The sequence below is a fragment of the Mobula hypostoma genome (genome assembly GCF_963921235.1).
Source record: "Mobula hypostoma chromosome 8 unlocalized genomic scaffold, sMobHyp1.1 SUPER_8_unloc_3, whole genome shotgun sequence".
Lineage (NCBI taxonomy): Eukaryota > Metazoa > Chordata > Chondrichthyes > Myliobatiformes > Myliobatidae > Mobula > Mobula hypostoma.
Genome location: NW_026948126.1, coordinates 89,914 through 230,905, shown reverse-complemented (window position 1 = coordinate 230,905; position 140,992 = coordinate 89,914). Strand labels below are relative to the sequence as shown.

The 140,992-nt window shown below is 45.8% G+C and overlaps 2 protein-coding genes across 4 annotated transcripts; both read left to right on the top strand.

Annotated features, from left to right (window-relative positions):
* Positions 1–86,013: 86,013 nt before the first annotated feature.
* On the top strand, positions 86,014–133,920 carry LOC134341190 (uncharacterized). 3 transcript variants are annotated; one of them, XM_063039007.1, is made up of 6 exons: positions 86,041–86,270; positions 86,708–86,836; positions 87,289–87,441; positions 97,618–97,851; positions 133,112–133,209; positions 133,555–133,920. In XM_063039007.1, the coding sequence occupies exons 1-6, from the start codon at positions 86,252–86,254 to the stop codon at positions 133,717–133,719; spliced, it is 798 nt and encodes a 265-aa protein (XP_062895077.1). In that variant the 5' UTR covers positions 86,041–86,251; the 3' UTR covers positions 133,720–133,920. The 3 variants fall into 3 exon arrangements, with proteins under 3 accessions (XP_062895079.1, XP_062895077.1, XP_062895078.1); XM_063039009.1 differs by lacking the exon at positions 87,289–87,441 and having other exon boundaries at positions 86,014–86,270; XM_063039008.1 differs by lacking the exon at positions 86,708–86,836 and having other exon boundaries at positions 86,053–86,270.
* Positions 116,641–120,672, top strand: dhrs4 (dehydrogenase/reductase (SDR family) member 4). Its single transcript, XM_063039005.1, is given in 2 exon segments — positions 116,641–117,055; positions 117,058–120,672. Coding segments are annotated over 2 exon segments (837 nt in total). The 5' UTR covers positions 116,641–116,691; the 3' UTR covers positions 117,531–120,672.
* Positions 133,921–140,992: the final 7,072 nt, after the last annotated feature.

Below are 140,992 nucleotides of genomic sequence, written 5' to 3'. Positions count from 1 at the left end.
AGGGGGTAGATGGAGAGAAAGAAGGGGAGAGAGGGTAGATGGAGGGAAAGAAGGGGGAGAGGGGAAAGGCAAGAGGGCAGAGGGGTAAGGGGAAAGTGGCAGGAAGGGCAAGATGGGAAGGAGGAGAAGGGGAAAAGGAGGGAGAGAAGGAGGGGAAGGTGGTTAATGGGGAGGGAGGAGAATGGAAGAGGGGAGGAGGGAAGGGAATGGAAAGAAGGCACAGAGGGAAGAGGGAGGAGAGTGGAGAGGGGATGGAGGAGGAAGGGGAGGAAGGAGAGGGGAGAAGGCAGGGGAAGGAGGATACAGGAGGGAGTGAGGGGGAAGGGGAGGAGAGAGGGGTAGATGGAGGGATAGAAGGGGAGAGGGGAAAGGCAAGAGGGCAGAGAGGGGGAAGGAGAGAGTGGCAGGAAAGGCAAGATGGGAAGGGGGAAGGGTAAAAAGGAGGGAGAGTAGGAGGGGAAGTTGTTTAGGGGAGGGAGGGGAATGGGAGAGGGGAGGGGAGAGGGAAGGGTGAGAGGGTTAGATAGAGGGGGAGGTTGGGGAGGGTAGAGGGGGTGGAGGGTTGAGAGGGAGGGGGCAGTGGGGAAGGAAATAGTGGAAGGGGGCAGGGGGAAGGGGTAGAGAGAAAGGGAGGGGAGAGGGAGAAGGAGTGAAAGAAGGGGGAGAGGGGAAAGGCAAAAGGGCAGAGAGGGGGAAAGGGGAGAGTGGCAGGAAGGGCAAGATGGGAAGGAGGGGACAGGAGGGGAAGTTGTTTAAGAGGAAGGGTGGGGAATGGAGGAGAGGTAAGAGGGAAGGAAAAGGGGAGGGAGGGATAGAGGATAAGGGGAGGGGGAGGGTAGGAGGAGGGTATGGGAGTGGAGAGGTGAGAGGAGAGGGAAGGGGGTGAGGAAGGGGGAGGGGCAGGAAGGGGAGAAGGGAAAGAATGGGAAGGTTGAGGGGAGGGAAGTGGACAGGAGGGAAAGTAAGGGGGTGGTTGGGGGAGAGCCGAGTGTATGAGCCGAGGGAAGGGGACAGAAGAAGAGAGGGAAGGGAGGATGGGAGAGGGGAAGGAAGGGGTTGGATGGAGGAGAGTGGATGTAATTTACGTGGACTTTAGCAAGGCATGTGACAAGGTCCTGCATGGGACATTCGTCAAGAAGTTTCAGTTGCTCCTTATTCAAGATGTGTTTGTAAATTGGATGAGACATTGTCAAGTACAACCAGCCAGTACAAGCAATTTCCAGCAGTACAAAAGCACAACTCAGATGCATGACAGCCATAAAACCAGTATTAAAAGTAGCAATATAACAAATTTATGGATGATGCTTGATCGATTGGTTCAGAGCAATTATAACTCTGGGGGAAAAAGCTATTTTTCAGTCTGGAAGTGCGGGCATAGAAAATCTTACAAACGTCTGCCAGATGGAAGAAGTTCAAACAGATGATTGCATGGGTGTGTATTGTCCTTACAGATGCTTGTAGCTTTCCTTAGGTGGTGAGAGCTGTAGGTGTCCTCCAGGGCTGGGAGCTGTGTCCCGATGATCTTCTGTGCACTAGAGACGACCCGCTGAAGTGCTTTCCTCTCAGCTGCTGTACAACTGAGATACCACACAGAGATGCAGTATGTTAAGATGCTCTCTATGGTGCAGCGGTAAAAGGTCACCAGCATCTGTTCAGTTAGACCAGCTTTCTTCAGCGTCCTGAGGAAAAACAAGCATTGCTGTGCTTTCTTAACTATTGCTGTGGTGTTAGTGGACCATATAAGGTCTTCCGAAATATGTATTCCCAGAAACCTGAAACTGGACACTCTCTCCACTCTGTCTCCATTAATGTAGACTGGAGCGTACTCGTCATCTCGTGACTTTCCAAAGTTGATAATTAGCTCCTTAGTCTTTGCTGTATTAAGAGACAGGTTGTTCTCTGAGCACAGCTCACAAAGTTCTGTACCTCCGTTCTGTACACTGATTTGTCCCTGTTGGAGATCAACCCGATCACTGTTCTGTTGTCTGCGAATTTGACGATGGTATTGGTGTTTAATGCAGGTACACAGTCGTAAGTGAAGAGGGAGTAGAGTATGGGACTCAATACACAACCTTGTGGTGTACCAGTGTTCAGGATAGTAGTGGAGGACAGGTGAGGGCCCAGTCTCACTGCCTGTGAATGCTCTGACAAGAAATTTGGGACCCAGTTGCAGAGTGATGACAGGAGACCTAGCTGGTGGAGTTTGGAGATGAGCTTGCTGGCGATGACAGTATTAAAAGCAGAGCTGTAATCAACAAACAACATCCTCACGTATGTGCCCTTTCCCTCCAGGTGTGTCAGGACAGTGTGAAGAGCTAATAAGATGGCATCCTCCGCAGACCTGTTTGCTTTATAGACAAACTGGTGTGAGTCCAGTGTAGCAGGGATAGTGACTTTAATGTGGGAGAGGACCAATCTCTCAAAGCACTTCATTATTATTGGTGTAAGGGCAACCGGACGATAGTTATTCAAATTATTGATGTTTGTTTTCTTCGGGAAATATGTTTGTTGTTTCTCGTACCATTCTCTAAATTCTAGAAACTGTTGTGTGAGAAAATCCAAGGAGATCAGCTGTTTCTGAGATACTCCAACCAACAATCATTCCAGGTCAAATTCACTTAGATCACATTTCTTCCCCATTCTGATGTTTGTTCTGAACAACAACTGAACCTCTTGACCATGTCTGCATGCTTTTATGCATTGAGTTGCTGCCTGGTGCTTGGCATTAGATATTTGCATTAACGTACAGGTGTACCTAATAACGTGGGTACTGGGTGTATATTTTGAAAACAACAGCTGCAAAAGAGAATATAGAAAATTTTGAAGGAGCTGAAAATCTCCCAGTGTGAAGAGCAGTTTCCCTGCATTCTGTTTGTCTATAAGGAGTCTCATGAAATTCAGGATCTTCAAAGTGCCCTTCAGTGAGTCACAGATAAATACTCTTGTGCTCCATCTCTCTCTAACCTGGGGCATTTTCTCTTTGAGGGTTTCTGCTGCCTCTTCTCTCCTGTCAGTAAATCATTGTGAAGCATAAAACAATCTGCTGGAGGAACTCAGGGGGTCAGGCAGAATTTGTCGGGTGCATCCAGGAGGGATTGTTGACCCAATGTGTCGGATCAAAGATAAACATTATCACCATATACATATATATCTACTTGCAACAGGAATTTTCTGTGTTGTGTTGGTCAGGGAGTGACATGCAACAAAAAAAACAACATTCAACAATTATAAAGATAAACCATTATAAGACCATAAAGCATAGGAGCAGAATTCGGCCATTCAGCCCATCGAGTCTGCTCTGTCATTTCATCATGGCTGATCCATTTCCTTCTCAGCCACAATCTCCTGCCTTCTTCCCATATCCTTTCATGCCCTAACTAATCAAAAATCTATCAAGCATGATATGGAATTAATGTCAGAAGTGTGGATATGGAATAAAATGTGCATAAACACAACATTTGTTATTATTTTTATCAGAATTATAAACAATGGTTTAAAGTGTTCACAGCGCTGTGCGGTAACTGAGGTAATAGATAGAGTAGGTGGGGCTGGGGGGACTAGTTAGAATGGTTAACCAGATTAACTGTCTGGGGGAAGAAACCTTTAAGGTGGTGTGAAGTTTTTTGTTTCAATAGCCCTATCTGCTTTCCAGGAGGGAGATTTTGGAAAAGGCAGCTTGCAGGGTGGGTCGTGTCCAGAATGATTTTCCTCACTGCTTCTTTGTCCCAGATACATACAAGTCATGCAATGATGGTAGACTGCAGCCAATAACCTCTTCTGCTGACCTGACAGTTCACTACAACTTTCGTAGAGGGTGAGAGGATGAAACGAAACAACAAAGGCTGGTGTGAGGCTGCTCTGTATTTAAACAGGAGCCCATGGTATTACAGGAAAGGTACTACCATGGATAGAGGATTGGCTGACTGGCAGGAGATAAGGATTGGGAATGAAGTGTGCCTTTTCTAGTTGAACGCCCGTGGCCAGTGATGTTCCACGGGGGTTGGTAATGAGACCACAACTTTTCATGTTATATGTCAATGATTTGAATGACAGAATCAATGGCTTTGTGCCCAAGTTTGAAGATGATACGAAGGTAGGTGAAGGGGCAGATAGTGTTAAAGGAGTCTGCAGAAGGGCTTAGACAGATTTGTAGAATGGGAAAGGCAGTGGCAGATTGAATATAATGTAGGTGATACACTTTGGTGGGAGGAGTAAAGATATAGACTGTTTTCTAAATGGGGAGAAAATTCAGAAATCAGAGGTGCAAATAGACTTGGGAGTCCTCGTGCAGGATTCCCTGAAGGTTAACATTCAGGTTGGGCTGGTGGTAGGGAAGACAAACGTAATGTCAGCATTCATTTTGAGAGGACTTGCATATAAAGGCTAGGATTAACATTGAGGCTTTATTAAGCATTGGTCAGATCACACCGGGTGTATTGTGGTCAGTTTTGGGCCCCTTAAAAAGAATGTGCTGGCATAGGAGAGGGTCCAGAGGAGGTTCACTGGGAATGAAAGGGTTAATGTATGAGGAGTGTTTGATGGCTTTGGGCCTGTTCTCTCTGGAGTTTAGGAGAATGATGGGTTATCTCATTAAGACCCATTCAATATTGAAACATCTAGATAGAGTGGATGTGGAGTAGATGTTTCCTATAGTGGGGGAGTCTAGGAGCAGAGGACACAGTGTCAGAATAGAGGGATGTCCATTTAGAAAACAGATAAGGATGAATTTCTTTAGCCAGAGAGCAGTGGAATTCATTGCTGCTGATGGCTACTGAGGCCCTGTCACTGGATATGTTTAAAACAGAGATTCATAGGTTCTTGATTAGTTAGGGCATCAAAAGTTACAGGGAGAATGGGTTGAGAGGAATAATAAATTAGCCACAACGGAACAGAGGAGCAGTATCAATCAGCCAAATGGCCGAACTCGACTCCTATGCCTTGTGGTCATTTGTATGATGGCAGCGTAGATTTTCACAGTATGTTCTGGGAGGGTGGAATTTCACCAACATATACAGTACAGTAGGAGAATGTTATACCAAACCAGACAGTATTGACTGATGTAAAGACACTCTCTCTGATGGCAGTGTAGATTTTCACAATATGATCTGGGAAGGTGGAATTTTACCAACTGCCACAAGAAGTGCGCCCTCTGCTGAGCCTTTTTGTTAATGCAGGAGATGGTTCTCCCACATGGGGTCAGTCCTGTGGAATAATGATGTTCTGGAACCTGGATACTGTAATATTGATGTGACTCGGACACTACTGTGGATTGAACAACCTCGTTTATTCACCAGACTTCCATTTTTTAAACCTTTCCCACGTCCTGACATCATACGCACTCTGAAGCTACGAATACTCACACAATACATTACATCCCCCTTCTCAAGATTTTTTTTTACGACACTGTAAATTATCAAAACAATGCCTCTAGCTATGCCCTTCTTACAGTGCAACAACCATGACATAAACTAAAAAAATCTTACCTTCTTGTACTGTATTCTGCATTGTATCTTACAATACTAACCGCAGTGTATTTTCTTTTATTAACGTAGACTAATACACCTTTAATTTCACACCTTGGAACTTATAACAAGTGTGACTTTGCCTCAAACTGTATGTCTAATCTCTGTATCTAGCTGGAAGTTTGACTTGCCTCCCAGACCGTGTGTGATACAACTGTGACTGTGCTTGTCCTTCATCCGTGTCAGTCTCTCGAGTGACCTCTGTGTCTTTGGGGTCTGCATCATTCTTGGTGTTGTTTGTTTCCATGTCTGTATATGAGTAAATGTCCTGTGCATCTGTACGTGGAAACTCACTCTCGCCTGTCTTCAACAGATGCTTCCTGTTCCTCCTGTAGACTCTTCCATCCGGCGTGCGAACTATGCAGGATCTTGGTTGCTGATGTCTGTTCACAACCACAGCTGGTTGCCAAGTGTCTCCTCTCTGTATTCTGACATTTTCACCTGTATGCAGATCTGGCAACTGTATTGTATTTCTGTCACAGTAGCTCTTTTGCTTTATTTGCTTGTACCTTTGCTTGTCATGTAGTTGAGCATTACCTTCAGGAGTTAGTAGGGTTGTGGATGTTGGCAGTTTGGACTTCAGAGGACGTCCCATCAACAGCTGAGCAGGAGAGAAGCCCACACCCTCGATCGGTGTGTTGCGGTATTCAAGCAGAGCAATGTAAGGGTCACCGTTGCTGCTATGTGCCTTCTTGAGCATGTTCTTGACAGTTTGTACAGTTCCCTCTGCTTGTCCATTAGACTGAGCGTGCCCTGGACTGGAAATAACATGTTGAAATTCCCAGCTTTCTGAGAACCCTCTGAACTCACCTTTGGCATATTGTGGACCATTGTCACTAACGACAATATCTGGAATACCATGTCTTGTGAATGCCGACTTCATTGCGGTAATGACATCTCAACTGGACGTGTCACTTAACTTGGTGATCTCCGGATATTTTGAATAGTAGTCCACACAAAGCAGATATTCTGTACCATTGTAGTGAAAGAGATCTGTGCCAATCTTCTCCCATGGTCTTCCTGGTAGTGGGGGAAGCAGAGGCTGTCTTGGATTGCTGTTTTTGTTTTCATTACAGACAGCACACTGAGACACAATGTCTTCTATCTGAGTTGACATGCCTGGCCAATAGAGAATGTCTCTTGCTCTTTCTTTATATTTCACTATCCCCAGGTGTGACTCATGAATTCTGTTGAGCATTTCCTGTCTCATTTGGTTTGTTACGATGAGTTTTGCCGTTTTGAACATTAGTCCTGATGCATAGCTGATTTCCTCTTTAAATGTCCAGTATTTCTGCATTTCCTTTGGAACATCTTTTCTTTCTGTTGGCCATCCATTCACTGTAATGTCTCTTAGCATTTGCATTTCAGGATCATCTGCAGTCGCTTTCCTGAACATGTTCAACTTCTCCTCAGAGATGGGTAGCTGAGGTGTAACCCAGTTGACCTCCAGCTCTCTTCCTAGCAACTCTTCCTTTTGCTCTTTGAGGTAAGCACGGCTCAAAGCATCAGCGATGTACAGTTCTTTTCCTGGCTTATAGGTGACTGTGAGAGTGTACCTCTGCAGCCTGAGAAGCATCCTTTGCAGCCTCATAGGAGCTTGGTGGAGTGGCTTTTTGAAGATGCTCTCAACTGGTTTGTGATCACTCTCAACCTGGATTTCTTTGCCATATACATATTGGTGGAACTTCTCACTCCCATAAACTATGGCGAGTAATTCCTTCTCGATTTGAGCATATCAGCGTTGGCAGTCCGTAAGTGCTCGAGATCAATACGCCACAGGCCTCCCATCCTGCAGTATAACAGCTCCTGTTCCCTCCGAACTGGCATCCACAGACATCGTCACCAGTTTATTGACATCATAGAATTTGAGTGCTGGTGCATTGGTAACCAACTGCTTCAATGTGTCAAAACTTTTCTTTTGTTTGTCTTCCCAATGCCATTCAGTGTTGCTCTCTCGTTGCCTCGTACCCCAGCTGTTACTCATTTTTATGCACACATTCTTTCTCTCCCTCTCCTTTTTCTCCCTCTGTCCCTCTGAATATACCTCTTGCCCATCCTCTGGGTTCCCCCCCCTCCTTGTCTTTCTTCCCGGACCTCCTGTCCCATGATCCTCTCATATACCCTTTTGCCTATCACCTGTCCAGCTCTCGGCTCTATCCCTCCCCCTCCTGTCTTCTCCTATCATTTTGGATCTCCCCCTCCCCCTCCAGCTTTCAAATCCCTCACTCACTCTTCCTTCAGTTAGTCCTGACGAAGGGTCTCGGCCTGAAACGTCGACTGCACCTCTTCCTAGAGATGCTGCTTGGCCTGCTGCGTTCACCAGCAACTTTGATGTATGTTGCTTGAATTTCCAGCATCTGCAGAATTCCTGTTGTTTGCGTTTAAATTCACTACTGCGAAGCCTCTTCCGGTGATGCCTACACCGAAGAAGTTTAGATCCTCTCTTCGACGGGAGTTCAGTGAAACCATCTCTCACTGCTCCCCATCTGTAATTTCTTCGGCTCTTCAACTTTTCGACCACACTTTGACTCAGTCTCGCTATCACAGCCATATATCCTTTCTTGGAACGTGCCTCCGTCGCCAACTTACTCCAGTTGGCTTTAGGATTCGATTCCAAGCCTCTCAATTTGGACCTTCTGAGGATCCCAGGTACTCACATTTTATTGACTCTGCCTCTCGCCGCTTCTCCCGTCAAGCTCTGAAGGCGACGCTCTCCGCCATGAGGAGGTACTTGGTGTCCTTATCCCAGACCCTTCCACACCTTCGGGACACTTTCTTCGCCGTCTGTAATGGTTCTACCCGTTATTTCATCCTCCGTCGGATTCACGCCTGCAATCGCCGTTTTTTTGACTTTGTCATGTTAGGCAAAGATCGCAAGATCCTACATCTGCAGACTCCAGAGCCTGCCGGCCCCGACGCTAGCAGGCATGAACTTTCAATTGCGGCTCCTGCCATTGATCTCGCCGGCTCCAACACCTCAGGACATATTCAAAACCCGGACTCCAGCAACGACCATGGACACATTCACAGCGATCGCGCAACCACCAACTGCGACTCCAGCCTTGAACTCCAGGCCGGGTCTTTATGTGCTGCTGTTGTGACTCCCGTCTCCCCTTCCCCCACCACCACTCCGCAGCCCCGTCTTCCTCAGATCCCACCGTCAGCTCCTGGGCCCTCAGAGGCTCCATCTTCCTCTCACCCCAACCCTCCCCTCTCCATTGACACCCCCAGCCTCCCCCCTCCCCCCTCTGATCCCAGCTCTCATCCGTGCCGGGTCTTTACCATCCCCTCCGACCTTCAACTGTCGGAGGCAGAACGCTCTGTCCTCAGTAAGGGCCTCACCTTTGTCCCCCTTCGCCCACACCTCAGCGAGTTCCGTGTTCGCCATGATGCGGAACTTTTCTTCCGCCGTCTCCGTCTCCGAGCCTACTTCTTCGGCAAGGACTCTTCCACCCCCACCGATGACCCCTTCTCCCGTCTTCAACCCTCCTCTTCTTCATGGACACCCCGCTCTGGTCTTCTGCCTGCTCTGGATCTCTTTATTGCCAACTGCCGACGGGACATCAACCGTCTCGACCTCACCGCACCTTGTCCCCATTCCAACCTCACTCCTTCGGAACGCTCTGCTCTCCACTCCCTCCGCACTAATCTTAACCTTATTATTAAACCCGCCGATAAGGGGGGTGCTGTTGTAGTCTGGCGTACTGACCTCTACCTTGCCGAAGCACAGCGACAACTCGCGGATACCTCCTCTTATTTACCCCTCGATCGTGACCCCACTAAGGAGCACCAGGCCATTGTCTCCCACACCACCACCGACTTTATCCACTCGGGATCTCCCATCCACTGCTACCAACCTTATAGTTCCCACACCCCGCACTTCCCGTTTCTACCTCCTACCCAAGATCCACAAACCTGCCTGTCCTGGCCGACCTATTGTCTCAGCTTGCTCCTGCCCCACCGAACTCGTTTCTGCATACCTCGACACTGTTTTATCCCCCCTTGTTCAATCCCTTCCTACCTATGTTCGTGACACTTCTCACGCTCTTAAACTTTTCGATGATTTTAAATTCCCTGGCCCCCACCGCTTTACTTTCACCATGGATGTCCAGTCCCTATATACTTCCATCCCCCATCAGGAAGGTCTCAAAGCTCTACGCTTCTTTTTGGATTCCAGACCTAATCAGTTCCCCTCTACCACCACTCTGCTCCGTCTAACGGAATTAGTCCTTACTCTTAATAATTTCTCCTTTGGCTCCTCCCACTTCCTCCAAACTAAAGGTGTAGCTATGGGCACCCGTATGGGTCCTAGCTATGCCTGCCTTTTTGTTGGGTTTGTGGAACAATCTATGTTCCGTGCCTACTCTGGTATCTGTCCCCCACTTTTCCTTCGCTACATCGACGACTGCATTGGCGCTGCTTCCTGCACGCATGCGGAACTCGTTGACTTTATTAACTTTGCCTCCAACTTTCACCCTGCCCTCAAGTTTACCTGGTCCATTTCCGACACCTCCCTCCCCTTTCTAGATCTTTCTGTCTCTGTCTCTGGAGACAGCTTATCCACTGATGTCTACTATAAGCCTACTGACTCTCACAGCTATCTGGACTATTCCTCTTCTCACCCTGTCTCTTGCAAAAACGCCACCCCCTTCTCGCAATTCCTCCGTCTCCACCGCATCTGCTCTCAGGATGAGGCTTTTCATTCTAGGACGAGGGAGATGTCTTCCTTTTTTAAAGAAAGGGGCTTCCCTTCCTCCACTATCAACTCTGCTCTTAAATGCATCTCCCCCATTTCACCTACAGCTGCTCTCACTCCATCTTCCCACCGCCCCACTAGGAATAGGGTTCCCCTGGTCCTCACCTACCACCCCACCAGACTCCGGGTCCAACATATTATTCTCCGTAACTTCCGCCACCTCCAATGGGATCCCAACACTAAGCACATCTTTCCCTCCCCCCCTCTCTCTACATTCTGCAGGGATCGCTCCCTACACAACTCCCTTGTCCATTCGTCCTCCCCATCCCTCCCCACTGATCTCCCTCCTGGCACTTATCCGTGTAAGCGGAACAAGTGCTACACATGCCTTTACACTTCCTCCCTTACCACCATTCAGGGCCCCAAACAGTCCTTCCAGGTGAGGCATCACTTCACCTGTGAGTCGGCTGGGGTGATATACTGCGTCCGGTGCTCCCGATGTGGCCTTTTATATATTGGCGAGACCCGACGCAGACTGGGAGACCGCTTTGCTGAACATCTACGCTCTGTCCGCCAGAGAAAGCAGGATCTCCCAGTGGCCACACATTTTAATTCCACATCCCATTCCCATTCTGACATGTCTATCAATGGCCTCCTCTACTGTAAAGATGAAGCCACACTCAGGTTGGAGGAACAACACCTTATATTCCATCTGGGTAGCCTCCAACCTGATGGCATGAACATTGACTTCTCTAACTTCCGCTAATGCTCCACCTCCCCCTCGTACCCCATCTGTTACTCATTTTTATGCACACATTCTTTCTCTCACTCTCCTTTTTCTCCCTCTGTCCCTCTGAATATACCTCTTGCCCATCCTCTGGGTCACCCCCCCCTTGTCTTTCTTCCCAGACCTCCTGTCCCATGATCCTCTCGTATCCCCTTTTGCCTATCACCTGTCCAGCTCTCGGCTCTATCCCTCCCCCTCCTGTCTTCTCCTATCATTTTGCATCTCCCCCTCCCTCTCCAACTTTCAAATCCCTTACTCACTCTTCCTTCAGTTAGTCCTGACGAAGGGTCTCAGCCTGAAACGTCGACTGCACCTCTTCCTAGAGATGCTGCTTGGCCTGCTGCGTTCACCAGCAACTTTGATGTATGTTGTTTGAATTTCCATCATCTGCAGAATTCCTGTTGTCAGTGCTGCTCTCCGGTAGCTTTCGGAGTGGAGTGCTGACCTCTGATAAGTTGGAAATGAATTTGGCAAGATATTGTATCATGCCCATGAACCTCAATAGTTCTTGTTTGTCTTTGGGTGGTGGTAGCTGTACCACAGCTCTGACCTTTTCATCATCTGGTTTTAGCCCATCAGCACTGAGTATATGATCTATGTATTTGATCTCTGTAGTTCTGATCTTACATTTACTTTGTTCAGTTTTAGGTTGTACTCACGTGCTCTCTCCAGGAGCTTCCTCAGTCTCTGATCATGTTCCTCAATTGTATCACCCCATATCAGCAAATCATCAGTGATGTTAACCACCCCATCCAGGCCTTCAATCATTTGTGCCACGGATCTCTGGAGTACCTCTGATGCAGAAGAAGTCCAAAAGGGTAGACGCAGGAAACGATATCTCCCTATGGGCGTGTTGAAAGTGTATAATTTGGAACTTTCTTCATCCAGCTTGATCTGCCAGAAACCTTGATTTGCGTCTAATACTGAAAAGTATTTTGCGTTAGGCATGCGGGAGACAACCTCTTCAACCGTGAGCAGCAGATAGTGCTCTCTTTTGATGGCTTGGTTGAGATCTTGTGGATCCATGCAAATCCTCGTCTTTTTTTCTGTGACCACTGTCACCATACTATTCATCCAGTCGGTCGGTTCTATTTGTCTTGTTATGACTCCCATCTGTTCCATTCCGTGTAGCTCCTCCACTACTCGATCCCTGAGAGCTACTGGAATCTTTCTCGGGCCATGCACGACTGGTGCAATAGTTGGATCAATCTTGATATGGTGTTTCCCTGGTAAACATCCGAATCCAGAAAACAAGTCATCAAAGCTTTGAGAATGTCATTTTCTTTTTCAACACCATAGATTCGCTTCACCAGGCCTAGCTTTGTGCATGTTGCTTTGCCCACTATTGCTGAAACATGTTGCTGTACTATTTCAAACTCGATCTTGTATTTTTGACCTTTGTTTACACAGGTGACTGCTTTTTTGCCCAGTGGCGCCGTCTTGTGGCCGAAATATGCAACAAGCTTGCAGGTGGATTTTTCCAGTCTTCCTCTGATGTCCAGTGAGTTGAATGTTTCTGCCAACATTACATTGCACTTTGCCCCAGTGTGAAGCTTAAATGTCACTTTCCTCCTGTTTATTATCAGATCTTGAGTCCAATCATCTTCATCCGCCCTCTCTGCATTGTCAATATTCTTGATGCATACCTCCTGTTCCACTTCAACTGTGCCAATGAACATGTCACTGTTGCCCTCACTCTGTTCCACAGCATGCATTTTCCTTGCCTGCTCCTTCGATTTGCACATCTTTGCAAAGTGATTTCTTTTCTGGCATAACTTGCATGTCTGACCAAAGGCTGGACATTTTCTGTATCCATGTTTATAACCACATCTGTTGCAGTTAACTTCCTTTTGATCATCCTGTGGAGCTGGCTTTGTCCTACTCTTGTTAGTTTTCACAGTTTTTATTTTGTGCACTTCAATCTCTTCATTGAACACTTTAACCTGACTTGACGTGATCTCACTGGCACGGCAAACATCAATCGCCTTTTCTAATGTAAGATCCACCTCTCTCAATAGCCTGCCTCTCACTTGATCATCTCGTATGCCGCATACAATCCTGTCACGTATTAAAGAATCTGCAGTTGTCCGAACTCAGTCTTTTGCCTTGCTCTTTAAATCTGTTACGTAGGCGTCTATGGTCTCCGTTGGTCCTTGAACCCTCGTGAAAAACCGGTGTTGGATGAACGGTAAGTTTTTTCTCGGTTCGCAGTAATCTTGAAACTTTTTCTTCAACACTTCAATTTTATCTTGCTCATCATCTTGGAAGACAAACGTGTTGCAAACCTTTATTGCCTCTTCTCCCGCCACGTGCAGAAACATAGCACATTGCACTTTCTCCGTCTTTTCAGCTAGGCCGCTAGCGGTGCAAAACAGCTCAAACTTCTGGATCCATATTTTCCAGTTCTCAGCAAGATTACCTTGTAGGCTTAAACTTGACGCTGGCTTCAACTGTGACATCTTTTACGTGTCTTCTCCTTTTCATTTTTCGCATTTTCTTCTGACACCATGTAATATTGATGTGACTCGGACACCGCTGTAGGTTGAACAACCTCGTTTATTCACCAGACTTCCATTTTTTAAACCTTTTCCACATCCTGATGTCATACGTACTCTGATGCTATGAATACTCACACAATACATTACAGATACTGACTGTAGGGTTGGCGGTGATGGAGAAGAGACACATTTCTCCTGAAGTCAATAGGCTTCTCCAGGGTTTTGAGTCACTCAGCTTCAAGTTGTTGTGATTTCACTAGGACAGCTTGTTTACTTCCTGATGGGACTGGGATTCATCACCTCTGGTAATTAGTCCAGTGACAGTGGTGTCATCTGTAAACTTTCTAAGATAGATGACTGGAGACTCCGTCATTGGTGTCGAGAGAAGATGGGAGGGGAGAGAACACAGCCCTGTGGAACACCAGTGTTGAGTGAGTGGGATGTGGAGATGTGCTTGCCCAGTCACACACGGCCTCTTGTCAAAGTTTGTGACCCATTTGCTGATGCGACCTGGTACATTAAATTTGGCGAATTTCTTTTGCAGAAACTCTGGGATGCTTTTTTCTCCAGTCCTATTGAAGGGTTTTGGCCTGAAACATCAACTGTACTCTTCTCCATTGATGCTGCCTGGCCTGCTGAGTTCCTCCAGCATTTTGTGTCTGTTACTTGAATTTCCAGCATCTGCAGATTTTCTCTTGTTCGGGATGGTCATTTTGATGGATGATCTGAAATCAATTTAAAAAATCCTAAAATATGTACTGGGGAAGTCAAGGTGCCGTGGTATGAAGCCCAGACCCATCATAACTGCATCATCCACAGATCTATGGGCTCTGTAGGTGAACTACAGTGGATCAAGAACAGTTAGAGTTATGGATTTGAGAAGTGACATGACCAGCCTTTCAAAAGGCTTCATTATAACTGTAGTGAGTGCAACTGGCTTATATTGCACATTGGTAAATTATTCTTGTGTATATTATCATTCTGCACTTTATTATTAGTTAAGTCTGCACACTGCTAAGTTTAGTAAATGTTACTGTAATGAAAGAATTTCCCGCTTGGATCAATAAAGAACTTCTTATTATTATTATTATTATTGTCATTATGTCCAATGATTTTTGATTTTCTGGGGATTGGAATAACAACAGATTTCTTGAATCATGCTGAAACAGTACATAATTTAAGAGAGATCGAACATGTCTGTGAAGGTTGTAGGCAGATGATCAGTAGTGCAGTATTTATGGATGGCAGGGGAGACAGAGTCAGGGCAGCAGCATTCTTGATACTTTGCTTCCTGAACGGCTTCCTCATCTCCTCTTCCCTGACAACAGAGGGTGTGGGGCATTGGTGATGAATGACCATTACCGGGGGTGTTTGAGGTGTGATTGTGGGTCAAGAACCGCAGCAGAACTCATTTAATCGGTTTGGGAGGAGGGTATCATCAGGACAGTGGGTGCTTTCTTCTTGTAGTTGGTAATGGACTGAAGAACCGTCATTTGCAGAAAACTGTTTTTTCAAGTTTGACTGAATGTTGGTAATTGGTAGATCTGACTGCATTCTCCAGCTTGTGCTCTTGAAGGCCTCCTCCTTCTCCAGACAGAGCTGTCGAAGCTCTGCGTTGTACCGGGGTTTACTATTGCTCCAGCTGCTGAGGTTTCAGTGGGGATTCAGGCATCTTCACTAAGCTAATAGGGCAGGTACACATTTCAGTGCTGTCGGAACCAGTTTTACTGATGATTAAACCAGTGGAATCAAAACAGTCTCTTAGCATTTCTGTGGTTTTATAAGACCATAAGATACAGGAGCAGAATTAGGCCATTTGGCCCATCGAGACTGCTCTGCCATTTCATTATGGTTGATCGACTTTTCCTCTCAGACCCGATCTTCTGCCTTCTCTCAGTATCCCTTCATGCCTTGACCAATCAAAAACCTATCAACCTCTGCCCTAAGTATACATAAAGTCTCAGTCTCCACAGCTCCCTGTGGCAAAGAATTCCACAGATTCACCACTCCCCGGCTAAAGGAATTCCTCCTCATCTCCGTTCTAAATGGACATCTCTCTATTCTGAGGCTGTCTCCTCTGATCTTATCATAGCATATATTACATCTCTATTAGTAGACTTCACAGTTTTCAGATTTTGCCTGTATGCGGGGTGAGATGTACAAGGAGGCTGTGGAACGCAGCATGATAGGCATATTTAATCAGACTGTAGCAATGGTGCATGATGTTACCTGCTGTAGTAGCACATTTAATGTGTCAGTGACAAAAGTGAAATTCCTGTTCCAAAGTTGCCAGGTTAAAATCACCCACGACAAGTCCTGATTCCGTCTCTGTTTGCTGAGCCCCACAAACTTCAGCTTATGTGCTCTGATAATCCCTTTTGGCCTTCGAGTTTCTACATATGCTGTTTGGACTGAAAAATGCAGCACAGACATTCCAACAGCTGATGGATTCTGTATTAAAAGACTTAGATTTTCTTTTTGTTTACCTGGATGGCATACTTGTCACCAGTGTGTCCAAATCTGAACATGTATCTCATCTCCACACACTTTTCAACCTTTTAAGCCAACGTGGGTTGATTATTAACCCTGCTAAATGCCAGTTTGGGTTATCAACCATTAACTTTCTTGACCATCATATTTGCACAGAAGGTCTGAACCCCTCCTGTCAAAGATAGCCGCTAACAAACAGGAGGAAATCTGCAGATGCTGGAAATCCGAGCAACACACACAAAATGCTGGAGGAACTCAGCTGGCCAGGCAGCATCTATGGAAAAGAGTATAGAAGGCGTTTCGGGCTGAGACCCTGGAGAAAAAAAGGTCATCACTATTATGGATTTCCCACCGCCAAAACTATTAAAAAACTACAGGAGTTTTTAGGTATGGTGAATTTCTATCACTGCTTCATTCTGTGAGCTGCTAAATTCATACTCCCCCTGTATAATGTGCTTCAAGGTAACACCTGGACATGACCTGGGCATTTGATGACACTAAATGAGCTCTAACGTAACCCTATGGTGCACCCACTCCCCAGTGCACCCACAGCCATTACTACTGATGCCTCAGGCTACGCTGTGGGTGCTGTGCATGAACAATTGGTCAGAGGCGTATGACAGCCGCTTCCCTTCTTCCACTGGCAGCTTCGTTCCCCCTGAAAGGAGGTTCAGCACGTTTGACCATGAACTTCTTGTCTCCATCTGGCTTTCCACCATTTTCATTTTCTTCTCGAGGGTCCCCATTTCACAGCATTCATTGACCACAAACCTCTCATGCACCTGGCCTACATTTTCAAGTTCACAATGCATATACAACATATCAAGGGAAAAGTAATGCCCCTTACGGCCAGATGTTGAGGCCGTACTCACAGTGGTTGACTATGCCGGCATGACAGCTTGATCCAGTTACCTACCCCAGAGGTCTAGGCTTACCAAACAGCAGTCACGGGCCTGTAGTTGGCCAAAATTGAGTCTGGAGAACCTGGGTTTTTCATCCTGTACGTTGTCTCAATGAGTCACCCTCGATCCATCGTGCCTGTAAACTGGAGACAGACCGTTTTTGACTCCATACATGGCCTCTCGAATCCGCACCAGAGGCCTCACAGAAACTGGTGGCACTGAAGTTTGTGTGACACAGCCTCAGAAAGGACGTGCGTGATTGGACTGCAGCCTGTGTGGAGTGCCAGTGGGCAAAAATTAACCATCATGTCCAGGCGCCATTGGCGCCTTTTGAGATCCCTGAGTGACAGTTTGACCATGTCAATGTGGACCATGTTGGTCCTCTTACCTCACCCACCCCCTGCTGCAGTTTCACACACCTTCTTACCATGGTGGACTGTACCACCAGGTGGCCAGAGGCCGTTTCTTTAGCATCAATGATGGCGGCAGATGTGGCTCGGGCATTCATCAGCACCAGGGTTGCCTGGTCTGGCACCCCATCTGATATTTCCTCCGACCATGGTCCCCATGACCGCTGGGCTGCCATGGTCCAGAAATTCGGCAATGGGCTACATCACACCACAACGTATCACCCACAGTCCAATGGCCTAAGCAAGCATTTTCACTGCTCTGAGGGCTTCCCTGACCAATGAGTGTTTGCATGATCATCTCCCATGGGTCCTGCTGGGGCTTAGAACAGGTCCAAAAGAGCATCTGCAGTCAGCCATGGCAGAGTTGGTATATGGGCAGCCGTCCTGAGTGCCAGGTGACTTCATTCCTGATGTCACAACCATCTGGTCAGCATCTCAACAGCGCCCCACCCTCCTCAGTAAATTCAATTCCTTTTCACACATTCCTACTCCCATAATGGCATTCAGCACTCTTGGGTCCCTGTTGACTGATATCCTGCCTTGTTTGCTTTCATCCACCGTGACACACACCGTATCCCCTTAGACCCTCTTAGACTGGCCCTTTCCACATTTTAGAATGGGGAGAACAGACTTTTATCTTAGAGAAAGGGTAAACCTGAACGTATTTTGGTAGATGGCCTTAAACTGGCCCACCAAGATTTGTGAATTCCACCGCCATGCCCCTGACATTACAACATGACCATGAGCATGTCAACTCATCTCTGGACAAGCCACCCATGCAACACAACACACAAACTGGCCAGCTCGTCAGAGCTCCACACAGGCCCACAATCCGGTTTCAGAATTCTGTGGGGGGCCTGTGTAGGGTAACATAACTGGCAGAAATGTACATCATTCACAACCACCAACGTTGAGTTGGGGTTTCATTTTAAGAAGCTGGTCTGAGGTGATGACATTATTACGTAAAGATTTTTAGTTTTTTAGATTATTGTCATTTACCATCATTCCAAATAAACTGATTCCTAAGCTCCGGAACCTGGGCCTTAGCACTCAGATCTTCAGCTGGATCTTCAACATCCTCACAGACAGGACTCAGGCTGTAAAAATGGGGGACAAGCTCTCCTCTACAATCACTCTGAGCACTGGTGCCCCACAAGGCTGTGTACTCAGCCCCCTGCTGTACTCACTGTACACCCATGATTGTGTAGCCGAGTTTCCATCAAACTCAATATACAAGTTTGCTGATGACACAACAATTGTAGGCCGTATCTCGGGTAATGATGAGTTTGAGTACAGAGAGGAAATTAAGAACCTGGTGGCATGGTGCAAAGACAACAACCTATCCTTCAACGTCAGCAAGACAAAGGAATTGGTTGTTGACTTCAGAAGGAGTAGCAGACAGCACAACCCAATTTACATTGGTGGTGCGCAAGTGGAACAGGTCAAAAGCTTTAAGTTTCTTGGGGTCAATATCACAAATGACCTGACTTGGTCCAACCAAGCAGAGTTCACTGTCAAGAAGGCCCACCAGCACCTTTACTTCCTGAGAAAACTAAAGAAATTTGGCCTGTCCCTTAAAACCCTCACTAATTTTTATAGATGCACCTTAGAAAGCATTCTTCTAGGGTGCATCACGACCTGGTATGGAAGTTGTCCTGTCCAAGACTGAAAGAAGCTGCAGAAGATTGTCCTGTGTTTCTTGTGATATGATTCTGGAGGAACATTGTATCATTTTTTTAATGCATGCATTTCTACTTTATACTTTATTGTCGCCAAACAATTGATACTAGAAAGTACAATCATCACAGCGATATTTGATTCTGCACTTTCTGCTCCCTGGATTACACATATTACATATTAAAAATATTAAAACCTGATTATCCTGGCTGCCAGGATAATCAAGGACACGACCCACCCAGCCAACACACTTTTCATCCCTCTTCCCTCCGGGAGAAAGCTGCAGAAAGAAGCAGGAAAAGACTAAGGAGCTGGTGGTAGACCTGAGGAGAGCTAAGGTACCGGTGACCCCTGTTTTCATCCAGGGGGTCAGTGTGGACATGGAGGAGGATTACAAATACCTGGGGATATGAATTGACAATAAATTGGACTGGTCAAAGAACACTGAGGCTGTCTACAAGAAGGGTCAGAGCCGTCTCTATTTCCTGAGGAGACTGAGGTCCTTTAACATCTGCCAGACAATGCTGAGGATGTTCTACGAGTCTGTGGTAGCCCGTGCTATCATGTTTGCTGTTGTGTGCTGGGGCAGCAGGCTGAGGGTAGCAGACACCAACAGAATCAACAAACTCATTCGTAAGGCCAGTGATATTGTGGGGATGGGACTGGACCCTCTGATGGTGTTGTCTGAAAAGAGGATGCTGTCCCAAGTTGCATGCCATCTTGGACAATGTCTCCCATCCACTATATAATGTACTGGTTGGGCACAGGAGTACATTCAGCCAGAGACTCATTCCACCGAGATGCAACACAGAGCGTCATAGGAAGTCATTCCTGCCTGTGGCCATCAAACTTTACAACTCCTCCCTTGGAGGGTCAGACACCCTGAGCCAACAGGTTGGTGCTGGACTTATTTCCTGGCATAATTTACATATTACTATTTGACTATTTATGGTTTTATTACTACTTAATTATTGTGGAGGGTTCTTAAAGCCAGGATTTCTGAGCACTTGGAAAAGCATAGTTTGACTTGGGATAGTCAACATGGCTTTGTGAGGACAGGTCATGTCTCACCTGCCCTCACAATTAAATTCTTTGAGGAAGTGACAAATCGATGTGATGTAGATGGATTTTATGCTCATTCAGAAAGTCAGGAGACATGGGATCCACGAAAACTTGGCTGCAGGGATTCAGATTGGCTTGTCCACGGGGGGCAGTGGGTGGTGATAGAGGAGCGTATTCTGCTGAGAGACTGCTGACCAGGGGTGTTCTGCAGGGATCTAATCAATAACCCCATGCTCTTTGACTTTCATAAGTGATTTAGATGCGGAAGCGGAAGGGTGAGCTGACAAGTTTGCAGATGACACAAAGCCTGGTGGTGTTTTGGATAGTGGAGAAGCTTTTTTTGGGACACTTATAGGACACAGAGCTGGACTGAGAAGGGGCAGATGGAGTTCAACCCAGAAAAGTGTGAAGTGATTCATATTGGAAAGTTTGACTTGAAAGCAGAGTCCAGTAAGTTATATTCTGCAAATTTCAATGATATGCTAACAGATAAATACACATGGCTAAGGATAAAGTATAATTCATTTCTTTTAATGTCAATGGGCTGTTAAATCCAATCAAAGGCAGTAAAATTGTATCAAAAATTAAAAAAGAACAAGCCCATGTAGTATATTTACAGGAAACTCACCAGTGATAATGAGCGTGGAAAATTAAAGAGAATGGGCTTCACTAATTTGTTTTTCTCCTCATATAAATCAGGACATAGAAGAGGAGTTGCTATTCTCATCTCAAGCAAGCTAAATTTTGAAAAAGTATTTGAAATAGGAGATAAGGAGGGCAGATATATGCTGGTAAGGGAGAATATAGATGGAAATCCAGTTACTTTATTAAAAATATACGCACCCCCAGGAAGTGATATTAGTTTCTTCCAGAAAATTACTAATATTATGGTAATGGAAACAGAAGGTCTCTTGATATGTGGGGGAGACTTAAATTTACAATTACAACCAAAGTTAGACTCCTCCAGTAGAAAAACTTATGAAACAAAGTCCTTACATAAGAAAGTTAACACTCTTTTTGAGGATGTTGATCGAATTGATATATGGAGGGACCTTTTCCCTGACAGAAGGGATTACACACATTATTCTGCACCCCCCCCCGCCCCCGTGCCATTCGTATATACAAGAATAGACTACTTCATACAATTTGGAAAAGATAAAGACAAAATAATCACCTGTGGAATTGGGACAATAGATGTAAGTGACCATGCACCTATATATTTATCTGTTGATGTTGACCTACAATCAAAGAATACTATTTGGAAACTAAATTCAAGTCTACTGAGTGATCCCTATTTTAAAGGAATAAATTAAAAAAGAAATTGGTCTTTACTTAGAATTCAATGATAATGGAGAGGTGTCACCTCCCATTCTATGGGATACTCTGAAGGCTGTCTTAAGAGGGAAAATTATAGCGATATCTTCATATAAGAAAAAAAATAAGGAATAAAACATTAGAGGTATTACAAAATAAACTGAAGGAACTAGAAAAAAAACACAAATTGAGTTTGGTACAGGATATACTAGAGGAAATTAGAAAAATTAGGAATGAAATTAATAGTTTGGCTACACAAGAAATTAGCAAAAATTTAATGTTTCTGAAACAGAGACACTATGAAAGTGGATCTAAATCTATGAAAATACTGGCGTGGAAACTAAAAAAAAAGATAGCAAAAAATACAATTCATAGCATTAGGGATCAAAGAACAAAAGTGATAAAAAAATAAGCTAAGTGAAATTCAAGAAGCTTTTGAAATGTTTCACAAAACTGTATATTCCAAAGTTCCAGGGGGAAGCATAACTCAAATTGACACCTTCCTGAGTTCTCTAGAGTTACCCACTTTAAGCAAAGAACAAAATAGAATGATGACTGCTGACAGAACTGAAGCTGAACTAAAAACTGCAATTAGTAGGCTTAAATTAAGCAAGTAACCAGGATCAGATGGATATACGGCAGAGTGGTATGAAGAGTTCAGAAGTGAGTTAATTCCTGTTTTACTCCCCACACTGAACTGGGCCCTGAGAAAGGCACAAATGCCACCCAGCTGGAAAGAGGTGATAATCTCAGCTGTACCGAAAGAAGGCAAGGATAAAATGGAATGTGGGTCATTTAAACCAATATCTGTTCTTAATGTGGATTATAGAATATTTACCTCCATCATGGCCAAATGATTAGAAGAGTTTCTCCCCACACTGATACATAATGATTAGACAGGTTTTATACAAAAACGCCGAACACAAGACAATATACGAAGACAACAGGAATTCTGCAGATGCTGGAAATTCAAAGTTGCTGGTGAACGCAGCAGGCCAGGCAGCATCTCTAGGAAGAGGTACAGTCGACGTTTCAGGCTGAGACCCTTCGTCAGGACTAACTGAAGGAAGAGTTAGTAAGAGATTGAAAGTGGGAGGGGGAGGGGGAGATCCAAAATGATAGGAGAAGACAGAAGGGGGTGGATGGAGCCAAGAGCTGGACAGGTGATTGGCAAAAGGGATATGAGAGGATCATGGGACAGGAGGTCCGGGGAGAAAGACAAGGTGGGGGGGAACCCAGAAGATGGGCAAGGGGTATAGTCAGAGGGACAGAGGGAGAAAAAGGAGAGTGAGAGAAAGAATGTGTGTATAAAAATAAATAACAGATGGGGTACGAGGGGGAGGTGGGGCATTAGCGGAAGTTAGAGAAGTCAATGTTCATGCCATCAGGTTGGAGGCTACCCAGACGGAATATAAGGTGTTGTTCCTCCAACCTGAGTGTGGCTTCATCTTTACAGTAGAGGAGGCCGTGGATAGACATGTCAGAATGGGAAAGGGATGTGGAATTAAAATGTGTGGCCACTGGGAGATCCTGCTTTTTCTGGTGGACAGAGCGTAGGTGATCAGCAAAGCGGTCTCCCAGTCTGCGTCGGGTCTCGCCAATATATAGAAGGCCACATTGGGAGCACCGGACGCAGTACATCACCCCAGCCGACTCACAGGTGAAGTGTTGCCTCACCTGGAAGGATTGTCTGGGGCCCTGAATGGTGGTAAGGGAGGAAGTGTAAGGGCATGTGTAGCACTTGTTCCGCTTACAAGGATAAGTGCCAGGAGGGAGATCAGTGGGGAGGGATGGGGGGGGACGAATGGACAAGGGAGTCACGTAGGGAGCGATCCCTGTGGAAAGCAGTGGGGGGGGGGAGGGAACGATGTGCTTAGTTGTGGGATCCCATTAGAGGTGGCGGAAGTGACGGAGAATAATATGTTGGACCCGGAGGCTGGTCGGGTGGTAGGTGAGGACCAGGGGAACCCTATTCCTGGTGGGGTGGCGGGAGGATGGAGTGAGAGCAGATGTGTGTGAAATGGGGGAGATGCGTTTGAGAGCAGAGTTGATGGTGGAGGAAGGGAAGCCCCTTTCTTTAAGAAAGGAGGACATCTCCCTCATCCTGGAATGAGAAGCCTCATCCTGAGAGCAGATGCGGCGGAGACGGAGGAATTGCGAGAAGGGGATGGCATTTTTACAAGAGACAGGATGAGAAGAGGAATAGTCCAGATAGCTGTGAGAGTCAGTAGGCTTATAGTAGACATCAGTGGATAAGCTGTCCCCAGGGATAGAGACAGAAAGATCTAGAAAGGGGAGGGAGGTGTTGGAAATGGACCAGGTAAACTTGAGGGCAGGGTGAAAGTTGGAGGCAAAGTTAATAAAGTCAACGAGCTCAGCATGAGTGTAGGAAGCAGTGCCAATGCAGTCGTCGATGTAGCGAAGGAAAAATGGGGGACAGATACCAGAATAGATACGGAACATAGATTGTTCCACAAAGCCAACAAAAAGGCAGGCATAGCTAGGACCCATATGGGTGCCCATAGCTACACCTTTAGTTTGGAGGAAGTGGGAGGAGCCAAAGGAGAAATTATTAAGAGTAAGGACTAATTCTGCTAGACGGAGCAGAGTGGTGGTAGAGGGGAACTGATTAGGTCTGGAATCCAAAAAGAAGCGTAGAGCTTTGAGCCCTTCCTGATGGGGGATGGAAGTATATAGGGACTGGAAATCCATGGTGAAAATAAAGTGGTGGGGGCCAGGGAACTTAACATTATCGAAAAGTTTAAGAGCGTGAGAAATGTCACGAACATAGGTAGGAAGGGATTGAACAAGGGGGGATAAAACCGTGTCGAGGTATGCAGAAATGAGTTCGGTGGGGCAGGAGTAAGCTGAGACAATAGGTCGGCCAGGACAGGCAGGTTTGTGGATCTTGGGTAGGAGGTAGAAATGGGAAGTACAAGGTGTGGGAACTATAAGGTTGGTAGCAGTGGATGGGAGATCCCCTGAGCAGATAAAGTCAGTGATGGTGTGGGAGACATTGGCCTGGTGCTCCTTAGTGGGGTCACGATCGAGGGGTAAATAAGAGGAGGTATCCGCGAGTTGTCGCTGTGCCTCGGCACAATATACGAAGGACACTTCACATTATGGACCATATAAAAAAAATGAAATTGAAGCAATAGTGATGTCTGGATGCTGAAAAGGCATTTGACTTGGTTAATTGGAATTTTCTTTACAGCGTTTTACATAGATTTGGTCTACATGATACAATTATTAAAACTATACAGGCATTATACCACAATCCTACTGCTAGGATTAAATTGAATGGATATTTATCTGATAGTTTTACCTTAGAAAGAGGCACGAGACAGGGTTGTGCATGGTTACTGCTACTCTTCGCATCACTGTACATCTGGAACCATTAGCTCAATACATCAGTCATCAGACATAAATTGGCCTGTTACGTGGATGACATTTTGATCTATCTAGGGCAACCAACTTACTCTTTACATAAATTGATGCAATCCTTTGAACAATATGGCAAATTAGCAGGATACAAGATCAATATAGATAAAACCCAACTACTTTCATGTAACTATAGCCTACCAAGAGAAATTAAAAGTAGATATCATTGGGCATGGCAGAGTCTGTCAAATACTTGGGCATCATTATTCCAAAAGATTTGGCAAAATTATCAGTATGCAATTATCAGCCTATATGTAAAAAATTAAGGAAGATGTAACAAGATGGAACCTAATTTCTTTTCTTTGTCAAGTATTGAATCTATTAAAATGAATGTACTGCCCAGACTCCTTCAGACCCTACCAATAGAGATTAATCAAAACCAATTCAATAAATGGAACAAGATGCTATCAAGATATATATGTCAAGGTAAAAGGCCGAGGGTTCATCTCAAAACTTTGCAATTAGCCAAGGAAAGGGGGGGGGGGATGGGGCCTACCTTCTCTTAGAGATTATTATTTTACAGCACAGTTGAGAGCTGTGATATGCTGGTGTAACCCATCATATGACGCTCAATGGAAAAACATTGTGGAGAGGATACTTTCCATCTCCATACAGGCAATTTTGGCTGATAACAACCTACAAAGTTACATAAATAATATTGACAACCCATGGGTGAAATGGACTCTTAAAATATGGAAAACTATTATAAAAGAATATAAACTAAAGAGAAATATTGCAATTCCTAAATGGTGTGCATATGACTCAGATTCTACGCCAAATACACTGGATACTAGATTTAAGGACTGGACAGCTAAAGGAATAACAGCTATTTGCAATATAATCAAAGAAGGAACACTGTTCAGTTTAGAAATGCTCGAAGAGAAACGCTTATTGGAAAAACAAGACTTTTACCGGTTTTACAGATGCGACAGTATGTTAATAGGACGGTTAAAAATGTAAGCAACGCAAGTAGATGTCTGATAGAGCTATTTAGAAAAGCATATAATTCAGACAATGGTAGTAGAATCATTTCAAGCGTGCATAAGGGTTTGTCAAATCTTAAAACACATTCGACTTCATACATTAAAGCAAGATGGGAGAAGGAAGGAGGGATAATAATATCCGAGGAAGAATAGACAATAATATGGAGGTATCAATGGAAGTGTACCAGTTCACAGAACTGGAGGGAGTTCGGGTGGAAAAACTTGATAAGATATTTTATTACACCCTCTCAGAAATCCCATTATGATAGTAACCTCCTTGTTTGCTGGAGAAATTGTGGAAATCAAAATGCAAACCATTGTCATATTTTTTGGGAATGCCCCGTTATCAAAGACTATTGGAGTAGGATACATAATGCCCTACAAGACATCTTTAAATGTGAAATACCCTTAGAGAATAAGACCATATATTTTGGGTATGTACCTCAAGAATGGTAGAAAAGAGATAAATATTTAATGAATATACTGCTGATGGCTGGTAAAAAGACCATTACCAGGAAATGGTTATCACAGGAGAGCCCAACTTTAAATGTATGGATGGAAATCACAATGGACATTTACAAAATAGAGAAGATAACAGCATCTGTTAATCATAAGTTGGAACAACTTGATTCCTACTGGGGAAAATGGTTTAACTACACAACACTTCATAGGCCTGATTTTATTCTCACAAGTCAATGAATATGTTGTAAAAAAAAATCACTCCCAACTTTGTACATAGTTTTCTTCTTTTGATTGTTCTTTCTTTCCTCTCCTTTCTATAAGAGTATACCTCAGATAAATATTATGTGGAGATTTGTGACAAATATGATTATATGACATATACGTACAGTATCTGAAATACATCCTACGGAAATGTTTGATGATGAACTTCAATAAAAAATAAATTACAAAGAAAAAGAAAGCAGAGTCCAGGGTTAATGGTAGGGTTCTTAGCAGTTTGGAGGAACAGAGGGATCTCTGGTTACACATCCATAGATCCATAAAAGATGCCGTGCAAGTTGATCGGGTGATTAAGAAGGCGAGTGTGTGTTGACATTCATTAGTTGGTGGATTGGGTTTAAGAGCTACAAGGTAATGTTGCAAGTCTGTGAAACCCCAGTTAGACCACACTTGAAGGAATATTGTGTTCAGTTTTGGTCACCTAATTATAGGAAGGATGTGGAGGCTGAGGATATTTACTAGGATGCTGCCTAGATTAGAGGGTATGCCTTGTGAGGATAGATTGAGCAAGCCAGGGGATTTTTTTTGACATGGAGATGATGCTTCCATTAATGGGAGAGTCCAAGACCAGAGGGCACAGCCTTAGAATAGAAGAATGTCAGTTCAGATGAAGCGGAATCTATTTAGCAAGATGAAATATGGATTACTTGGCACCAACAGCTGTGGAGGCTATGTCATTAGGTATATTTAAAGCAGACATTGATAGGTTCTTGATTAGTAAAGACAGAATGCAGAGGAATGGGGTTGTGAGGGTCAATAACTCATCCATGGTCAAATGGTGGAAAAGTCTCAATGGGCTGATTGGCCTAATTCTGCTCCTATGTCCTATTGTCTCTGCATCTCGGGGCCTTGAGTAGTGACAATATCTGTCAGCATTGCCAGTGATGTCTGCAGCCCCTGATCGAGTACATGGAATAGTGAGGATAAGTATCCTTGACCAAGAGGTTACGCAGGGCAGATGAGTTCAATGAATCTCGTGAAGGTGATCAAAAGAAAGAGAAGTGATCTTGTGGAAACATGGGAGAGTCTGTAAGGGATTGTCAGGGTGGATGCTGAGGGTTCAGTCATCCATTGGAGGATTTGATCACAGAATTGGCTGGACAGGACAAACAAACATATACAACCTGCTGAATGAAATCTGTGTAAGCTATCAGCTATATGACTGCATCATTAGCCACTTACCTGATACTAGTCCTCCCTGGGGCCACTCTTTTCTCGCTGAATGGCCATGGAAGAGTACGTTAAGATGGCATTGGCCTTGGGGTCCATCAACCTCAACAGCAGAAGTGGGCTTCTATATGGTGAGCAAGAAGGATGGCAAGCTGTCCCTACATTGATTATCACCATGAGGAACTGCTACCCTCTTCCTCTGCTTGCCTCTGCATTCGAGCATCTCCAGGGGACAGCCATATTTTCCAAGGCAGATCTGTGCAATTCTTATTATCTGATTCATATCAGAGAAGGGGATGAGTGGAAGACAACTTTCAGCACCTCCACTGGCCAAAGGAGTAACATTGCCCTTTGGTCTATTGCTTTTGCTGTTTTTCAGGCCTTTGTCAATGATGTGCCCAGGGACACGTTGAATCAGTTTGTTTTTGAGTATTTAAATATTCTGATCTATTTCTGCTCTCACCAGGAATATGGCCAGCACATCCAGAGGATTCTCAGATGGCTCGTCAAGAATAACCTATATGACAAGCCAGAGAAGTGTGAGTTCTATAAAGAGCAGATGTCGTTTTTGGCCTATATACTTACCCCTTCCAGTGTTCAAATGGACCCAAGTAAAGCTCAGGCCCTTACAGAGTGGCCCAAACCAACTATGGTCAAACAGATACGGCGCTTCGTGGGATCTGTGAACTTTCATCGCTGCTTCGTCTAGAATTTCAGCTCTATCACGGCACCATAAATGCCCTCACCAGGAAGACCAATGCAAGATTCCATTGGACAAACGAAGCTGACCAAGCATTCTTGGAACTAAAGCAATGCTTCACAACTGTCCCAGTGTTACAATACTCAGACCCATCATGGCCATTCATTCTTCAAAGGTTAACTTGTTATCACAGTATGCAACTCTGAAATTCTTCTTCTCCAGATTGTCGAGGTGGATACAACGGATGTCAGCATTAAAGCTGCACCCTGTCCCAGCACTCTTCCATGGATAGCTGGCTGCATTCTTGTGCCTTTCTTTCCCGTCACTTGACTCTGGCCCAAAGTAACCACAATATTGGGAACTGGGAGCTATCGGCTCTCAAGGAAGCCCTGGAGGAATGGCGACACTGGCTGGAGGGGGCAGATTGTCCTTTTTTGGTCTGGACAGATCACAAGGACCTCTCCTACATTCGGGAAGCAAAAAGGCTCAACTCCCATCAAGCCCGGTGGGCTCCCTTCTTCACCCGGTTTAATCTCATCCTCACCTATTGACCCAGCAGCAAGAATACCAGGACCGACGCTTTTTCCCGAAAGTTCAATGGGCCTGGGGATAAATCCAATCCTGAGCACATCCTTCCTCACTCATGCTTTGATGGTCTGGTGATTCAGGGAATAGAGGCAAAGGAGAGGGCTGCCCAATGGCCCAGGTGAGGTGCCTCCCAAATGGCTGTTCGTCCCTGCTACAGTGAGCTCCAAAGCGTGGAATGACATCATCACTCCTCCCATCTGTTTGGCCATCTGGAATTCAATGGACCTAGTTTATTGAAAGATGATTTTGGTGGTCACCTACAGTGTGTGTGATGAGAGTCCTCGACAAGGATGGCTTGGATGGCTGGAGCATCCGAGGCTAGGATTGAGAATCAGAGGAAAAACAAATACTGGACAAATCACGAGTAGGTTTACAATTGAACACCAAAACTCAGTTCAGGTGCTCCTTAAATGCTCAATCCTTGGTGCCCAAAACATGATTGCCAAATAGCAGGAATTTCTTGAATCTTTAAGGGGGCTACTCCAGCTATCCATACTCCGGGAAGTTGGAGCGTCTAAACTTCAGAAGCTAACGTGAATGGGTAACAGGACCTCCCCCGCTCCTATGGCCAACTTCTGACAGCCCCGGCTGCTCAGGAAGACGATGATCGTAGTCTGGATGAGAGCTGGATCTGAGATGTCTCTCTTAGGCACCCAACACCTGTCCTCGGCTCCGAACCCTCCCCAGTCCACAAGCTATTGCTCAACACTTCAAACATCATGCGAGTCAAATATTTCTCTATTCCCCATTAACAAACCAGGGTGTAGGTAGGGCCAATGGGCTGGTGTTCACAGGCTTTAACTTGGAAACGTGGAAAGTGGGATTGATCTTGTGGGTCTTGGGGAGCTACACGGTGTAGGCCACCAGGTTTATTTTGCTGAGAATCCTGAAGGGTCCAATGAAATTGGGCACCATTCGGAGTAGCAAAACATAAGTAAACAGCCAGACCTGTTGCCCAGGCTGTAGAGTGGGTCCCTGTCCTCCCTTTCAGTTTGCCTTGATGCCGCTTTCCTGGTAGAGCCCAGCAAAATCTCTCTTGCCCTAATCCATTTTTGCTTGCAGCCTTAGACAAGATTTTTGGCCGAAGGGTCTCCAGCCTCTGACTTTTGTTCTGGAAAGAGTGGCAGAAAATACCCAAATTGGCATTTGAAAGGAAAAATCCCATGTGCCAAACGCCATACAGTGTGGTGCGATTTCTGCCCACATCAAATGGTCACTCCACTCGTCCGGTCTTTCAGAGGTCAAGCACCTTAGAGTTCATTCCAGATCTTGGTTCACCCACTCCGTCTGGCATCGGACTGCAGGTGAAACCCGGAGGAAAGACTCACTGTTGCCCCAATCAGCTTGCAAAACACTCTCCAGAATCGTGATGTGAAACGTGCACCAGAAAACCATGGACCCTGAAGGACCTGGTGCAGAACAATCTCGACTGTCTCCACAGCAGATGGTAATCTGACCAATGTGATAAATTCGCAGGCCTTCGAAAAAGGATCACAATTACCATGATAACAGTCTTCCCTTTGAAAGGAGGAAGACCTGAGATGTGCACCTATGGTCTGTCCGGAACAGGTGGGGGATGGAGAAGCCCTTGAGGTCAGATATAGGGCTCCTTGTTCCGAGCACACACCTCGCATGCCTGCACGTACTGCCAAACCTCCTTCATCATTCCGGGCTGCCAATATCTCCTCTTGATAAACTCGAGGGTCCTGGCAATCCCTGAGTGAGTGGTCATTCTCAATGAAAGTCCTCATTGGAGTACCTGGGACTGGACAGAACTTGGAACAAACAGCCGACCCAGAGGACTGCTCTCCCCTTGTGTTTGGGCCCTGCAAACAAGAGGGTTGATTCCCCAGTGAATTGGCACTACCACCTTGGCTTGGGGCGAGAAAGTGGTTACATGAAATTCAGACTTCTCCAGTTTGACGTAAAGTCCATGATCAAGAAGCCTCTTTGGGATATCCCTGACATGAGCAACATGCTCCTCCATGGATCTCAAGAAAATCAGGATGTCATCCAAGTATACAAAGTCATACTTATGCAGAGCATCCCGGAGAACGTTGTTTATAAAGGCCTGTAAAACTGCTGGCACATTCGCAAGTCCAAAGGACATGACCAGGTTCTCATAGTGCCAAGTCACTGGGCTGAATGCCGTCTTCTACTTGTCACCCTGCTTTATGAGAACCAGACTGTACACACTCCACAGGTCTAGCTTTGAGAATACTCTTGTCTGTTGGAGAGTCTCGAAGGCAGTGTTCATGAGTGGAAGAGGGACATGATTCTTGATCATTTTGCATTTCAGCTCTCTATAATCAATGCATGCACAGGCTCCTGTCCTCTTGCTATACAAAGAAGCCAACGTTGGCTGGTGAGGTGGAGGGCCAAATGAATCCCAGGGCAGGATGGGAATCCTCCTTGATATACTCCTCCATAGTGCTTCTCTCTGGTCCTGACAGCGCGTATAATCAATCCTGTGGAGGACAAGTACTGAGCAGTAGATCTGTAACGCACTCGTAGGGTTGGTATGGTGGAAGAGTCGAGGCCTTTCCTTTACTGAAGTCTTCCAAATCCTTGTAGATGGAAGGGATTTCATACTGACTTGGCTGCTGTAATTACCCCCAAACCTTCCTCCAAAGATGACTCCTGAGACTCCATTGGTATCAGGGGTGATTCGGCAGGCCCCAGAGTCTCCCCCATAGGTCCAAAAGAGTCCTTAGTGAAAACAGAGGCCAAATCACAGTCCAAATCCTTGCCTGTCTCCTCAGACCTTGGCAGCGAGATGTGACAAATGGTCCTTGTGCTCCTGGGACTTTGCTCCAAGGGTGTCCATTTTGGACTCTTCCCCCAGACAGGATCTGGCACTGGGGCCCTTTGGTTTATCTACTGGACCTCCATACTGCTTGGGCACCTCCTTGATTTGCTCCTGAACTAGAGATCTAGTTCCAGCACACCCCTGACAGGACAGGGTCGGGACTCTCCCGAGCCTATTGGCTGGGGCCAGCTTGTATTCCCATGAAGGCAGGACCAGGTTTCCTGAAGGCTTCAGGTTACCCTGATTAGAATGACTGCACCATGCAATGATCCCCCTTCCTTCCAGTTCACGGAAGAGTTATGTTGGGACAGCCAAGGGTGCCCGAGGATCAGGGGTGTGTGAGGAGACTCAATGATACAGAAACTAATGTCCTAGCAGACTGGCAGGCCATAGTTTGTGTGGCTTCAGAGCTGTATCAGACATGGGGCAGCACATAGACTGTATTGGCTCCCCTCCTGTTTACCCTGTATAGCTCAGACTTCAGATACAACACTGAGTCATGTCATCTGCAGAAATTCTCTGATGACTCAGCAATAGTTGGGTGTATAAAGGGAGGAATGGATGATGAATGCAGGCCCCTGGTCAAATGCTGCAAGCTGAATCATCTGCAGCTCTACATCAGTAAGACAAAGGAGTTGGTGATGGATTTTAGGTAGACTAAGCCTGCACTACTCCCTGTTACTGCTGATGGTGAGGACAATGATGTGGTGAGGACCTACTAGTACCTGGGGGTGCACCTGAATGACAGACCTGAGTGGAGCACAGACACAGAGGCTAGAAACAAGAAGAGCCAGGGTCACCTCTACTTCCTGAGGAGACTGAGGTCCTCTGGAGTATGCAGACCTCTTCTTCACATGTTCTACCAGTCTGTTGTCACCAGTACAATCTTCTGGTGAGGACAATGGCATCAATGCAGATGATGTCAACAAGCTCAATAAACTGACTAGAAAGGCTGGCTCTGTTATAGGAGAAAAACTGGACATTCTGGAACAAAGGACCCTATGGAAAATTCTGGTAATTCTGGACAATGTTTCTCATCCTCTGCATGCCACCTTGGCTGAACAGAGGAGCGCTTTTAGTAACAGACTAAGACATCTGCACTGCTCCAAAGAGTGCTATATGAGGTCATTCTTACACTCCTCCATTAGGCTCTATAATGAGTCCATTTATAGCCGGGGAAGAGATGACCCCCTCCTGTTAGACTGTTTGTGGTAACTTATTTTAATTCTTTCTTATTCCTCTTCTAATATTTGTATATCTGTGCACTTGTAATGCTACAGTAAGACAATAATTTCCTTTGGGATCAACAGAGTATCGAGCTATCTACCTACCTGCCCTACACGTGATCCTCTATCTTCATCCACAAGACAATGTCTGCTGCTGGACCTGCCCTGAACCAAGTGGACGGCCATTCAAAACAGTTGTAGACAAGAGCTAACTCAATTCCTGCAGTGGTATGTTGAGCGTACAGCAGCCAACAAGTACAGGAAATTTCCAGCTGCACCACAGCCCAAAAAAGCACTTGCCTCTCATCAGTTCATAACCTGTTTCTTCACACTTCTGATTTATACCACAAGGATATTAATAAACACTGAACAACCTTGGAGAAAGAAAGGACAATCCATTCAGGAAAAGGCTACTTATAAAGCTATGATTTAGAAAATGCAAAAACCTGTCCTGATGGAAAGGATTTTAGATCAAGGCCGAAGGGCGGTGCGTCATGCGAACGAGCAGGATCCTAACCAAAGTGTAACACACAGGGATACTATGACAGAAATTAGACCTGGAGTGACACAGGGACAGAGTGACAGAGATTGGTCCTGGAGTAACACACTGGGACACGGTGACAGAGATTACTCCTGGAGTAACACACAGAGACTCAGTGACAGCGATTAGTCCTGGAGTAACACACGGGGACACAGTGACAGAGATTAGTCCTGGAGTAACACGCTGGGACACAGTGACAGAGATTGGTCCTGGAGTAACACACTGGGACACAGTGACAGAGATTGGTCCTGGAGTAACACACGGGAACACGGTGACAGCGATTAGTCCTGGAGTAACACACAGGGACACAGTGACAGAGATTAGTCCTGGAGTAACACACAGGGACACAGTGACAGAGATTAGTCCCAGAGTAACATGCTGAGACAAGATGACAGAGATTAGTCCTGGAGTAACACACTGGGACACAGTGACAGAGATTGGTCCTGGAGTAACACACGGGAACACAGTGACAGAGATTGGTCCCAGAGTAACATGCTGGGACAAGATGGCAGAGATTAGTCCTGGAGTAACACACTGGGACACAGTGACAGAGATTGGTCCTGGAGTAACACAGTGGGACACAGTGACAGAGATTGGTCCTGGAGTAACACACGGGAACACGGTGACAGCGATTAGTCCTGGAGTAACACACAGGGACACAGTGACAGAGATTAGTCCCAGAGTAACATGCTGGGACAAGATGACAGAGATTAGTCCTGGAGTAACACACTGGGACACAGTGACAGAGATTGGTCCTGGAGTAACACAGTGGGACACAGTGACAGAGATTGGTCCTGGAGTAACACACTGGGACACAGTGACAGAGATTGGTCCTGGAGTAACACATGGGAACACAGTGACAGAGATTAGTCCTGGAGTAACACACAGAGACTCAGTGACAGAGGTTAGTCCTGGAGTAACACACAGGGACACAGTGACAGAGGTTAGTCCTGGAGTAACACACGGGAACACGGTGACAGGGATTAGTCCTGGAGTAACACACTGGGACACAGTGACAGAGATTGGTCCTGGAGTAACACACGGGAACACAGTGACAGAGATTAGTCCCAGAGTAACATGCTGGGACAAGATGACAGAGATTAGTCCTGGAGTAACACATGGGGACAAGCAAGAGATAATGCTGGGCCTTTATAAGACAGTAGTCAGGCCACACTTAAAGTATTGTCAATGGTTTTGGGCCTGATATCTCAGAAAGGATGTGTTGGCATTGGAGAGTGTCCAGAGGAGGTTCATGAGGATGATTCTGGGAATGAAGGGATTAATGTTTAAAGAGTGTTTGGCAGCTTTGATTCTGTACTCACTAGAATTTAGATGATTGCTGGGAGATCTCATTGAAACCTAACGAATGTTGAAAGGACTAGATAGGGTGGTTGTGGAGAGGATATCCAGAACTAAAGCACTCAGCCTCAAAATTGAGGGCCGACTCTTTAGAGACAACCACTCTTCATACAGAGATCAAGATATCCAGAGAAATCCAAAAACCCGAATCGGGAAACAGGCAGAGTCGAAATTCAGACAGATAGAGTACAGGTACGAATGCTGGAAAGGCTCTGGAAAATTCACTGGCACAATCTGGCAATAAACAGGTGAAAACACAGGACTGAAATACACTGAGCAATAAACAGAGAGGCAGGTGATAGGTGGAGCACAATGAGACACAGGTGACAGCAATGCAGGTAATAATGAGAAACAGATGAGAGACGGAGTACTCAGTAATACAGGGGCTGGAATAGAGCAGGAGCAGGGACAGGAACAAATGGCAATACCAAACCACAGACTGACAGCTCAGGGGAAACACACAAAAAGACAGAGTAAAACTGGAGGTACTGACACTTCCAGATATTTACAGAGTTGTGATGGAGACCAAGTTTGAACAACTAGCGATACAAGGGAATTTATGAGTGGATTTGTGAATACAGGCCACTGCAGGACAATGTAACACTCAGTAAAATTAGGAGTGGTGAGATCAGAACAATGACACAATGTATTGATCCCATTGCTGACTCATCCACCATTTATTGGAATCGTCAGTATAACCTCATACAGGAAACAGCAGCTGGAATTTCTGGAACATGCACTAGGGAAAGAGAAGCTTGAACATCTTGCAGTGATGGAAAAACTGATGGAAGAACAAGTCACGGTTCACGTTGAGTTACATCAAGGGATGGATAGGCAAAAGTTTTCAAGAAATTATCTATAATTATCCGTAAAGATTCAAAAAAATCCTGAGGCCTCTTCAGCCAAAAACGGTACAGTTCAGAAATCAGGTGAACTTCAAAATATTTGGTGCAAGAGAACTCAGCCGATGACAGAGACACAGAGGACTGAAGATGCAGGAATCTGGACCCATTCCTGACTTGGTTTGGACCTGAACTGTCAGCAATTCTTTTCCCTTCAGATGCTGCCTGACCCTCTGAATAACTCCAGCAGTCTGTGTTTTGGACCAATCAAAACATTGAATACATTCAGCTGCCTGAGTTTCTGAGAAATAATGGACATTAGTCAAAGAGAGCTGAGTGAAGCCGCAAGAACATGACTAACCAATGGCAAGGAATTCCTGGGGTCAAGGGTCACTGACTTGGCCTCCAGTGTTGTGTACGGTTCAGCCTGCTATCTCTCTATAGGTTCAGCTGAATAATATTAAAGTTAGTTCACTCTTCATGCAAGAATTTGGTACTCCTATGTTGAACAACCCAAGCACGATAATCTAAAAGCGGCCATTTCCAGAGGCTGGATGGTTCTCAGCAATGAGTGTGTGGTAGAAATGGCTAAAGCTAGTATATGATGGGATACTTGACCATTCTGGAGCTGCTGGGCTTGGATGATAAGCACAGTTCCAGGAACTCCAATTAATAAGATACTAAGCTCCTGGAACCAGGAGGGAAAATGCATCTGGGGGTAAATTGTGAGTCCTGATAACAGGAAGCAGGAAGAACTGTTAGATTTGCCCTGAGAGATACTTTACATGACTTCTAAATGATTGCTCATGTACTGACTCTTAAAATAAAACTCAAAGTCACTCTGGTGTTCTTAGTTAGTGTTTCCACAATAGAATTTGGTGACAAGGATGGGATCGCCATTAAGCGAGATCCGAAAAAAGGCTAACTAAGAGGGCCGAGTTAAATACGGGACTGCCCTAACTGAAATGGGGGTAGAGCCCTGATTAAATTAAGGGACTACCCTAGCTGAAAGGGGGTAGCGTCCAGATTAAATAAAGGGACTACCCTAGCTGAAAGGGGGTAGCGTCCAGATTAAATTAGGGGACTACTCTAGCTGAAAGAGGCAGGGGTGGGCAGAGTCCAAATGGAACTGCTCTAGCTGAAGGGGGTGGGGGCGGTAGCTGCCAGAGACCTCCCTGGGTCCCTGGGAGAAGGAAAGGCGGTCGGTAGCCGGTGACTCAAAGTAAGCCAAGACGCCTGCATGGCTGAGGCTGGAAAAAGACCTGAGAAGAAAACAGGCTAGGGCTACAAAAAAAGGGAAAAGAAAGAAAAGTGTAACTACGGGGAAAGGGAGGAGGAGACTTCGAGGTTAGTAGATGGAGATTCAGTGAACGCTCATTGTGGACATAGTGTGTATAAAAAAAACTTACTGCTGATTTAACTGAAACTAAAATCCTAAACAGGAAAAGTGGGAAGTGCTGACAGTCGATCGGTTGGCGCTGATCCTGCCAATAAACCGAAGAGGTCCGGGGGTAAAACGAAAGCTTTGAACACTCAACTGCAGGTAGGTAAAAAGATATTAGAAATATCAAACGGCACCGCCAGCAAATAGGAGACCCCTTAGTCCCGCCAGGATCTCGGGCGGCTATGGTGATCAGAGAGCCCGGAGATGATCGTTATGCGGTTACATTCAGTAGTGATTTGTATGAATGGTCACATGGGGATTGACCGTACGGGGGAAGTTTTAATTTGAGAGTAATCCAGAACTGGGAGGACGCCACCCGAAATGGAGACGGCGACCCAAATTGGGATGCTGATTACATGTTAAGATGTTTTAAACGATGGAAAAGACACCAACCTCCAAAGAAAGGAGAGTAAGCAGCTTGAAACGGAAAAGGCTGGCTGAAACAAAACCTGCCACGGGACTTTATGCCTGCTCCCCGTACAGGACAGTGCCCCAGTGGCACCCAAAAGTTAAGTAGCCGATTTAATAATGATGACGGCTGCCTTGGGACAACCGGCACCCTCTCCTTGCAACCCCCATTGCCAGAAGTTCAGGCACCTGACACCCCCAGGGGAGCAGACATCACTGTAACGAGAGAAGAGTCTCAGGAAAGAGGAATTGAAGCCGAGGGAGCTGAAGGAAGTGTTACAGTACTAGCTATGACTCAAAACAAAACACCCGAAAAGGCAGGAAAAGGGAAAAAGAGAATGGAGGAAGGAGAAGAGGAACTGGGAATGAAGGTATTGCAGGCCCCGCACATAATGATTGGCGATGTTCCCGTGTTAAAACCATGGACACCCGCAGAGGAAGAGCCATTGCAGTGGAGGCCCCGGACCCATTAAACAAACCTATTGCGTTTCATAATTGGCTTCTACAGATGCGTACTATCTACACGCCCTTGCCCGGGGGTGTGCAACTGCTATTAAAATGTTCATATGGGACCTCCTGGCCCTCCCTGAAGGACGGATTTGTCGTACCACCTGGCGAAAACGGAGATTGGAGAAAAAATGACGATCTAGCAGGTAATGGAACTGAGTCTGTGGACCACTGGCTGATAAACAGGGGAAGGGAAGCTATAATGAGTGGGGCACGAAAACACAGCGATAGAGGGGAAGTAACCCGCTGCCTGCAAAATAAAAGGGAACCCATTCCAGACTTTGTAGCTCGTTATAGAAATGCAGTAAGTGGGAAGCGCTGCTGGAATACCCCTGGCTGAGAACGGGCCGCTAGCCATTCAGACTTTACTGAATTTTATGTTACTCCAGCAGGCGCCACCATATAAATTGGCGAATTTAAACTGGCAAAAGGAGGACTCGAACGGGGTGGTCACCGCTTTCACGAAGACGGAAAAAGGGTTATTCCCTTCCCGGGGGAAAAATAAACCAAAATTGGCAGGGCAATTCTATCAGAAGAGAGGAGGTTTCTCCCAAAGGGGCGAAGCCGGCCGTGGAAGAGGAAGGTGCAGAGGACAGTTTCCACTCCAGGATAGGCTCCAGGATCAGTGCAGGAATTGTGAAAAATGGGGTCATTGGGCCAGAAATTGTAAATCCGTGACTATCCCCGAGGTGGAAGCTTATATTCAGAACAGGCCCCGACGCCCAGAGCGTTCCCAGGTCCGGCTATGGGGACAGAACCTTTTCCTTTTAGCTGCCCTAATCCGTCAGCCTAGGGGTGCCACGGAGAAAAAGTGGTACAGGCGACGGTGATCAGATTGTCCAAAAGTATGAAAGAAGAACCCATGACCACCGTAAGAATAGGGAATAGTTATTTGGACAGCCTGACTGATACCGGTGCCACTATGTCCTTTGAACACACCCCCGCGGCCATCCCCGTGAGTGATACAACTGTTAAAACCATTGGAATAGCCGGTAGTTCCATGACAGAGCCTGTCTCCAACCAGCCTCTGTGCAGGTGGAGGATAAGCTTTTAACAGACACCTTCATTATATCTAAAACAGCCCCGCTTCCCCTGCTGGGTCCGCAGACCCTTTGTAAATTAGGGGCAACACTGCACTGTACGGCTGAAGGTGTATACATGCAGCTTCCTTAATTTAGGGTCCCTCACTCAAATGTTAAAATTAATGAATGGGCGAGAAAAGGAGAGTTCAGAGCCCATACTATACTGTTGGCAGCTGGATAGCAATCTCTATGCTTGGCAAGTTCAGACACTGTATGACACATTGATAGGACGAACCAACCTCTGCATACAAAATCTGCAATACTTAATTAATAGCAGCCGAGAAAAGAAGCATCTCCACTGTACCGACAATTACACTTTACAAACTGACCCACACCATGATCAAGCTGTGCACCCTTATTTGAACGGTAAAGAAAAGCTGAAGGCAACACCGTATGTGTATTTGGGTCCCGAAGGATTAGGGCTCCTGGTAGATTCAGCGGAAGGTCAGGAAGAAAGATTCCGACTAGGGGACTCCCCAATGTCTTATTTGATAGTGGCCGTAAAACCACCAGCAAAACCCAGAGATATCGGGACGATGACAAAACGATTAGTGAAAGAAACCAAGGCTGTTTGTACTATAACTTTGCCAGTACTGGGACAGAGAGCGCGAATAGAATTCTCTAAGGAAAAGGAGGGGAGAATTATGTTAGTCTGGGAGCTGGGAAACAACCTTTGAAAAGCAACAACCACCAGCAGAAGACCCTCTACTTCCCCCAGAGCCTTAGCGCGGGTAGCAGGGAACCTGTGGGTCCAACATAACAATCATGTGGGAAAGGCCCAAACAGCGCCGGAGCATAAAGTTACTCTAAAAAAGAATGTGCCACTGCCCCGTATTAAACAGTACTGTACAGCTCCTGAAGCTGAAGAAGGAGTCGCTCCAGTAATTGACTCATTATTGCAGCAAGGGGTGCTGATGAAGACACAAAGCCCGTGGAACACCCCTATATTACCTATTCCAAAAGCGGGCCGGAGAAATCCCTTTCGCTAATCAACTGTCCAGCTCTTGGCTCCATCCCTCCCCCTCCTGTCTTCTCCTATCATTTTGGATCTCCCCCTCCCCCTCCAACTTTCAAATCCCTTACTCACTCTTCCTTCAGTTAGTCCTGACGAAGGGTCTCGGCCCGAAACGTCGACTGTACCTCTTCCTAGAGATGCTGCCTGGCCTGCTGCGTTCACCAGCAACTTTGATGTGTGTTGCTTGAAATTCCAGCATCTGCTGATTTCCTCGTGTTTCCGGAGAAATGGGTGGCGTTTTGTACAGGACCAAAGAGCTATTAATAAGATAGTCATCCCTCTCACTCCGCTGGTGCCGGACACCAACATTATACTTACCTCTATACCTGTGGGAGCCACTACCTTTACGGTAGTTGATCTGTGCTCAGCATTTTTGTCCATACCTTTGCACGAGGGTAGCCAGTATTTATTTGCCTTTACCTATAAGAATCAACAATATACGTGGGCACGTCTGCCCCAGGGGTATACCGAAAGCCCTGCGGTTTATGCTGCAGTTAAAAATGATTTGGACGAATGCCAGCTGTCCGAATATTCCACGCTGATTCAGTTTGCAAACGACATCCTGACAACTTCTGCTACAGGACCACAATGACTGACAGATTCTTTAACACTCCTTGAACATTTGGCGGGAAGAGGGCACAGGGTGTCTGTGGAGAAAGTGCAGTTTGCCAAGAGACTGTCCAGTACCTTGGATTCCAGCTCAGTAAAGGTTGGCGAAGTTTGGGAAGGGATCGAATAAAAGCAATAAAGCGGGTCCCAGTCCCCAGAACGAAAAGAGACATTCTTTCTTTCCTGGGCATGGTAGGGTATTGTCGACAGTGGATTCCCGAATATCGGGAGAGGGATACAGTATTGCGTTCTGCTACGTTGTAAACGGAGCCCCTCATTGTGGAATAGACACCCGAAAGGGAGAAAGCCTTCCATGAGCTAAAGCAGGCTTTAGTCACAGCGCCCACGCTAGGATTGCTCAGCCATAACAAGCCTTTTCAACCATATGTGAATGGATTGCGAGGGTTTGCCACGGGCATCCTATGTCAAGAGCACCGGGGAGGGAAGATACCAGTAGTTTATTATTCCGCGGCATTACCGCCTGTCTGCGTGCCGTAGCCGCCATCACTGTAATGGTAGAAAAGTCTATTCCTATTGTATTGGATCACCCGTGTACTGTGATAGTACTCCATTCCGTAATGCTACTGTTGAATTCAGCTGCTACTCAGCATTTTACCACAGCCAAAAGGACAGGGTATGAGGTGATTCATCTCTCTCGATCCAACTGTACGTACAAAAGATCTCCGGCTATTAATCCAGCTACTTCCGTTCCATTACCATCTGCACAGTAGGATGGGGATGACCATGACTGTCTGCTCGCAGTGGAAGCCACTACTACTCCCCCACCAGATTTGAGAAGCGAATCTATTGATAACCCTGATTTAATAATTTTCACAGGTGGATCTTCGCATCGCGCAAGCGATGGTCTGTTGCTGGCAGGGTATGTTATATTAACTCCCCACGAGGTAGTAGAAGCTTATGCCTTCCCAATAGGAACATCAGCGCAGGCGGCAGAAATCTGTGCTGTTACCCGTTATTCATTTTGGCCGAAAGAAAAACTGACAATATTTATACTGACTCACGTTATGCATTTGGAGTAGCAGATGACTTTGGGCAATTGCGGAAAAAGAGGAATTATCACCTCGTCGGGGAAAAGGATAAAACACGGCTCCTTAGAACTTCCTTCCTAGCGCATCGCACCAGACAGTCAGCCATTCTTGTCTGGCGCGTAGTGTCGGGATCGGTCTCCTTCGGATTAACCGAGTCACGATATGAACGCTCCTGACTCGACCCTTGTTTTTCACGAGTGACTAGCTCGACGCTCAGCCCGGCACGGATGGAAAGCGTGCTCAGGGGTGGCCCGACTTGGATTCGAACTCGGGAGCCTTCGCTCCGAAGTCCAGCGTTGAAGTCACTGCGCCTCCTTAGTATTGAACCCTTTAGGAACTATACAGTTGCCACAGGCTTTAACAATAATTAAGTGCGAGGCACACACCTCAGCCGAGGGTGAGGTCTCCAAGGGAAATCGGTTTGCAGTCTAGTAGCAGAACAGGCGGCTCTTCAGCAACAGCCTGTGCTACAAGCCCCTCGGGTTGAATCGGGAGGGAAGGAGCAACCTGTGATGCCCAGCAGCTGCAAGAAGCCCAAAACCTTGCCTCACAGCAAGAGAAATGTACTTAGAGCAAATCTGGATGCTACCGGGTGTGACGACAAACCAAGTTATCAGAAGATTGATGCTGATGAGAGAGATAAGGGAGACAATGAAGAAACATTCAAAATGCTAACAAGAGAGAAGAGAGAGATTAACGAGAAAGAAATACATTTCAGATATTGACAGACCGATTGCTTTGAACCTGAACTGTTTGAAGTTTGATGGACAGGCGATACCCCAGCAGGGGGATAAAAAGAACAGGTTCGCTAAGGCACCACACCACGAGATCACGAGATAACGAGACCCTGGAAGAGCGGTGTGCCCCCACAAGTTGGTGGAAGTTTAGAGGTCTGGTCGCGGGAACCGACCATAGACGCATAGGGTGAAAAGGTACGATCAGCGGGAACCTGGTGTGTGTGTCCGCCCTTGCCTGGGTGCCGGGTTCACCGCGGAAGAACGGTCGTATCCGGAACGGAGGGGTCACAGTCGGTGACCACAGAAGACATAAAAAAGGATCCGCCGGAAAGCCAACTGCAAAAAACATCAAAGGTCTGCTGAATCAGATTTGCATCTCTCTCTCTCCCTCTCTCTCTCCAACGGCACAACAGCGATTACTGCGAACTGTACTGAGCTGAACTGAACTCTGCGTCACTTGCGACTGATCATTTTACCGCTAGACTGCGATAGAGCTTGAGTGATTCCTATTACCTTAGTTCTGTGTACATGTGTGTTTTATCTTTGCTAATCTGTTGCATTTATCTCCTTACGATTAGAGTACTGTGTTACTTATTTCTTTAATAAAACTTTATTAGTTTCTGTTAAACCAGACTCCAACTAAGTGGTCCATTTCTGCCGGTTTGGCAACCCAGTTACGGGGTATGTAACACAGGATACCGAGCTATGGCGTCACCCAGACGGCCGAGTAGTGTGCCCGTGTAGTTTATTTTTGCCCCTGGCTCGCCTGGCACATGGCCAGGCTCACATGGACGAAGGAGGGATGCAGCATGCCATCACTGAACAGTGGTACACCCCAGGGTCTATCTAACAGTAACTATCGAGAACTTGTTTAGTTTGCCCTTAAAACAGTGGAGGAAAAACACCCGCTAGATTTGATCACCTGCTGCCCCAACCGGAAATATCTTTTGAAATCTTGCAAATTGACTTTGTACATATGCCTGCTGAAAGGGAGTTTAGGTATATATTGGTAACAGTAGACATGTTTTCCGGAAGGGTGGAGGCCTATCCAACTAGGAAGAATGACGGCTGTGGTGAACATATTGATGAAAGAAATTATACCTAGGTTTGGAATTCCCCTAGGGATAAATAGCGACAGGGGAACCCATTTTACAAATAAATTAGTGCAGGGACTGAAAGGGATCTTGGGGTTCCAGTGGAAATTTCATGTCCCCTACCAGCCCCAGTCCTACATATAGTGGAAAGAGCAAATGGGGAGATAAAAGTGGCTTTGACAGAAGTTTGTAAGCAAAACGGCCTCGGATGGTCAGAGGCACTGCCCTCGGTAATGTACACTCTGCGAAATCAGAAGAATAGAGATACAGGACTTACCTCCATGGAATTTTGATGGGGCGGCCTATGACAACAGGAACTAAGCCTCCCATGATTCCAGAAAAGGTAGCGCTAATATGGAATGATGGGAAGACACTGAAATATACACAAGCATTGCGCCAGGAGGCAGGGAAATTGTATGACAGGGTCCGGCAAGCCCAGGCACCTTTAGTTGTAGGTAACGTGCATCCGTTTAAGCCGGGAGATAGAATATATGTGAGATCAATGAATAATGATTCTTTCTCTCCCAGGCGGAAAGGGCCTACCTAGTGCTGCTGATGACCCGTACAGTTGTTAAGGTGAAGGGGAATCCTGATTGGATACTTGCCACCAGGTGCAAGTTTCACCACGACGAGGACGAAATAAAACACTGAACAAGTGACATCTTCCCCGAGAGAGAGGAACGGCGCTGAGAACTAAAAACCAATTGTTATTGAGAGATTGAAAAAGAAATCTATTCTAACCTGTAACTCATGTTGTATATATAGTGACTGTGATTATTAACAAAATATGTACTGGATAGAGGACTAACATGAAGGAAGTCATGGTAATAATCATACTGGGGGTAGGATTGATTAATTGCCGAACAGCGTCGGAGGGCAAATACAAAGAAATAGGGAAGTGGAGAAGAAGTTTTGAGTATGTGAAGGAAGGACAGGGTCACCCACACTTATACAATACTTGGTGACAGTTTGCTTATTATACGGCTTACCACACAAAATGTAACAAACTATTATGTTTGTGTGGCATTTCCCCATTCCACACAGAGTCCTGTAAATCGTAAACCCCTGTCTATTGGAAGAGAATCCTCACTATACATATTGGTAGGATTACAGGCCGATACTATTTCAGGCAGTGAGTCTGCTCGAAATTGTCTTGACTCTGTAAAGTATCTGGTCTTGAAATAGTCTTAAGTTATGGGGAAGTACCACCACTAACTTTACAGCACTGTGCTCCTCCTATTGTCCCCAAGCTCGGACCTTAGGTAATAGCTCCAACACTACCGCTGTACCAAGAGAGGTGTCAGGGCGCTGAAGCAGGGACTCAATCGCAGACCAAGTACTGTGTGCACTGAGTACTTACTGAGTAGCAAATCCAGGGGGCATCAAAGTCAGTGTCAAAGTTCAGGTGGAGATCAAAAATTCCAGAGAAATCCAAAAACCAGAATCGGGAAACAGGCAGAGTCGATACTTGGACAGACAGAGTTCAGATACGAATGCAGGATAACTCACTGGCACAACCTGGCAACAAACAGGTGAAAACACAGGACTAAAATACACTGAGCAATAAACAGAGAGGCAGATGATAGGTGGAGCACAATGAGACAGAAGTGGCAGAAAAACAGGTAATGATGAGAAACAGGTGAGAGGCCGAGTACTCAGTAATACAGGGGCCGGAGTAGAGCAAGAACAGGGACAGGAGCACATGGGGCATGAAAACAAACAACAGTACATGGCAAAACCATAGATTGATGGCTAGAGGGGAAACACACAAAAAGACAAAGTTCAACTGGAGGTAATGACAAGAGGTATATGTAAAAACACACATAGCCCTGGCTCCAGTCTGTATGTATTCTGGACGAGGGTCTAAGGACAACTGGTTTGGATTTTCCTTGTGTGATACCTCCTTCGCACCCCTAATGCAGTGGCCTGATCAGCCCAACAATGTGACCAGCAGAGAGTATTGGACAGGTAAAAATTAGACTAATGTTACTGTTTACCACTCCTATAATCTATAGACGGCAATGGGAATATATGGGGTGCCCAGGGTAAGCTGGATTTGTGGGTCTAGGGTGTATCCGTGGCTCCCTAGGCAATGGGCTGGCTGCTGCTATTTGGGAAAATTCTCTTCCTCTGTTACAACTATAGTCCCGCCACTCATTGTTTCTCATGCAGACCAATGACACTCACAAACTAGACGTAGTCTTCAGATTTCTGTGGGGAATAAGATTTTGGCAGTATTACTCCCCTGGTGGGGTGCAGCAAATAATGCTCATACAAGAGACAATATAAGTTTTGAACTAGAACAGTTGGCCAGTGAGACTCTAGAGAGATTTTCCATTCTGAACCAGAAAATGCAAAATCTTTGACTGGTGACCTTACAGAACAGAATGGCCCTAGACTATGTATTAGCCAGAGAAGGAGGTGTCACAATGGGGCGCATTGCGAACGGACCCAAATGCAAGCCATAGACACTGAAGTACAAGGAACAGGACTTGACTAGAGTTGGGACGTGACAGGATACAGACAAGGAGCAGGGACAGGAATGCAGACTTGGGCTAGGGCATGGACTAGACAGGGAACCCGGACAAGGAACTATGAACTAGGAGCCTGGGCTTGAACCCGGAGCCAGAGACCAGACAAGGACCCAGAACCTGGGTCTTGCCTCGGGCTCGGGCCCCAGGGCCAGGCAAGGACATGACATGACTGCAGGACTGGAGGCTGGGGTCTTGAGGCTAGAGACTTGGAGATAGGCTTGGGGTCTTGAGGCTTGAGGCTTGAAGACAGGCTTGGGGTCTTGAGGCTTGGGTCTAGCGTACTTTGAGGCTTGGGTATGAACTCAGAGCCAGAGACTGGGCAAGGACCCAGAACCTGGGACTTGACTCAGGCTCGGACTCCAGAACTAGGCGAGGACAAGACGAGGCTACAAGACTGGACATGGCTTGGGTGTGGAACTCCTGGGTAGGGCGAGACGCCAGGACAGGTAAAGGCACATGGACAGGACTCACATAGGACTGGACGAGGGCCTTCAGGAGCACGGAGCCTTGGACTAGAAGAGACGGGAGCATGGAACACAGAGCCGGGACCCCTCCTTGGAAACAGGACGTAGGGCCGGGACTCATACACAGAACGCTGAACATGAAGAGATGGATCCCAACACAAGGTGGCGGCAAACGGCTGGACCCACCTAGCGAAGGCGAGGACACAGAAACAATTTCCCAATACTAGGTAGCGGCAAACGGCCAGACCTACCTAGCGAAGGCATGGACACAGAGAGACAATTCCACACAATGAAAGATACTGCCTTATCTTGACCTAACAAGGCTCCGGTCTTGCTCCAGCGGTAAAACTTCAGCGATACAGGCGGGGTATCCAGGCTAGGTGAGCAGGCAGAGAGTCAGGCGAGGCACCCAGGCAGAGAGTCAGGTGAAGCATCCAGGCAGAAGGTCAGGTGAGGGGGGAAAGACAGGGAGGGGAGCAGAACAGTCCAGCTGGGAATCCCTGGTTTGCAAAGGTATTTATGTCTCAGCCCCAAAACGAAAATCATGTGCCTACAACAGAAACTGGGGAAAACCAGAAACCCTGGAAAAGGAACAATGGACCGGACTGTGAACTGGAATACAGACTTCACGGACCGGAGCGTGACAGGAGGGGTCTGTGCTTTGCAGCGAAAGAATGTTGCACCTACATACATGATGCTTCAGAAAATATGACCCATGTGTTAGAACATATGACCCAGTTGTGAGATGAAATACATAGACTGAACTCTCAAGCCCCTCCAGAAGGCTGGGATTTATTTAGGAGGGTTAAATTAATGTTCGGAGAAGGAATACTTTCCTGGTTACAGCCCCTCTTTTACGGTCTCATTGCTCTGGTCTGCTTAGCGTTGGTAGTTCATTCTGTTATATAACTATGCATTCGTTGGGTCTGTGCACATACAAAGTCAAAGACAGGGGAGACAGTAGCATTACTCTATGTGCAATCTCACATCACGGGAGACGGGAAAGAAGAGGATCGTTACAATAAAGAGGAATGTTTAAGAATGCGCCCTTACCCAGTGTGTTATGAGCCCCCTTTTCAGAAAGAAGGGAATAGGAATCTTTAAATGTTGATCAGAAAGATCAACAAGGAGGGATTTGTGGTAGAAATGGTTAAAACTAGTGTACAATGGGATACTTGACCATTCTGGAACAGCTAGGCTTAAGACTGCTGATGCGTGTCTGGAATAACCTTGGATGATAAGTGCAGTACCAGGAACGCCAATTAATAAGATACTAGGCCCTGGGACCAGGACAGAGGATGTGTCTGGGGGTAAATTATGACCCCTGATAACAGGAAGCAGGAAGACATGTCTTTTAGATGATTGATCATATACTGGCCGTGGGACGCCAAAGCAAGTTATGTGACATTGTTTGTCTTGCTGTATCAATATGAACTCGGTATAACCTAAAAATCAGAGTTCTGGTGACAGTGGAGACTGCTGCAGACTCTCTATGATATCATGCTAATAAACTCTTAAAATGAAACTCGAAGTCATTCTAGGTGTTCTTAGTTAGCATTTCCACAACAGAGTGAAACTTCAAATTTCCAAATCCAGTCTTATTAAAGCAAAAAACAGATGTACCTTTCGTCATAGCCATTGAGTGTATCTAGAACACAGAAGACTACAGCGCAGGAACAGGCTCTTCAGCTCACAATGTGATGCCTGCTCAATTAAATGGCTAACTAAACTAATATTTTCTACCTACACAATGTCCATATCTTTCCTTGTCAAAAAATCAATCAAGTTAGTAAGACATGACTTGCCCCGCACAAGACTATGCTGGCTCTCCCTTATTAATCCATGGTTTTCCAAATGCTCATAAACCCTATCCCTAAGAATTCTCTCCAGTAACTTCCCTACCTCTGATGTGAGTCTCGACAGTCTATAGTTTCCAGGATTATCTCTGGTTTACTTCTTGAATAATGGGACAACAGTAGCTACTCGCCAATCATCCAGGACTTCGCCTGTGGCTAGAGAGGACACAGAGATAATGGTCAAGGCCCCAGCAATCCCTTCACTTTGTCCCTCTCAATAACCTGGGTTTATTCCATCAGGCCATGTGATGTGAAGTACTCATTAAGGACCTCATCCACATTATCATCGTTCAAGCGAATATTCCCCTGTTAATCCTGGAGTCATCCTACACATCCCTTATTATCCTCTTTCTTTGATGTATGAATAGAATGCGTTGAAATTCTCTTAAATCGTACTTGCCAAGGAAAGACATTTCATGGTCCCTCCTGGCTTTCCCTCTTGAGTTCTCTTCTGGTTTCTTTATAATCCTCGAGGGCTGTGTGATTCCATCTTCCTAAGCTTTACGTACTTTTTTTTTCTTGACTAAATTTGTCACCTCTCTTGACATCCAAGGTTCAAGGTTCTCTTACCTTGCCATCCTTGCCTTTCCTCCTTCCTAGAACATACCTGCCCTGTACTCTGTGGAGTTGGACTTTAAACAATGTCCACATGTCAGATCAGACACCCAAAAAGAACTGCTCTCAATTAACTCCCTTGTTACAGACTACTTACTGTTCTCATAATTTTCCATGCTCCAGTTTAATACTCTCCAGCAAGGTCCATGCTCATCCTTATCTATACATGGCCAACTAAATAAATCCCTTCTTCTGACACAATGTCAATGTCCTTCCTCATCAAGAACTCAATCAAGTTAGTAAACTACGACTTGACCCACACAAAGTTATGCTTCCTTACTGCCCGCTGCACCACAAGTGTTTAGGCTGGTATTGAAGATCCTCCATCTTCGTCTGTCTTTCACACAGATATAGAAAGATTCTTCATTACTGGTTCTGCAATATTTCTCTTGACCAGTCAGGGTCATTAGGCTTGAGCTGAACCTGAACCTGAAGGACTGGTGGACCACTCAGTCTGGCCAAGGAAGAAAGCCAGAGATGGGTACTTGATGGTTGGCATCACAATGCTGACTCTGTTTCCATGCCAATATGACCGGTGGACAAAAATCCTTCTTCCCCATATCCCTTACAAGTCGGCATCTCAAATAAATATCCTGGTCCAATTTTCAAAAGAAACCAACCCTTGTCTAAACATCCAAATTGCTCCAACCTGCATTTACATTACATCAACCTGCCTTTCCTCATCCATTCCCCATTAAAATTGTTATAACCCTACAGGGATGTAATAACCAGAAATGGACAATCTCAAAGATCAAAGAGTCAAAGTACATTTATTATCAAAGTATGTATTCAGTGTACAAGCCTGAGATTCGTCTTCCCACAGACAGCCATGAAACAAAGAAAACCTGTTCAAAGAGAAACATCAACGTCTGGAAAAAAAGAGCAAAAGCACAACCATCAAAATATGAGTGAAAAGCACAGAATATAAAACATCAAACGACATTAAATGGCTAACTAAACTAATATTGAGTCAGCAAAACAGCCCAAGACTGTTCAGTTTCAGCTCAGTTAAGCTTAATATAGAGCTGTGTTGTTTGTTAACTGCAGCCGCAGAGCAAGTTCCCCCAATCTAAAACTCACAAAAATAGCAACAAGAAAAGATGCAAACAGAAACCATAAAAACAACAGAACAAGAACTACACAGCCTAGTCCACAAACTGTGTCAATTAAACCTTGGCATCATCCTCCAGCAGCAACAAGCAAGAGGGAGAGAGACACTGACCAAATGCAGGCACTTTCCTCTGGCATCAATGAATGAGAGATAGAGAGAGACATCTGCCATCTGCCTGAAGGGATGACAGGCAGGATACTGAAATACTCCTCTTGCAGGATGTGGGAAACCAGGGTGGCCTCCAGTGTCACTGATGTCTAAAACTGCATCCAGCTTCAGCTTCTAACACTCCATGTTAAGAGATTGAAGCTGAAACTGGATGAACTCTGGATCATTCAGAAGGGGTGATAGATAGGACATATGGAGAGGTAGATACATACAAAGTGCAGGACATAGGAAGCTGGAAGACAGTCAGAAATATGAAAGGTTGTCATAGTCCGGTCCATGATGTTCATGTTCCGGTTCATGGTCCGGTCCATGGTTCCTTGTTCCGGGGTTTCTGGTTTTCACCAGTTTCTGCTGTGGGTACATGTTTCTCGTTTTGCGGCTGAAACATAAATACCTCTGCAAACCAGGGATTCGCTACTGGACCTATCCTGTTCCCCTCCCTGTCTTTTCCCCCTTTGCCTTACTCACTGCCTGCTCCCCTAGCCTGGATACCACGCCTCTATCGCTGAAGTCTTACCGCCGGAGCAAGACTGGAGCCTTGTTAGGTCAAGGAAAGGTACTGTCTTTCATTGTGTGGAATTGTCTCTCTGTGTCCACGCCTTTGCTAAGTGTGTCCAGCCGTTTGCCACCACCTAGTGTTGGGATCTGTCTCTGTGTCCACGCCTTCACTAGGTGGGTCCGGCCGTTTGCCACCACCTTGTGCTGGGATCCGTCTCTTCAAGTTCAGTGTTCTGTGTATGAGTCCTGGCCATATGTCCTGTTCCCAAGGAGGGGTCCCGGCTCTGTGTTATGTGTGTGAGTCCCGGCCCTACGTCCTGTTTCCAAGGAGGGATCCGGGCTCTGTGGTCCTTGCTCCTGTCTCTTCTAGTCCAGGGTTCCATGCTCCTGAAGGCCCTCGTCCAGTCCTTGCCTAGTCCAGTCCTATCCGAGTCCTGACCATGTGCCTTTACCTGTCCTGATGTCTCACCCTACCCAGGAGTTCTACACCCAAGCCACGTCCAGTCCTGTAGCCTCGTCTTGTCCTCGCCTAGTTCTGGAGTCCGAGCCCGAGTCAAGTCCCAGGTTCTGGGTCCTTGCCCTGTCTCTGGCTCGGAGTCCATACCCAAGCTTCGAAGTACTCTAGACCAAGACTCCCAGCCTTTCTCCAAGCTCAAACCGCAAGACCAAGACCCCAAGTCTGTCTCCAAGCTCAAGCCTCTAGACCGACCCCCAGCCTATCTTCAAGCTCAAGCCTCAAGACCAAGACCCCCAGCCTGTCTCCAAGCTCAAGACTCAAGATCAAGACCCCCAGCCTGTCTCCAAGCTCAAGCCTCAAGACCAAGACCCCAAGCCTGTCTCCAAGATCAAGCCTCTAGACCAAGACCCCAAGCCTGTCTCCAAGCTCAAGCCTCAAGACCAAGACCCCAAGCTTGTCTCCAAGTTCAAGCCTCAAGTCACAAGACCCCAAGCCTGTCTCCAAGCTCAAGCCTCGAGACCAAGACCCCAAGCCTGTCTCCAAGCTTAATCCTCAAGACCCCAGCCTCCATTCCTACAGTCATGTCATGTCCAAGCCTGGTTCTGGGGTCCGAGCCCGAGGCAAGACCCAGGTCCTGGGTCCTTGTCCAGTCTCTGGTTCGGGGTCCAAACCCTAGTCTGCATTCTTGTCCCTGCTCCTTGTCTGTATCCTGTCACGTCCCTACTTTAGTCAAGTCCTGTTCCTTGTACTTCAGTGTTTGCGTCTTGCAGTTGGCTCCGTTCCCAACGCCCCTTTGTGACAAAGGTGTTAAGGAGCCAACGCAGAGTATACCCCGTGGCTATCCCCCTCAACAACAGGTATATTACTTTGCATACTGTTGGGGCGGGGATAAGGGGGATGATCTAACAGAGAAGAGTCACAGTGGTCGGATCTCTGCCTCCGTGACTCTGAAGGGGAAGGGGGGGGCGAACAGTCATGCTGTGGTGATCGCGGATTTGTTAGTGACGGGATAGAGTAGAAGGTTCAATGGGCGAGAACGAGATTCCTGGACGGTATGTTGTCTCTCGGGAACCAGAGTCTGGGACATCTCTGATCGTGTCCTCCGCATTCTTCAGTGGAATGGTGAGCAGCCAGAAGTCGTGGTCCATGTAGGTACCAAAGACATGGGTCGGACAATTCATCAGGTTCTACATAGGGAGATGAGGGAGTTAGGTGCTGAGTTAAAAGGAAGGACCTCCAGGGTTGTGTTGTCAGGATTGCTACCCAGGATTCATGCTAGTGAGGCCAGAACTAGGAAGATTATACAGTTTAACAGGTGGCTAAGGAGTTGGTGTCAAAGGGAGATCATAAGATTTTAGGATCATTGGGATTCCTTTGGGGGAAATTGGGACCTGTAAAGAAGGGACAATTTGTATCTGAGCTGGAGGGGGAACTAATATCCTAGTGGGAAGGTTTGCTAATGCTGCATGGTGAAGTTTAAACTAAAGTTGCAGGAGGATGGGAACCAGAGTGTCAGAACAGTTGGTGGAGAGGGTGTGGAGGCAGATGTTGGTAAAACTTCAGACAAAGTTGAGGATCAAAAGGTTGGGCTGTATATATTTCAAGGCAAGAATTATCATAGGAAGGGTAGATGATAGTGCGGAAGATGACATAGCTGGTTTACAAACAGAGGCAATGTGTAGTGAGGAGAGGCTCTTGACTGGGCAAAACTGCAGTCAACAGGATGAGTTGCAATGTAAAAGTGGTCAAATGGAAAAGAGTGAATACAGGACTGAAGGTGTTGTATCTGAATACGTGCAATATATGGAATAAGGTAGATGAATTTGCAGATTGGCAGGTATGATGTTGTAGGCATCACTGAATCATGGCTGGAAGATTGTAGATGGGAGCTCAATGTTCAAGAATGCACATTGTATCAAAAGGACAGGCAGAAACACAAGAGATGGTGTTGCACTGTTGGTAAAAAAAATGAAGTTAAGTCATTAGAAAGAGATGACATAGGGTTGGAAGGTGATAAATCATTGTGAACAGAGCTAAGGAAAGGCAAGGGTAAAAAGACCCTAACGGAAGTTATATACAAACTCTCAAACAGTACTAAGGATGTGGCCTACAAATTACAATGAAGGATAGAAAAAGCATGCCAAAACGGCAAAGTTACTATAGTCATGGAGGACTAATTCTTACCCAATTCCGATATGGCCCAAGTGCAGAGTGAGAAACACTGAACCGGGTCGATAGTTCACAGACTTTAATGTTAAAGGGAAAAGAAAACAATAAACGCTGGGCCAAACAGAGCCATTAACTAAAATTCTCAAATGCAAAACGAAGCCTACACTGCCGCTGAAAAGAACAACTGAGAACAAAACGAATACAGCTAGTCTTCAGAGTCAGTTGAATTGACAGTCCAATTTCTCAGGCATGGCGGAATGCAAACAGGCAATGAGGCATTACTGTGCCGTATCCAAGTCTCGTCAACAACAATGACGGAATGAATGGAGTTAAATACTATCACAATGGAATAATAATTAGCTGGCACGTGCATATTCACGAGCACAATTGCCGTATTTGTTGTGCTGCTGAATCCGTGTTTGTGACACTAATATAGCATGCAAGTATTCTCACCTTTTTTCTTCTGGCATCTTCCAGTCCTGAAAAAGTGTCTAGGCCTGAAAATCAACTGTTTATTCATTTCCACAGATGCTGCCTGACCTGCGGAGTTCTTCCTACATTTTGTTTATGTGGCTCTGTATTTAACCATTGCCAAAGAATGTCACTGTTAAACAAAGCTACCACATCATTACCTTTGAGATTGTTTCCTATGTAACTGGCACCTGATGTCACGGTCCCGATCGTTAATTCCCTATCTTTCTCCTAATTTCCTTTGATTGTGCCACAGTTCCGACCATTAATTTTCCATTTGCTTCTAATTCTCTTTGATGACGGCACACCTGGTTTTCTTCAAGGCCTCCAGCATAAGAACCCCGGCGTTACAACCACTAGTCGCCAGATCGTTGGTTTTGCCTGTGTGGTAATCCACGTTTCCCGGCCGCTTAGGACTGTGCCTCCTAAATTTTGTTCCAGTTTCAAGGTTGACCTATAAAACTCCGTCTCTCTGTGTCCAGATCCCTCCTGTTTGCTGTTCAATGTTCAGGTCTGCGTAAGCATCCTAACTCAATCTCCGTGCCTGTGTCCTGCACTCGGGTTCGCTTCATTCGCTCATTGCAACAGAACGATCTGGCCACAATGGACCCAGCGGACACGAATACCCTGCAACAAGCCCTCGCCAGCCAGGGCTCACTACTGGGTCTGCACAATCTACTTCTCCGGGATGTCATGGAGAACCTTCGTTCCCTGTCTGCTAACGTAACGAAGATCAGTGATCAGGTGGACCGTGTATCCACTCATTTTACCCCACCCACTCCTGGTACTCTGTCTAACCAGCCCAGACAGCCTGTAGTGGCAACCCCCTATGTGTCAGCAATACCCCCGCCAAGAAGGCCGCACATACCTGAACCGGAACACTACGCTGGGGAGTTGGGGAAGTGCCGGGCCTTCCTTCTGCAGTGCTCCTTGGTGTTCGAACAGCAGTCATCCACGTACTCCACAGATAAGTCGAAGATTGTTTATATCATAGGGTTGTTGTGGGGATGTGCCTTAGCGTGGGATACAGCTGTTTGGGATAATCAACCGGATATCAGCTCTTCATTCCCCACCTTTATCGCGGAAATGAGGAAGATCTTTGACCACCCCGTCCGTGGTGAAGACGCCGCTAAGCGTCTACTCACTCTCCGTCAGGGCTCAGGCAGTGTTGCCGAATATTCCGTGGAGTTCCGGACGTTAGCGGCCGACTCGGGGTGGAACGATGAGGCATCCAAGGGGGATTTCGGAATGGTCTCAGCGATATGGTGAAAGACGAGTTGGCGGCAAGAGACGATACCGACAGCCTGGATTCCCTGATCTCCCTAGCCACCAGGTTGGACAATCGTCTTCGAGAACGCCACGGGGAAAGAATTAGTCGTCCACCACCTTTGGCCACACCACGGCACTCATTACCATCTCCCACCAGCACACGCCTCTCTTCTCCTCCTGCTCCTAGAGTAGCTCCCAGCCCGGCTGTTCCCACCGCCCCGGGGAGAGGAACCCATGCAGCTGGGACGGAACCGCTTTTCCCCCACAGAACGACCAAGGAGATAGAGAGCGGTGAGTGTCTATATTGCTGCCAGTCCGGCCACTTCCGTGCTCCCTGACCCCTTCGGCCAAAAGAGAAGGCACCAGTAGAAAGGGGGACCCTGGTGAGCCAGACAACATTCCCTTCCGTCCCCCGAACCCGGATGCAGATCCAAGCTACTTTACATTACAACTAACAGTCCCTGCCTCTGTCAGCTCCAGTGGACTCCGGAGCTGAGAGAAACAAAGCTTCCCGGGCCGGAATTCCTCGGAAGCCGTTGAGTACCCCTCTGGAAGCCTGGGCACTGGACGGCAGACTCCTAGCCTGAGTCACACACTGCACACCACCCCTGTCTCTTATTCTCTCCGGAAACCATCGGGAACAGGTACGATTTAACCCAATTTCCTCTCCTCGAGCTCCTATAGTTCTTTAGTACCCCTGGTTAAGCCGCCATAATCTGCACATTGACTGGACCACCGGGAAGATAGTCAGCTGGAGTCCATTCTGTCACTCCACTTGTGTACAATCGGTCCTTTCCACTGTGAAAGTAACCGCGACCTCGTCTGCCGCTGAAACCCCCGACTTATCCAAGGTTCCAGCAGAGTATCGCGATCTGGGAGAAGTGTTTAGCAAACAACGGTCTGTTTCCCTGCCTCCACATCGCCCTTACGATTGCGCAATTGACCTTCTCCCCGGGGCTCCTCTACCCACCAGTCGGCTGTATAACCTGTCCAGGCCAGAAAAGGAAGCAATGGAGGCTTACATAAATGACTCTCCCGCGGCGGACATTATACGACCCTCATCTTCCCCTGTCGGAGCTGGTTATTTCTTTGTGGGGAAGAGAGACGGCTCACCGCGCCCCTGCATTGACTACCGGGGCCTGAATAGCATCACCATAAAGAATAAGTATCTCCTGTCCCTTATCAACTCTGCTTTCGAACCCCTTCACGGAGCAACCATCTTCTCTAAGTTGGACCTACGAAGTGCCTACCACATGGTCAGGATAATGGAGGGAGATGAGTGGAAAACAGCTTTTAACACCCTTCTTGGTCACTTCGAATACCTGGTTATGCCATTCGGCTTCACCAATGCCCCCGTTGTCTTCCAATCCCTGATAAACGATGTCCTTAGAGACTTTGTTAACCATTTCGTTTTTGTTTAATTGGACATCTTAATTTTCTCCGGCAGTCTTCAGGAACACACCCACCATGTCCGTCAGGTTCTGCAGAGGCTTTGGGAGAGCAAGCTATTCGTGAAGCCTGAGAAGTGCGAGTTTCATGTCCCTTCTGTCAGTTTCTTAGGGTACATCATCGAGAGCGGGCAGGTGAGGGCAGATCCCATTAGGATCCGGGCGGTGGCGGAGTGGCCAAAACCTATGACGCTCAAACAACTCCAGCGATTTCTGGGGTTCACAAACTTCTCCCGTCGCTTCATCAGGGATTACAGCCGGGTGGCAGCGCCCCCTACTCGACTCACCTCTCCTGCGACCCCTTTTCACTGGGACTCTGAAGCGGACTCAGCATTTTCGGAGCTGAAGAGGCGTTTCACCTCCGCTCCCATCCTGGTCCAACCAGACCCCTCTCGCCAATTCATCGACGCCTCCGACTCTGGGGTAGGAGCGGTCCTCTCCCAACGCTACGGTCCAGACCAAAAAAATCCATCCCTGCGCCGCCTTTTCTCGCCAGCTATCCCCAGCCGAACGGAACTACGACGTAGGGAACCGGGTTTACTGGCCGTCAAACTTGCTTTGGGCTGGAGGGAGCAGAACATCCATTCATTATCTGGACAGATCACAAGAATCTCGCATACATCCAAACCGCAAAACGCCTGAATTCCCGCCAAGCCCGTTGGGCATTATTTTTTGGCCGTTTCAGATTCACACTCACCTATCGCCCGGGGTCCAAGAACGGGAAGCCCGATGCTCTCCCCCGTCAATACGTCTCCGAGGAGGGCCTTCCCAACCCCGAGACCACCATACTGTGTAGTGGCTGCCCTCACCTGGGAGATCGAGTCCATAGTCAAAGAGGCCCAACGGACTCAACCTGACCCGGGCAATGGACCCTCCAATCGCCTCTTCGTGCCGGACTATGGACTCGATCTCAGGTTCTACAGGGGGAGCACACTTCTCGTTTCGCCCGCCATCCCGGAATCGATCGAACTCTGCCCCTTCTGAAGAGACATTTCTGGTGGCCCTCCATGGACGCGGACACCCGTTACTTCATCCCAGACTGTTCTGTTTGTGCCCGCGGAAAAGCCTCCCACCAACCACCTGCTGGGTTGCTTCGTCCCCGACCTGTCCCTAGCCGCCCCGGTCTCACATTGCGCTGGATTTCGTTACTGGACTAACCCCTTCACATGGGAACACTGCCGTACTCGCGGTGGTGGGCCGCTTCCCCAAAGCTGTGCACTTTGTAGCCCTTCCCAAACTCCCTACAGCCCGTGAGACGGCCGACCTACTTGTTCATCACGTCTTCCCCCTTCATGGGATTCCCTCTGACATTATTTCTGACCGGGGTCCCCAATTCATCTCGCAAGTCTGGAAATCCTTTTGACAAGCCCTTGGAGCCTCAGTAAACCTGTCTTCTGGCTTCCATCCGCAGACTAATGGTCAAACAGAACGAGCAAACCAGGATTTAGAAGCGGCACTGCTCTGCTGAACCGTCATCCTGGAGCATCCGGGAATCGTTTGGGTCGAGTACGCCCACAACTCCCTGGTCAGCAGCGCCACCAGAATGTCTCCCTTTGAATGCTCCCTCGGTTACCAACCCGCTCTGTTTCCCGCACATGAAGATGACATTGCTGTGCCTTCTGTTCAGACCATCTCCGCCGGTGCCACAAGATCTGGGAAGACACACACGCGGCCCTGCTCCGCTCAGCCGACCGCAACCGGAGGATTGCCGGTCGCCATTGAATTCCTGCACGAAATTATCGGCCTCGGCAGAAGGTTTGGCTGCCGTCAAAAGAATCCCCCTCAAGAATGAACCCAAAAAAATCGCCCCTCGCTACGTGAGACCGTTCGAGATTGACCATAAGACAAAGGAGCAGAAGTCGGCCATTCGGCCCATCGAGTCTGCTCCGCCATTTTATCATGAGCTGATCCATTTTCTCCCATTTAGTCCCACTCCCCCGCCTCCTCACCATAACCTTTGATGCCCTGGCTACGCAGATACCTATCAATCTCTGCCTTAAACACACCCAATGACTTGGCCTCCACTGCAGCCCGTGGCAACAAATTCCATAGATTCACCACCCTCTGACTAAAAAAATTTCTTTGCATTTCTTTTCTGAATGGGCGCCCTTCAATCCTTAAGTCATGCCCTCTCGTACTAGACTCCCCGATCATGGGAAACAACTTTGCCACATCCACTCTGGCCATGCCTTTCAACATTCAAAATGTTTCTATGAGGTCTCCCCTCATTCTTCTAAACTCCAAGGAATACAGTCCAAGAGCGGACAAATGTTCCTCATATGTTAACCCTCTCATTCCCGGAATCATTCTAGTGAATCTTCTCTGCACCCTCTCCAACTTCAGCACAACCTTTCTTAAATAAGGAGACCAAAACTGCCCACAGTACTCCAAGTGAGGTCTCACCAGTGCCTTATAGATCCTCAACATTACATCCATGCTCCTATACTCTATTCCTCTAGAAATGAATGCCAACATTGCATTCACCTTCTTCACTACTGACTCAACCTGGAGGTTAACTTTAAGGGTATCCTGTACGAGGACTCCCAAGTCCTGTTGCATCTCAGAACTTTGAATTCTTTCCCCATTTAAATAATAGTCTGCCCATTTATTTTTTCTGCCAAAGTGCATAACCATACACTTTCCAACATTGTACTTCATTTGCCACTTCTCTGCCCATTCTTCCAATCTATCCAAGTCTCTCTGCAGACTCTCCATTTCCTCAGCACTACCGGCCCCTCCACCTATTTTCGTATCGCCAGCAAACAGCCACAAAGCCATCTATTCCATAATCCAAATCATTGATGTACAATGTAAAAGGAAGCGGCCCCAACACGGATCCCTGTGGAACACCACTGGTAACCGGCAGCCAACCAGAATAGGATCCCTTTATTCCCACTCTCTGTTTCCTGCCAATCAGCCAACGCTCTATCCACGTATGTAACTTTCCCGTAATTCCATGGGCTCTTATCTTGTTAAGTAGCCTCATGTGTAGCACCTTGTCAAAGGCCTTCTAAAAATCCAAATATACAACATCCACTGCATCTCCCTTGTCTAGCCTACTGGTAATTTCCTCAAAAAATTGTAATAGGTTTGTCAGGCAGGATTTTCCTTTAAGGAATCCATGCTGAATTCTGCCTATCTTGTCATATGCCTCCAGGTACTCTGTAACCTCATCCTTGAAAATCGACTCCAACAACTTCCCCACCAGCGATGTCAAGCTAACAGGTCTATAATTTCCTTTTTGCTTCTTTGCCCCCTTCTTACATAGCGGAGTAACATTTGCAATCTTCCAGTCTTCCGGAACCATGCCAGAATCTATCGACTTTTAAAAGATCATCGCTAATGCCTCCGCAATCTCCACAGCTACTTCCTTCAGAAAACAAGGGTGCATTCCATCTGGTCCTGGAGATTTATCTACCTTTAGACTATTCAGCTTTCTGAGTACTTTCTCTGTCGTAATTGTGACTGCGCACACTTCTCTTCCCTGCCACGCTTGAGTGTCCGGTATACTGCTGATGTCTTCCTCAGTGAAGACTGATGCAAAATACTCGTTCAGTTCCTCTGCCATCTCCTTATCTCCCATTACAATTTCTCCAGCATCATTTTCTGTCAGTCCTATATCTACTCTCACCTGTCTTTTACTCTTTATATACTTGAAAAAGCTTTTAGTATCCTCTTTGATATTATTTGCTAGTTTCCTTTCATAGTTAATCCTTTCTCTCTTAATGACTCTTGGTTTCCTTTTGTAAGGTTTTAAAAACTTCCCAATTTTCTGTCTTCCCACTAATTTTTGCTTCCTTGTATGCCCTCTCTTTTACTTTAACTTTGGCTTTGACTTCTCTTGTCAACCACGGTTGCATCCTTTTTCCAGTCGAAAATTTCTTCTTCTTTGGAATATACCTGTCTTGCACCTTCCTCATTTCTCGCATAAACTCCAGCCACTGCTGCTCTGCTGTCTTTCCCACCAGTGCCCCTTTCCAGTCAACTTTGGCCAGTTCCTCTCTCATGCCACTGTAATTTCCTTTACTCCATTGAAATACCGACACATCAGATTTCTGCTTCTCTTTTTCAAATTTCACAGTGAATTCAATCATGTTATGATCACTGCCTCCTAAGGGTTCCTTCACCTCAATCTCTCTGATCACCTCCGGTTCATTACACAATACCCAATCCAGTACAGCCGATCCCCTAGTGGGCTCAACAACAAGCTGTTCTAAAAAGCCATCTTGCAGACATTCTACAAATTCTCTCTCTTGAGATCCAGTGCTGACCTGATTTACCCAATCTACTTGCATGTTAAAATCCCCCACAATTATCATAACACTGCCCTTCTGACAAGCCTTTTCTATTTCCAGTTGTAATTTGTAGTCCACATCCCTGCAGCTGTTTGGAAGCCTATAAATAACTGCCATCAGGGTCCTTTTACCCCTGCTATTTCTTAGCACAACCCATAAAGATTCTGCACCTTCCCATCCTATATCACCTCTTTCTAATTATTTAATATCATTTCTTACCAATAAAGCCACGCCTCCCCCTCTGCCTACCTTCCTATCCTTCCGATACACCGTGTATCCTTGGATGTTCAGCTCCCGGAGACATGCATCCTTTAGCCAGGTCTCAGTGATGGCCACAATATCATACCTGCCAATCTGTAGCTGTACAACAAGATCATCCACCTTATTCCTAATGCTGCGTGCATTTAAGTACAACACCTTAAAACCAGTATTTGATATTTTTCGCTTTGATTTCACTGCAACTTTATTGCACTGCAACTCATCCCAATGGCTACAAATTTGCCCCATCACCTTCCTGTCTTTCGTGACATCTTTACTGCTCACTATCTTAGATTTATTTCTGTTTTCCCCTTCCTCCGCTCTATCATTCCAGTTCCCATCCCCCTGCCAAATTGGTTTAAACCCTCCCTAACAGCTCTATTAAACCTTGCCACCAGGATATTGGTCCCCTTCGGGTTCAGGTGTAACCTATCCTTTTTGAACAGGTCATACTTCCCCCAGAAGAGATCCCAATTATCCAAGAATCTGAAGCCCTGCCCCCTACACCAGTCTCTCAGCCACGCATTCATCTGCCTGATCCAATTATTCTTGCCCTCACTAGCACGTGGCACAGGTAGCAATCCTGAGATTACTACCCTGGAGGTCCTGCTTCTCAGCTTCCTTCCTAACTTCTGGAAATCTCTTTTCAGGACCTCCTCCTTTGTCCTATCTATGTCATTGGTACCAACATGTACCAAGACAACTGGCTGCTCACCCTCCCCCTTGAGAATATTCAGGACACGATCCAAGACATCCCGTACCCTGGCACCTGGGAGGCAACATACCATGCAGGTATCTCTATCAGGCTCACAGAATCTCCTGTCTGTTCCCCTGACTATAGAATCCCCTACGACTACCGCATTTCTCTTCTTCCTCCTTCTCTCCTGCACAACAGCGCCAGGCTCAGTGCCAGAGACCCGGTCACCGTGGCTGTCCCCTGTCAGGTCATCCCCCAAACAGCATCCAGCACAAGATATTTGTTGTGGAGGGGGACAGCCACAGGTGTGCTCTCCACTATCCGGGCATTTTCCTTCCCTCTCTTGACAGTGACCCAGTTTTCTGACCCCTGTAGCCTAGGGATGACTACCTCCCTGTAGCTCCTGTTTATCACCTCTTCCCTTTCCCTGATAAGCAGTAGGTCATCAAGCTGCAGCTCCAGATCTCTAACATGATCTCTGAGGAGCTGCAACTCGGTGCACCTGGCGCAGATGTGGCCATCAGGGAGGCTGAAGGTCTCCCAGGATTCCCACATCTGACACCCTGAACAAAACACTAATCCTGCAGGCATGCTATCTAATTCTACAGGAATGAAACAGGAAAAATAAGTCTACTCATCCACTTACCTCGCCAAACAGATGAACTTTTTAAACCGTTAGCTCGTACCGTTAGCTGTGAGAGCCCTGCTGTTCCTGTCTGTCCAGGCCAATTCGCGAAAAGGGTGGTGGGGAGAAAAAAAAAGAGTTGGTGCTTTGCTCTCTCTTCTTCCCATTTACTGCCGAAGCCCGTTGAAGCCAAAGCCCTACACTCTGCTCCCACTCACTCCGCTGCCCGCTCTGACAGCTGCCCGCTGTATAGGGTGGTCTCCTTTTTAAACTCTCCGTGCGGTCCTGTTGACGTCATGCACCTGCGCAGTCTCGTCCTTCTTGCACTTGAAGAAGTTTTTAAAAAAAACTGCCTTCCTTCAGAATTCAGCCCCCACAACGCTCTGTAGTCCCGATCCAAAAGAGTGCCAATTGAGAGTGCCATCAACCCCTCAGTGGTCAGACTCAAACTGCCCGGATCCATGCACATTCATCCCACGTTCCACGTCTCCCAACTGAAACCTGTGTCTGTCAGCCCTTTGTGCCCTCCTGCTGAACCCGCTCCACCCGCCCGGATCATTGACGACCACCCGGTGTACACTGTCCGGCGAATTCTGAATGTGCACCGCTGAGGCAGGGGTCTCCAGTACCTGGTCGATTGGGAGGGATACGGCCCTGAGGAGCACACCTGGATTCCACGCTCCTTCATCTTGGACCCTTCCCTCATCCGTGATTTCCATCAAGACAAAACCAGACAAGCCTGGTGGCTCTCATTGAGGGGCAGGGTACTATTATGGTCCCGATCATTAATTCCCTATCTTTCTCCTAATTTCTTTTGATTGTGCCACGGTTCCGACCGTTACTTTCCCAGTTGCTTCTAATTCTCTTTGATGATGGCACACCTGGTTTCCATCAAGACCTGCAGCATAAGAACCCCGGCATTACAACCACTAGTCGCCAGATCGTTGGTTTTGCCTGTGCGGTAATTATCGTTTCCCGGCCGCTTAGGACCGTGTGTCCTAAATTTTGCTCCATCTGTCTGTGTCAAGGCTCCGTGTCCAGATCCCTCCTGTTTGCTGTTCAATGTTCACGTCTACGTAAGCATCCTAACTCAATCTTGGTGCCTGTGCCCTGCACTTTGGTTCGCTTCATTTGCTCATTGCAACTCCTGAGAAATACTTCTTATTTTAAATTTCCTGTCTCAAATTATCATCACTGAATGTTGCATCTGTTGCTCTTGTTCATGGTTGTATTTGCTCCCCTGCTGCCTCTCGTCTTGTCCATACTGCACCAACCGCCGCCTCTGTAAACATGCAGGAGCAATGTGTGGTTAAGTGCCTTGCTCAAGGACACAACACACTGCCTCGGCTGAGGCTCGAACTCACGACCTTCAGATCACTAGTCCAACGTCTTAACCTCTTGGCCACGCAACTACTTAGGTATCATCACCCATCCCTAGTTCACAACATCCCAAGTGACACAATCGAAATGAGCTCCTTTTCCCTCCCTTTTGTACATGCTGTAAGGGTCACCCGCGAACTCAAGTGCAGGAATCCCAGAGACTTCAATAATCCAAACTAAACAAAAGATTTATTGCTGAAATTACCAGCAAAACTAACAAAAAGTCAGGCAAACTCTACAGATTCCTGAAGAACTGAAATCATTCATGACACACAGATGAGCTCGGTTTGAGTTTCACCACACAAGGATCATCATACTAACTTTTAAAAATAACCCATAGTTGTGACAGCCCCACCCCCACCCCTTTCTAAAACTGACTCCTGGCGGCTTAGGGCTCTCGGGGTTAAGCCGATGAAAATCAGTAATCAGGTTAGGATCAAAAATACCCCGGACCGGAACCCAACTCCTCTCCTTCGGGCCATACCCCTCCCAATCGATGAAATACTGGAACTGCCCCATACTTATAGGGATTCAAGCAATCTGCGGACAATGTAAACAGGTGTTCCGCTTATGATTCTGGGGAGGGGGGCTTCGGAGTAGGAGCTAAAGGACTACAGTTCAGGGGTTTAAGTTTAGAAACAGGAACGGAGGGATGGGTTCAAAGAGACCTGGGATGCTGTAATCGATAAATTGCAGGATTGATACTTTTCTTCTTCAATAATTTTTATTAATTTCTACATAGAAGAATACAGAGTACAAGAAGATATATATTATAAGTCAAAAAAAGATAAAATAATACCAAATACTTTATATTTGAATCACACTTGTGATCTCATTACCATATATTCATGTAAATTGAATTAATATTGAAATATGATAATGTATTATACAAAAAAAAGAACTTAAGCTCACTATCAAGATTGAAGCTGTTTGGTAAAGAAAGGGGAAAAAAACCTTATCATAAAGTGAAGTATGTTATTAGCCAACTTCTGTACTTTAACAGCAAATCAAAGGTTTTGAAAATAGTTCAAAAATGGTCTCCACAATGTTTGAAAGTCTTAGCTAGATTCAGAAATTAAACAATGAATCTTCTCTAAATTTAAGCATAACATAACATCACGTAACCATTGAGCATGAGTAGGCAAAACAACATCCTTCCATTTAAGCAAGAGCGCCCTTCTAGCTATAAGAGAAATAAAAGCCAAAATGTGGAAATCAGTAGTCTCCAAAATAATATCTTTTCCTCCAACAATACTGAATAAGGCAGCCAAAGCGTTAGGCTTAAAATTTACTTTGAAAAGTACAGAGAAAGTTTGGAATACTTCCTTCCAGTATTTTTCAAGACTCGGATATGTCCAAAACATATGAATTTGTGAAAAATCTATCACAATAGGGAGATATATCCGAATAAAAACGAGATACCTTATCCTTAGTCATGTGGGCCCTGTGGACCACTTTAAATTGTAGGAGAGAGTGGTGGGCACATAATGATGAAGTGTTGACCAATTTTAAAATTTCATTCCAAGTTTCCTCAGAAACTGACGTCTGTTATTCTTGTTCCCAGAGATTCTTAATTTTGCCTAAAGGAGCATTTCTCATTCCCAGCAACATGCCATAAATATTGGGTATTGAACCATTATGAAAAGGTTTCAAATTAGAAATTACACCTCATAAATTCTTATCGGGACTTTTAGGAAATGCATATAATTGAGATCGCAGAAAGTCAGTAATTTGTAGATATTGAAAAAAGTGGGTTTTTGGTAAGCTACATTTAGCTGACAATTGCTCAAATGAAAAGACTTCCTCGAACAAACAAATCCTGGAAGCATTTAATACCCAATCTATCCCATTCTTTAAAAACTAGATTGGTCATAGGAGGTTTAAAAAAATAATTGGAAAAAATGGGATTTGAAAGAGAAAATCTCAGTAAACCAAAGTATTTTCTAGATTGTATCCAGATCCTCAAAGTATATTTAACTACTAAATTGTTAGTTAGTTTACTTAAAGATAAAGGAAGTGAGGATCCAAGAAGAGAAATGATAGAAAATTTATTAACAGAATTAGCTTCTAAAGAAACCCATACTGGACAGTCCTCACAGTTAATATAATACGACCAAGATGTAAGATTTCATATATTGACTGCCCAGTAATAAAACCTAAAATTTGGTAAAGCTAAACCTCCATTCTTTTTAGCTTTTTGAAGATGAACTTCATTTAATCAAGAAAGTTTGTTTTTCCATATATAAGAAGATAGAATAGAATCAAGAGAATCAAAAGAAGGATTTAGGAATGAAAATGGATAAGGCCTGAAAATGGTATATAAATTTAGGTAAGATATTCATTTTAATAGAATTAATTCAGCCAATCAATGATAACAAGAGGGATGACCCATTTGACAATGCCCTTTTTACATAATTCAGTAGGGTAAGAAAATTTTCTTCAAGTAGGTGTTTATAATTCTTAGTAATTGTTACACCCAAACAGGTAAATTGATTTCTTACAATTTTAAAAGGTTAGTATTAATTGATATCAAATTATTCAAAGGAAAATTTCATTCTTATGTAAATTCAGTTTATATCCTGAAAACTAGCTGAAACAGGAGAGTAAAGAAAGCGCAGGAGGTAACAAAGTCTCGATATTAGAAATAAAAAGCAATAGGTCAGCAGCATAGAGCGAAACTTTGTGGGTAATACATCTCCTTAAAATACCGGTGATATCAGTAGATTCTGGAAAAGCAATGGCTAAGAGTTCTAAGGCCTGATCAAAGAGTAAAGGACTCAAAGGACAGCCTTGTCTGGTTCCATGTTGAAGTTTAAATAGCTTGGAATTCTGAAAATTAGTAAGAACACGAGCAGAGGGAGATAAATAAAGTAATTTAATCCATTGAATGAAATCGGGGCCAAAATTAAATTTTTCTAAGGTTTTAAATAAATAATTCCATTCAACCCGATCAAAAGTCATCTCAGTGTCTAAGGATATTACGCATTTCGGTATCTCCTTAGAAGGATAATAGATAATATTTATTAAACGATGAATATTAAAGTGGGAATATCGATTTTTAATAAATCCAGTCTGATCATCAGAAATGATAGATGGTAAAATATTTTCAATCCTACGAGCCAGAACTTTGGATAAGATTTTAGTATCAACATTAAGAAAAGAGATTGGTTTATATGAAGAGCATTCAGTTGGGTTCTTATTCTATTTAAGGATAAGCTAAATAAAAGCTTCATAAAAAAGATTGTGGCAAACTACCCAACTTAAATGAATCTGAAAAGACTGAACATAAATGAGGTATAAGCAGTGAGGAAAAGATCTTATAAAACTATCCAGAAAATTCATCAGAACCCGGAGGCTTCCCCGAGTGCAATGAACGTACAGCCTCGGCAATTTCCTCAAAAGAAATAGGTTGATCCAACTGCTTTCGGTTATCAACAAACAGTGTAGGAATGTTTAATTGGTCTAAAAAATTATTCATTACAGTATTATCTTTAGGAGGGTCAGAACTATAAAATTTAGAATAAAATTTTATAAGGGTATCATTTATTTCTAAATGGTCAGTGGTCCTATCACCATTAGCTTTACAAATTTCTTTAATTTGCCGTTTAGCTATAGAGGTTTTTAATTGGTTAGCCAATAATTTACCTGTTTTGTCTCCATGACACTTCTAATCCTAAAGGGCCCAATGAAGCTTCCGGGTTTCTATTTTAAGGGGGAGGTCTTGTAGAGAGCCGAACACACTGACCCACTGTAAAAGAAAGGCCCAGATGCCTCCTCCATTGAATTGCTGCCTCACCAAAGTAAGTCCAAAGTCCTGTTGGATTTAAGCCATCACTGCTTACAGAGCTTGACAAACTGTTAGCAGTCTTCACCTCTTGCTCAGGAAAGAGAGGAGGATTAAACCCGCATTGATATTCCAAAGGAGACTGTCATAACGGGGGCGCTGTGAGTGGACCCAAGTGTAAGACACAGACTCTGAAGTACTAGGAATGGGACAGGACAAGAGCTAGGGACAGGACAGGACATGACACAGACCAGGAGCTGGGACAGGAACACAGACTTGGACTAGGACTTTGGCTAGGAAAGCAGGACTAGGACAAGGAACTGGGAACTAGGAGCCTGGGCTTGGATTCCAAGCCAGAGACTGGACAAGGACCCAGAACCTGGGTCTTGACTCGGGCTCAGATCCCAGAACTAGGTGAGGACATGACGTGGCTACAGGACTGAACATGGCTTGGGTTCTTCGAGGTTTGGCTACAGGACTAGACAAGGCTTGGGTTCAGGAGAACACAGAGACTTGATCTTGGCAGAACAGGAACACAGAGATTTGGTTTTGGCAGAACAGGAACATGGAACACAGAGCCAGGACCCCTCCTTGGGAACAGGACGTAGAGCTGGGACTCAGATACAGAACCCAGAGTGACGGTCCCCAACACAAGACAGCGACAAACGGGTGAGCCTACCTAGCGAAGGTGTGGACACAGAGACAGTTCTAAACAACGATAGACAGTTCCCTATCTAGACACAACAAGGCTCTGGTCTTGCTCTGGCAGTAGAACTTGACAGCGATACAGGCAAGGTTGCAGACAAGTCTTCAGGCCAAGGCTTCAGGCAAAGGTTGCAAGCAAGGCTTCAGAAGGAAGGGAACAGTCCAGAAAATGAGGCTCTCTCTCTCTGTCTTGTTTTACAGCGGTTGGCACCCAGCTTAATGATGCATTACTGCCACCTTCTGCTCCGGAGTGTTTACGTTCTAAATCCCTTCACCCAATAACACACACAGACATACCCTAACCTACTCTTTACCCTCCCATCTTTGGCTATTCCTGTTTATCTGTCAAATCTGATAAAAAAAAAACCCTGTACCCCTTAAGAAAGCTAAAAATACGCTAACCTGTGCTCTCTCACCCATGCCCAGCAACCCTTTTAATGTGAATTCCTGCACCCCGCAATTCCCTTAGATTAATTCTCATCATCTCTCTCTGTATCCCATACTTCCTGCAACTCAGAACTACATGTTCTACTGACTCCTCTTCCTGACATTCCTCACACAATCCTGTCTGGTGTTTCCCTATCATTTTCAATGCTTTGTTTAATGCACAGTGCCCCAGCCTTAACCTAGTCCACACAGTCTCCTCTGTTCTGTTTCCACTACCAACCCTAGTACCTGCAACACTCTTTTGTATTTGATATAAATGCCTCCCTTTCCCCTCCCTGTCCCATCTTTCTTGCCACATTTGGTTGATTTTTTTCCCGGATTACACACTTAACCTCTGCTTTACTGGTACTAATGTGCATTTCTATATTTTCTTTCTTTAACGCCCTCTTTGCCAACTAATCCACCCTCTCATTCCCCTTCACCCCTACATGTGCTGGAACCCATAGAAATTTTACCTGACTTCCTGATTTGCAATTCTTGTGACTGACTGAAGGACTTCATAAAGTACATCTTGCTGACTGTTTGAGTGAAAAGACCTTAAACTTGCTAAAACTGAGGGTGAATCTGAGCACATTAATGCTTTGACTTGTCTAGCTTTCTGCACCCATTGCAACGCAACCAACACTGCCAGCATCTCCACTGTATACACCCCTAACTTATTAGATGTTCTTCTGCTGATTCCAATTTCTTTTGCTGGTATAGCCACCCTCACTCCTGTTTCAGGTTCTTTCGCACCATCCGTATAAATCTGAATATAATTACTATACTTTTCCATCACATGACAGTTAAATGCACTTACCAAATCAGTTTTATATTTTCCTTTCCTTTTTACCTCTAACAAATGCCAGTCTATGTCAGGCCATACAAGCTTCCATGGAGCTACAAACGGATAAACTACTGACGGGCTTATTCTTAGATCAAACACTCCACATTCTTTAGCAATATCATTCCCTACCCGACTGAAGTTATCCCTCTGAAACCTCCCATTTTCCCTGCATTCCTGCAACACTCCTTTAGTAGGGTGAGAATCATTGTGCCCCTGCAAATTAGCCCAGTAGTTTGCCATCAATTGCATCCTTCTTAGTTCCAAAGGCATTACTCCCATTTCTACCTGTAGGGCTGACACTAGTGATGTTTTAAAAGCCCCACTGCACACTCTCAAAGCCTAAGACTGAATCACATCCAGTTTCCTTATAAGAGACCTAGCTGCTGATCCATATGCTATATTTCCACAGTCCAACACAGATCTCACTAAAGCCACACACATTCTCTTCAACGCTGAACAACTTGCTCTCAATTCCCTACCAGTCAAGCATCTCATCACATTTATTACTTTCTTACATTTCTCCTCAACTTTTCTGATATGGTCTGCCCATGTTAATCGTTCATCTAATATAACTCCCGGAAATTTAACTGATCCAACCCTTTCTAATTCAATCCCATACATCCTTAACTTCTTCCCTACCTCAATTCTTTTCCTGATGAAAAATACAGTTTGAGTTTTTTCTATTGAAAATCTACATCCCCAGTCATAACCCCACTACACCACTTCATCAATTGCTCCTTGTAGTTTCCTGATTATATGCCCCATGTTCCTGCCTCTTATCCACAAGGCCCCATCATCCGCAAACAGTGACCTACCTATACCCACTGGTACCTATGTGAAGATATCATTGATCATAATGATGAAAAGTAACGGGCTAATCACACTACCTTGAGGTGTGCCATTTCCCACTATGTACTGTTTTGATAATTCTGATCCAATCCGAACTTGAATTTTTCTACCAAACAAAAAACCTTTAATCCAATTAAAAACTCTCCCACCAACCCCCATCTTGTGCAGTTTAGTTAATAATCCTTCCTTTCACATCATATCATAGGCTTTCTCAATGTCAAAAAAAACTGCAACTACTGGTTCTTTATTTGCTGGGCCTTTCTTATTTCAGTCTCTAACATTATCACTGAGTCCATGGAATTCCTTCCCTTCCTAAAACCACTCTGATAACTTGCCAGTATTCCTCTCTTCTCAAGCTCATACGATAACCTTTCTGTTATCATCCTTTCCATTATCTTACATATATTTGATGTTAATGCTATTGGTCTGTAGCTAGTGGGTTTTGATGGATCCTTGCCAGGTTTTTTTATTGGAATTTCTACTGCTTCTTTCTATGCACTTGGTAATCTTCCCTCCTCCCACACTCTGTTATCAAAATGCAGCAACTTCAAGAGCGCTCCTTCTCCTAGATTTTTTAGCATCATCGAGCATATCAGATCTTTCCCTGGGGAGGTTGGTCTCCATCTCTTTATTGCTCCCACCATTTCTGCCACGTAAATAGATCATCAATTATATCATCACTTTCTTCTCTCCTGTTTAACACACCTGGGTGTTGACTCATTGTTCTTTCCCTTCTCCTTATCCCTTCTTCAGACAAATTTTCTGAACTGCGTATCTGTACAAATGACTTGGCCATGACCTCAGCCTTATCCCTACTGGAGACTGCTGTTTCCTCCTCAGATATCATTACTGGATATTCCCATTCCCTTCTATCTCCCTCCATCCTCTTAATCATTCCCCATACCTCTCCCACAGGTGTTGTTCTTCCTATTTTGTTGCAAAAACTCCTCCAATTTCTCTGGCAAAGGTGTGATCGATAGGTGGGAAGCCTTCACAGGAGAAATTTTGAGAGTGCAGAGTTGGTATGTTCCTGTCAGGATTAAAGGCAAAGTGAATAGGAATAAGGAACCTTGGTTCTCAAGGGATATTGCAACTCTGATAAAGAAGAAGAGGGAGTTGTATGACATGTATAGGAAACAGGGAGTAAATAAGATGCTTGAGGAGTATAAGAAGTGCAAGAAAATACTTAAGAAAGAAATCAGGAGGGCTAAAAGAAGACATGAGGTTGCCTTGGCAGTCAAAGTGAAGGATAATCCAAAGAGCTTTTACAGGTATATTAAGAGCAAAAGGATTGTAAGGGATAAAATTGGTCCTCTTGAAGATCAGAGTGGTCGGCTATGTGCGGAACCAAAGGAAATGAGGGAGATCTTAAATAGGTTTTTTGAGTCCGTATTTACTAAGGAAATTGGCATGAAGTCTATGGAGTTAAGGGAAACAAGTAGTGAGATCATGGAAACTGTACGGATTGAAAAGGAGGAGGTGTTTGCTGTCTTGAGGAAAATTAAAGTGGATAAATCCCCGGGACCTGACAGGGTGTTCCCTCGGACCTTGAAGGAGACTAGTGTTGAAATTGCGGGGGCCCTGGCAGAAATATTTAAAATGTCGCTGTCTACAGGTGAGGTGCTGGAGGATTAGAGAGTGGCTCATGTTGTTCTGTTGTTTAAAAAAGGATTGAAAAGTAATCCGGGAAATTATAGGCCGGTAAGTTTAACGTCGGTAGTAGGTAAGTTGTTGGAGGGAATACTAAGAGACAAAATCTACAAGCATTTGGATAGACAGGGACTTATTAGGGAGAGTCATCATGGCTTTGTGCGTGGTAGGTCATGTTTGACCAATCTCTTGGAGTTTTTCGACGAGGTTACCAGGAAAGTGGATGAAGGGAAGGCAGTGGATATTGTCTACATGGACTTCAGTAAGGCCTTTGACAAGGTCCCGCATGGGAGGTTAGTTAGGAAAATTCAGTCGCTAGGTATACATGGAGAGGTGGTAAATTGGATTAGACATTGGCTCAATGGTAGAAGCCAAAGAGTGGTAGTAGAGAATTGCTTCTCAGAGTGGAGGCCTGTGACTAGTGGTGTGCCACAGGGATCAGTGCTGGCTCCATTGTTATTTGTCATCTATATCAATGATCTGGATGATAATGTGGTAAATTGGATCAGCAAATTTGCTGATGATACAAAGATTGGAGGTGTAGTAGACAGTGAGGAAGGTTTTCAGAGCCTGCAGAGGGACTTGGACCAGCTGGAAAAATGGGCTGAAAAATGGCAAATGGAGTTTAATACAGACAAGTGTGAGGTATTGCACGTTGGAAGGACAAACCAAGGCAGAACATACAGGGTTAATGGTAAGGCACTGAGGAGTGCAGTAGAACAGAGGGATCTGGGAATACAGATACAAAATTCCCTAAAAGTGGCGTCACAGGTAGATAGGGTCATAAAGAGAGCTTTTGGTACATTGGCCTTTATGAATCAAAATATTGAGTATAAGAGCTGGAATGTTATGATGAGGTTGTATAAGGCATTGGTGAGGCCGAATCTGGAGTATTGTGTTCAGTTTTGGTCACCAAATTACAGGAAGGATATTAATAAGGTTGAAAGAGTGCAGAGAAGGTTTACAAGGATGTTGCCGGGACTTGAGAAACTCAGTTACAGAGAAAGGTTGAATAGGTTAGGACTTTATTCCCTGGAGCGTAGAAGAATGAGGGGAGATTTGATAGAGGTATATAAAATTATGATGGGTATAGATGGAGTGAATGCAAGCAGGCTTTTTCCACTGAGGCAAGGGGAGAAAAAAACCAGAGGACATGGGTTAAGGGTGGGGGGGGAAAGTTTAAAGGGAACATTAGCGGGGGCTTCTTCACACAGAGAGTGGTGGGAATATGGAATGAGCTTCCAGATGAGGTGGTAAATGCGGGTTCTTTTTTAACATTTAAGAATAAATTGGACAGCTACATGGATGGGAGGTGTATGGAGGGATATGGTCCGTGTGCAGGTCAGTGGAACTAGACAGAAAATGGTTCGGCACAGCCAAGAAGGGCCAAAAGGCCTGTTTCTGTGCTGTAGTTTTTTCTATGGTTTCTAACTTGCCCTTTTAGCTTGATGTATAGTTATTCTCACCACCGCCTGTACCTTATTATATTGAATCAAATGCTGCATATTATGGGTTATTTTAACTAGCCTGAATGCTCTATTTCTGATTTTTACAGCCTGACAACATTCCTCTGTCCACCATGGTACCAGTTTTCTATTCATCCTATTTTTACTCCTGGGTATAGATCCTTCTGCTGCCATAATAATTGCTGAAGTCACCTGACTGTTTAATTCATCTATATTTCCAGAAATGTCAATCCTTGTCAATGCTTCTTCACTCAACTTTACTTTACTTTGTTTATTGTCGCCAAACAATTGATACAAGAACATACAATCATCACAGTGATATTTGATTCTGTGCTTCACACTCCCTGGATTACAAACCGATAGTAAATATTAAAAATTTAAATTATAAATCCTGAATAGAAAATAGAAAAGGGAAAGTAAGGTAGTGCAAAAAAACTGAAAGGCAGGTCCAGATATTTGGAGGGTACGGCCCAGATCCGGGTCAGGATCCGTTCAGCAGTCTTATCTTCCCAAATCTGGCCGTACAAGTCTTCAAGCTCCTGAGCCTTCTCCCGGAGGGAAGAGGGACAAAGCGTGTGTTGGCTGGGTGGGTCTTGTCCTTGATTATCCTTGCAGCACTGCTCAGACAGCGTGCGGTATGAAGTGAGTCCAAGGACGGAAGACTGGTTTGTGTGATGTGCTGGGCTGTGTTCACGATCTTCTGCGGCTTCTTTCGGTCTTGGACAGGACAACTTCCATACCAGGTTGTGATGCAGCCTAGAAGAATGCTTTCTACGGTGCATCTATAAAAAATAGTGAGGGTTTTAAGGGACAGGCCAAATTTCTTTAGTTTTCTCAGGAAGTAAAGGCGCTGGTGGGCCTTCTTGGCAATGGACTCTTCTTGGTTGGACCAAGTCAGGTCATTTGTGATATTGACCCGGGGGAACTTAAAGCTTTTGACCTGTTCCACTTGCGCACCACTGATGTAAATTGGGTTGTGCCATCTGCTACTCCTTCTGAAGTCAACAACCAATTCCTTCATCTTAATGACATTGAGGGATAGGTTATTGTCTTCGCACCATGCCACCAGGTTCTTAATTTCCTCTCTGTACTCAAACTCATCATTACCCGAGATACGGCCTACAATTGTTGTGTCATCAGCAAACTTATATGTTGAGTTCGATGGAAACTTGGCTACACAATCATGGGTGTACAGTGAGTACAGCAGGGGGCTGAGTACACAGCCTTGTGAGGCACCGGTGCTCAGAGTGATTGTAGAGGAGAGCTTGTCCCCTATTTTTACAGCCTGGGTCCTGTCTGTGAGGAAGTTGAAGATCCAGCTGCAGATCTGAGTGCTAACGCCTAGGTTCTGGAGCTTAGGAATCAGTTTATTTGGAATGATGGTATTAAAGGCAGAGCAGTAGTCAATGAAAAGGAGCCTTACATATGCGTCTTTATTCTCCAGGTGTCTAAGGAGGAATGCAGGGCCAGAGAGATGGCATCTGCCGTTGACCTGTTGCTCCGGTAGGTGAATTGCAAAGCGTCGAGGTTGACCGGTAGGCTGTGGTTGATGTGTGCCATAACCAGTCTCTCGAAGCACTTCATAGCAACTGATGTCAGAGCCACAGGTCGATAGTCACTCAGGCATGCCACCTTGCTCTTCTTCGGCACTGGGATTATCGTTGCCTTCTTAAAACACGAGGGGATCTTTGACTGAAGCAAGGAGCAGCTGAAGATGTCAGCAAACAGTCCAGCTAGATCGCTTGCACAGGCCCGGAGAACCCGTCCTGGGACGCCATCTGGGCCCATCACCTTCCTTGGATTTATCTTCAGGAAGGCCCTTCTAACGTCCTCCTCGGTGATGATGAATCTCGATGCCACCAGGTCCGGTTCATCCAGAGGGAGCGGGATGCTCCTCTTCTGTTCGAATCTTGCGTAGAATACGTAATGTTCATCAGGAAGCGAAGCACCACAGTTATTGATATTCCCAGCCTTCTTCACTCAGCTTCTAGAACTTACCCCAATCTGCTTTTTCTGCCTCCTGTTGAAGCAGTCCTAACTCCCCAGTTACTAATGCCAGCCAAGGTATTAGACACTAACGTAATATCTAATACTGACTCAGATCTTGTTGTTATGTTTGTCCTGTTCCCCTACCATCATTCATACACACCAAACCCTTTTCTTCCATCAAATCTTCAATTACCTTTCTATTTGAATCTGTAATCGGATCCCCCCATATTGTTCTGTGAGCATTGAATTCTGCACACCACACTACTTTATGTCTGTTTTGTCCTTTTATCCTTAATAGGCTGTCCAAATCCAACCTTTTACATGGATTGTAGTAGTTAATTATAACCACTCCCTCCCCTCTCTCCCACACTTCCACCACTATGTATTCCTGATCATCCCCTTTTTCCAGTACCCTATATGGTATACCTTGCTTGATTAACATAGCACAAACCCCTCCTCCCCCTAGATTTCTATCTTTCCTTATCATTGTATACCCATTTACCACAAAGTCTAAAGTTGGTTTCAACCAAGTTTCCTGAATACACACTTATAAAGTGCTTAAATTCCTGGCTATTGGCCAGTAAGCTCCTTGAATTCCATTGCAAAAGAATCACCATTACTGTATTAGTATTAACCACCCATGACACTTCCTGGCTTGACTGATTAGTGAGGTTCTTCCTCACTTCTTCCCATGTCAGTCCTACTAACCCTAAATGGTTTACTGCTGCTTTGACCACCAGCTGAATTTTGTCACTTTTTGACTTTACCTCAGCCCTACTATTAATCACTCCTGCAATGAATGTTACTAGAGCCATTTTGTCTACATAAATCCTGTCATTTGTTCTTTGTTGCATGTCTCATATCCCTATTGCTCCCTGTTCATTAGGAGCATTATTCTGTTCTCTTGACATTCTTACAGCTTCTGCATAAGTGATCCTTCTTTTCACTCTTATTTCTTGAATTTTATTCTCCCGTCTCATAACCTCACACCTACTATATGCCACATTATGAATTCCTCCACAATTGCAGCATTTTGGTTGCACTCCTGTTCCGCACTTTCCATATTCATGATCACCCCCACATCTAGCACATCTCCTCTGCCTTTTACTGTTTTTAGCTATGTGTCCAAACCTTTAACAATTATAGCACCTCAATGGCTTTGGCCATTACTGGGTAACACCCTTACTGGGTAACTCATGAAATCCAGGAACACCTTCCTTGGCACTCTGTCATGGTCCAGTCCGTGAAGTCCGGATTCTGGTTCAAGGTCCGGTCCATCGTTCCCTATTCCAGCTTTTCTGTTTTTCCCTTTTTTCTGTTGGATGCTCTAATTGAGGCAGCTGATTCACATTTTGGGCTGGCTGCATAAATAGCTCCTTGGTTCAGCTTCAATTGCTGGATTGTTCCTGTCCAAACCTCCTGTATGAATCCCTTCTTGGCCCCTTCCTCCTGAACTCTTGCCTTGCAACCAGTGTCTGAAGCCTTACCTGGAGCCTTGCCTAGCCTGCAACCTTCACCTGCACTGCTGTCAAGTTCAACAGCTGGAGCAAGATAAGGAACTGTCTATTGTTGTTTTGAACTGTCTCTGTGTCCATGCCTTCACCAGGTAGGTCTGGCTGTTTGCTGCTACCTTGAGTGGAGAACTGTCTCAGTGTTCTGTGTATGAGTCCTGGCCCTATGGCCTGCTCCCTAAGAGGGGTCCTGACTCTGTGTAGAGCCCTGGCCCCAAGCCCTGTTCCCAAGGCTCTGTGTCCTGGTCTCTCCCTGGACCAAGGTTTGGCTTTGTGTTCTTGTCCTGTCCATGTGTCTTGTCCTGAGCTGGAGTTCCCTTGTCTTACCCAGGAGTCTCTTGTTCTGTCCTGTAGCCTCGCCTGGTCCTGTCTTGCAAGACTATGTCATGTCTTTGCCTAGTTCTGGAGTCTGAGCCTGAGTCAAGACCCAGGTTCTAGGGCCTTGTCGTGCCCCTGCCTCGAGGAACCGAAGTCTCGTCGTGCCCCTGCCTCGAGGTATCGAAGCCTTGCCGTGCCCCAGCCTCTGAGTCAAGACCCAGGTTCTGGGTCCTTGTCCAGTCTCTGGCTCGGAGTCCAAGCCCAGGCTCCTAGTTCCCTGTTCCTAGTCCTGGTCTCGCTTGCCTAGCCAATGTCCTAACCCAAGTCTGTTCTTATTGTGCTTATGCTGGCTGGTTTAGCGAGCAGAGCGGCGGACACCCCGCTGAAATCTTGAGGAAAACAGGATGCAGAGGGGATCACAAAGGTGAGGAAAGAGGATGGGGTCGAGACAAGAGACTTATGGAGAAGAGGAGTTCAATGGGTAATAAAATGGACGAGTTGATGGCGCTAGCCAGGCATCAGAGAACATTTTGGGAGTTCAGTATTCTATGTTTTACTGGAGCTGCATGAGGACATATCTGATTAAAACTTTTCCGTGGATGGCTTCCAGACCGTTCGGGCTGACCGGAAGTGCACTGAGAGTGGTAAGCGTTAAGGAGTTGGGGCTTACTGTTCTGGTTAACAATGGATGGTGCAATCCTGGTCATATTACGATCGAGGAATGTGTTGTAGACCGGATATTGAACTTTTTGCTGTTGGACTCCGGCCATATTCCACCGAGATACAACACTGGGCGTCATGGGAGGTTGGTCCTGCCTGTGGCCATCGAACTTTGCAGCTCCTCCTGTGGAGGGTCAGACACCCTGAGCCAATGGACTTATTTCCATATGGCATAGTTTGCATATTGTTGTTTGATTGTTTGTGGTTTTTGTATTGCTATGTTTATGCTCTATTCTTGTTTGGTACGGCTGTAACGAACCCCAATTTCCCTCGAGATCAATAAAGTACGTCTATCTATTTATCTATTATCCCAGCTCTTAGTCTGCATCCAGTCACATCCCTAACTCTAGTCTCTAGTCCTGCCCTGTTCCTAGTACTTCAGTGTCTGTGTCTTGCATTTGGGTCCACCTCCCAATGCCCCCATTATGACACACTCTTCCTTCAAATTCAATCAATACTGTTTCACTTTCCTTTTTCATTCCCTCCTTTGTTGTTTTCAGTCTTAGAACATTCATTAGTTTTCCTTCTTTGATATTCCTCTTTAACTCCTTCATATTTATCCTCATTGGTACCCCTGTGATCACTCCTCTGCAACCACTATTTCATGCTCCCATTTTGTATTCCACCTTGCATTTTCCTATCTCTTTTAGCTTGAGCCCTTTCTCAACTTGTTCCTCATTTGCACATCTTATCAATTGGTTGCCATCATTAAGGACTTTTGCAAATACTAATTCTCCTATCTTATTTTCCAGAGCTGTTAGCACAAATGGGTTAATTTTTTTCATGTGTCCTTGAGCCTTCTCATTAAACCTAATGACAACACCTTCTTTCTGAACTTGTTCATCTTCCTGACTTGCAGAGCTTTCTTTACTATTATTTCTTATTCTTTTATTCCCTTTCTCAGTTTTCATTCATCCGTCCTCTCGCTATTTCCTCATTCCCTTTATTTCTCCCTTCACAATAATCCATTTCTCCCCAGCTGCCTACCTCTGATCCCAAATCCCTATCCCACTCCTTCTCCACTCTTTCCCTCAAGTTCCAAACCACATTCACGCATGCGCCCACTCCAAAATCAAAGCGACCAGCCACTCCCAGCCCCAGCAAACGAGGCTGAATCCAGGAGCTATTAATATAGCCAGCCCAAAATGAGAATCAGGTGCCTCAATTAGAGTACCCACCAGAACAAGGGAAAACTGGAAAATCTGGAATAAGGAACGATGGACCGGACCGTGAACTGGAATATGGAGTTCATGGACCGGACCATGACAGAGACATGGTCAGCAGAAGGGTGCTCTGAGCTATCCCTGTCCAAATTTAAATGGTCACTCCAAGAGCTTTCCAATCACGAGAAAATCTGCAGGTTCTGGAAATCCAAAGCAACAAGTCCTGATGAAAGGCCTGAGTCCAAAACATTGACTGTTTACTCTTCTCCATAGATACCGCCTGCGCTGCTAGGTTCCTCCAACATTTTGTGTGTGTTATTCCAACAGGACTGGTTACCAGGAACATGCAAATCTTTGTTAGTTTATCTCGGTCTGACCACTCGTCTGTGGGTGAATCCCGGAAGTAAGTTTACAAAATCCTTTGCCACAGCTCGGAAGTAAATTGTGGGCCGCTATCAGAGACAATATCAGCAGGAAATCCATATACCCAAACACTTGCTGCAATAAAAGGTCCGCAGTTTCGCGGGCTGTGAGCAATTAAGTGAGAGGAGCGGGGAATTTACAAGCATTGGAAAATCGATCAACAACGACTAAAATGACAATAAATGAGCGTGAAGAGGCAACCCCGTGTTAATATCGAGAGAGGTAGAACCAGCGGTGGGAGGGTATGGGGAGGGGGCAGAGAGGATACTGAGAAGGAGAACTGGAATCTTTGGAATGGGCACAAACGTCACGGGCTTGGCCAAATGACTTGACGTCATTTAATACCAGGCTTCCAGTAACGTCTCTTAATGAATCCTAGAGTGCTGAAATCCCAGGATAGGCGATCATCTTGGATGCGTGCCCCCATTGAGGACCTCCGATCTAAGTTCGGGTGGTGCAAAAAGCTGACTAGGGGAACATCACTGGGAAGTAGATAACCCCTCTCGAGCGCTCGTCTGACTTGAGAATCAATATCGAAGTGATAGGAGACAAAAGTTAATTCTCCAGAAGTATCGACACAGGCCTCGAATCGGGGGCGGGATCAAATTGCTTAGATAGGGCGTCAAGGTTGCTGGAATGCGACCAGTAAGTCATGACAAAATTAACCCGATTAAAAAAAAACAATCCCAACGGGCCTGTCGTGAGTTAAATCTTTTGGCATTCTGGATATAAATTAATTTCTTTTCATCCGTCCAAACTATAAACGGGTGCAGTGCCGCACTCTTCTAATACAGGTAACAGTTACCTGTATTATAATTGAATTCGGCTTGTGACAACCGTTTCGAAAATGAAGCACAGGGATTATTATTTTTATTAATGGTGGAACGCTGGGACAAGACTCGCCCTACTCTGATGTCGGAAGCGTCCACCTCAACAACAAAGGGCAGATCAGGGTTGGGTGGATGCAATATGGGACCCCGACAAAACGATCCTCAAGGGCATTAAATGTTGTGTCCGCCTTTGCCGTCCAACAGAAACAACCCGACCTTATCTTGTAAGATTCATCAGCAGAAGCTAAAATTCTTAAACAATCTCCTATAAAAGTTGGCAAACCCCAAGGATCTCGGAATCTGCTTGCCAGTCCCAAACAGCATGAATTTTATCCGGATCTCCCGGGAAATAACAAAAGGAGTGATCAGGAACATGAAATCCACACTTCTCTAACTTGGCAAATAAATTGTTATCTAATAAACACTGAAGAATATGATTGACATGGGATATATGTTTCTGATAAGAACTTGGGGGAAAAAAAATCAAAATATCGCCTAGGTACACAAAGACAATCTTGTTTAACATCTTCCTGAAGACGTCATTAATAAATGCCTGAAAGCATGGATTTGTGAAAGGAAAATCATGTCTGACGAATCTCATAGAATTTTTTGAGGATGTAACTAGTAGAGTGGATAGGGGAGAACCAGTGGATGTGGTATATTTGGATTTTCAAAAGGCTTTTGACAAGGTCCCACACAGGAGATTAGTGTGCAAACTTAAAGCACACGGTATTGGGGGTAAGGTATTGGTGTGGGTGGAGAATTGGTTAGCAGACAGGAAGCAAAGAGTGGGAATAAACGGGACCTTTTCAGAATGGCAGGCGGTGACTAGTGGGGTACAGCAAGGCTCAGTGCTGGGACCCCAGTTGTTTACAATATATATTAATGACTTGGATGAGGGAATTAAATGCAGCATCTCCAAGTTTGCGGATGACACGAAGCTGGGCGGCAGTGTTAGCAGTGAGGAGGATGCTAAGAGGATGCAGGGTGACTTGGATAGGTTGGGTGAGTGGGCAAATTCATAGCAGATGCAAGTTAATGTGGATAAATGTGAAGTTATCCACTTTGGTGGCAAAAACAGGAAAATAGATTATTATCTGAATGGTGGCCGATTAGGAAAAGGGGAGGTGCAACGAGACCTGGGTGTCATTATACACCAGTCATTGAAATTGGGCATGCAGGTACAGCAGGCGGTGAAAAAGGCGAATGGTATGCTGGCATTTATAGCAAGAGGATTCGAGTACAGGAGCAGGGAGGTACTACTGCAGTTGTACAAGGCCTTGGTGAGACCACACCTGGAGCATTGTGTGCAGTTTTGGTCCCCTAATCTGAGGAAAGACATCCTTGCCATAGAGGGAGTACAAAGAAGGTTCACCAGATTGATTCCTGGGTTGGCAGGACTTTCATATGATGAAAGACTGGATGAACTAGGTTTATACTCATTGGAATTTAGAAGATTGAGGGGGGATCTGATTGAAACGTATTGTGACAAAAGAACCAGTTATCAGAAGATTGATGCCGATAAGAGAACAATGGGGGAACATGCAAGGTGCTAATAAGAGGGAGACGAGAGAGATTACCGAAAGGAGACACGGTTCCGAGTATTGTCAGAGACCAATGGCTTTGAACCCTGAACTGTTTGAAGTTTGATGGACAGGCGATACCCCAGCAGGGGTATAAAAAGGGACAGGTTCGCTAAGGCAACAGACACACGACTCTACGAGGTAACGAGACCCTGAAAGCAGTGTGCCCCCCCCCCCACAAGTTGGTGGGAATTTTTGGAGGTCTGGTCGCGGGACCAGCCATAGACGCACAGGGTAGAAAGATACGGTAGGGCGGGACCCGGTGTGTGTATCCGCCCTTGCCTGGGTGCCGGGTTCACCGCAGAAGAACGATCGTATCTGGAACAGAGGGGTCACAGTCGGTGACCTCAGAAGACATTACAAAGGGCTCACCCGAAAGCTAACTGCGAGGAATATCGAAGGTCTGTGTGGAATCCGTTTTGAATATTCATTCGCTTTCGCTCTCTCTCTTCTCCCCGCCCCATCGGCACAACAGCGATTACTGCGAACTGAACTAAATTGAACTGAACTTCGCGTCACTTGAAACTGATCATTTACCCCTAGACTGCGATAGAGCTTGATTGATCCTATTATCCTAGTTCTGTGTACATGTGTGTTTTATCATTGCTAAACTGTTGCATTTATATCCTTTTGATTAGAGTACTGTGTTGCTTATTTCTTTAATAAAACTTTCTTAGTTCCAGTAATCCAGACTCCAACTAAGTGGTCCATTTCTGCTGGTTTGGCAACCCAGTTACGGGGTACGTAACAGTATAAAATCCTAAAGGGATAGGACAGGCTAGATGCAGGAAGATTGTTCCCAATGTTGGGGAAGTCCAGAATGAGGGGTCACAGTTTGAGGATAAAGGGGAAGCCTTTTAGGACCAAGATTAGGAAAAACTTCTTCACACAGAGAGTGGTGAATCTGTGGAATTCTCTGCCACAGGAAACAGTTGAGGCCAGTTCATTGGCTATATTTAAGAGGGAGTTAGATATAGCCCTTGTGGCTAAAGGGATCAGGGGGTATGGAGGGAAGGCTGGTACAGGGTTCTGAATTGGATGATCAGCCATGATCATACTGAATGGCAGTGCAGGCTCGAAGGGCCGAATGGCCTACTCCTGCACCTATTTTTTATGTTTCTATGTTTCTAAAAACGGTTGGGGTGTTAACAAGCCCAGGGGGCGTAATGATATTAATCAAGCTCGGTGGGAGTATTAAGTGCCATCTTCCATTCATCATCTGACGAATCAGAATTAAATTGAAGATATTCCTCAGATCCAATTTAGTGAAAAATTTGGCCCCTTGCAGTAAGTCAAATGCTGAGTTCATTAAGGATAAGAGGGAACGATTTTTAATGGCAATCTTGTTCAGATCCCGATCATCAATACAGCGTCTCGGGGTGCCATCATTCCTAATGACAAAGCAGGGGAAATCGAGGGTCTGAAAACTCCCGATGTCAACACCTCTGAGGTAATCGTCCATAGCCCGTCTCTCAGGACCAGATAGGGAGAACAGCCTCCTTCGAGAGGGCCAGTTCTGCCGAAGGTTTTCAGCCCAAAACGTCGACCGTGCTTTTCTTCCGCAGATTTTGCCTGGCCTGATGAGCTCCTCCAGCATTTTGTGCGTGTTTCTTCGAGAAGGACAAGAACCCAGTGATAACTCAATGGCGCGATCATAATTACGATGGGGCAGCTTTTTTCTTGCTAAAAACCACTATGAGATCTGAGTCTTCAGAAGGGACTCTCTTAATCTCATTAACTCAGCAAGGTCGGATAAACAATAGAAAATCTGCAGATGCTGGAAATTCGATCAACACACACAAAATGCTGGAGGAACTCAGCAGGCTGGGCAGCATCGATAGAAAAAAGTACAGTCAACGTTTTGGGCCCAAACCCTTCAGCAGGATTGGAAAAAAAACTGAGGAGTAGAGTTAAAAGGTAGGAGGAGGGGAGAGAGAAACACTAGATGATAGGTGAAACCGGGATCAGAGGGATGAAGTAAAGAGCTGGGAAGTTGATTGCTGAAAGAGACAGGCCATGGAAGAAAGAAAAAAGAAATAACTTCACTTTATTTCTGTGTATTTAAATTACATTTACAGGCTATCTATCCGGTCAAGTTAGCAAGTGCAAAACAGCCAACTTATTCTTCAAAAAGTGAGAGATGTCAATACCATCACACAACTGGCTGTTAAGCTCTAGATGAGTGTAAGTGTTATAACCCATCGGCAGTGGTTATTCACGGACATGAGCCAAATACATTCCAAGGAGAATTACCTGTGGATCCGCAGATACCAGAAATGGACCCACAGCCTACAGGCTTAGTGCTCATTTCAGAGATCACAGATCAACTCACAGGATAATGGTGTGTCATCCAATATGACCAGGACGTGTATCCTGGCATCACTCAGGATGCAGGTGCAGAAAGTTGTTGCATTGTCAAAACTGTGAGGCGAACTGAGAGAAATCACTTCTTTTGTCCTATAAGAGAAGATCTTCTGTGCTATTTACCACACGATCTACTGGGCCTTGTCTCAGAGCCCCAACCAGTCACAAACAACACATCATGCATCCTGTGATTGTGTGGGAAATGGAAATTTGAATAATGAACTAATGGTGACTATAAGAAAGTGCTTTAAATTTCAAGTATTTCTTTTTTCAGAATTGCTGAGATTTCTATGAATGTTTCATAAGTCTTACTGATAAAAATGTGTAGAGGGTTGAGTAAATGTTTTGCCAGCGTCTTAAAAAAAGTGCTCTGTCTAATGTACAGTTGAAAAAAATAGTCTCTACAATCTGGTTGAAATTTGAATTGCTAGTTATTCAAGAGTTGAGGAAGATTAGGCAGGTGTGTCATAAGGATTTTTGTATATTTTAACAAGACGAGACAATGCCTACATTAGGCGGGCTGTCTATGTTAATGTTTCATGTGGATAGTTTTAACAAAGTTCTCTAGCTGACTGCCTTAAAAACTGTGACCACATGCAATTTTGATAAATACTGCAGACTCTAAGAATGTGTTTTAATTATTAGTGTTGCTTCTTCTAGTTGGACAGATGTTTTGTCAGAGTTAAACTAAAACCATTGTTTGTCAGTGTCAAAAGTATTTTGTCATTACCATCGCAGAGCAGATTTTGATGAGAAATAAAGTTTTGTTTGGTAATATTGGTCTGAACTCATTTGCTGGAGTCAAATACTTTGACACCAAAATCGGCATTCGGTCAAAAAAGGTTAAAATTCCAAAAGTCAGCTTAGTAAACTAATGTTTCACTGTTTAGCCAAGGAAATTACAAATGTGTCCCCAAAATATACCCTGAATATACTTAAACACAAATTTATTAAAGGACATGGTTTTTATTTACAGGATTGACTTTGAAATCTTTGTTTATCATCTCAGTTTAAATGGTGTGATGGTAATAACATTCATCCATGTTGATCAATGCCAAGATCTTGTCTTCATTCCGGAGCCTTGTACTGTAAGATAAACTGAACAAGGTTTCAATTAATTTCATTTTTTCAGAATTTCAAATACTGTAGTCAGAAGTGCTCCTAATTGACGGCAGAGGGAGAAGTTACAGTATTCCTGAATCGGTGAGTGTGTGAAGGTTTGGGTATGCAGATTGGATCACTGGGGGTGGGCGGAATAAACATTGGTGGAGCAGCGGAGGAGCCTGGGGTAAAGGTGACGGAAGACGAGACGAGTGGAGGTCAGCACGGCTCAACCTCGACCAAAGGGCAGGGTTGAGCACCGAGTCATCGCCCCTCCCGTTCCGTCTGTTTGACCCGAACCCGACAGCTGTCGCCCACGTCCCGACTCTCTCCAATCCAAGTTCGAGATAGGCACCATCTTGTCCCACCCTCCTTCCTGTCCACTCACAAACCGGCGGCATGATGACTGGCGCCCGGTTGGCTCAATGGAGGAGCCAGCGTGGGTCGGCACGGAAACACCCGAGAACTGTAACATTGCCGAGATCGGGCTGGTGACGGAGGAAAATGGGGAATCTGTGCAACGGTAGGTCCCGGGGCAAGTGGCGGAATAGGAATGGAAATAAAGGAGAAGATGTAGTGATTCCGAGAGGTAGAGGTGGAAGAATGGGAATGATGGGAGAAGGATTTGAAACGTTCCGGAGGAGAGGGGTTGATGGGGGAAAGGGGTTGCTGGAGGACGTAGTTACTAGAGGAGGTATGAAGCTATCATTTCGAACCCCTTTGCCTTTCCTCATCTCTGTAACCCCCTTTGGCCTCGAAAGATTTCTGTTCCTCTGTAACACACCCCGCACCGCCCTGCATTTATGTAAGCGTCCGTCCCCTCCATTGTCTGACTGTGATGAGAGGCTGACAGAACTGTACCCCAGGCTGTTAGTGGACAGACCAGGAGCGAGGTCATGCCAAGGTTTCCCACGCGATTCTGGGCAACAGGCTTCTGACTGCTGTATGTGTTATCAACAGGCTTCGACTGCCGTAAGTGTTGTCCGGTAGGGTCGTGTGCAGATTCAGAGAGTGGCGGGGCCTCAACAAGGACGAGCAAAGTTTCGCCATCGAACAACGTCAGGAGCTTGAAGGACGCGCAGTGTAACGGTGAATGACAGGATGAGGGTTGTAGGGTGAACTCGATGGGTTGAACAACCTGTACAACGTACGTCCGGATGTCTCCCAATGACAGCTGTCTTCCCAGCAGTATCCCTTCTGTTTGCAGAGTCTCCCTCAGATCCATACCGCAGCTGGTAGGCCCAACGCCCCTCCCTGTCTGTATGACTCCACTCTGGCCTTTACATTCCTCCCTGTCTCTATGCCCCCCACTTCCGGTCCCTATATCCCTTGCTGTCTCTCTGGATCCAGCTGGCATCTATGCCCCCCCCCTTCCCCTGCACATCCACTCATTTTTGTGAATCCCTCCAAGTCTCTGTGACCCCTTCTGCTTCCAGGTGGACATTAAATCAACAACCTCCCTTTCCAATATGGAAAATCACCCTGAGTGAAATGTGCTGGTGTGAGGCAGGCTGAGTGAGCACAGGTTCTGTGTTTTACAGTGCAGTGTTACGGTCGGGGAGACATCCATGAGGAGATTGTAAAGAAGCTGGAAATTACCCAGTGTGAAAGGCCAGATTTTCCCTGTATTTTGTTTGTCTACAAAGTGTCTCGTGAAACTGAGGATCTTCGAAATGCCCTCCAGTGGGTCACAGGTAAATACTCCCATTCTCTGTCTCTCACTGACCGGTGAGGTTTTGTCTTTGAGGGTTTCTGCTGCCTCTTCTCTCATGACATTAAATAACTGGGAAGCATAAAACAATCTGCTGGAGGAATTCAGGGTCAGGCAGCATCTGTGGAGACAGAGGGACTGATCGCATTTCGTGTTGAAACGCTGTGCCAGAATTGTGAAATATTCAGAATCAGAATAAGGTTTATTATCACCGGCATGTGTTATGTTAGCTTAGCAGCAGCAGTTCAATGCAATGCATAATATAGAGGAAAAAAATAATAAATAAATAAGCAAATAAATTACAGTATATGTACAGTGTATATCGAATAGATTAAAAATTGTGCAAAAACAGAAATAATATATATTTTTAAAAGTGAGGTAGTGTTCGCAGGCTCAATATCCATTTAAGAATCGATGGCAGAGGGGAAAAAGCTGTTCCTGAATTGCTGACTGTATGCCTTTAGGCTTCTGTACCTCCTACCTGACAGTAGAAGAGTGAGAAAAGGGCATGCCCTGGGTGCTGGAGGTCCTTAATAATGGACGCTGCCTTTCTGAGACACTGCACCTTGAAGATGTCCTGGGTACTTTGTAGGCTAGTACCCAAGATGGAGCCAACTAAATTTATGACCTTCTGCAGCTTCTTTCGGTCCTGTGCAGTAGACCCCCACCTCCCCCCCATACCAGACAGTGATGCAGCCTCTCAAAATGCTCTCCACGGTACATCTATCGAAGTTTTTGAGTATTTTTGTTGACATACCAAATCTCTTCAAACTCCTTGTGAAGTGTAGTCACTATCTTGCCTTCTTTATAGCTGCATTGATATGTTGGGACCAGGTTAGGTCCTCAGAGATCCTGACACCCAGGACCTCATTCTCTCCACTTCCGATCCCTCTGAGGATTGGTATGTGTTCCTTTGTCTCACACTTCATGAAGTCCACAATCAGCTCTATCATCTTAGTGACATTGAGTGCAAGGTTGTTAATGTGACACCACTCCACTAGTTGGTATATCTCACTCCTGTACACTCTCTCGTCACTGTTGTGGCGTGGATGAAATCACCGGAGGGACAGAGTCACTGGTAGATACAAAGCAGCTTCTTTATTCGACAGAACAAGATACAGCAAGCATCATACGGCGACGTTTTGGTGGAAAAGGTCTGCTAGCCCAATGTGGGCTCGATATTTATTTGCTAAACACAAAGGGCAATCCCTATTTACAAAGTATAGACAATGCTTTCTTTTGAAGCTACATACAAAACATCGCACCTTCTGACTTCATCCTTTCCTTCCGACGCCAACGTGTCTGGGTTGGTGTTCACAGCCTTTAGGAATGCAAGCTAAATCCACAATACATTTATTTGGTATTTTACGTGCTAACAGAGAGGACAATTCATATTTATAAAGTATAGATAACACTGTCTTCGAAACTACAGCATCTGGTCAAACTACTGCGTCAGCAGCATCTGGTATTCACAGCTTTTAGGAAATGCATTGTTATGAACTCAATCCACAGTATGTTGTCAAACAGAAGACTGGTGGCCAAGCCACTTAAGTGTAAATGAATCATCTACCCAAAAACTCACTCGAACAGTCCCTCCTCTTGGTCCTCCTGAACAAAAATAAATTTATACCAGGAAAGGCCAACCGAGGAGGAACTACTCAAATAGGGCAGCAAAAATGCCCTGTCTCGAAATTCACCCCCCCCCCAATTTTGTGTGCCTCGATATCTATCCTAGCATTCCCTATTCGCTACCTACCAAATGTTAAGCAGAGAGGCTGTTCCAAGTCTTTAGGAATGCGGCTCCTTTCGTGTGCCTACTCTTTCCCTGCAGGCTGACTGCAGCTTAACCATATTCCTTTGTCTTCAGCCCTTTATCTTCTGGTCGCTGAAACTCTCCTTCCAGGAGCATCTTCTCATCGATGTACAGGAAGGGGTTGGGGCAGCCTCTACGTAAATGTCTGTAAGGACCTCTCCCCGGTGGCACCTCCTTCCGAACTGTCCAGTCGTTCACTGGCCCAACTGCTGAAAAGGGCCCAGCTCCTCAGACTGGGGTGACTGCTTCCAGATGCCGTGTGCAGTCTGAAATGCCATCGAAGTGGTGGAACTTGCCGTCTCTGCTTTAATTCAAAAATCCCTCCCCATCTATTTTCCAATAATTCTCTATACTATGCTGTAAAGCTAATCGTCTACCTTTAGCAACCAGCCTTCTTTACAGAGTAATCATCACACTTTAGCAGGCTATTCATGGTTTTCCAACATGCTCTCAGTCTCTTCTGCCACGCTCTCGGCGTTTTCTGCCTTTGCGTTTCCTCCAGGTATGTTTTCATCAGCTGTTGTCAGGTCTGGCATGGCCGGCTGGTGTTCCTCTCCTAGGTTCTCTGTAATTACATGGTTACTGGGTACATTTGATCCCCCTCACTGTCTGTGGGAGCAACAAGAGGGTGAGTGGTATGCTTTAACCTGGGTCCAGCGTTTCCACTGACTGCCCCACCGAGTTTGTACACAGACACACGTATCATTGGTTAAGAGAATCGTCTGCGGTCCTATCCACCTGGGGGAAAACCCTGACCTTTCCGGCAGCACCCTCACCATAATTTGGTCACCGGGCTGTGGAAGGACTATCTCCTTTCCCTCTGGCTCTCTCTGATCAGTGATTCGCTGCTGTTGTTTCGCTTGATCCTTTAATACTTTAAGTTGGTTACAAAGGTCTTTCACGTATTGGGTCATTCTATCCCTGTAAGCCCCAGGCTCCCTGCAACCCGTAATTACCCCATAAGGAAGTCGCATTGCTCACCCCATCAATAATTCATGGAGGCTGAGACCCAACATATGGTTCGGTGTTGCGCGCAATCTCATCAGGATTCCTGGTAATACATCAGCCCATGTCTTTCCTGTCTCAGCTATAGCTTTGGCTAATGCATTCTTGATTGTTCGGTTCATCCTTTCTACCATCCCTGAACTCTGGGGGTGGTAGGCTACGTGGAACCGCTGTCGAATCCTTAGCAGTCAGCACAGTTCCTTCATCACTTTCCCCGTGAAATGTGCTCCCTGATCTGAATCCACCTGAACTGGGGTTCCCCACCTTGGGAGGATTTCCTGAACTAGGATCCATGCAGCCGTGCAGCAGTGCAGTCCCTTGTTGGGAAAGCCTCTACCCACTGGGTGAAGTGATCCATAATTACTAGACAGCAGCTTTTCCCCCTGCCTTTTGGCAGGGGCCCTGTGAAGTCTATTTGGATGTTTTCCCCGGGTCCCCTCGGCCGAGGCTGTTTTGCCAGCTGTAGCTTTCTGCCCTTACTGGGGTTATGCTGGGCACAAATGATACAAAGGCGGCAGAATTTCTCAACATCCCCGCCCATCCCTGGCCACCACCAGTCCTGCCGGAGGGTTGTGGTCATGCTCTGCCTTCCCTGATGCATCACCCCATGATATAACTTTAATAGTATCTGTCTAATACAGGGTGGGGCCACCGCGACTCTTTCCTCCCCGTGTGCCCAGCACCTATCTGGTCCCTCCTTTTCTCCTCCATTTTTCCTTCTCTTCAGCTTCCACATCTTCATAAAAGTTTACTAAGCTGGTTTCTGTCGTTTCCTCCTGTACACCTACAATTTCAATTGCCTCTTGTCCCCTGCTGCCTTCTTTGCAGCAATGTCTGCCCCCGGAGGAAAACTTTATGTTCTAGAATGGCCTCAGTCTCTCTGAGTATCCCCTGGTGTTTTTGTTCTTTCGCTATACTCTGAACAGCGGTCAGTGTGTCAGTTTGTATAGGGTCCTGCTTCGAGGGGTTATACACACCCTCCTCTATTTTAACTGGGTTTATCTGTACTCGACCACAATCTTGCTTGTGTGTAGCCCACACTGCTGGGAACTGCTGACAAGGTAACCCATAGACCCCATCTGGGCTGCAGTCTCTGGTGATCAGGGCAGCTGTGACTATGCTAGGCAGGTTGTGTATTCTGTTGGTTGTATGCATTCGCTGCCCCTGACTCGTCCATATTATTTCTCCCTTTCCCAAATCTGTAACAATTCCTGCTTCCCTTATGATTTTTTAGGATAGCGCCCTCGATATTTGGACATACCCAGAAATACACTGGAAGCTGCACTTCCCCGATTTCTAGTATTTGCGACTCACGTCTTTCTGCTTTTACTGTTTTTCCTCCTACTCCCGTAATATAAATGGCCTGTCTGGTTGTTGTTAAGGGTAGGTCAGTTATCGATACTGATGCCCCTGTGTCCACTAACATATTGCATTGCCAGCACCCTAACAATGCTGTTGTGTACATCCGCGGGTCACCAGCACTGGCAGTGGAGCCCGCCACCACATCTTTTTCTGACCTAGGAGCCGTCTTTAATAATTCTATGATCTGATCGACAGTCAGACTGGTCACCGATGGGGTGGGAGATTGTGTGTCTGCTGTGACCTTCACCTGGGTTTTCCCTCTCCCTTTTGGACACTTCAGCCATGTCCCGATTGGCCACAGCTGTAGCATATCATCTCCTTCACTGTCTTATACGCGGTCCGGCTGTCCTTTGCTCGGTGCCCTGGCTGCCGGCAAGCAAAACAAACTCTCCGGGACATCACAGCAGCTGCATCCACTATACCCACTTTACGATTTCTCTTGCCTTTTCTTTGATCTATCTCACTGGCCCATGAAACTATCGCAGAGTAGTTAGACCCCACCGTTATGCCTAAACCTAAAACTTCCTGGTGGGCTGAGCTCAGGCCTTCCTTCAGCATTTTCAGGAAGACCAGGTCATCCCTCTCTGGATTATCCAACCCTGAATACTCCTCATATGTTCGATATTTAAGTTCTGCATAATCCATGGCCATCTCTCCTGCTTTTTGAATCACTGCCATTATCATTCCCCAGCTACTCTCACCTCCCCCCAGTCGCTGCCTCACTTCCCCTTTAAAAGATCGATATCTTTCTTCATTACTGGCACACCTGGTAGTTGCCCATGTACCATCCCACACCCCCGGGCCATATGGTCCCATATATTCCTTGGGCACTTCGCTTTCACCAACACGTGTATATCTTTAGAGTGCACCTGGTGAATTTCAACCATTTCATTGAGCTTGCACCAGAATTCTGAATTCCCACAGGCGACCTTAAGTGAGGGCAACTCAGACAAGATGCGCTGTTTCTCCCCTGGGGTGAAGGGCTTATAAATAGTCATAATCAAGGTCAAGGGCTGGCTCGGATCATCAGGGTTCTCAACCTGATGTTACCTGCCCTCAATAGGTGCCATTCTGGTATATCTATCTGGGTAAAACTTCTCCCTAAGATATCCCCACACTAATTCCCACACTACACAAAATATAAAAGACGGGTACCAGTTAATCAGTACATAGTTAAAACCGCAGAGTATGTATTCCACAATCTGCCACTTTTGAGTACCCGAACTCATGATACGTGCTGTATTCCTTTGCATCACACTTGCAAACGCATACACTAAAATGCAGCTCCGCGAACGAGTATAAACGCCCCTACTCTGGGTCTCGAACCGTACCGTCGGTTACCACCTTTCGCAATTGGTGGCTCCATCTCATCAAGTTAGCCAAGTTAACATGCAAAGTTTCCTCACTTACATGAGCACATGCACACGCACACACTACTTTTACATCTACCAGTTCAGCTCTCCGCGTTTGTGATACCTCGTGTTCCCGTGTACCACCGACCGAACAGATCCAAGTGTGAGTGTTATTTTAGAAAAATACTTACCAACTTACACTGCTAGGAACACTGGCTACATGATGGGTCATGAAGGCATCACATTCCTGACACCAAATGTTGTGGGGTGGATGAAATCACCGGAGGGACAGAGTTACTAGTAGATGCAAAGTAGCTTCTTTATTCGACACAAGATACAGCAAGCATCATACGGAGACCTTTTGGTGGAAAAGGTGTGCTAGCCTAATGTGGGCTTGATATTTATTTGCTAAACGCAAAGGGCAATTCCTATTTACAAAGTATAGACAATGCTTTCTTTTGAAGCTACATACAAAACATCACACCTTCTGACTTCATCCATTCCTGCCAACGCCAACATATCTGGGCTGGTACTCGCAGCCTTTAGGAATGCAAGCGAAATCCACAATACATTTATTTGGTATTTTACATGCTAACACAGAGGACAATTCATATTTATAAAGTATAGATAATATTGTCTTCGAAACTACAGTATCTGGTCAAACTACAGCGTCAGCAGCATCTGGTATTCACAGCTTTTAGGAAGTGCATTGTTATGATCTCAGTCCACAGTACTTTGTCAAACAGAAGGCTAGTGGCCAAGCCATTTAAGTGTAAATGAATCATCTACCCAAAAACTCACTCTAACAGTCACCACCTGAGATTCTACCAACAATGGCTGTATCATCAGCAGATTTATAGATGGTATTTGAGCTCTGCCTAGCCACACAGTCATGTGTTATAGATGATATTTGAGCTATGCCGAGCCACATAGTCATGGATATATAGAGAGTAGAGCAGTGGCCTAAGTACACACCCCTGAGGTGCTCCAGTGTTGATCATCAGCGAGGAGGAGATGTTATCACCAATCCACACAGATTGTGGTCTTTCAGTTAGGAAGTTGAGGATCCAATTGCAGAGGGAGGTACAGAGGCCCAGCTTCTGTAATTTCTCAGTCAGGATTATGGGAATGATGGTGCATCCTGACATAGGTGTTTGTATTAATACCTGTGACCAGTGTAGAGGTGGGAACTCCCTTGCATCACTGGAAATGTGTGTGGATCTTTCTGGGCACCTGAGTGGGGAGCAGATACTTGGGCTGAAAGTCCCAGTGCCTTTCTGAAGGTCTCAGTGCCCACTGCCTCTGTCAGTGCTGTAGCTCCTGTTGGGAAGTGAGTGCCAGTAGTGGGCATGGGAGGACATCTTGTACACATACAGCATCGCCCCGACTCTATCCAGACACACGTGGGGGCAGGAAGGTGAGTGGAGCCCCGGGTGGAGAGTACTGAGTCCAGGATGATGTACATGGTGGGTTGGACACACAGGAAGGTGGGCAGAGCCCCGGGTGGAGAGTACTGAGCCCAGGATGATGTACGTGGTGGGTTGGATACACAGGAAGGTGGGATGAGCCCCGGGTGGAGAGTACTGAGTCCAGGATGATGTACATGGTGGGTTGGACACACGGGAAGGTGGGCAGAGCCCCGGGTGGAGAGTACTGAGCCCAGGATGATGTACATGGTGGGTTGGACACACGGGAATGTGGGCAGAGCCCCGGGTGGAGAGTACTGAGTCCAGGATGATGTACGTGGTGGGTTGGATACACAGGAAGGTGGGCAGAGCCCCGGGTGGAGAGTACTGAGTCCAGGATGAAGTACATGGTGGGTTGGATACACAGGAAGGTGGGCAGAGCCCCGGGTGGAAAGTACTGAGCCCAGGATGATGTACATGGTGGGTTGGATACACAGGAAGGTGGGCAGAGCCCCGGGTGGAAAGTACTGAGCCCAGGATGATGTACATGGTGGGTTGGATACACAGGAAGGTGGGATGAGCCCCGGGTGGAGAGTGCTGAGTCCAGGATGATGTACATGGTGGGTTGGATACACAGGAAGGTGGGATGAGCCCCGGGTGGAGAGTACTGAGCCCAGGATGATGTATGTGGTGGGTTGGATACACAGGAAGGTGGGCAGAGCCCCGGGTGGAGAGTACTGAGTCCAGGATGATGTACATGGTGGGTTGGATACACGGGAAGGTGGGCAGAGCCCCAGGTGGAGAGTACTGAGTCCAGGATGATGTACATGGTGGGTTGGACACACGGGAAGGTGGGCAGAGCCCCGGGTGGAGAGTACTGAGTCCAGGATGATGTACGTGGTGGGTTGGACACACGGGAAGGTGGGCAGAGCCCCGGGTGGAGAGTACTGAGTCCAGGATGATGTACATGGTGGGTTGGATACACGGGAAGGTGGGCAGAGCCCCGGGTGGAGAGTACTGAGTCCAGGATGATGTACGTGGTGGGTTGGACACACAGGAAGGTGGGCAGAGCCCCGGGTGGAGAGTACTGAGTCCAGGATGATGTACGTGGTGGGTTGGACACACAGGAAGGTGGGCAGAGCCCCGGGTGGAGAGTACTGAGTCCAGGATGATGTACATGGTGGGTTGGATACACGGGAAGGTGGGCAGAGCCCCGGGTGGAGAGTACTGAGTCCAGGATGATGTACGTGGTGGGTTGGACACACAGGAAGGTGGGCAGAGCCCCGGGTGGAGAGTACTGAGTCCAGGATGATGTACATGGTGGGTTGGATACACAGGAAGGTGGGCAGAGCCCCGGGTGGAAAGTACTGAGCCCAGGATGATGTACGTGGTGGGTTGGATACACAGGAAGGTGGGCAGAGCCCCGGGTGGAGAGTACTGAGTCCAGGATGATGTACGTGGTGGGTTGGACACACAGCAGCACACAGGTCACTCTGTTACTCTAACCGAATTTGCAGCATCCTGGTCACCCCCGTACAGGAAAGGTATCAGTAAGATTGAAAGTGTGCAGAGGAAAGGACGTTGCCCGGACTTGAGGACCTCAGTTATAGGGAAAGGTTGTGTAGGATTGTGTTAGGATTTTATTCCCTGGGGCGAAGGAAGACGAAAGGGAGATTTGATCAAGGTACACAAAATTATGAGAGGTATAGATAGGGTAACTGTGAGCTGAGCTTTTCCACTGAGGTTGGGTGAGACTGGAACTAGAGATCATGGTTTAAGGGTGAAGGGGGAAATATTTAAGGGGAACATGAGGGGGAGTTTCTTCACTAAGAGTGTGGTGAAAGTGTGACATGAGCTGCCAGCGCAAATGTTGGATGTGGATTCCATTGCTACATTTAAAAGATATTTGGATAGGTACACGGGGGGAGGGCTATAGTCTAGGCAGAGGCCTACTATGGGAGTAGGCAGAATAACTGTTCAACATGGCCGAAGGACCTGTTTTTGCACTCCACTATATATTCTGTGATTCAGGAGATGGGACAGTGTGGAAGGAAGATAATTGTCCCGCTTCAGAGATGTGTCAATGGAGAGGATGGTGACTGAACTAGGTTTATTGCACGGGAGGAATAGCAGCTGCTTGGGTACCAGGCTACACCTGACACTTCACAGTAAACTACCCCCATGGAATAGCAGGGACATGTCTGATGTGTGTCTGGGATGGGAGCGTTGGGAGACTGATGGGACTGTACCCAGTCAGTCAGTGACTGTGCCAGGAATACTGGCAGATCAAGTCCCCAGACTCACCCCTACCTCTCTCTGTGACCCCTCTAGTTCTGACTGTCCTGGCGACTTTGATCACAGGACTGTCTCCTACTGGGTCAATCCCTCCAATTGGCTATGTTAAGACATTAGACTACAAAAAATAGGAGCAGAGTTAGGCCATTTGACCTATCAATTCCACTATGGCTGATTAACCGTCTCAACCCCATTCTCCTATCTTCCCTTCATAACCTTTGACACATAGAACTTATAAACCTCCACTTTAAATATACACAAACTTATCCACAGCTGTCTGTGGCAATGAATTCCACAGATTCACCGCCCTCTGGCTAAAGAAATTCCTTCTCATTTCTGTTCTAAAGGAATGTCCCTATACTGAGACTGTGCGCTCTGGTCTTAGAATCCCCTCACTATTGGAAACGTCCTCTCCACAGCCACTCTATCTAGCCTTTGCAGTATTCGATAGACTTCAGTGAGGTCCCACTCCTCTTCATTCTTCTAAACTCCAGCAAGAACAGACCCAGATTCATCAAAGGTTCTTCTTACATTAACCCTTTAGTTCCTGGAATTACTCCTGTGAACCTCCTCTGGACCTTCTCCAATACCAGCACATCTCTTAGATATGGGGCCCACAATTCTCCAATTGGGGTCTGACTAATGCCCTATAAAGCTACGGCATTACATCCTTGCTTTTGTGTACAAGTCCTCTCAAATTAAATGCTAACATTGCATTTGCCTTCCTTACCACCAACTCAACCTGCAAGCTAACCTTCAGGGAATCCTCCATGAGGACTCCCAAGTCCCTTCGCACCTCTGATTTCTGATTTTCCTCCCTGTTTAGCATTAGTCTATGCCTTTATTCCTTCTAAAGGCATGGGAATAAATGAAATAACAGAGATGGGTACAACCTGGTGAATGAGATCTGTGTAATTCCACCACAGAGAAACAAGGGGTGAGAAGAGAAGACATCGGTGCTGTGGTCCTGCTGGAAAAGTCTTTGGATAAGCGGAGTAAGTCGGTGGATGTTGCTCACCAGGGAATGTTTGATGATAAAACTGTGGTTGTACGAATTCTCTGGAAACAGAGGCAGAACTCAACTGGTAAGATTCCGAAGAGTCCCATCAGCAACTTGCAGGCGATGGACAAAATCAAACAGTCCATCAAGAAGTGTCAGGGTGAGTAAAGGTTTCAACACAGACCTCTTTTACATTTGTTAATCCCAGTGTGTGATGTGCAGACAGTGACGATACCCTCCCCCTGCTGACCTGGTCTGGTTGGTAGGTTACTCCACGCTACCAGGGGTCGATTCTTCACTGTGCTCTGAACTGACCAGGGAAGCTCACCATGGAGACTGTCAGTGACTGTCACCTCTGTCAGTGGATCAAAGATCAAATTCCATTCCAGCTCCCCATTTTCTGTCCTGGTTTTGAAATGCTCAGACAATGTGTTTACTGAACAGTATCCTCATTCTGGAACTTTGTAATGACTGTACAAACATTTTTCCTGTGATGATATTGTCATAACAGATTCCAGTGTTTCCATTTTCCTGACCCCCATTATTCCAAACCTTAGACAGTAAAGACAGACAAACAACGTCTTTACTCAGTGAACCTGAAGCTGCTAATTAGGCCTTGAGTTGTGAACCAAGATCACTCCGTCTCTCATCACCACTTTGCTGTTCCCATCCCATCTTAAGTTCAGACTAAATTTATTAACAAAGAACATCTATGTCAGGGTGGTGGGTGGAGATACATTTCTCCCAAAGGAGGTGTAAAGTGCCTCTTCCCTCTGCTAGCCTGCAGGTCACCCATGCACAAGGTATATAACTAAGTTAGCACTTCCTTCCACACTCCGGATCAGAATGACGTGAAGCCATCGGAGCAGAGGGTGGATGGTCATGTCAGCAGCTGATGCACATCACAAGTCCTGGATCTCTGACCACAATGCAAGGCAGGCAGTTACTGATAATGGCTGGGGCCACCCATCTTGTAAAGACACTGCACATCTGTAGACAAAATTGGCCAAGAACAATCCTGGTGATTGAAGGACTATGATCACCCAGGTTATGAAACACGGTGCAACTGAACAAACATACAACCCTGTGATTCATTTTTTTTCGAACATGCTAAATAAATCCATAACAGAATAAAAATCATAACAGAATTAATGAAAGAACGCACCAATTGGGCATTCAACGAGTGTGCAAAGGACAACAAACTGCAAATGCAAAAAGAAAGAAATAATAATAAATGAAACAGTAAAAAATATTGCAACATACGCCAGTGATATTAAACCTGCTTCTCATTATAGAGGTACATTAAATTATGAGAGGAACAGATAGGGTTGATGGCCAGGGTTTCACAGAGTACAGATAGGGTCGACAGTCAGGGTTTCAAAGGGTACAGATAGGGTCAAAGGTCAGGGTTTCACAGGGTACAGATAGGGTCGACAGTCAGGGTTTCAAAGGGTACAGATAGGGTCAAAGGTCAGGGTTTCACAGGGTACAGATAGGGTCGACAGTCAGGGTTTCAAAGGGTACAGATAGGGTCAAAGGTCAGGGTTTCACAGGGTACAGATAGGGTCGACAGTCAGGGTTTCAAAGGGTACAGATAGGGTCTGAGGTCAGGGTTCCACAGGGTACAGATAGGGTCAGTGGTCAGGGTTTCACAGGCTACAGATAGGGTCGAAGGTCAGGGTTCCACAGGGTACAGATAGGGTCAGTGGTCAGGGTTTCACAGGCTACAGATAGGGTCGAAGGTCAGGGTTTCACAGGGTACAGCTAGGGTCAAAGGTCAGGATTTCACAGGGTACAGATAGGGTCAAAGGTCAGGGTTTCACAGGGTACAGATAGGTTCTAAGGTCAGGATTTGACAGGGTACAGCTAAGTTCAAAGGCCTGTGTTTCACAGGCTACAGATAGGGTCGAAGGTCAGGGTTTCACAGGGTACAGATAGGGTCAAAGGTCAGGGTTTCAAAGGGTACAGATAAGGTCAGGGTTTCACAGGGTACGGATAGGGTCAGAGGTCAGGGTTTCACAGGGTACAGCTAAGGTCGAATACCAGGGTTTCACAGGGTACAGATAGGGTCTAAGGTCAGGGTTTCACAGGATACAGATAGGGTCTAAGGTCAGGGTTTCACAGGGTACAGATAGGGTCAAAGGTCAGGGTTTCACAGGGTACAGATAGGGTCAAAGGTCAAGATTTCACAGGGTACAGAGAGGGTCGATGGTCAGTGTTTTACAGGGTACAGATAGGGTCGACAATCAGTGCTTTACAGGGTACAGTTAGCGTCTAAGGTCAGGGTTTCACAGGGTACAGATAGGGTCTAAGGTCAGGGTTTCACAGGGTACAGATAAGGTCAGAGGTCAGGGTTTCACAGGGTATAGATAGGGTCAGTTTTCAGGGTTTCAAAGGCTACAGGTAGGGTCAGTGGTCAGGGTTTCATAGGGTACAGATGGGGTCAGTTGTCAGGGTTTCACAGGTTACAGATAGGGTCGATGGTCAAAATTTCACAGGGTACAGATAGGGTCGACGGTCAGTGTTTTACAGGGTACAGTTAGCATCAAAGGTCAGGGTTTCACAGGGTACAGATAGGGTCGAATACCAGGGTTTCACAGGGTACAGATAGGGTTGAATAGCCAGGGTTTCACAGGGTACAGATAGGGTCGAAGGTCAGGGTTTCACAGTGTTCGGGTAGGGTCAGTGATCAGGGTTTCACAGGGTGCAGATAGGGTGGAAGGTCAAGATTTCACAGTGTACAGATAGGGTCGACGGTCAGGGTTTCACAGGGTGCAGATAGGGTTGAAGGTCAAGATTTCACAGGGTACAGATAGGTTCAGAGGTCAGGGTTTCAAAGGGTACAGATAAGATCAAAGGTCAGGGTTTCAAAGGGTACAGATAGGGTCAGAGGTCAGGGTTTCACAGGGTACAGCTAAGGTCGAATACCAGGGTTTCACAGGGTACAGATAGGGTCTAAGGTCAGGGTTTCACAGGATACAGATAGGGTCTAAGGTCAGGGTTTCACAGGGTACAGATAAGGTCAAAGGTCAAGATTTCACAGGGTACAGAGAGGGTCGATGGTCAGTGTTTTACAGGGTACAGTTAGCGTCTAAGGTCGGTTTCACAGGGTACAGATAGGGTCTAAGGTCAGGGTTTCACGGTACAGATAAGGTCAGGGTTTCACAAGGTATAGATAGGGTCAGTTTTCAGGGTTTCAAAGGCTACAGGTAGGGTCAGTGGTCAGGGTTTCATAGGGTACAGATGGGGTCAGTTGTCAGGGTTTCACAGGTTACAGATAGGATCGATGGTCAAAATTTCACAGGGTACAGATAGGGTCGACGGTCAGTGTTTTACAGGGTACAGTTAGCGTCAAAGGTCAGGGTTTCACAGGGTACAGATAGGGTCGAATACCAGGGTTTCACAGGGTACAGATAGGGTTGAATAGCCAGGGTTTCACAGGGTACAGATAGGGTCGATGGTCAAAATTTCACAGGGTACAGATAGGGTCGACGGTCAGTGTTTTACAGGGTACAGTTAGCATCAAAGGTCAGGGTTTCACAGGGTACAGATAGGGTCGAATACCAGGGTTTCACAGGGTACAGATAGGGTTGAATAGCCAGGGTTTCACAGGGTACAGATAGGGTCGAAGGTCAGGGTTTCACAGTGTTCGGGTAGGGTCAGTGATCAGGGTTTCACAGGGTGCAGATAGGGTGGAAGGTCAAGATTTCACAGTGTACAGATAGGGTCGACGGTCAGGGTTTCACAGGGTGCAGATAGGGTTGAAGGTCAAGATTTCACAGGGTACAGATAGGTTCAGAGGTCAGGGTTTCAAAGGGTACAGATAAGATCAAAGGTCAGGGTTTCAAAGGGTACAGATAGGGTCAGAGGTCAGGGTTTCACAGGGTACAGCTAAGGTCGAATACCAGGGTTTCACAGGGTACAGATAGGGTCTAAGGTCAGGGTTTCACAGGATACAGATAGGGTCTAAGGTCAGGGTTTCACAGGGTACAGATAAGGTCAAAGGTCAAGATTTCACAGGGTACAGAGAGGGTCGATGGTCAGTGTTTTACAGGGTACAGATAGGGTCGACAATCAGTGTTTTACAGGGTACAGTTAGCGTCTAAGGTCGGTTTCACAGGGTACAGATAGGGTCTAAGGTCAGGGTTTCACAGGGTACAGATAAGGTCAGGGTTTCACAAGGTATAGATAGGGTCAGTTTTCAGGGTTTCAAAGGCTACAGGTAGGGTCAGTGGTCAGGGTTTCATAGGGTACAGATGGGGTCAGTTGTCAGGGTTTCACAGGTTACAGATAGGATCGATGGTCAAAATTTCACAGGGTACAGATAGGGTCGACGGTCAGTGTTTTACAGGGTACAGTTAGCGTCAAAGGTCAGGGTTTCACAGGGTACAGATAGGGTCGAATACCAGGGTTTCACAGGGTACAGATAGGGTTGAATAGCCAGGGTTTCACAGGGTACAGATAGGGTCGAAGGTCAGGGTTTCACAGTGTTCGGGTAGGGTCAGTGATCAGGGTTTCACAGGGTGCAGATAGGGTGGAAGGTCAAGATTTCACAGTGTACAGATAGGGTCGACGGTCAGGGTTTCACAGGGTGCAGATAGGGTTGAAGGTCAAGATTTCACAGGGTACAGATAGGTTCAGAGGTCAGGGTTTCAAAGGGTACAGATAAGGTCAAAGGTCAGGGTTTCACAGGCTAAAGATAGAGTCTAGGGTCAGGGTTTCACAGGGTACAGATAGGGTCAAAGGTCAGGGTTTCACAGGGTACAGATAGGGTCGAAGGTCAGGGTTTCACAGGGTACAGATAGGGTCGAGTGGCAGGGTTTCACATGGTAGGGATACCTAAAGCCAGAGCGCTCAGGTTCAAGGTGAATGGAGTGAGATTTAAGGGGGACTTGAAGTGTTAGTCTTCCACACAGAGTGTGGTGGATCTACAGAATGAACGGCCAGCGGAAGGGATTACAAATACAACGTATAAAAGACTCTTAGACAGCTACATGGATAGGAAGCATTTGGAATAATTACGAGCCAATCCTGTCAAATGGGTCAAACTCAAGCAGACATTTTGGTTGGCGTGGCCTCTTTCCTCGCAGTGTAACTCTGAATAGAACAGGTTAGAGGGGCCAAGAAACCTTCTCTTGCTTCTTGTCATTCATCTCACTGCAGTTAATGACATCAAACCTGAGTCACTGGATCTGTAAGTGTTTGTTTTACATTGGATATCTAAATAAAATAAAATAAAAGAATAACAGAATGCAGAATAAAATGTCTGTTCCAGAGAATGACAGACACAGCTGCGAGTTGATATTGGCCAACATCACTGAGGAAACATAAGACAGCTGCTCCTGTGGCACTGCCTTGAGGAACTCCTGCAGTGAGATCCTGCGCTGGCATAGTTGAACGTCAACACCCACAGCCTCCTTGCTCAGTACAAGGTCCGACTGCAGGCTCAGGGAGTTGTGGAAGAAGTGGAGGAAAGAAAGGAGTAGTTAGGGGTGGGGAGAGAAGAGGGTCATTTGGGGGTAGTGTAATACACCAGTGGTGAGGGTTACCCATTGGAAATGCCAATGTTCATGCCAGAAGAGCACCCAGGCAGAATATCAGTTGTTGTTCCTCTCATTTACTCATTCCCACCCGGTTTCTCTGTAATGAAATATTTTTAAATTAGTTTCCTGTTCGTCCTTGATGCAGCAGCAAGTCGTATTGGAGGCACTATAGAAATGTTAACGGTCATGAACACTATTTTATTGTAATTATATAAATATTAATAATCATTAACCACTTCAATCAAATACAGAGGACAAAGTAATGTAATTATCAACTTTGAAAATTCACAGTGTACTCTTGACTCTTAATCTATGTTCTCAATATTTATTCAAAGATTTCAAAGCTACATTTAATGTCAGAGAAATGTATACAATATACATCCTGAAATGCTTTTTCTTTGCAACCATCCACAAAAACAGAGTAGTGCCCCAAAGAATGAATGACCGTTAAACGTTAGAACCCCAAAGTCCCCCCAGCTCCCCTCCCTTCTGCACATAAGTGGCAACAAGCAGCAATCCCCACTCTCCCCACCAACAAAAAAAAGCAGCTGCACCCCCCACCGAGCACTCAAGCATGCAGCAAAGCAACAGCAAAGACACAGACTTGCAGTACCCCATAGCCTACTCGTTCACCCGGTATTTGACATACCACAGGCTCTCTCTCCCCCTAAGAAGGAAGAAAGATGTATCTCCATTTCACAGTGAGAGGGGAGACATAAAAACAACTCACTGGTTTACGATATTAAAAGTCCATTACGTTGCTTCTTTTCGAGCTCTGTGCCCAAAGATCTCAGGTCTCTGGGCACACAGCCATAGATCTTCCAACTCCCATGACACACCGACCTCCTGCCGGGACACTGACCTTTGATCCACCCATCTCCAGAGGCACGGGATCTCGGCCTTCCGGCAAGCTGAACTCTTAGGCTGCATCCTTGGTGTGCCGAATAACGGTCAGTTGTGAAATCCCGAGAGCGGGTCCCATTCCCGCAAAGAACCAAAGTCAGCATGTAACTCCAGATTAGGGTGTTCAAAAGAACCCTGAAAGGGAGAAATAGAGATATTAAAAAAGGAAATGTATTGCTTATTTACTATCATAATTTTTCTTTCTTTCTTTTTGTATTTTTACGGTTTATTGTCTTTTGCACACCCATTGTCCACCCTGATGATATGGTCTTTCATTGCTTATGTTATGTTTGTTGAACTTATTGAGATTTCCCACTGGAAAATGAATCTCAGGGTTGTATATGGTGACATACATGCACTTTGATAACAAATTCACTCTGAACTTTGAACAATCTGATCGAATGCCAGCTGCAACCCCCGCAATCGGTAAGTTGCTTCTGCAGCCTTCTCTGTGCCTTGTATCAGTTTGTCCCCTACCACCGGTCACAGTCTGGCCAAAGGTGAGATTCCCGCTTTTTCACAAAGGAGTCACCCCAGTCTATACCAATGAAGTCAAACAAACCGATGATGAAGCTGGTACCAGTGAACAACACAACCAAATGCAAAGTCCTTCAGACAGTTCACAAAACTAATTATTTCTTCTTCTTTCAACTATGTGAAACACTCTGCTTTCCTCAACTGTGTAAGTCTAGCAAAGACAACCCTTCAACCTCACCGCCAAACGTGTGATTGAGGCGCAAGCCCACCCCCACCCAAACCCCCAGTTTGTGTGGACGCTGTGTAACTCACTACCCTGTCAAATTAATGCCACAAAATAGCGGACAGCACACTGCATACGATTAAAGGAATTATATTTATGAATCTTAACTGAAAGGTTAGAAAAGGGGCCCATCCTAATTAAACAGTCAAATGGTGCACAATTTGGAGCTCATCTTGACCTTCTCTGCCACTCACACACTGGGCCCTCGGTCAACGTGAAAGCACACACCACCTTTCGAACATCGCTCGCAAACCATCTCAAACAAACGGGTCCCCCACTGGATCATATGCTATGACTGGTTCTCCCCAGCAACTTCTCGCTTCATTTCCTCCCAAACAAAAGCCAACATTATTGTCCCTCACCGAGAAAAATGTCGCACTCATTGGATGGAACACGTTCCACATCATCCCTTATCTTCAACAATAACTCACACAGGCTGAAAGCAGAACAAACAGTTCTTACAGAGCTGCTCAATGAAATACCTGCAGCATAACAGTAAAGATGTGAACCAGGGCACTACATATGACTCTGGTACTACTGGAACTGATTGACATTCTGAGCCTGTGCTTTCGGGCTGTTTGAGCCATTTGGCCCTTTTTGCTGTCTCGAGGGAGCTCAATGAGGTTTGCAGCCTGGAGACCCTGATCGACTTCATCTCACACTGATCTCACTGAAGAAAGTGTGGAGAGAGATTGAGATCAACAAAGACAAGAGTGGAAGGTGAGCAGGGTTCAGCGCCACCTGCCTGCATTTGACCCATCTCTCTTTCTCTGCTGCCGGAGGAAGGTGTCTGTATGTGACTGGTGTTCGCTCGATGCTACCAGGGGATGGTGCCGAGGCCTTGGGTCTTGGGCAAGGTTTAATCAATGTTGTTTGTGCTTTGGACTCTGTAGTTCAGTTACTCTGTGTTTCTTATTACTTTTTCACTGCTATTTCGTGCAATTTTGATCATGGCAGACTGGGTCTGCAGCCTGCAGTCAGTGAATGACACAGGACTAAATTGAACTGAACTGAACTAATCCGAACGTTGCTAAACTGTTTCCATGGCTCTGTGGTTTGATGTTTTTCTTTGACCGGGTTCCGTGGTTTTCTTCGTTTTGTGGCTGTCTGTGGGAAGACGAATCTCAGGGCTGTAAACTGCATACAGCGGTGCCAGAAAGTTTGTGAACCCTGTAGAATTTTCTCTATTTCTGCATAAATACGATCTAAAACGTGATCAGATCTTCACGCAAGTCCTGAAACTACATAAAAAGAACCCAATTAAATAAATAACACAAAAAACATTATACTTGTTCATTTATTTATTTACTTTATACTTTACTGTCGCCAAACAATTGATACTGGAATGTACAATCATCACAGCGATATTTGATTCTGCACTTCCCGCTACCTGGAGTACAAATCGATAGTAAATATTAAAAATTTAAATTATAAATCATAAATACAAAATAGAAAATGGAAAGTAAGATAGTGTAAAAAAACCCAGAGGCTGGTCCGGATATTTGGAGGATACGGCCCAGATCTGGGTCAGGATCCGTTCAGCAGTCTTATCACAGTTGGAAAGAAGCTGTTCCCAAATCTGGCCGTACGAGTCTTCAAGCTCCTGAACCTTCTCCCGGAGGGAAGAGGGACGAAAAGTGTGTTGGCTGGGTGGGTCTTGTCCTTAATTATCCTGGCAGGACTGCTCTGACAGTATGCGGTGTAAAGTGAGTCCACGGACGGAAGATTGGTTTGTGTGATGTGCTGCGCCGTGTTCACGATCTTCTGCAGCTTCTTCCGGTCTTGGACAGAACAACTTCCAAACCAGGTTGTGATGCACCCTAGAAGAATGCTTTCTACGGTGCATCTATAAAAATTAGTGAGGGTTTTAGGGGACAGGCCAAATTTCTTTAGTTTTCTCAGGAAGTAAAGGCGCTGGTGGGCCTTCTTGGCAGTGGACTCTGCTTGGTTGGTCCAAGTCAGGTCATTTGTGTTATTGACCCCAAGGAACTTAAAGCTTTTGACCTGTTCCACTTGCGCACCACCGATGTAAATTGGGTCGTGCGGTCCGCTACTCCTTCTGAAGTCAGCAACCAATTCCTTCATCTTGCTGACATTGAGGGATAGGTTATTGTCTTTGCACCATGCCACCAGGTTCTTAATTTCCTCTCAGTACTCAAACTCATCATTACCCGAGATATGGCCTACAATTGTTGTGTCATCAGCAAACTTATATATTGAGTTTGATGGAAACTTGGCTGCACAATCATGGGTGTACAGTGAGTACAACAGGGGGCTGAGTACACAGCCTTGTGGGGCACCAGTGCTCAGAGTGATTGTAGAGGAGAGCTTGTCCCCTATTTTTACAGCCTGGGTCCTGTCTGTGAGGAAGTTGAAGATCCAACTGCAGATCTGAGTGTTAAGGCCCAGGTTCCGGAGCTTAGGAATCAATTTATTTGGCATGATCGTATTAAAGGCAGAGCTGTAGTCAATGAAAAGGAGCCTTACGTATGCGTCTTTATTCTCCAGGTGTTCTAAGGAGGAATGTAGGGCCAGAGAGATGGCATCTGCCATGGACCTGTTGCTCCGGTAGGCGAATTGCAAAGCGTCCAGGTTGACCGGTAGGCTGTGGCTGATGTGTGTCATAACCAATCTCTCGAAGCACTTCATAGCAATTGATGTCAGAGCCACAGGTCGATAATCATTCAGGCATGCCACCTTGCTCTTCTTCAGCACTGGGATTATTGTTGCCTTCTTAAAACACGAGGGGATCTTAGACTGAAGCAAGGAGCAGCTGAAGATGTCAGCAAACACTCCAGCTAGCTCGCTTGCACAGGCCTGGAGAACCCGTCCCGGGACACCATCTGGGCCCATACATGTATTTGTTGGAAAAAGTATGAGAGCCTCTGGGGTAATGCCTTCTACAAAAGCTATTTGGAGTCAGGTGTTCCAATCAATGAGATGAGATTGGACATGTGGGTTGTAGAGGGGGTCTCCCTATGAAACTCCCACACAAAATCAGGTTACTGACAGAGCCTGTTCTTCTCAAGAAAGATCTGTTTATGTGTACTATGCCTTGATCAAAACAACTTTCAGAGGACCTTAGAAGAAGAATTGTAGAGATGCATGAAGCTGGAAAAGGCTACCAAAGCATTTCTAAGAGAAATTTTCTACAAATGGAGAAACCTCAGTAACGTTGCTACTCTCCCTAGATGTGGGCGTCCTGCAAAGATCACACCAGGAGTACAACATGCAATGCTGAAGGAAGAGAAGAAGAACCCAAGAGTAACAGCAAAAGAGCAGCATAAGGCTCCAGAACTTGCTAAACTCTCTGTTCCTGTGTCCATTATAAGAAAAACACTGAACAGAATGGTGTTCATGGAAGGACATTATGGAAGAAACCACTGCTCTCCAAATAAAAACCAACAGTGCTGCATGTCTCACATTGCAAAAGACCACCTGGGTGTTCTTCAATGCTTCTGGGGCAATGTATGAGACGAAAGTTGAACTTTTTGGCAGAAATGCACATTGCTCTGGTTAGAGGTAAGAGGGCAGTGTACACCAACACCAAAATCCCATCTTACCTGTGACACATGGTTTGGGTCTGCTTTGCTGCCTCAGGGCCTGGGCAGCTTGCAATGTTGAGAGAACAATGAATTCAAAATTGTATCAAGACATTTTACAGGAGAATGTCAGGGTAGTTGTCAGTCACCTGAAACTTAGTCATAGTCGTAGTCATAGTCATACTTTATTGATCCCGAGGGAAACTGGGTTTCGTTACAGTTGCACCAACCAAGAATAGAGTATAAATATAGCAATATAAAAGCATAAATAATTAAATAATAATATGTAAATTATGCCAGATGGAAATAAGTCCAGGACCAGCCTATTGGCTCAGGGTGTCTGACCCTCCAAGGGAGGAGTTGTAAAGTTTGATGGCCACAGGCAGGAATGACTTCCTATGACGCTCTGTGCTGCATCTCGGTGGAATGAGTCTCTGGCTGAATGTACTCCTGTGCCCAACCAGTACATTATGTAGTGGATGGGAGACATTGACCAAGATGGCATGCAACTTGGACAGCATCCTCTTTTCAGACACCACCGTCAGAGAGTCCAGTTCCATCCCCACAACATTACTGGCCGTACGAATGAGTTTGTTGATAGATAATGCAACAAGACAATGATCCAAAAAACAAGAATAAATCAACATCAGAATGGTTTAAATAGAAGATTTTTGTTTTGGAATGGCTGGGTCAAAGTCCTGACCTTAATCCTATAGAAATGTTGTGGAAGGACCTGAAGCAAGCAGTTCATGAAAAGAAGCCCACCAACATCCCAGAGCTGAAGTGGTTTTGTAAGGAGGACTGGCCTAAAATTTCTCCAAGCCAATATGCAGTACTGATCAACAGTTAACAGGAACATTTGGTTGAAGTTATTGCTGTACAAAGGGGTTACACCCACCCTAATTCTCCAGGATTCACAAACTTTCTAACACCACTGTACATACTTTGATAATAAACATGCTTTAAATCTTTAAATCAAATGCTCTACCCTAGTGTAGAATCACAGAAAATTACAGCACAGAAACAGGCCCTTCGGCCTATCTAGTCAATGCCAAAACCTTTTAAACTGCCCACTTCCATCAATTTACACTGTGACCATAGCCCCACCATTCATGCACCTATACAAACTGCATTTAAACATTGAAATCGAGCTCGCATGCACCACCTTGTGCAGGCAGTTGTTCCACACTTTCACCACCCTCTGAGTGGAGAAGTTCCCCCTCATGTTCCCCTTTAACTTTTCACCTTTCACCCTTGGAATGAGGGGAGACCTCATAGAAACATTTTGAATGTTAAAAAGCATGGACAAGAGTGGATGTGGCAAAGTTGTTTCCCATGATGGGGGAGTCTAGTACGAGAGGGCATGACTTAAGGATTGAAGGGCGCCCTTTCAGAACAGAAATGCAAAGAAATTTTTTTAGTCAGAGGTGGTGAATCTATGGAATTTGTTGCCACGGGCAGCAGTGGAGGCCAAGTCATTGGGTGTATTTAAGGCAGAGATTGATAGGTATCTGAGTAGCCAGGGCATCAAAGGTTATGGTGAGAAGGCGGGGAGTGGGACTAAATAGGAGAAATGGATCAATGACCTCCAGTTGTAGTCCCCCTCAACCTCAGTGGAACCTAGTACTTTTCCATTCAGTCAGACCATAACTTAGTATTTCTCATGGATTTTGTCCCAGGCACATAATTTAAAGACAAAGACATGTTTTGCAGAAGGACATTTTTTATCAGCATTATTTAATCTCATGGCTGCATGCTCCTGTACGTTCTCAAAGCATTACCATATTCCAAGCTAATACCACTTTCTGTTACACATTTTTGCACATATCAGGGTTGACTCATATGATTTCTGTAAAATTTAACTCTCTCCTTACATTATCTTTGCAAAATGCTTAAAAATAGAGAGGAAATGCTGTGAATAGTCATTCTGTCAGTTTAATTGGCTTCTGCCCAACAGGGTTGTTACAAGTGGGGAGTTAACACTGTTGCAGCAAAGATATTTTCAGTATTCCAGAGAGCCTCTTGGCACTTATCACTCACAGTGTAAAACTCCTTTAAACTTTCCAACTCTCACCTTGAACCTATACACTCTTCTATTTTATGAAGACTCTGAATTTATACTCTGCCTATCAATGCTGCAGAGAAATCAATCCCAGTTTGTCCAACTTCTACATATAGCTCATAGCCTCTCATCCAGGCAGCATCCTAGTGAACCCTAGCCTAATCATTGGGCAATTGACAATGTCCAATTACCTTACTAACTGGACGTCTTTGGTCTTTGGGAGCAAACCAGGGCATCCAGAGGAAACCCATGCGCTCACAGGAAGGACACACAAACTTTCTTACAGAGGATGCTGGGACTGAACTCCAAAGTTCGAACCCCCAAGCTGTATTAGCATCAAGCTAAATGCAATGCTACTGTGGCACCCAGAATATATTGCAAATCACAATAGACCTAGCAGTAATCTTTGTCAAACACCACTGGTCACAGGCCTCCAGTTAGAATAACACTCCTCCACCTCAACCCTCTTTCTCCTCCCTACCTGGGCAGCATCATTTGGCAAGATGGTGGACATCTAGTGCAGCTCTTGGTGTGGACTGATGACAGTTTGGCAAGTTTGTTCTCTCTCATGCAGCGGCATTCTGACCCATACAAGAGTGTAGACAGAACACGGCTCTGGTGCAGCTTCACCTTGGTGTGGACACTCTACTTGGTTGATCCCCATCCGCTGCTCATTTCTAGCTTTGCTGAGTCTGTACTAGATGTCAGCCTTGGTCCCAGCAACCTGTCGAATGAAGCTGCCCAGGTAGGTGAGTCTGTACTAGATGTCAGCCTTGGTCCCAGCAACCTGTCGAATGAAGCTGCCCAGGTAGGTGAGTCTGTACTAGATGTCAGCCTTGGTCCCAGCAACCTGTCGAATGAAGCTGCCCAGGTAGGTGAGTCTGTACTAGATGTCAGCCTTGGTCCCAGCAACCTGTCGAATGAAGCTGCCCAGGTAGGTGAGTCTGTACTAGATGTCAGCCTTGGTCCCAGCAACCTGTCGAATGAAGCTGCCCAGGTAAGTGAGTCTGCTGGTGCTGGGTAAGCCTTGGTGGGAGGAGGAGACTCTGCATTGAGGGTTATGATCTCAGTCTTTCTCTCGCTGACTCTACCCAACCTGTCCTCCAAAGGTACACAGGTGCTGAGTCTTGTCTTGCATGTGCTGGTCTGTATCTGATAGTAATGCAAGGTCACCCACAAAGTCAAGGTCTTCCCTTCTACGGTAATGTCTTCACTATTGCAGGTGTGAGCAGATCCTGTCCCTAAGAATCTGTCCAATAAGCCTTGTGAGATGTTGCACTTTGGATGGACAAGCCAGGGGAATGGTAGACAGTGAATGGTATGGCTATGAGTTGAACTACTGCCCGTTACGCCACTTGCATTCAGGGTGACAATGAAGGTAACTTCATCGCTTTCTGTCTTTGGCCAATTTTGGTCTTGGCCTTAGTCTTGGCAGTGTTCAGGGCTTCCATGATCATGCCAGTAGCTTCCTCTCAGTTTTCACTTCTGTGAGCCATGCAAGTCCCAGGTGGACTCCCAGATGTAGAAGGATTCTTCATTGCTGTTTCTGTAACAGTTTTGTTTGACCAGATAGGGTTGTTAGCCCTGAGCTGAACCCCCAAGCCTGGAGAACCGACAGCCCACTTAGTTTGGCCTCTACCCATTGACCTGTTTGGCATGGGTGACCCTACAAAGAGACAAAACATAAAGCCTTGACTCCAGCCACCATACCTTTCCAGGTTATTGAGACATGCAACCCTCCAAACCACAAGGTTCTGGTCATCTTGGAGGGCCATGAGTTTGCTATTGAACAAAGGGACCTGGGAAACAGATCCCTATTCCTTGATAGTGGAAGTACAAGTAGATAGGGTCGTAAACACAAAAGATTCTGCGGATGCTGGACATCCAGAATAGCACCACGCATTCATAAATCTGGACCTGAGTACAGAGTTTGGAATGTTACGCTGAAGTTTGTTTACTTATTTAGAGATATGGTACAGAATAGACCCTTCTGGCCCTTTGAGCTGAGATGCACAACAACCCCAATTAACCCTAACCTAATCAAGGGACAATTTACAATGAACAATTAACCTACTAACCAGTACATCTTTGGACTGTGGGAGGAAACCAGAACACCCAGAGGAAATCCACACATTTCACAGGGAGGAAGTGGAAACTCCTTACAGAGAATGCCACGATTCAACTCCAAAGTCCAAATGGCCCAAGCTGCAATAGTGTCGTGCCAACCACAACGCTACAGTGGCTGTATATGACATTGGCAAAGCTGAATTTGGAGTATTGTGTGCAATTCTAGTCCCATACCTACAGGAAGGTTATCAATAAAATTCAAAGAGTTCAGGAAAAACTTACAAGGATGTTGCCAGGACTTTAGGACCTGGGTTAGTGGTAAAAATTATGTAAGTTAGTACTTTATTCACTGAAGTGCAGGAGAATAAGGGGAGATCTTATTTATTTATTTATCCATTTATTTATTTATTACTTATTGGGATACAGTGTGGAATTGGCCCTTTCATCTCTTTGAGCCACACCTCCCTGCAACCACCCAATTCAATACTAGCCTAATCACATGACAATTTACAATGAACATTAACTTTCGAACTGGTCCATCTGTGGACTGTGGGAGGAAACCGGAACATCCAACGGAAGCCCACACAGCCACAGGGAGAACTTACAGACAGCAGAAGGAATTGAAACTGGGTTGCGGGTACTGTAAAGCATTGTGCTGACCACTACACAATCTTACAGATGTATACAGATTTATGAGAGGTATAGATAGAGTGAATGCATAAAGGCTTCTTCCCCCGAGGTTGGGTAAGAGTAGAGCCAGAGTGCAGGGGTGAAAGGTGGAATATTTACGGGGAACCTGACGTGGGACTTTTTCATTTAGAGGGTGGTGCGAGCTGCAAGCAGAACTGGTAGATGCAGATTCAATTGTAACATTTAAGATAAGTTTAGATAGGTACATGGATGACAGAGGGTCAGAGGGATGTGATCTGGGTGCAGGTAGATGAGACTAGGCAGGAGGTCGGTTTCTATACTCTAGTTTTCCCACCTCTGATGGAAAGCTCACCGGCCCTCTATTCCCTGCTTTGTTCTTTGTACGATTCTTAAACAGTGGAAAATATTGGTTATTCCCCAATCCTTTTGGACTTCACCTGTGGTTAAAGAGGATAGAAAGATACCTGTCAACAACCTCTTCTAATAAGTCTGGGAAGAACCACCACGGTCTGGGGAATTATCCACCTTAAAATTCTGCATTCTCAACACTGCATATCAGCACACCCCAAAATTGCAGCATGCCTCTCCCTTACCTCGCTGTCTCCTTGAAAGCACCCCAACCTCCCTCACCACCACCAGGTTTGGATCGGTCTTGCCTTTAGTCCGACTACACTTGTAATACCTGGCGCCTTTTACTGTCTTGTTGTTGTTGGAAACAGGAGGGCTGAAGGAATACATATTGAGTTCGCCAGCAGGTCTTCCCAATACTGAAACACATTACTTATATTAAGTCTAAACCAAGCAACCAAGAAAGGCCACCTGTGTGCATTGAGCAGTGCCAGAGAGCACACTGTCAGCAAAGACAAGCTGTGTACACAGATGTCAGAATGTAATTCCACCCCTATGTTCAAAGTTAATTGGTTATCAAAGTACACATATACATCACCAATTACAGTACTACCCTGAAATTATACAGGCATTCACTGTAAGTACAAACAAACAAGTAAATACATTTTGTGATGGTCAAAACATGGAGCAAACATCACAAACTCCGACAGCCCCCGACGACCCGGTCATTTCAGTCTCTGAGGCCGACGTGAGAAGGTGAGCCCACGGAAAGCATCGGGCCCAGATGGTAAAGACCTGTGCTGATCAACTGGCTGGAGTGCTCACTGAGATCTCTAACCTCTTGCTTAGGCAGTCTGAGGTACCCACCCGCTTCAAGCAGGTTTCAATTACACCGAGGCCCAAGAAGAACGTGGTAACCTGCCAGTAGCACTTTCATCGACAGTGATGGAGTGTTTTCAGAGGTTAATGATGAAACATATCAACTCCCGCCAGAGAAGCGATTTTTACCCACTTCAGTTTGCCCACCAGCACAACAGGTCCACAGCAGACGCCATTTCACTGGCTCTTCACTCAATCCAGGAACATCTGGACAGCAAAGCTACATACATCAGGATGCTCTTAATCAACTACAGCTCAGCATTCAAACCATCATCCCCTCTAAACTAATCAATAAGCTTCAAGACCTTGGCCTCAATACCTTCTTATAGAATTGCATCCTTGATTGGCTCACTTGTAGATCCCAGCCAGTTCGGATTGGCAAAAACATCTCCACAATTTCCATCAGCACGGGTGCACCACAGGCTGTGTGTGTAGCCCCCTGCTCTACTCACTTTACACTTAAGACTGCGAGGCTAAGCGCAGTCCCAACACCACATTCAAGTTTGCAGGCAACACCATTGTTGTAGGCCATATCAAAGGTGGTGATGAATCAGGGAGATTGAAAATCTGGCTGAGTGAAGCCACAACATTCTGAATGTCAGCAAGACCAAGGAGATGGTTAATGACTTCAGGAGGAGGAAACTGGAGGTCATAAGCCACTGCTCATCTGGGGGCTCACAGGTGAAGAACATTAAATTCCTCAGCGTCATCATTTTGGACGACCTGTCCTGGACCCCAGCACCTAACTGCAATTACGAGGAAAACGAGGCAGCACCTCTACTTAGAAGTTTATGGCAATTTAACATGGCATCTAAAACTTTGACAGACTTCTATAGATAAATGCTAGAGAGTATATTGACTGGCTTTCTCAAAGCCTGGTATGAAACACCAATGGCCTTGAATGCAAAATCCAACAAAAAGTAGTGGATACAAACCAGATAAAGCCCTCCCCACCATCACTGAGCAAATCTCCACGGGAAAAAGCATCCATCATCTGGTACCCCCACCATCCAGGTCCTGCTCCCTTCTCACTGCTGCCATCAGGCAGAAGGTACAGGAGTCTCAGGACTCACACCACCAGGTTCAGAAAAAATTATTACCCCTCAACCATCAGGCTCTTGAATCAAAGAGGATAACTTCACTCAACTTCAATTGCTCCAACACTGAACTGTTCCCACAACCTATGGATTTGCCTTCAAGGACTCCACCACATGCTCTCAATATTTATTGTTTATTTATTGATTATTATTCCCTTTTTTCTTTAGTATATGAACAGTTTTTGTCTCTTGCACTCTGGTTGTCTACTCTATTGGGTGCAGTCCTGCACTGATCATATTGTGGTTATTGGGCTTTTTGACAATGTCCACAAGAAAACAAATCTCACGGTTGTATAGGCTGACACATATATCCCTTGATAATAAATTTGCTTTGAAATAGAATCAATGAAAAGCCACGCTCAAAATGGACAAAGAACCAAGTCAACAAACTGTGCAAATGCAAAAAGTAAAAAAACAAAACATCTAGATGGGCCGAAGGGCCTGTTTCTGTGCTGTACTTTTCTATGACTCTATAATAACAAATAAGCAGTAGCTACATGAGTTGTCGGGTCATTGAAAGTGAGCCTACAGGTTGTGGGAACAGTTCAGTGTTGGGGTGAGTGAAGTTATCCCGACTGGTTCAAGAGCCTGATGGTTGGGGCATAACTGTTCCTGAACCTGCTGGTGGCTCCCGTACGGTACCCGTTCCTGATGTGAAAAAGAGAGCATGGTCTGCATGGCCGGTCCTTGATGATGGATGCGTTGGCTCTCAGCTTTTGTCCCTTTGTCACGGGTGGAGACGAGGTCATGTGAAGCGGGAATTCATGGACACGAGAGATTCTGCATATACTGGAAATCCAGAGAACGCACACAAAATGCTGGAAGAACTCAGCAAGTCAGTCAGCATCCATGTAGGCCGACCCGAAACATCGACTGACTGTTCACACTCCTCCATGGATTCTGCCTGACTTGCTGAGTTCTTCTACCTCCGGCATGTTGTGAAGCGCTGCAGGTCTGGCCGCGGGAGGGACTTTTCCCGAGTGACGGTCCGGTCACGGGACGTGGTGGAAAGCTGCAACGGTCCGGCCACAGAATGGGGCATTGGTCAGGTAAAGCAGTCCGAATTTAACCCGGGGAGGCGCGCTGTGGTTGCCGCTTTATCACCGGGGGCAATGCTGTCATGTAATGCGGTTCGGGATTAGGACCGGATGTTCGGGCGACTGGCGGAGACGATCGGAGCCGGCGCATCCGGGGCGGGACATGCCGATAGTCGCTGCTGCAGCTGCCAGCTGCCCTTTCGGACTCCAACCATGCTGCTGGGCAAAGTGGCTCTGGTGACGGCCTCAAGCCAGGGAATCGGGCTGGCGGTGGCCCGGCGCCTGGCGCAGGACGGTGCTCATGTGATGATCAGCAGCCGCAAGGGCAAGAACGTGGAGGAGGCCGTGTCGCGGCTGCAGGCCGAGGGTCTGTCGTCCGTCTTGGGTACCGTCTGCCACGTCGGTAAGGGCGCCGACCGGGAGTCGCTGGTGGCCGAGACGGTCAGCCGGTTCGGGGGCGTCGACATCCTGGTGTCCGCATTGGCCGCACCTTGGACTGCCCGGAGAGTGCCTGGGACAAGATCCTGGACATCAATGTTAAATCGGCCGCCCTGCTGGCACAGCTGGTGGTGCCCCACATGGAGAGGCGAGGAGGCGGCTCTATCGTGCTGGTCAACTCCGTGGCCGGTTACCGGCCCTTCCCGATGCTAGGCCCCTACTCAGTCAGCAAGACAGCTCTACTGGCCCTGACCAAGGTGCTGGCCACCGAACTGGCCCCACTCAACATCAGGGTCAACGGCCTGGCTCCCGGCATCATCAAGACCCGCTTCAGCGCGACCCTGTGGGAGGACGAAGGCCCGCGGAAGACGGCCTTGGAGTTGATTGACATGCGGCGTCTGGGAGAGGCTGAACACTGCGCCGGGGCTGTCTCTTTCCTCTGCTCTCCTGATGCCTCCTACATCACGGGGGAGACCATTAGCGTGAGCGGTGGTATTCACTGTCGGCTCTGAGGTCGCTAACACTGCTCCCCCCAAATGCTCGGACACCTCTCTTCCGATCTTCCACTGCCGGGCCCCTGCACCACCCACACCACAGCGGGCCCCGAGTCGCTCTTCAGGATTTGGTACCATTTCACACACAGTCAATGCTTCAAGAAGGATTAGGCCACCAGGCCTCTTAAACCTCACCCTGTTATGCAAGAATTGAAAATACACGTGGACTAAGATGTTAACTGTCCTGTGCTATCACCAGTGGGATCTTCAGTTGATCTGCCACCTGTCTGCAGGAGTTTCCGCCGGCTTGTGATCAAGACTCCCTCGAGGTGGTGGGCCAGCAGTGCTAAAGCACCACCTCCCACTGGTGAGCTTAAAAACTTGGCATCCTCCTCTATCAGAGTTGTTGGTCACTTCCATCCAACAGATAGTCTACTCTTCAGGTGTCAGTGCAACTACTGAAGGGTTTGCAAAAGATGGATACACTGTCTGACTATCAGCCCCTCTGAACGTACTTGGTCCACACCCATGCTGATCCTGTCTCTGCTTACTTAGTAAAATGTCCAATATTTTCGCAGCTTTTTGTCTTTTGTGCTCCGGTTGTCTGCTTTATTGGATGCAGTCTTTCATTGATTCTATTATATTTATCGTATTTCCTGACTATGCCTAGCAAACAAATCTCATACTTGTACATGATGGCACATAAGTACTTTGCTGATAAAGTTACTTTGAATTTGAAGACAAAATCAATGAAAAACAACACATAAGACTGGGAAAGAAACAGAAGTCAACAACTTGCAAATACAAAAGAAAAAAAACGTAACAATAATAACAATAAGCAATAGATAAGTAGGTTGTAGAGTCCTTGAAGGTGAGTCCACAGGTTGTGGGAACAGTTCAGTATTGGGGTGAGTGAAGTTATACCGACTGGTTCAGGAGCCTGATGGTTGAGGGATTACTCTTCCTGAATTTGCTAGTGTGGGCCCTAAGCCTCCTGTACCTTTTCCTGATGCAAAAAAGAGAGTGTGGCCTAGATGGTGGTGGTCCTTGATGATGGATGTGTTGGCTCTCAGCTTTTGATTCTACCCACCTGGGCAAGTGAAGCTGTCACCTGATCAGTGGGCGTATTTATCGTGTTCCAGCTCGGCCTTTGGCACGGGTGGAGATGAGGCCATGTGAAGTGCTGATTCGTTGACGGAATATTCTGTAGATACTGGAAATCCAGAGAACAAACACAAAATGCTGGAGGAACTCAGCAAGTCAGTCGCCATCCATGTAGATGAAGGGTCCCCACCCAAAATGGCGACTGTTTACAGCTCCATAGATGCTGCCTGACTTACTGAGGTCCACCAGCTCCAACATTTTGTCCGTGCTCTATGTGAAACGGTGCAAGTCTGGACTGGGAATCTGATGTGTAATTGGTGGTGGTCTGTTCATACGATGTGGTCAACAGCTGCAGTAGTCCGACTTCAGGACAGTGCGGGACGCTTTGTCCTTGCTGCCTCTGTATTGGGATTTGGCAGGGCATGCAATATGGTCAGAAACTTTTTCGGTGGGGGCAGGGTAGTCCTAATTCCCGCTTTACCAATTGTGCAAATGTTGGTTGGACGCTGTTACAGTTCAGGATCGGGAAGACATGCAATTAGATTATGGAAAGCAGGGGCTAGAGGAAACATAGAAAATAGGTGCAGGAGTATGCCATTTGGCCCTTCGAGCCTGCACCGCCATTCAGTATGATCATGGCTGATCATCCAACTCAGAACCCTGCACCAGCCTCCCCTCCATACCCCCTGATCCCCGTAGCCACAAGGGCCATATCTAACTCTCTCTTAAATATAGCCAATGAACTGGCCTCAACTGTTTCCTGCGGCAGAGAATTCCACAGATTCACCACTCTCTGTGTGAAGAAGTTTTTCCTAATCTCAGTCCTAAAAGGCTTCCCCTTTATCCTCAAACTGTGACCCCTCGTTCTGGACTTCCCCAACATCGGGAACAATCTTCCTGCATCTAGCCTGTCCAATCCCTTTAGGATTTTATACGTTTCAATAAGATCCCCCCTCAATCTTCTAAATTCCAACGAGTATAAGCCTAGTTCATCCAGTCTTTCATCATATGCCATCCCAGGAATCAATCTGGTGAACCTTCTTTCTACTCCCTCTATGGCAAGAATGTCTTTCCTCAGATTAGGGGACCAAAACTGCACACAATACTCCAGGTGTGGTCTCACCAAGGCCTTGTATAACTGCAGTAGTACCTCCCTGCTCCTGTACTCGAATCCTCTCGCTATAAATGCCAGCATACCATTCGCCTTTTTCACTGCCTGCTGTACCTGCATGCCCACTTTCAATGACTGGTGTATAATGACACCCAGGTCTCGTTGCACCTCCCCTTTTCCTAATCGGCCACCATTCAGATAATAATCTATTTTCCTGTTTTTGCCACCAAAGTGGATAACTTCACATTTATCCACATTAAATTGCATCTGCCATGAATTTGCCCACTCACCTAACCTATCCAAGTCACCCTGCATCCTCTTAGCATCCTCCTCACAGCTAACACTGCCACCCAGTTTCGTGTCATCTGCAAACTTGGAGATGCTGCATTTAATTCTCTCATCCAAATCATTAATATATATTGTAAACAACTGGGGTCCCAGCACTGAGCCTTGCGGTACCCCACTAGTCACTGCCTGCCATTCTGAAAAGGCTATATAATTTTTTTCTGAGTTTTTTATCTGGAGAGTATGCAGGTGAGTGTCAGTCAGGTATATGAGATAGAGAATGGGACCCAACAAGGCAGTATTTGTAGCCCTTTGTTTAATAGTATGATTAATAATATTTTCTCTGAGATGGGTCAATCATTTTTTGCAGATGATGGAGCTTTATGGATTAGAGGTAGAAATTTCAATTTAACTCTATATAGGATGCAATTAGTGATTAATGAGGTCAAAACATTGGGCAAATAGATCAGGATTTAAGCTTCCAGTGGCTAAAATGCGAATTATGTGTGATACAATGAGGGTCATAGCCCTGCATTTAATATGAAATTATACAGTCAAACTCGCGAAGAAGTGTCCGTGGTAAGATTTCTTAGCATGTGGATGAGTAATCTGACATGGAAGCCCCATACCAGTAAAATAATTGATAAATTATTAAATATACTGAGGTGTCTTTGTTGGTATTCTTGGGGTGCTGCACGAAAATCTTTGTTGACCATTTGTATTTGGTTAATTAGATCTGTACTTGATTATGGCTGTGTGGCTCATGGATCAGCTTCATCTTCAGATTTAAAATGTTTGGATGTGATACCAGCTCAGGCTTTAAGACTGTGTTGTGGTGCAATAAAGACATCTCCTGTTTTAGCGTTACTGGTTGAAATGGGACAATTACCCTTACAGTCGCAGAGGATGAAGTTGTTAACGTACTGGGTTAATTTGAGGGGCAAAGAAATAAACATTCTGTTAAAAGTGTGTTGGAGGACCGTTGGCAACTTCACAAGGAGAGTGTTTTTAGTTTTGGGTGGCTGGGTTCTTATGATACTGGGAATATGGGTTTGCTGGATAATGCAATATATACCACTGTAGGTTTCTCAGTAACCCTACCTTGGTTCATTCCAATAAATTTAGTTGATTTGGGGTTGCACGTTTTAGTGAAGTCTCAGGATTCTGTTATACCTGAGATTCTGTTGGTTCATCAGTAAGTTGACCTTTAAGTTGGACTGACAACAGTCATTAAAAGTCAGGAGAAGCAGCAGAGGATGTTTGGGCAAGTGGCAGAAAAGATTGGTCTCAGCGTGTCCAAGGTGGGACAAGCTGCTTATCTGTTGCCGCAGGGGCAACTGCGCGAGTTCCAGTCGGCTTTTCGAACTCGAACTATGCTGCTGGGGAAGGTGGTTCCGGTGATGGCGTCCAGCCAGGGAATCAGGCTAGCGGTGGCACGGCCCCTAGCCCAGAACAGTACATACATGATGATCAGCAGCCACAAGGGCAAGAACGCGGAGGAGGTCGCGCTGCGGCAGCAGACTGACGTTCATCGGTACCATCTGCCACATAGATCAGGGCGCGGACCAGGAGTCGCCACTTCGGGGGCGTTGACATCTTGGTGTTCAACGCCAATCCGTTGACCGTTCTTTGCCTAATTGTCTGGAACAAGATCCTGGACATCAAAGTCAGTCAAACCAGACGAGAGAAAATCTGCAGATGCTGGAAGTCCAAGCAACAAGTCAGCCGCCCCACTGGCACAGCTGGTGATGTCCCAAATGGAGGGGCCAGGGGGTGGCTCCATCATCTTGGTCAGCTCCATGGCAAGTTACTGGGCCGTCCCGATGATAGGTCCCTATTCGGTCAGCAGGACAGCTCTGCCGGTCCTGACCAAGCGACTAGCCATCAAAATGCCCCTCTCAATATCAGGGTCAACTGCCTGGCTCCCGGCATCATCGAGACCCACGTCAGTGCGTACGAGATGGAGGAGGAGGACCACCAGCAGGTGGCCATGGAGCTGATCGATATGTGGTGCCTTGGAGAGGCAGTGGAGTGCGCCGGTGTCATAATCCCTCCTCTGCTCGCCTGATGCATCCTGCGTCACCGGGGAGACAATTAACGTGAGTGGCAGTACTCAGTGTCGGCTCTGAGATCCCTGCCCCTGCCCATTGCTTGAACACTTCTCTCTTCTGATCGTGCACTGCCGGAACTCCTACCCTCCTACCACAACGGGACACGAGATGCTCTTCAGGACCTGGATTTGTCCCTCGCAGCACTGGTAGCACAGCAGTCAGTGTGTGACTGTTGCGTACAAGAACACAGTAGCATGAGACCACCGAGCCCCTTCAACCTCTCCCTGCCATTGCTCTGACCTGGCATCACAGCTTCTCAGCGTGTTCCCCAGTGCCCTCAGATTTTTCTCCCTCTGAACTCTTCCAGTGATCGTCCACTCTTGTGTCGAGAAGTCTGGAGATCCACCACTCTTCACTAGGCACGACTTTAAAACTTCTCCATTTACCCCACCCCCTACTCTTGCAGCTTTGATCTCTTTGCTCTCTCCATGTTACAACCCAATCAGACCACAGCAAAGCAACAGTGGCCTCCTTGTGACACCAGTCTTCTGGGTAAAAAGATCGACGGAAACTATCTGGACCACAAGTACAATCCAAGAGTGGTATCAAGGTAACCAATAAATATCAAGTGGTATTTATTATCCAGAATAACTTTGGTCAACAGTGAAAAGTGATTCACGATATACATACATATCAGAGCTGTCCTCCTTCAAATAACGGGATTTCCCTTCCTGCCCTCACCCCCATCTCCTCCAATTTCTGAACATCTGCACTCACCCTACCATCCAGCCACCTTGACATTGATAGAGTTCCTCATGTCCTTACCGACCACCACATGTGCCTCGTCGTCCTCCACAACATCTAAAGGGAACCTACCTCTAAACATACCTCTACTTCTCCCCGCTCTCCACTTTCTGCAGGGAATGCTGTCTCCATGATCCCACTGTCCATTTGTCCCTCCCCACTAATCATCCATCACATCCCAGCAAGCAGCCGACGTGCCACACCTGCACATTCACCTCCTCCCTCACCTCCATTCAGGGCCCCAAATAGTCAGTTCAGGTGAGGCAACACATCACCTGCGAATCTGCTGAGGTTGTCTACACTTCCCTGGTCGCCCCAAATTTCTTATGCGGCCTCCTCTACATTGATGGGTCCTGCCATAAACTGGGGGACCATTTCATCCAGCACCTCCGCTCCATATACCAAATGCAGAAATTCCCAGTGGTCAAACATTTTAATTTTAAATTCATTCTTGTTCCGTCATGTCAGTCGATACGCCTACTCTGGTGCCAAGATGAGGCCAGTCTAAGGGTGCAGAAGGAGCACCTTATGTTCTGTCTGGGTGGCCTCCAATAGCGATATTTCATTCAGGTTAAGAAAAACATTCCCTCCCCTCCCCCTTCTTTAATTCCCCACTCGGGCCCTTTACCTCTTCTCACCTGCCTATCACATCTCCTTTGGCTCAGCTTGTAAGTGCAATTACGCAGAAAGCACAGTAGCTCCTATATTTTTTTTTAGAAATTTTCAAAGATTTACCATGGCATCTAAAACTTTGACAAAGTTCTATCGATGTATGGTGAAGAGTATACTAACTGGCTGCAGCACAGTCTAATGTGGAAAGACGAATGCCCTTGAATGGAAAATCCCACACGAACTGTAGAATATGGTCCAGTCCATCACAGGTAAAGCCCTTCCCACCAATGAGCACCACTATACGAAGCATTGGCACAGGAAAGCGGCATCCATCGTCAGGGATTGCCACCACCCAGACCTTGCTCTCCTCTCACTGCTGCCATCAGGAGGAAGGTCCAGGAGCCTCACCACCTGGTTCAGCAACTGTTATTAACCCTCAACCTTCAGGTTTTGAACCACAGGGGATAAGTTCACGAAACTTCATTTGGCCATCACTGAACTGTTCCACAACCTATGGACTCACTTTGAAGAACTCTTCATCTCAGGTCCTCAATACTTAAAGGTCCTGACGAAGGGTCTCGGCCTGAAACGTCGACTGCGCCTCTTCCTATAGATGCTGCCTGGCCTGCTGCGTTCACCAGCAACTTTGATGTGTGTTGCTCTCAATATTTATTGTTTGTTTATTTGTTATTTATTCATTATAATTTCCTTTGTTCTTCAGTATTTGCACAGATTTTTGTCTTTTGTACTGTGGTTGTCTGCTCTGTTGCGTGCAGTCTTTCATTGTTTCTATTAAGCTGTTATATAGTTAAATGTGCCCTCAAGCAAACGTATGTCAGCGTTGTCTATCATGACAGATATGTACGTTGCTAATACATTTACTTTGAATGTGTACATAAAAGAATCAATGCAAAACAACACACAAGAATCGTTATAGAGAAGATGCTGGCATGGATAGCGGAATGGCTGACAGGCAGGAGGCAGTGAGTGGGAAGTAAGGGGCCTTTTCTGGTTGGCTACCAGTGACTCAGGGGTTTGACTTGGGGGCACTACTGTCCACATTGTTTCTCATTGATACGGATAATGGCTCTGTGGCAAAGTTTGATATGAAGATAGGTGGAGGGGTGGGTAGTGCTGAGGAAGCAATGTGATTGCAGCAGGACTTAGACAAATTGGAAGAATGGACAAAAAAGCAGAAAAATCTGGAATCTAGTGTTGGGAAATGTGTGATAATTCACTTTGGTAAAAGGAACAACAGTGCGGACTATTATCTAAATGGGAAGAAGTTTCAAACATCAGAGCTGCAAAGGGACTTGGGCGTCCTCGTGCAAGATTCCCAGAAGGTGATTTACAGGTTGAGTCTGTGGTGAAGAAGGCAAGTGCAATGTTGGGAATTATTTCAAGGGGAGTAGAATATAAAATCCAGGAGATAATGCTCCTTGACTTTATAACACACTAGTCAGGCCACACACGGAGTATTGTCAACAGTTTTAGCCCTATATCCCAGAAAGGTTGTGTCATCATTGGAGAGAGTCCAGAGGAGGTTTACGAGGATGATTCCAAGAATGGAGGCGTTGACATATGAGGAGGGTTTGACAGCTTTGGGCCTGGAATCACTAGATCTTAGAAGAATGTGTGGGGGTCTCATTAAAAACTTAACGAATGTTGAAAGGACTGGATAGGGTAGATGTGGAGAGGATGTTTCCTATGATGGGGGTATCCAGAACATGAGGGCACAGCCTCAAAATTGAGGGGGCGATCTTTTAGAACAGAGGAAAGGAGGATTTCTTTTCGACAGAGTGTAGTGAATCTGCGGAATGCTCTGCCACAGACTGCAATGGAGTTGAAATCCATGGGTATACTTAAGGGAAAAGTCGTTCATAAAAACATAGAAAACCCACAGCACAATACAGGCCCTTCAGCCCACAAAGCTGTGCCAAACATGTCCTTACCTGGGAAATTACCTCGGGTTACCCATAGCCCTCTATTTTTCTAAGCTCCGTGTACCTATCCAGGAGCCTCTAAAAAGATCCTGTTGTATCCACCAACATAAAATAATCTGCAGATGCTGTAAAAGATCAAAGCAACACTTTCAGTACGCTGGATGAACTCAGCAGGTCGGGCAGCATCAGTCAGAAACGATGAGTCGACGTTTCGGGCCAGAACCCTTCGTCAGGACTGAAGAATGAAAGATGGGGAAGGATTTGAAGAATGCTTGTGGTTTTAGTTGATAGACCAGTAATTTGAAAGACAAAGGGGTGGGGGAGGGGAAGCAATGATGTCATAGCCCTGAAAACAATGGGTTGTAGAAGAAGGAGGCGGAATCATGAGGGCTGGGGGAGGGGGCAGAGTGAAATAGGGATAGAGGAAGGGAGGGGGAGGGAATTACCAGAAGTCGGAGAATTCTATGTTCATACCAAGGGGCTGGAGACTACCTAGACTGTATATGAGGTGTTGCTCCTCCTTAGTCCTGGAGTAACTCACTGGGCATGGTGACAGAGATTAATTTTGGAGTAACACACGGGACACAGTGACGGAGATTAATCCTGGAGTAACAAAAGGGGACAAATTGACAGAGATTAGACCTGGAATAACAAAAGGGGACAAATTGACACAGATTAGACCTGGAATAACAAAAGGGGACAAATTGACAGAGATTAGTCCTGGAATAACAAAAGGGGGCAAATTGACAGAGGTTAGTCCTGGAGTAATCCACGGGGACACGTTGACAGAGATCATTCAGAGAGTTCCACACCACTCTCCCTGGTATCTCACTGCTGGCTGTCCCCACCTTACCTGCCCTCCACGCATTGTTGGGACACATAGAGTTCTTGTACACGTGAGGGAGGAGTGAGTGGTGTGTGGACATCCTCCACATGGTACAGGTCAGGAGACGGAGCAGTGATGGGGAAATGGATCAATCCCAGCAACACATGACCCCAGCATCCGCTCCACTGCTAGTGAAGGTCACAGGGTCACCTGCCCCAATGATGGTCCGACCCCTGCTCCAACTCACCTAGAGCAGCTCCTCCTTGTCTCCCATCAGTTGCCTTGTGCTGGCATCCATTATGGACCAACCTCTCCACCTTGTGGGGTTTGATGTTGGAATTCTGTGTGTGTCCATGAGATCATGTCTTACTTCCAAACTGATGTGAGAACAGACACTCAGGAGTCAATGACCATGGGCCAACAGAAGAAGGGTGTTGAGGTCCAGACTAGATCAGTTCTGCTTACTGAATTGGAGGAGAAGGCTGGGGACAGTGGATGGACGGGTGTGGTGTGTTTGCTTCTGTAGGATTTTGTGACCTTTACTTCTGTTACAGAAAAACCCAAAGCAGTTGCCTTAAACTGATATCATTACGTCAGACACCATTTCTTAAAGTGAACACAACAATTCAATGATGGTGTTTGTGAATGATGTAGAACAGTTACTGTGATGAACAATATGTACCATCTGTCACCCATACATTCCCCTACACTCTGTTCCTGTTCCTGTTCTTATCTCTCTTCATTCGTCAAACCCACCATCCCCGGATCAGTCTGGTCAGCCATTGCTGCAATCCTTCCTTGGGTAAGGAATCCTGAACTGTGCACAAGCCTCACCAAGACCCGATAGAATTGGAGCGAGTCGTCTGTACTACTGTGTGACACAGTGATGGAGCAGTTAGTAGTGCTGACTCACAGATCCAGTGATTCCGATTCCATCCCAGCCTCTGGAGCTGTCTGTGTGGTGTCTGCACATTCTTCCTGTGATGATGTGGGTTTCCCCCCGATAATCCTGGTTTCTGGCTCCCACATCCCAATGACGTGCAGGTCACTGGGTCAGTCTGCAGCTGTCATTTCCAGTGGGTTGTCAGAATGGTGGGGAGATGAGAGAAGTGTGAACTGACTAAGAGCTAGCATAGATTTAGACTGGCTGAATGGCCTAAGGCAACAAACATGAACAAAAGCTGCTGAACTCACCATTTGCCTTCCTATCACCCACTAACCTGGATGCAATGCACACGATGGTCTTTCCCACATTATTGATGGAGACTGAACAACTCACACTCCTCAGGATTAAATTTCCCATCAGTTTCCACCCTGAACAACCATCTGTAAAGGGTCTCTACAGCTATATTAATAGCAAAAGGATAGTGAGGGATAAAATACGTCCCTTAGAGAATCAGAGTGGACGGCTATGTGCGGAGCCAAAAGAGATGGGGGAGATTTTGAACAATTTATTTTCTTCAGTATTCACTAAGGAGAAGGATATTGAATTGCGTAAGGTAAAGGAAACAAGAAGGGTAGTTATGGAAAGTATGACAATTAAAGAAGAGGAAGTACTGGCGCTTTTAAGGAATATAAAAGTGGATAAGTCTCCGGGTCCAGACAGGATATTCCCTAGGACCTTGAGGGAAGTTAGTGTAGAAATAGCAGGGGCTCTGACAGAAATATTTCAAATGTCATTAGAAACAAGGATGGTGCCAGAGGTTTGGCATATTGCTCATGTGGTTCCATTGTTTAAAAACGGTTCTAAGAGTAAACCTAGCAATTATCGGCCTGTGAGTTTGAAGTCAGTGGTGGGTAAATTGATAGAAAGTATTCTTAGAGATGGTATATATAATTATCTGGATAGACAGGGTCTGATTAGGAGCAGTCAACATGGATTTGTGCGTGGAAGGTCATATTTGACAAATCGTATTGAATTTTTTGATGAGGTTACTAAGAAAGTTGACAAGGGTAAACCGGTGGATGTAGTCTATATGGACTTCAGTAAGGCCTTTGACGAGGTTCCACACGGAAGGTTAGTTAGGAAGGTTCAATCGTTAGGCATTAGTATGGAAGTAGTGAAATGGATTCAGCAGTGTCTAGATGGGAGACGCCAGAGAGTAGTGATGGATAACTGTGTGTCAGATTGGAGGACGGTGTGTAGCAGTGTGCCTCAGGGATCTGCACTGAGTCCAGTGTTGTTTGTAATACACAAACGTGTTGTATATTAATGATCTGGGTGATGGGGTGGTAAATTGCATTAGTAAGTGTGCAGACAATACGAATATAGGTAGTGTTGTGGATCATGAGGTAGGTTTTCAAAACTTGCAGAGAGATTTAGGACAGTTAGAAGAGTGGGCTGAAAGATGGCAGATGGAGTTTAATGCAGAAAAATGTGAGGTGCTACATTTTGGTAGAACTAATCAAAATAGGACATACATGGTAAATGGTAGGGCATTAAAGAATGCTGTAGAACAGGGGGATCTAGGAATAATGGTGCATAGTTCCCTGAAGGTGGAATCTCATGTGGATAGGGTGGTGAAGAAAGCTTTTGGTTTGCTAGTCTTTATTAATCAGAGCATTGAGTATAGGAGCTGGGATGTAATGTTGAAATTGTACAAGGCATTGGTAAGGCCAAATCTGGAGTATTATGTACAGTTCTGGTCAGCGAATTATAAGAAAGATGTCAATAAAATTGAAAGAGTACAGAGGAGGTTTACTAAAATGTTGCCTGGGTTTCATCTCCTAAAAAAGAAAGGTTGAACAAGTTAGCTCTTTATTCTTTGGAGCGTAGAAGGTTGAGGGGGGGACTTGATAGAGGTGTTTAAAATTATGAGGGGGTGCTGTACTATTCTATGTTCTAATAAGCGACGGGTCTGCGTCTGTCGCCGTGGGTCTGCGTAAGCACTGCAGTGGCAAATACATCTAAGACATTGACAAAAATTTGGAACGGTCGGTCATAAAGCGGGCGGCCGAGTGCTGGTGCTCTGGAGAGGGACTTCTTCACTTCCTCGAAGGCCTCCTTTTGCTGTTCTGTCCAATCTGTTGGTCTCTGGGCCAAACTGGAGGCCAGAGGTATACAGAGCGGCATCTGGGATCCATTGTCTGCAGAAGTTTACCAGACCAGGGAATGCACGCATGGCCTTCGGAGTGGTAGGCGGCGGGGTGGCAAGGGTAGGGATCACTCTTTCAGGGGTAGGTTGTTGCTCAGTGGCACTCAAAAGGGTTCCTAAAAATGTCACCTGCCTCTGGCCCCTTTTTAGTTTCTGGGGTGGAACCACGTACCCCCAGGAATGGAGGGCATTTAAGTCTGTTTGTGTCCTCAATATTGGAGGCCTCTGACAGACTGGCTAATAGGAGGTCATCCACATACTGAATAACAGTGAGGCCTCCAAAGAAATGCAAGTTCTGAAGCTGCTTATACAAGATCTGTGAGAAGATGGTGGGGGAATGCATGAAACCTTGGGGAAGGCGAGTCCAAGTATATTGTTATCCTAAGAAGGTAAAAGCAAAAAGGTATTGCGGGGGCAAGGGAGACTGCAAAGAATGCATGCTGTAAGTCCACTATGGTAAAAATTTGGGAGTTTGCTGAGATGTTGCTTAAAATTGTGCCAGGGTTGGGGACTACCGGGTGTATACGCTGAACAATTTCATTGATTTTACGGAGATCCTGCACCAACCTCCATTCCGGCTGTCCTGGCTTTGGGACCGGTAAGATAGGAGTGTCACAAGGGGATTGGCAGGGGACCAGAATACCCTGTTTGCCAAAGGATTCTATAAAATGAGTTATTCCCTCAACCGCCTCCATCTTCAGGGGATACTGGGGAATAGATGACTTCCGAGCCCTTGCTCAAACAGCTTCTTCACAGAGGGAACCAATGTGAGGCCCACTTCTGTCTTTGAACAACCCAAAGATCTGGTGTGAGTTCGTCGGTCGGTGTGCGGTGAGGTTGGTGGTGCCTGAGGCATCCCGGGATGCTAAAGGGTTTCAGGTAGAAAGTGAGGGTGCCATCCGGCAAGATCTTATCACAGGCAGAACTTATCTTGACACGGAGCGTAGAAAGGGAAGCGGCAGACAAAACTTTTCTTAGCACGGAGAGACGGAGTTACACAAGTAAACCTCGGTACAGGAGTATACTTGGAATCCTTATCTTGGCACAGAGAGACAGAGTTTCACAGGTAAACCTCGGAACTGGAGTTGAACTTAGAAAACTTATCTTGACTCGGAGAGACTGAGTTTCACAGGTAAATCTCGGTACTGAAGCAAAACTTAGAACACACAATCCTAAGCGGCCGGGAAGCGTTAATTACCACACTGGCAAAACCAACGATCTGGAAACTAGTGGGTGCAAAGCCAGGGTTCTTACACTGCAGGTCTTGATGAAAACCAGGTGTGTTGCCATCAAAGGGAATTAGGAGAAAATGGGGAATTAACGGTCAGAATTGTGGCACAATCAAAGGGAATTAGGAGAAAATGGGGAATTAACGGTCGAGACCATGACAGTGACCATATGATGAACGTCTGGCAGCTCTTGGGATGTATTCACTGGAGTTCAGGAGAACGAGGGGCGATCTCATAGAAACATTCCAAATGTTAAAAGGCCTGAACAGATTAGATATGGCAAAATTACTTCCCGTGGTAGGGGAGTCCAGGACAACAAGGCATGACTTCAGCATTGAGATGCGGGGAAATTACTTTAATCAGAGGGTGGTAAATCTGTGGAATTTGTTGCCACGAGTGGCTGTGGAGGCCAAGTCACTGGGTGTATTTAAGGCAGAGATAGATAGGTTCTTGATTAGGGCTGCCAGGGCTGTGTGGTGTTGGGGTGAGAAGAGTCGAGTTGTGACCAGAAAATGGCAGAGAGAGAGAACATCAAGGAAAAAGCCAAGCTGTTGAAGGAAGTTTTTGGCGAGAGTGGAAGTGAACTAGAGATGGAGGTCGGCGGGAAAGAGGAACGGAATGGAAAGAGGAAGAAGAGAAAGCAGAGGTATGGGATATCAAACCCTGAAGAGTCAGCGGATGATCAAAACAGGACAGCAAAACAATGGAAAGAAGATGAGATTAAAGCAATTATAAAACTAAGTGAAGACAGGGTGTATTTTGATGATTGGAACCCGATTTGTTTGACGAAGATGCTCAACAAAATTATAGGCGAGATTAAAGGAGAAAAAAAGCAGCAAGGCAAAGTGACTATGTAAAATAGACGATAAAAAAGTACAATGCTCAATACCCAACAATAGAAAGTGGACAAGAGGAGTTATTTCGGTGATACCAACAAAAATTACTATGGGTAAGATTAAACAGAACATAAAAGGAGCGAAAATTATGGAGGTCAAACGTTTGAAAGTTACAAGAGATGGGAAAAAGTGTGATAGTTTATCGGTAATGATTAACTTTGATGAAGAGAGATTGCCGACTAAGGTTTACTTAGGGTACATGTGTTATGCAGTTAGAATATATATACCTCCGCCTTTAAGATGCTATAAATGTCAGAAATTCCGGCACTTTGCAGCGGTCTGCAGAGGAAAACATGAATATGGGAAATGTGAAGCGGGCGCCAGGTTGAAATGCTGCAATTGTGGCGAGAAACACAGCGCAGCTAATCGAGGGTGCGTTTATAGCAAGAAGGCGGCTGAGATACAATATGTAAAAGTAACTCAAGGAATTAGTTATGCAGAGGCAGTGAAAGAATTTGATGGAAAAAGGCTGTCAAGCAAACAAATGCAGGGGATAATAAACTGGTGAATTGTGAGAGTGTAATATGAAAAATAAGGATACACTATTAATGAGTAGAAAGGAGTTCGTGCTTTTTAAGTGGATGCAATTAACTGTTCAGTGCAAACAAGCAAAAGAACTGAGAAAATTAAAATTATCGTCAAGTCTGCAGAAAAGTATCTTAGTATTAAAGGGATTAGGTGGGAAGAAGTCAAAGAAACGCTGAATGGAGGATCCAACAGTTCACAGGCAGGGGAGATGGAATCTTAATGGCAGTATATTTATCGCAAATGGTCAAGAATTTAAGAAATGTTTCAGAATTTAAGGAAAATCTGCTGAAGGTATCACTTACCTTCCTATCACCCAGTAACCTGGATACAATACACACGATTGTCTCTCCCACATTACTGATGGAGACTGAACAACTCACACTCCTCAGGATTAAATTTCCCATCAGTTTACACACTGACCAACCATCTGTATCATCCTTCAGTGTGAAGGACCAAACAGTTTCTGAATCCTCTGAAAACTTTGTTATCACGTTCCGACATTTCGGTAAAAATGCTGACATTTTAGATAGTACAAGGAACTGAGTATTGAAGAGCTCAGTGTAAATTCCAAAACAGCTCGTGGGGACAGAGTGGACTCACAATGAAAGGAACTGAAAAGTAACAGTGAACTGGGGACAGCAACTTTCCCATCTGGAGATTGACAGGGTTAGAGAAATCCCACTGATCCCTGAAGCAAGAGTGAGGTCAGAGCCCATCTGGATCTCAGTAGATCAGTGACTCTGATCTCTGGGCTTTGTCTGATGGGACTTGTCCCTCCAGTCAGTGTTCACCTCAGTGCTGAGTGATTGTGATCATCAGTGTTCTTGCTGCTGCCTCCGTAACCAGTTCTTCATTGTCTCACTTAGTTAAACAGTTTCAACCCTGACTCGGATGTTGCCAACTATCCTGTTATTCCGGAAAATGTAATTCACGGTGTCGCATTCATTTTTGACATGAACACTGTAGACAGCATCAGTGAGGAACAAATAAATGCATTTAAGGAGTTACAGACAATTGTGGCACAGAAATGTAAGTGTTTTCTTTTGCTCTGTGTAACCATTGTCACCATGATGTGGTAGATTGATAATGATATCTTGATTACCTTCCTCTTCCAGATATTTACAGGGTTGTGATTGGGACCAAGTTTGAACTACTAGGGATACAAGAGGATGACCATGAGCAAATTTATGAATACAAGCCACTGCAGAACAAGGTAATGATCTCACCGATGTCTTGTGCAACTGTAATGTGACATCCCAACTCCTGTACTGATGAAGTAAGTGAGGCAAACACCACCTTCACCGGCTTCTCTATCTGTGTCACCACTTTCAGGAAACCATGATCTTCTATCCCTCGGTCTCTCTGTTCTTCAGTCAGTGATGTGTTTTCCATGTTGTGGTGTGGGAAACACAGCAGCCAAACTGTGCACAGCAAGATTCCACTGATAAATGACAAGGAACTGTTTCTCTGCTTATTCACCCAGAATTTGATGCATAACTTGTCATCACCCTGAGGAGTTTATAAGTACATTAATACCCCTGTCCTTCCTCTCTCTCAGTTTACGATGTTGTCAGACTTGACTGGGATGGAGAAGCGTTCCATGTTTGTGGTTTCGAATCAATGGAGAGGTGATCAGATCGAGATGATCAAATGCATCCTTGCCCTGTCCGCTCTGGATAATATGATCAGAAACATCGACAAGTTTCTCAAAGTGACGAAGTAATGGCTACACCTGACCTTGTACAGAACTGTTGAACTGATCCTGTTTCAGGAGCATAGTCAACGTTTTAGCCTGCTTTAGAGGCTCACATCTGTAAATCTGTTGTGTGAAGGAGATTGAAAGCTGAGGACTTTTCAATTATATAGATACAATGTTTCAGAACTTCACACAAATTTCCTGACTCCAAAATAAAGACAGTTTGAAATCAGGTTTACTGTTGTTGATTAATATGACCTGAAATTTATTGTTTTTCACCAGCAGTACAATGCAAAGGTGTAAAGTTACTATAAATTATAGAATACTCTACTACAGCTCAGAAACTGGCCCTTCTGCCCATCTAGTCTGTGCTGAACTGTTATTTGCTGATCCAGTTTACCACATCATCAATGAAACTGTTAATATACTGTAGATAACAAACAATAATGGACCCAACACTGATCCCTGTGGTACACCACCAGTCACAGGCCTCCTGTCAGGGAAGCAACCATCTGATACTAACCTCTGTCTTCTCCAGCTAAACCAATGTTGAGTCCAGTTTACTACTGAATGCCAAGCAACTGAACCTTCTGGACCAGCCTCCCATGCAGGACTTTATCAAGGCATTGCTAAGGTCCATGTGGACAGTCCATGTTCACTGCCTTTCCTTGTAACCTCCTTGAAGAACTTTGCAAGATTTGTGAACCACCACTCACCACACACTAAGCCTTTCTGACAAACCCAAATCAGGCCCTGTCTGTCCAAATACTTAAATATCTTGCCAATTAGAATAGCTTCCAATAATTTACCTTGGCATCAGGCTTATTGGCCTATAATTTCCCATCTTATCGTTAGATTAAATTACAAAAATAGATCAAGTGCAAAATAAAAGCAATGGTAGTGTTTACGGACATTCAGAAATCTGATGGCAGAGCAGAAGAAGCTGTTCCTGAAGTTAAATAATCATCATTATCAGGTGCCATGCCCAGTTTGAGCTTTGACTGCCATGGCCCACACACACCTGTTTTGGTTCAAGTGGATCAATTCATTGGTAACACTCACAACACGCTGGAGGAACTCAGCAGGTCGGGCAGCATCCGTGGAAAAGATCGGTCGATGTTTCAGGCCGGAACCCTTCGTCAGGACTGAAGAGGGAGGGGGCAGAGGCCCTATAAAGAAGGTGGGGGGAGGGTGGGAAGGAGAAGGCTGGTAGGTTCCAGGTGAAAAACCAGTAAGGGGAAAGATAAAGGGGTGGGGGAGGGGAAGCAGGGAGGTGATAGGCAGGAAAGGTGAAGAAAGAATAAGGGAAAACACGATGGGTAGTAGAAGGAGGCGGAACCATGAGAGAGGTGATAGGCAGCTGGGGGAGGGGGCAGAGTGACATAGGGATAGAGGAAGGGAGGGGGAGGGAATTACCAGAAGTTGGAGAATTCTATGTTCATACCAAGGGGCTGGAGACTACCTAGACGGTATATGAGGTGTTGCTCCTCCAACCTGAGTTTAGCCTCATCATGGCAGTAGAGGAGGCCATGTATGGACATATCCGAATGGGAATGGGAAGCAGAGTTGAAGTGGGTGGCTACTGGGAGATCCTGTCTGTTGTGGCGGACGGAGCGGAGGTGCTCGACGAAGCGGTCCCCCAATCTGCGTCAGGTTTCACCGATGTAGAGGAGGCTGCACCGGGAGCACCGGATGCAATAGATGACCCCAACAGACTCACAAGTGAAGTGTTGCCTCACCTGGAAGGACTGTTTGGGGCCCTGAATGGTGGCGAGAGAGGAGGTGTAGGGACAGATGTAGCACTTGCGCTTACAGGGATAGGTGCCAGATGGGAGATCCGTGGGGAGGGACGTGTGGACCAGGGAGTTGCGGAGGGACCGATCCCTACGGAAGGCGGAAAGGGGTGGAGAGGGAAAGATATGCTTAGTGGTGGGGTCCTGTTGAAGGTGGCAGAAGGTACGGAGGATAATGTGTTGGATCCGGAGGCTAGTGGGGTGGTAGGTGAGGACAAGGGGAACTCTGTCCCTGTTGTGGTGGCAGGAGGATGGGGTTAGAGCCGAAGTGCGGGAAATGGAGGAGATGCAGGTGAGGGCATCATTGATGACAGCAGAAGGGAAGCCAGGATCCTTAAAGAAGGAGGACATTTGAGATGTCCTGGAATGGAAAGCCTCATCCTGGGAGCAGATGCGGCAGAGACGGAGGAACTGGGAATAGGGAATGGCATTTTTTTCATGTGGCGGGGTGGGAAGAGGTATAGTTGAGGTAGTTATGAGAGTCAGTGGGCTTGTAGAAGATGTCAGTGGACAGTCTGTCTCCAGAGATGGAAACCGAGAGATCGAGAAAGGGGAGAGAAGTGTCCAAGATAGACCAAGTGAATTTGAGGGCTGGGTGGAAGTTTGAGGTAAAGTCGATGAAATTGATGAGCTCAGCATGGGTGCAGGAAGCAGCACCAATGTAGTCGTCAATGTACCGAAGGAACAGTTGGGGAGCAGTACCAGAATAGGTCTGGAGTACAGACTGTTCCACATAACCAACGAAGAGGCAGGCGTGGCTGGGTCCCATGCGGGTTCCCATAGCTACACCTTTAGTCTGAAGAAAGTGTGAAGAGCCAAAAGAGAAGTTATTAAGTGTGAGAACCAGTTCTGCCAACCGGAGGAGGGTAGTGGTGGTGGGGAACTGGTGAGGTCTATTATCCAGGAAGTAGCGGAGGGCTTTGAGGCCTTCTTGATGGGGAATGGAGGTGTGTAAGGATTGGACATCCATAGTAAAAATGTAGCGGTTGGGACCGGGGAATTGGAAGTTATTGAAGAGGTGGAGGGCATGGGATGTATCCCGGATGTAGGTGGGGAGAGACTGAACTTTGGGTGACAAAATGGAGTCCAACCTGGAGTCCAAAGGTGATTCCATCTTTGAGGACGCTAACCATCCAGGACATGCCCTCTTCTCATCACTGCCGTCAGGGAGGAGATTGATCCAGGAACAGCTTCCTCCCCTCACGATCAGATTTCTGAACAGTCATGAACCCATGAATACAACCTCATTATTTTTTATGTCGCACTATTTAATTATTTTGTGATTTATAGTAATTTACACATGACTTTGTGTCTAGGCACAGTCAAACACCATCTCTAAATTCACTGCTGTGGCAGGCTATCAGATGGTGACGAGGAGGCACACAGGAGTGAGAGAGATCAGCAGGTTGAGTGGTGTTGCAACAACAACCTTGTGCCCGATGTCGGTAAGACCAAGGAATTGATTCAGGAAGGGGACACACACCAGTCCTTACTGAGGGGTCGAAGGTAGGAAGGGTGAGCAGATTCAAGTTCCTGGTGTCAACTTCTCAAGAGGGTCTATCCTGGCCTACCATGAAGAAGGCACACCAAATGGCTATATTTCATTAGGAGTGTGAGAAGATTTAATATGTCACCAAAGACTCTAGCAAGTTCCTACAGGAGTACTGTGGAGAGTCTCCTGACTGGTTGCATCGCCGTCTGGCATGGAGAGAACACTGCACAGGATTGGAAGAGGCTGCAGTGGTTTCTGAATTCAGCCAGCTCCATCACATCTTCAAAAGGCAGCATCCATCACAAAGGACACTTACCACTCACCTGGTCTCACCCATCAACTGCCCGTTTGTACTCCTCGCCCACCCCTTTTCTCATTGCTACCATCAAAGAGGAGGTACAGGAGCCTGAAGACACACACTCGACGTTTCAGGAACAGTTTCTTTCCCTCTGCCGTCAGGTTACTGAATGGTCCATGAACACCAACTCTCTTTTCTGCACTATTTTACATTTTTCTAATTGATAATAATTGTTTGCCTTTACACTGTACTGCTGCGCAAAACAACTGAGTTCATGTTATATCAGTGAGTGATAATAAACCCGACGCCGGCCTCCAAGGCCTGAGTCGACCTACTAGATAATAACTCTGATTCTGATTCCACTCATCTGGTCAATGGGCTGCAGTATGGAGATCAGCCAGTAGATGGCGTCAACGCCCACACAATGGCCGGCGGGTGCGAGTCAGTCAGGTTTAATCGAAGCATTCTGGAAATGCGACATTCTTTCAAATTTATACTCGATACCTCGCTCATTCGCGGTTTACAGAGAAATACAGCAAGGATATCGGCCCTTCGGGCCAGCCAGTCCCCAATGACCAGGGTACCCATCCAGATAATCCCAATTTCCCGCGTTTGGCACACGTCCCTCAAGACCCACTTATCCAAGTGTTTCTGAATGATACCATTGTACCTGCCTCAGCCGCTCCCTCTGGACTTCTGAACACCACGAACCCGTGAATTACACTTCATCATTCCTTTCTAGCACTGTTTCATTATTTTGCAATTCATAGTAATTTTACATCTTTGCACTCTACTGCTACCGCAAAACAACAAATTTCACGCTATTTAAGAGAGGGAAAATGAACCTGATTCCGGTCAATTAATCGATTGCGAGGAGTGCTGAGAGCATTATCGGGGTCTCTCTTCCAACAATCACAGATATTTCATTAGGAGCGCTGTGCACGCGGGGCCCTTAGCATTGTCAATGATCCCACCCATCCAGCACTCTCTTTGACCCTCGCCATCAGACAGGAGGTACCGTAGTATTAACACAAGAACTGTTAGGGTGGGAAACCGCTTCTTACTCCAGGCTGTGAGACTACTGATCTCCCTCCCGCCCATGTACAAATTTTATCATATGGTTTAATCACGTATGAAGCGCCGGTAGCGTTAACTTGAATCATATATGCGCCTTGTTATTGGTTAACTTATTTGTGGTAATGCTACTTCATGCGTTATGTGTGTGGGTTATATGTACTGTGTTTTGCACCTTGGTCCGGAGGAAGGTTGCTTCATTTGTCGATCTACTTGTGTACGGTTGAATGACAAGAAACTGAACTTAAACTTGAGATTAGTGTAACTCAAAGTTGTAATTTTAGAGTTCGACCAAGTTAACAAAAAGAACTTGGGCGAAAATAGCAATGCGAGAACGAGGCGTGGACAAGCGACAGAAACGCAGCAAAATATAGAAACTAACAAAAGATATAAACTGTTGAAAGTGGAATTAGTAGTTAGTATCTCTACCCTATTAACCGGAAATTCTCAGGGTGAAATCCTGGAGGAGAGACGGTATCGATAAAAGATTTATTAAGCTACGGCTATGACGAGCACCAGCTATACGAGACGATATCGGTAGAGACTGGAGTCCAACATTTCTACCCTGTAATCGGAAATTACTTCTGTTAAATACCAAGGGATTTGGTGAGTTAAAACTTTTATTGTTCCGAGTGTATAACTTGTGTGTGAAATATGTTCAGTAATGTTGTAACTGAGATAGCAATGTGATATTGAGTTATTGTGAAATCGAAAATAGAATGCATATAAGAATTTACAGATTGTAATCCTGTTGTATACTAAGCAGGTTTTGTTTTTGCGTGAAGGCATTGTGAATTGACTTTCTGTGGAGACCCACCATTTCATCCAACAAACCAAGAAGCAAGGTGGCAAGTCAACCAAGAGCGGAGAACCCGCGCGGAAAGTGTTTCAAAACGTAGAGGATTTAATATGGTTGGATGTATAATTTTATTTCTCATTGGAGGGGTCTGAATTTGATTTTCTGGAAGTTCTGATTATTTTGAAAGGACTCTAATCAGTTGCTGGATGACATTTAGTTTGTTTAGAAGTTGTGATGTTGGAGAATTTGTTGTGGAAGTAAGTGGGGCGGTTGGTTTTGAATTTATAGATATACTGATCTGAAACTAAAACTGAAGTTTACTTAAAATAGGAATTCAATTAGTTTCCTAACTCAGAAGAGATAAATAAAAGGGTAAATGTTTGTCTGTAAAACTTTAAACACTAGATCCAATTACTTAGAGAAATTGGAGTAATAAAGGTTATTCTAATGAATCTCACTGATTCTAACTAAAAAGGAATTTGGTTTTCATTGATATCAGAGATTTGGAATCTAAGCCACAATGTTGGAATTTTGAATTGTTCTTACTCATGTAAACATTTTGTATATATTGCTATTTTTATAAACAAAACTTACCTCCAGAAGTGTGTGTTTTCTTTTTCAATGTTTTTATTAATTTTCTACATAGGAGAATACAGAGTTCAAGAAAAAAAGAAATATATCAAATACATTATACTGAATCGCACATACAAACTCCTTACTCTATATTCATACAAACTGATTAATTCATAATATTGAAATATAGTAAATTTATTATATGGAAAAAAAATCTAACCCACTACCAAGACCGAAACTGATTAGTAAATAAGAAAAAGGAAAAAAAAGTATATTATTAGCCATCATCCGTGCTTTAATGGCAAATCAAAGCTTTCGAAAATAGTTCAAAAAAGGTCCCCACAATGTTTGAAAGTCTTGATTAGATTCAGAAATTGAACACCAAATTGTCTCTAAATTTAAACATGACATCACATCACGCAGCCATTGAACGTGACTGGGTGGGACCGCATCTTTCCATTTAAGCAGGAGCGCCCTCCTACCCATAAGAGAAATAAAAGTCAAGATGTGCAAACTAGATTTCTCCAAAATAATATCCTTTCCTCCAACAATACCAAATAAAGCGGTCAAAGGATCAGGCTTAAAATTTACTTTTAAAAGTACCGAGAAGGTTTGAAATGCTTCTTTCCAATATTTTTCAAGACTCGGGCATGTCCAAAACATATGAATGAGTGAAGCTTCTCCATTATTACATTTATCACAATACGGAGATATATCTAGATAAAAGCAAGACAACTTCTCCTTGGTCATGTGGGCCCCATGGACCACTTTAAATTGTAGGAGAGAGTGATGGGCATGTAACGATGAAGTGTTGACCAATTTAAAAATTTAATTCCAAGTTTCCTCAGAAATTGAAGTCTGTAAATCTTGTTCCCAAAGATTTTTAATTTTATCTAAAGGAACACTTCTCATTCCCATCAACGTATTATAAATATTAGACATAGATCCATCATAAAAAGGTTTCAAATTAAAAATTACAGCTAGTAGATTCTTATCAGGACTTTTAGGAAATGTACATAATTGAGACAGAAAAAAGTCTCTTATTTGTAGGTATCGAGAAAAGTGAGTTTTGGGTAAGCCATATTTAGCTGACAGTTGCTCAAATGAAAGGAGACTTCTCTCCACAAACAAGTCCTGGAAGCATTCGTGACACTTCTCACGCTCTTAAACTTTTCGATGATTTTAAGTTTCCTGCCCCCACCGCTTTATTTTCACCATGGATGTCCAGTCCCTATATACTTCCATCCACCAACAGGAAGGTCTCAAAGCTC

What these genes read in the sequence shown, in the direction of transcription:
- LOC134341190 (XM_063039007.1), top strand. An exon ending in GAAGGACGCGCAGTGTAACG is followed by an intron (nt 86,837 to 87,288) that starts GTGAATGACAGG and finishes TGTGTTTTACAG; the next exon opens with TGCAGTGTTACGGTCGGGGA. An exon ending in ACAAGCCACTGCAGAACAAG is followed by an intron (nt 133,210 to 133,554) that starts GTAATGATCTCA and finishes CCTCTCTCTCAG; the next exon opens with TTTACGATGTTGTCAGACTT.